The sequence below is a fragment of the Manis pentadactyla genome, chromosome 11 (genome assembly GCF_030020395.1).
Source record: "Manis pentadactyla isolate mManPen7 chromosome 11, mManPen7.hap1, whole genome shotgun sequence".
NCBI classification, from domain to species: domain Eukaryota; kingdom Metazoa; phylum Chordata; class Mammalia; order Pholidota; family Manidae; genus Manis; species Manis pentadactyla.
The window spans coordinates 64,578,039-64,722,217 of record NC_080029.1 but is presented as its reverse complement, the minus strand read 5'-3'; the positions used below and the strand labels follow the sequence as shown (position 1 = coordinate 64,722,217).

Genomic DNA, 144,179 nt, shown 5'->3' with positions numbered 1-144,179 from the left:
AAAGGAACTGTTACTCCCTCTGCAGGGAGCACCTGAGTCTCCACTCCAGCTGCTCTTGGGGAAATCCAGTTCACCTTTCAAAGATGAGCTCCATGGTCTCCTCCTTCATGTTGCCTTCATTATCTCCTTCAGACCCCAAGCAGCCATCCCTCCCCCACAGGGACACAGCACCTGGTTCACCCTCCCCAACACCAGGAACATCTGCCTCCTGCTCTGTCACAGTTGCCCCACCACTCCATGAGCTCCTGAGGGACAAGCCCTAGGCCTTTTCAGCACTGCTGGGAACAACATAGATCCTCCACAAATATTTGTTGCAGGTATACATAAAAGAATGACGAGCTCTTAGAATATTTTAGCAACAATGCATCAGAAAAACAGTCTCCCAAAGTCACCGCTATTAAGAATAAAATTTTTAAAAATTATGTCTTAAAAATAATGGCATGTTATCTCTACATCGGATATTACAGAAGAAAAATCTTTTCTTAATACAATGGTTTCAGTAACATCATCCCCTGATTAAACAATATTAAAAACCTGTCATACTTAAACACCTAATAGTCATGACTAGTTAAACCAGATATTAGCACTTTCTTTTTCCTGTTCCAGCCTGAGATAAATATAGAAATCAAAAGGTATGAAAATATGATGACTAGCAAGGATTTGGCATTTAAAAAAACAAGCATCTTGGATTAAAGATGGTGGCGTGAGAAGTGACATAGAGGCTTCCTCCTAAAACAGCATATAAAATGAAAATATAATTAATACAACTAATCCTGAAAGAGCACCAGGAAAGAGGACTGCACCAAACTGCATACACCTGGAGAAAAGAATAAACCTCACAGAACATGGTAACATAGCAAAGCCATGGCCTGGCAGGACCCAAGCCCTTCCCCCACCCCAGATCACCAGCGGGAATAAGAGAAACGGAGCAGGGAGGGATTGGAGGCCTGGGACTGCTGAATACCTAACTCCGGAGATATGCTCTGGGAGCACAAACCTGCATTTCATGGTGCTTGCATGGTACTCTCATGATCAGGGGATTGGAAAGCTAAGACAGGCAGAATTCCTGGAGAGACTGAGATTCCAGTCACTTGTGGAAAGCAGAGATCCATATCTGGCTCCTCTGGGACAAAAGAAAAGTGGGCAGTCTGAGGGACTTCCTAACAGCAAGAGGGCAGCTAAAGGGGCAAGGATTGCACAGAGCTTACTGCTCAGGAGAAAGGACAGGTAGACAAAATTGTCCAGCTGTACTCTGCCCAGCAGGTTGGGTGCTTTCACGGTCTTCAGGTGCTCCAGCTCCCTGGCTGGCTACACAGCTCCAAGGACCCCCTCCGTGACACACAGCCTGCTGTGCCTTTCTCCCAGCCAGCCCCACCTGGCTCGCAAACTAGCAAACCCTACCCTGGTGTTAGGCCAGCCAGAGGGAAGACCTGTCTACGGCAACTACAAATGCAAAGCATAGAGGCTTCTACCTGTGTGCTCGGCCCACTGGCTCAGGCAGTGGAGACAGGCATAGCAGCCAGGAAGCAGAAAACAGCTCTTTCCTCCCCCCAGGCACCAATACTGCTCCCCTGTGACCCCCAACATTGCTACAGGAGCTGAGCAGCTCCAGAGAGTAGAGCTTCAGGGCACTAAGGGGTGCCATATACACAGATGAAATACCAAAGGAACCTAGTTCAAAGTAAAATTATGAATTCAACTCCTGAGAAAGATTTAAATGACATGAACCTCATGAATCTTCCTGAAAGGGTTTTCAAAATGAAAATCATTAACATGCTCATGGAGGTACAGAAAAATATTCAAGAACTCAGGAATGAATTCTGGTCAGAGATCCAATCATTGAAGAGCACAATGGAGGGAACTGAAAGCAAATTAAACATGGGGGAGGAGACAATAAATGAAGTAGAAACTAGAGAAGAGGAATACAAAGAAGCTGAGGTACAGAGAGAAAAAAGGATCTCTAAGAATTAAAGAATATTGAGAGAACTGTGTGACCAATCCAAATGGAAAAATATTCGCATTATAGGGGTACCAGAAGAAGAGAGAGAAAAAGACATAGAAAGTGTCGTTGAGGAGGTAATTGCTGGAAAGTTCCCCAATCTGGGGAAGGAGATAGTCTCTCAGGCCATGGAGATGCACAGATCTCCCAAGGGACCAAAGGAAGACAATACCAAGACATATAGTAATTAAAATGGCAAAGATCAAGGATAAGGACAGACTATTAAAAGCAGCCAGAGAGACAAATAAGATCACATACAAAGGAAAGTCCATCAGGCTATCATCAGACTTCTCAGCAGACACCTTACAGGCCAGAATGGACCTAACAGACATCTACAGAACTGTACACCCAAAAGCAGCAGAATACACATTCTTCTCAAGTACACATGGAACATTTTCAAGAATAGATCATTTACTAGGCCACAAAAAGAGCCTCAGTAAATTTAGAAAGATTGAAATTGTACCAACCAGTTTCTCAGGTCACAAAGGTATGAAACTAGAAATAAATTAAGCAAAGAAAATGAAAAATCCCACAAACACATGGAGGCTTCACAACATGCTCCTAAATAACCAATGGATCAATAACCAAATAAAAACAGAGATCAAGCAATATATGGTGACAAATGACAACAATAATTCAACACTGAAAAATCTGTGGAAAGCAGCAAAGTCCGTGTTAAGAGGAAAGTATATTGTAATACAGGCCTACCTCAGGAAAGAAGAACAATCCCACATGAGCAGTCTACACTCACAATTAATGAAACTAGAAAAAGAAGAACAAATGAGGCCCAAAGTCAGCAGAAGGAGGGACATAATAAAGATTAGAGCAGAAATAAATAAAATCAAGAAGAATAAAACAATAGAAAGAATCAATGAGGAGGGAGGGGAGGAAGATGGTGGCGTGAGTAGAGCAGCGGAAATCTCCTCCCAAAACAACATATATCTATGAAAATATAACAAAGACAACCCTTCCTAGAATAAAGACCAGAGGACACAGGACAATATCCAGACCACATCCGCACCTGAGAGAACCCAGCGCCTCGTGAAGGGGGTAAGATATAAGCCCCGGCCCGGCGGGAGCCGAGCGCCCCTCCCCCCAGCTCCCGGCGGGAGAAGAGCAGGCAGAGCGGGAGGGAGACGGAGCCCAGGACTGCCGAACACCCAGCCCCAGCCATCCGGGCCAGAGTGCAGAAGACACAGCACGTGCCCAGGGGGCCCTGGATGCTAGGGAAACAGGGCAGCAAGAACAGTGAGCGGGCACTGGAGGCCGGGTGCTGGAGGACATAAGAAAAGCGTGCGACAATTTTTTTTTTTTTTTTTTTTTTTTTGTCGGTTGTTGTTTTGTTTTGGCGGGTGCTTTTTGGAAGTCTTAAAGGGGCAGGGCGGGACACTTAATCCAGAGGTAGGGAATCCGGGGATCTCTGGGAACCCTAACCCCAGGGCTGCAGGGAGCAGGGAGGCCCCTTGCGGAGATAAATAGCCTTCCAGCCGCTCCTGCTCCAACGCGACTCCACCACTTTGGAGTAGCTGCCCAAGCCAGGCCACGCCCACAGCAACAGCGGAGATAAAACTCCATAGCAGCCGGGCAGGAAGCAGAAACCCTGTCTGAGCGCAGCTGCCCAGCACAAGCCACTAGAGGTCGCTGTTCTCCCAAGAGAGGAGGGCCACAAACCAACAAGAAAGGAAGTTCTTCCAGTCGTCACTCGTCCCAGCTCTGCAAACTATTCCTATCACCATGAAAAGGCAAAGCTACAGGCAGACAAAGATCACAGAGACAACACCAGAGAAGGAGACAGACCTAACCAGTCTTCCTGAAAAAGAATTCAAAATAAGAATCATAAACATGCTGACAGAGATGCAGAGAAATACACAAGAGAAATGGGATGAAGTCCGGAAGGAGATCAAAGATGCCAGAAAGGAGATCGCAGAAATGAAACAAACTCTGGAAGGGTTTATAAGCAGAATGGATAGAATGCAAGAAGCCAATGATGGAATTGAAATCAGAGAACAGGAACGCATAGAAGCTGACATAGAGAGAGACAAAAGGATCTCCAGGAATGAAACAATATTAAGAGAACTGTGTGACCAATCCAAAAGGAACAATATCCGTATTATAGGGGTCCCAGAAGAAGAAGAGAGAGGAAAAGAGATGGAAAGTATCTTAGAAGAAATAATTGCTGAAAACTTCCCCAAACTGGGGGAGGAAATAATCAAACAGACCACGGAAATACACAGAACCCCCAACAGAAAGGATCCAAGAAGGACAACACCAAGACACATAATAATTAAAATGGTAAAGATCAAGGACAAGGAAAGAGTGTTAAAGGCAGCTAGAGAGAAAAAGGTCACCTATAAAGGGAAACCCATCAGGCTAACGTCAGATTTCTCAACAGAAACCCTACAGGCCAGAAGAGAATGGCATGATATATTTAATACAATGAAACAGAAGGGCCTTGAACCAAGGATACTGTATCCAGCACGACTATCATTCAAATATGACGGTGGGATTAAACAATTCTCAGACAACCAAAGCTGAGGGAATGTGCTTTCCACAAACCACCTCTACAGAACATCTTACAGGGACTGCTCTAGATGGGAGCACTCCTAGAAAGAGCACAGCACAAAACACCCAACATATGAAGAATCGAGGGGGAGGAACAAGAAGGGAAAGAAGAAAAGAATCTCCAGACAGTGTATATAACAGCTCAATAAGCGAGCTAAGTTAGGCAGTAAGATACTAAAGAGGCTAACCTTGAACCTTTGGTAACCACGAATTTAAAGCCTGCAATGGCAATAAGTACATATCTTTCAATAGTCACCCTAAATGTTAATGGGTTGAATGCACCAATCAAAAGACACAGAGTAACAGAATGGATAAAAAAGCAAGACCCATCTATATGCTGCTTACAAGAAACTCACCTCAAACCCAAAGACATGTACAGACTAAAAGTCAAGGGATGGAAAAACATATTTCAAGCAAACAACAGTGAGAAGAAAGCAGGGGTTGCAGTACTAATATCAGACAAAATACACTTCAAAACAAAGAAAACAACAAGAGATAAAGAAGGACACTACATAATGATAAAGGGCTCAGTCAAACAAGAGGATATAACCATTCTAAATATATATGCACCCAACACAGGAGCACCAGCATATGTGAAACAAATACTAACAGAACTAAAGGGGGATATAGACTGCAATGCATTCATTCTAGGAGACTTCAACACACCACTCACCCCAAAGGATAGATCCACTGGGCAGAAAATAAGTAAGGACACGGAAGCACTGAACAACACAGTAGAGCAGATGGACCTAATAGACATCTATAGAACTCTACATCCAAAAGCAGCGGGATATACATTCTTCTCAAGTGCACATGGAACATTCTCCAGAATAGACCACATACTAGACCACAAAAAGAGCCTCAGAAAATTCCAAAAGATTGAAATCCTATCAACCAACTTTTCAGACCACAAAGGCATAAAACTAGAAATAAACTGTACAAAGAAAGCAAAGAGGCTCACAAACACATGGAGGCTTAACAACACGCTCCTAAATAATCAATGGATCAATGACCAAATCAAAATGGACATCCAGCAATATATGGAAACAAATGACAACAACAACACTAAGCTCCAACTTCTGTGGGACACAGCAAAAGCAGTCTTAAGAGGAAAGTATATAGCAATCCAAGCATATTTAAAAAAGGAAGAGCAATCCCAAATGAATGGTCTAATGTCACAATTATCGAAATTGGAAAAAGAAGAACAGATGAGGCCTAAGGTCAGCAGAAGGAGGGACACAATAAAGATCAGAGAAGAAATAAAATTGAGAAGAATAAAACAATAGCAAAAATCAATGAAACCAAGAGCTGGTTCTTCGAGAAAATAAACAAAATAGATAAGCCTCTAGCCAGACTTATTAAGAGAAAAAGAGAGTCAAAACAAATCAACAGTATCAGAAACGAGAAAGGAAAAATCACGACAGACCCCACAGAAATACAAAGAATTATTAGAGAATACTATGAAGGCCTATATGCTAACAAGCTGGGAAACCTAGGAGAAATGGACAACTTCCTAGAAAAATACAACCTTCCAAGATTGACCCAGAAAGAAACAGAAAATCTAAACAGACCAATTACCAGCAACGAAATTGAAGCGGTAATCGAAAAACTACCAAAGAACAAAACCCCCGGGCCAGATGGATTTACCTCGGAATTTTATCAGACATACAGGGAAGACATAATACCCATTCTCCTTAGAGTTTTCCAAAAAATAGAGGAGGAGGGGATACTCCCAAACTCATTCTATGAAGCTAACATCACCCTAATACCAAAACCAGGCAAAGACCCCACCAAAAAAGAAAACTACAGACCAATATCCCTGATGAACGTAGATGCAAAAATACTCAACAAAATATTAGCAAACCGAATTCAAAAATACATCAAAAGGATCATACACCATGTCCAAGTGGGATTCATCCCAGGGATGCAAGGATGGTACAACATTCGAAAGTCCATCAACATCATCCAACACATCAACAAAAAGAAAGACAAAAACCACATGATCATCTCCATAGATGCTGAAAAAGCATTTGACAAAGTTCAACAACCATTCATGATAAAAACTCTCAGCAAAATGGGAATAGAGGGCAAGTACCTCAACATAATAAAGGCCATCTATGATAAACCCACAGCCAACATTATATTGAACAGCGAGAAGCTGAAAGCTTTTCCTCTGAGATCGGGAACGAGACAGGGATGCCCACTCTCTCCACTGTTATTTAACATAGTACTGGAGGTCCTAGCCATGGCAATCAGACAAAACAAAGAAATGCAAGGAATCCAGATTGGTAAAGAAGAAGTTAAACTGTCACTATTTGCAGATGACATGATACTGTACATAAAAAACCCTAAAGACTCCACCCCAAAACTACTAGAACTGATATCGGAATACAACAAAGTTGCAGGATACAAAATCAACACACAGAAATCTGTGACTTTCCTATATACTAACAATGAACCAACAGAAAGAGAAATCAGGAAAACAACTCCATTCACAATTTTATCAAAAAAAATAAAATACCTAAGAATTAACCTAACCAAAGAAGTGAAAGACTTATACTCTGAAAACTACAAGTCACTCTTAAGAGAAATTAAAGGGGACACTAACAGATGGAAACGCATCCCATGCTCGTGGCTAGGAAGAATTAATATCGTCAAAATGGCCATCCTGCCCAAAGCAATATACAAATTTGATGCAATCCCTATGAAACTACCAGCAACATTCTTCAATGAACTGGAACAAATAATTCAAAAATTCATATGGAAACACCAAAGACCCCGAATAGCCAAAGCAATCCTGAGAAAGAAGAATAAAGTAGGGGGGATCTCACTCCCCAACTTCAAGCTCTACTATAAAGCCATAGTAATCAAGACAATTTGGTACTGGCACAAGAACAGAGCCACAGACCAATGGAACAGACTAGAGAATCCAGACATTAACCTAGACATATATGGTCAATTAATATTTGATAAAGGAGCCATGGACATACAATGGCGAAATGACAGTCTCTTCAACAGATGGTGCTGGCAAAACTGGACAGCTACATGTAGGAGAATGAAACTGGACCATTGTCTAACCCCATATACAAAAGTAAACTCAAAATGGATCAAAGACCTGAATGTAAGTCATGAAACCATTAAACTCTTGGAAGAAAACATAGGCGAAAACCTCTTAGACATAAACATGAGTGACCTCTTCTTGAACATATCTCCCCAGGCAAGGAAAACAACAGCAAAAATGAGTAAGTGGGACTATATTAAGCTGAAAAGCTTCTGTACAGCAAAAGACACCATTAATAGAACAAAAAGGATCCCTACAGTATGGGAGAATATATTTGAAAATGACACATCCGATAAAGGCTTGACGTCCAGAATATATAAAGAGCTCACATGCCTCAACAAACAAAAAACAAATAACCCAATTAAGAAATGGGCAGACGAACTGAAAAGACAGTTCTCCAAAAAAGAAATACAGATGGCCAACAGACACATGAAAAGATGCTCCACATCGCTAATTATCAGAGAAATGCAAATTAAAACTACAATGAGGTATCACCTCACACCAGTAAGGATGGCTCCCATCCAAAAGACAAACAACAACAACAAATGTTGGCAAGGCTGTGGAGAAAAGGGAACCCTCCTACACTGCTGGTGGGAATGTAAGTTAGTTCAACCATTGTGGAAAGCAGTATGGAGGTACATCAAAATGCTCAAAACAGACTTACCATTTGACCCAGGAATTCCACTCCTAGGAATTTACCCTAAGAATGCAGCAATCAAGTTTGAGAAAGACAGATGCACCCCTATGTTTATTGCAGCACTATTTACAATAGCCAAGAATTGGAAGCAACCTAAATGTCCATCAGTAGATGAATGGATAAAGAAGATGTGGTAAATATACACAATGGAATACTACTCACCTATAAGAAAAGGGCAAATCCAATCATTTGCAGCAACATGGATGGAGCTGGAGGGTATTATGCTCAGTGAAACAAGCCAAGCGGAGAAAGAGAAATACCAAATGATTTCACTTATCTGTGGAATATAAGAACAAAGGAAAAACTGAAGGAACAAAACAGCAGCAGAATCACAGAACTCAAGAATGGACTAACAGGTACCAAAGGGAAAGGGACTGGGGAGGATGGGTGGGTAGGGAGGGATAAGGGGGGGAGAAGTAGGGGGGTATTAAGATTAACATGCATGGGGGGGTAGGAGAAAAGGGAGGGCTGTACAACACAGAGAAGGCAAGTAGTGATTCTACAACATTTTGCTATGCTGATGGACAGTGACTGTAAAGGGGTTTATAGGGGAGACCTGGTATAGGGGAGAGCCTAGTAAACATAATATTCATCATGTAAGTGTAGATTAGTGATAGCAAAAAAAAAAAAAAAAAAAAAAGGGCAGTTCCTGTGTGGTAACCTCCAACGAGTTCTACACAAGGGTATAAAGGGCATATAAAAGTGTAGGCAAAGGGTCTGTTTGTGTTTATACAGAGGATCAAAGCCTAATTGGGCTACCCCGAAAATGAACTAAGATACGATATGAAAAAGAACTTCCAACATCTGCACCCTCTGGAAGACTCATGCCAGAAGATGATCATCAAAAAACCCCAACAAAGATCCACGCACTGCTACAGCTGTAGATGCACTCATCCCACCAGTTCCTGGACCTGCCATGGGAATGAGGAAGGAGATATCTAAGCTGGCCTGTGCATACAGTAAAACAACAAAATTGGACTGGATCTATACTGTTGTAACTCAACCAAGAATTTGGAGAAGTGCAAATTGTAGCGCTCCAAAGTCTTACAACTACAAACTATTTATTGTTAAAAGAACATATGGCATGTGAACAGTCCCCAGGAATGGGTTGTTTTAATTTGTCTGATTTCTCTCAGACTGTTCAAGTTCATTTGGACAATATCCACCATATCATAGATAAGTTTTCACAAATGCCTAAGGTGCCTAACTGGTTTTCTTGGTTTCACTGCAGATGGCTGGTAATTACAGATATGCTTTGGTTATGTAACTATACTCCTATTATGTTAATGTGTGTGTGCAATTTAAGTAGTAGCTTAAAACCTATACATGCTGAAGTTACTCTACAAGAAGATATATCAAAGAAATAATCAATCTTCCCATGTTTTCTTCCGCCTGCTACTTCTATAGGTTTTCTTCTTCCTTCCTAATTACAACCCTTAAATAGAATTCGTGCCTCATATCAAATTTACCGAGTATCATAATTCTTCCAAGTGGTAAAGATACCTCAAGACAAATGCTGGGCATAGAAGCCACAGGGCATAAATATGCAAAGAAGTAAAAAGCTAACTTTTTCAAACAATAAGGCTTCTCTCTCACTTACCAACTTCACATTTCCCTGTATGGCCCCGGAAGATGACTGGTTAGACAGAGACGGGTAAGATTCCTCAAGGGAGGAACAACCTAAGACAGGCACAGTCGCAGGGGGGCCATCAGGTGAGAAATTGGGGATCAACAGAGGTGAGGCTTAGAACCTCATCCCCCCGTTCTGAGAGAAATCTTCTGCATACGTGGATGTTTTATTGCCCTGGTCTAGCTTGGATTAACACATAGTCTACAGGCACACACCTGATCATCTACATGTGCTCTCTTACAACACTAAACTATGTTTTCTACCTTTATCTTGTATCTACCTACCACTTCAGCATTTTATTAAAAATAATAATAATAAAGAGAGAAATGTGGTATCCACATATAAATCAAGTATAAAAACCAAATCAGTATTCATATTTGAACTGACTGTTTATAGTTCATAATGCATGAGCAAAACCGAAAGTTTCTGTGATGACTGCCCTTGTACTGTTCACTATGTAACTTATTCATTATGTAAGAATTTGTTCTACATGTAAAAACTTGTTTGTTATGCCTCAGAAGATTGGAGACTGACAAAAATTAGGCTTGGGGTGGAATAATGATTGTGCATTGAGCACTGACTCCCCTATACAGAATTTTATTGTCGTTAACAACCATTTGATCAATAAATATGAGAGATGCCCTCACAAAAAAAAAAAAAAAAAAAAAAAAAAGGACAGACTTCCAATGGTAAAATAAATTAGTAACCGGGATGTAATGTATAGCATAAGGAATATAGTCAAGATATTGTAACAGCCTGGTAGGGTGATAGCTGGAACCTAGAATTATGTATATAAATGTTCTACCACTGTGTTGTACACTTGAAACTCATGTAATGTAATACTGTGTGTCAACTACCCTTCAATAAAAAATAATTATTAAAAAATAAAAAAAATTAAAAAAATAAAATAAAAAAAAAAATACATCAAAAGAATCATACACCATGACCAAGTGGGATTCATCCCAGGGATGCAAAGATGGTACAACATTTGAAAATCCATCAACATCATCCACCACATCAACAAAAAGAAGGACAAAAACCACATGATCATCTCCATAGATGCTGAAAAAGCATTCGACAAAATTCAACATCCATTCATGATAAAAACTCTCAACAAAATGGGTATAGAGGGCAAGTACCTCAACATAATAAAGGCCTATATGACAAACACACAGACAACATCATACTGAACAGTGAGAAGCTGAAAGCTTTTCCTCTGAGATTGGAAACAAGACAGGGATGCCCACTCTCCCCACTGTTATTCAACATAGCACTGGAGGTCCTAGCCACAGCAATTAGACAAAACAAAGAAATACAAGGAATCCAGATTGGTAAAGAAGAAGTTAAACTGTCACTATTTGCGGATGACATGATATTGTACATACAAAACCCTAAAGACTCCACTCCGAAACTACTAGAGCTAATATCAGAATTCAGAAAAGTTGCAGGATACAAAATTAACACACAGAAATCTGTGGCTTTCCTATACACTAACAATGAGCTAATAGAAAGAGAAATCAGGAAAACAATTCCATTCACAATAGCATCAAAAAGAATAAAATACCTAGGAATAAACCTAACCAAGGAAGTGAAAGACCTATACCCTGAAAACTATAAGACACTCTTAAGAGAAATTAAAGAGGTCACTAACAAATGGAAACTCATCCCATGCTCCTGGCTAGAAAGAATTAATATTGCCAAAATGGCCATCCTGCCCAAAACAATATACAGATTCGATGCAATCCCTATCAAATTACCAATAGCATTCTTCAATGAACTGGAACAAATAGTTCAAAAATTCATATGGAAACACCAAAGACCCCGAATAGCTAAAGCAATCCTGAGAAGGAAGAATAAAGTGGGGGGGATCTCACTCCCCAACTTCTAGCTCTACTACAAAGCCACAGTAATCAAGACAATTTGGTACTGGCACAAGAACAGAGCCACAGACCAATGGAACAGAATATAGACTCCAAATATTAACCCAAACATATATGGTCAATTAATATTCGATAAAGGAGCCATGGACATACAATGGGGAAATGACAGTCTCTTCAACAGATGGTGCTGGCAAAACTGGACAGCTACATGTAAGAGAATGAAACTGGATCACTGTCTAACCCCATACACAAAACTAAATTCGAAATGGATCAAGCCCTGCACATACTGCCCCTCCTAATACTATCAATTAACCCCAAAATCATTCTAGGATTCCTTTACTGTAAATATAGTTTAATAAAACATCACATTGTGAATCCGATAATAGAAGACTCTAACTTCTTATTTACCAAAAAAGCATGCAAGAACTGCTAATTCCTGCCTCCATATATAAAAATATGGCTTTTTTAAACTTTTAAAGGATGACAGATATCCGTTGGTCTTAGGAATCAGAAATGTGGTGCAATTCCAACTAAAAGTAATTAACACTTTAACATGCTCTTCACTTATAACACTAACAGTACTAGCTATACCAATTATAATCACCCCCACAAACATCTATACTGGCAAGAACTCCCCCTCACATGTAAAAAACATAGTTGCGTTAGCCTTTGTCATCAGCATAATTCCTGGAATAATATTTATTTACTCAAATGAAGAAGCAGTTATCTTTAACTGACACTGAACGTAAGTCATGAAACCATAAAACTCTTAGAAAAAAACATAGGCAAAAATCTCTTAGACATAAACATGAGTGACCTCTTCTTGAACATATCTCCCCAGGCAAGGGAAACAAAAGCAAAAATGAACAAGTGGGACTATATCAAGCTGAAAAGCTTCTGTACAGCAAAGGACACCATCAATAGAACAAAAAGGTATCCTACAGTATGGAAGAATATATTCGTAAATGACAGATCCGATAAAGGGTCAACATCCAAAATATATAAAGAGCTCACACACCTCAACAAACAAAAAGCAAATAATCCAATTAAAAAATGGGCAGAGGAGCTAAACAGTTCTCTAAAGAAGAAATTCAGATGGCCAACAGACACATGAAAAGATGTTCCACATCGCTTGTCATCAGAGAAATGCAAATTAAAACCACAATGAGATATCATCTCACACCAGTAAGGATGGCTACCATCCAAAAGACAGACAACAACAGATGTTGGCAAGGTTGTGGAGAAAGGGGAACCCTCCTACACTGCTGGTGGGAATGTAAATTAGTTCAACCATTGTGGAAAGCAGTATGGAGGTTCCTCAAAATGCTCAAATAGAAATAGCATTTGACCCAGGAATTCCACTTCTAGGAATTTTCCCCCAAGAATGCAGCACTCCAGTTTGAAAAAGACAGATGCACCCCTATGTTTATCGCTGCACTATTTACAATAGCCAAGATATGGAAGCAACCTAAATGTCCATCAGTAGATGAATGGATAAAGAAGATATGGTACATATACACAATGGAATATTACTCAGCCTGAAGAAAAAAACAGATCCTACCATTTGCAACAACGTGGATAGAGCTAGAGGGTATTATGCTCAGTGAAATAAGCCAGGCAGAGAAAGACAAGTACCGAATGATTTCACTCATATGTGGAGTATAAGAACAAAGGAAAACTGAAGGAACAAAACAGCAGCAGAATCACAGAACCCAAGAATGGACTAACAGTTACCAAAGGGAAAGGGACTGGGGGTAATGGATGAGAAGGGAAGGAGAAGGGTGGGGAAAAAGAAAGGGGGCATTACGATTAGCATGTATACTGTTGTGGGGGGCACGGGGAGGGCTGTGCAACACAGAGAAGACAAGTAGTGATTTTACAGCATCTTACTACACTGATGGACAATGACTGTGAAGGGATATGTGGGGGGGACTTGGTGAAGGGGGGAGCCTAGTAATCATAATGTCCTTCATGTAATTGTAGATTAATGATACCAAAATAAATAAATAAATAAATAAATATCGAAAAATAAATAAAGCTACAGTAATCAAGACAATGTGGTATTGCATAAATATAGGCCCACAGATAAATGAAGCAGAGTACTGTCAAGAAATAGACCCACGCATATACGATCATTTCATTTTCAACAAATGTGCCAAGGCAATTCCATGAAAAGATGATCTTTTTTTTTTTGAAAGGATAATCTTTTCAACAAATGGTACTAGAACACTATTGGATAGCTGTGTACAAAAAAAAAAAATTCTACCTTTATCCCACATTACATACAAAAACTGACTTAAGATGAATCATAGACCTAAGTGTAGGAGTTTAAAATATAAAACATGTAGGGGGAAACAGGAAAAAAAAACCTTAGTGACCTTGGATTTTGCAAATATTTTTAAAATATAACACAAAAAGAAAAAGGAAACAATAAACTGGACCTCATCAAAATTAAAAACTTTTGCTCAGTTACTACAATGAAGAGGCAAGCCACAAAGTGAATGAAAATATTTGCAAAATACATATCCAACAAAGTAGACAAACAACCCAATTTAAAAGTAAACAGATAGTTCACCAAAGATGGCAAATACACATTAGAAGAGATGACCAAAATCGATGAGTTATTAGAGAAATGCAAATTGAAACCATAAAGAGAAATCTCTATATACCCAATGGAATGGCTATAATTAAAAAGACTAACTATACCAAATACTGTTGAGGATGAGAAGCAGTTGGAGCTCTAATACCCTGCTGGTAGGAATGCCAAGTGTTGCAATCACTTTTGAAAACATCTTGGCAACTTCTTTAAAAGTTAAACATCCATCAACCATATAACCCAGCCATCGTACTCCTGGATGTTTACCAAAGAGAAATGAAGGCATGTGCCCATACAAAGACTTATACATGAATTTTTTAGCAGTTTTATTTGTAATAGCCAACCATTAGAAACAATCCAAATCAGCAGGTGATGGGTAAACAGTGGTATGATCTATACGAAGTTCATACAATAGAATAGTACTCAACAATAAAAAGGAACAGCCATCTATGTAAGCCACAACACGGATGAATCTAAAAATATGTAGGCTAAGTGAAAGAAGTCAAAGAGTATAGTATACTGTAGGATTCTGATTATATAAAATTCTGGAAAATGCGAACTGTAGTTACAGATCAGTGATTGCCTGGAGTGAGGGGGTGGGGAGAAGAAATGGATTATGAAGGGGCATGAGGTAACTATTGGGGATAGGATATGTTCAATACCTTGACTGTGGTGATGATTTCATAGATATATGCATATGTCAAAATTAACAAAATTGCACACTTTAATATGGACTTTATTATACATTAGTTACAGCTCAATAAAGCTATAAATCATTAAAAATATGCAAACCAAATCCAGCAACATATAAAACCTATCATCTGAACCTAAAACTGCTCTAAAAAATAAAGTCTATTTTTAAAAATTGTAATTGTGTCAGGAGAAGGGCTCCCAAGACCACCTCCTGGTTCAATGATTATTAGGAGGACTCACAGAACTCAGCATACAGCCATACTCGCAGCTATGATTTATGACAGTGAAAGGGTACGAAGCAAAATCAGCAAAGGAGAAGGGCACATGGGCAAAGTCCAGAGGAAACCAGACAAGCTTCCAAGCACCCTCTTCCAGTGGAGTTACCAGGACACACTTAATTCCCACAGCCACAAGATGAGACAACACATGTGAACTGTTCTCTACATTAGACTCAGTTCCCAAGGTTTTTCTTTGGGGCTGGTAGGGTAGGCACCCTCTGTCTAGCAGTACCAATATTCCAGACTCCCAGAAGGTAAGCAAGTACCAGCATAAACCACATTGTTTGTACAAACGGTGTAGGCACAGGGAGCCATTCTTATCAGGGTGGTTAGAACCCTCCCAAAATTCCTAGTTCCCAGATTCCAACCAAGGGCCAACCTTGTAAGCAGGTCTTTCAAAGGAGAGCAGTGAGGCCCACTCTGTGCTTTTCCACACAATAATATAAACAAGTTGAATGTATGCAAGGGTAGTTAACATTTATAAAATCTATAAATAGCTTTCTCTGCATTAAAAGAAAGCTAATTGTTTTCAAAAAACAGAGAAAGTAGTTGATAATACTCAACACACATTCATTATAAAACCTTTCAGCAAAGCATAAATTAACTAGATAAAATGTATCCACCAAATACAGCAAAAGCATTATTCCTTAAAACATTAAAAGCATGATCTGCAAGTCAAGAACGGAGAATAATGCCTACAATCAATGTTTCTATTCAACATTTTTCTGGCGATCCTAGTCAGTCCATCAAGATAAGAGAAAGAAGAAAAAAGCATTAGAATAGTAAAGGAAAAAAGAAATGCCGTCATTCATAGATGATAGAATTGTAGACTCCAAAAAAAGCCTAGACTGAAGTTTAGGAACATGAATTTACCACGATGACTTTACCAAGAGAGTTTACCAGGATAACTGAATGTAAGATTGATATATAGAAATCAGTTGGTTTAAACAGAAGGAATAAGACAGCAGTAGACACAGACAGCGAGAAAGGACTAGTGGTTACCAAGGGAGAGAGTTTGGGGAAGGTGGAGGGGGAGAGGGAAGGGGATAAAGGGGCACAACAATTCACAATCACAATATAGGTTGGTCCCGGGGGTGGTAAATTGTGTACTCTGTGAATTATATTTCAATATAGCTGTTATATTTTTAAAAATCAGTTAGGGCTGATGTGTGTAGAGCTTTGGTGAGCGGAGTCTATGTGACTAAGCATTTGCAGCTCTCAAGCTTGTGCTGAGAGCTTCCTTCCCATCCAAAAGCAAATCCCACATTTGTTTAAATAGAGCAGCTATACTGAGAGATACAATTTAATCTCATACAACTCAAACAACTCTCCCATTTAAAGCATATATATATATATATATCTTAAATTCAGTCATCTTGCTAAACTCCCATATTCCTGAAAATGTGTCTTGGCTTTTTTGGGTGGATAACTCTATGAATAATGACATGTATTTTTTCTTTTCCAATCCTTATACTTTTATTTTTCTTATCTTACTCCACTAGCAAGGAGCTCCAGTAAAAGCAACTTAGGCCAGATAATTAGTGAAGTTTAGAGACTAACAGAGACTACAGTGAAGTTGTTTAACCTTAAAAAATCCAAAAATAACCTGGAGAAACAAAAACTAACTTCAAAATTGAAAAATCTGAAGAAGATGCTCTACTTCAAGTGAAACTTCTATCCTTAAATCACAAACTCTACCAGAGAGACTTACAAGTTGCATCAGCAGCATCGGCAAAAGAAGCATCAACAGTCTCCGTTGGAGCACAGGGACCTCAGGTCAAGGAACCAGAAAACATGGCAACACAAACACAAAGACTGAGTGAGGCTTCCTGTTTCTCTAACTGCAGCACAACCAGTTATGATTTAAATTTGGATAAAATTACTGAGATGATGATTTTCATGATGGTTCATACTTGGGTGGGACAGAGGAACATTCTAGAGGAAGCATTAGATCCAGTATGCGTGATCCGACATCAGAGTGAGGAAAAGGATGAAGAACTCACTATGAGTAAAAATAAAGGCAAGTTTGTTTAAGTGAAGGAAAAACCCGATTGAAAAAAAGAAGAACCCACCTAAATCAAAATGTAATACTCTGGGAACATCAGTAGATGCTTCTGCTGTAGCAGGCAATAAATTAATCAACTCACACCAAAAAGGGTTTCTCTCACTTCCAACCCCTTAAGGAAACTATTAGAAATATTCGATCCTGCAGCTAAAAGCAAGAAGTCTAAACAGATTCCATGAGCAGTGTCAGGATGTAGTGGTAACTGCCGCAGCTACTTTTAGTTATTTATAGTAAGTCTTGATAACTGCTACAATGTTTTACAAGAATTGCAAGCATATTCCTATAGAACACAGCATCAGCTAAAGCAGAAAAACAGTGAAACTGAGAGATCAGCATTTCTGTTTAATGAATAGGGGAAAGTTATGTGATTGCCTATGGGTGTTTGTGGGATCTGTTTAATCACTTCACATTAAATCAGTGACATAGGAGTGGTCAAGTACTTAGCCCTCCTATAATGTCAGGTGATATCATTTTTTAAGGAAGCTTAGATCTAAATTTACATGAATAGAGTTACAAATATTTCATGTAAAGGTGTGAATTTTAATCAGCTGCTAATTATATATGTAACATACATCATTTATATATATTTCAAACCTTGTTAACCATTAAAAAATAATACTTGGTTGTCCTTATAAAAACACAGATGTTAACATCAAAATAAGCAATTAGAATTACGATTAAAGTGCGAGTTTGCCTTTTTTATTAGAAAGAAATTGCACCTTGAATAGCTGAATGCTAAACAAACTGTAATACATCCAGAAAATGGATTACTCCTCAGCAATTAAAAAATGAGTGAACTATTGACACATGCAAAAAAAGGGCATTATATTGAGTGGAAAAAGCCAGTCCCAAAAGACCACATATTCTATGAGTCCATTTAGATAAAATCCTCAAAATGATGAAGTTACAGATATGGATAACAGATTATTGATCACCAGGGTTTAGAAGTGGTGGAATGCCAGGTAGGTACAACTATAAAAGGGCTGGCATGAGGGAGAAATTTGTGGTGATGGAATAGTTCTGTGTCTTGATTGCAGTGGTGTTTATATGAATCTACACATTTAAATAAAATGGCATAGAACTAGACACATGCATTGTACGAATGTCAATTCCCTAGTTTTGATATTGTACTGGAGTTATGTAAGATGGAACCATTGGGAAACTAGGCAAAAGTACCTGGAACTCTGTACTATTTTTGCAACTTCCTGTAAATCTGTAATTATTTCAAAATAAAAAGCTAAGAGAAAAAAGAAGTAAAAAAGCAATTACATTTCTATACAACAAAATTAGAAAGTAATTTCTTAATGATACCATTAAATGAGTAATAAAAATCATTAGTTACCTAGGGATAAATATTTTTAAAGGATACATAAGAGTGGTATGTAAAAAATCATAAAACTACACTGAAAAATAGATATCATATACATTGATAGAAGACTCAATATTATAAAGATGTCAATTTCTTTGAAATAACCTAAACGTTAAACGAAATTCCAATTAAAATCGCAACATAGTTGCATGGAACTTGACAAGTGATTCTAAAATGTAACAGGGTGGCTTATATAGTAAGGAACAGTATAGAACAAACAAACCAATAAAACAGAATGGAGAGCCCAGTAGTAGATGTATACATATTTGGAAATCTGATAAGACAGAGATAAATTAAGATCACAATGAAAAATTGTTTTCGACCCTTTAAATTGGTCGAAATTAAATCTGGTAGGTATTGGCAAGAATGAAATGAAGATTCTTAGGAGAAGTTTAGGAGATTCTTAAATGGGATTTATTCTGTTTTCCTCATGGGTGTATAAATTGGTATACCTATTATGGAAAACAGTTGGCACTACCTTGAAAACTGAATTTTCACGTATACTACATTACCATTCCTAGATTTATATCCTAAGAATTTCTGCAAATACACATCAAGAAATATGTGTAGGACTGTCCATAGCACCAATGTTTATTACAGCAAAATAAATAAATAGTAAGAAAAAAACTCTCCTTAATGGACACGTCAGCTCAAATGTCTCTTCCTTAGGTCCTCTCCAAACTCTATTTAAATTTAAAACACAAACACACACAATCACCCTCTTCTAGATGCTGCACACCTTACTTTCCCATCAAGACCCAACTATCAGTTAATTATCTGTAATTGATGCTTTTAAGGCCTGCTCCGACTAGACAGTAGAACTACATGAAAAAAAGAACATTGTGCCTCTTCTTACTTTGTATCTCTAGGCCTTAGCACACAGGGACACTGGAAAGGAAAGGGAAGGAGAAAAATAAAAAAAAGAAGGGAGGGCCTGAAGTGGAGGAAGAAGAGTTCATTGATAACTCAGGCAAAAGGGGAAAAATGAGCCACGTTATAGAAGCTACCCAAATGGAATGGGGTAACTTCTCTACCTAGAAGGTATGCTAATGGTTTAAGGAAGGACTGGGGAAAAACAATTAAAAAAAAAAAAGATTTGGGGAGAGGATCGGGAGAGTACTGAGAAATTCTTGAAAATTATTCCCACTTTATAACTTAAGATTTTACTCCCACTATTGATAGGCTTCATAGTGGAGGGAAAAAAAGATATTCCAGTTGAAAGACAGGGGGAAATAAGATTCACCTTAATCAAAATGTGTTTATCATCAACTTTGCTTATTTCATAAAATAAAGGATGATAATTGTTATGGGCTTAATTGTATCCTCCTAAAATTCATATGTTGAAGTCTTAACTCCCAATGTCTCCGAATGTAACTGCACTTGGAGATAGGGTCTTTAAGGAAGCAAATAAGGTAAAATGAGGTCCTGTAGAGAGGCCCTAATCCACTAACGGTATCCTTGTCAGGAGATTAGGACACAGACATCTGTGCATATAGGGGAAAGATCATGTGAAGACACAGCCAGAACGTGGCCATCTACAGGCCAAGGAAAGAGGCCTCAGAAGAAACCAAACCTGCTGACACTTTGACCTTTAACTTGTAGCCTCCAGAAACAGCAGAAAACAAATTTCTATTGTTTAAGCCACCCAGTCTGTGGTATTTTGTTAGGGCAGCCCTAGCAAATGAATATGCCAATCTAAATGAAAAGTACTTTGCCTAGAGTTGCTTTAGTCTGAAGAAAATTTTTCCTGTACTTCCCTAACTTCCATAGACCATCTATTAAAAGACAGTAAAATCTGTCATACTGATAAGAATTACTGAAATTGCTTAATTATCCTAGTATGGAATGTTGGTAAACTGCTGCCAACCTTTTGTCCCCTCACTGAAAGACTCAAATGAAACCAATTTATCCATTTGGCACTGTAGGCAGGGTGCCCAGAGCCCACAAGCTTTCCCAGGAAAGAAAATGCACAGGAAAATGTCTGAGATCTGGGCAGGGAAAGGCCAGGGGAAGCACAGGTGCTAGTTCTACATAGGAAAATAAAACTATAAAATTAAGAGATGTTTAAGAAAATTCATATATAAACATTAATTTTTAAAATTAAAATATATACAAATTTCATTACATCTTTAAATGACTAGTACATTAATTTTTGCATTTCTCAAGAATTCCCATGTACTCACGATTTCTTAAAAAACTATTATCAAATCATAAATGAGTTGATACAGTCAAATTTCAAAAACAATCTATTCAAAAAGTTTTATATGAAAAATATTCAACAGTGGATGTGGATGCATCTTAATGGTTGATATGACACAAGGTAGGGTTTCCCTTTTCTCCCTCCATTCCGTGCCTGTCTTCTTTAGTTCCAAATCACTGATACATTTCAGAGAGCTTGAGGCAGTGGTTCCTGCAGGGAGGTCTGGGGAGTTGTGAGGACAAAGTTTCCAGGGTTAGGAGGGTGAGGAGCTAAGAAGCAAGTACAGTCTGCTTCCAGGATACACAGGGAAACATAGGCCAAACACAGACATATCCTGGAACCTTTGAAATGTGAGTGACAGATCTAACAAGCAACAGACTTAATGCTGTGTGTATTTCCACATCTAGAGGCAGGAGGCCACATCTAAAGGTAGTGACTTCTAGGAGCTAAGAGCAGCTCCTGGCTTACAACCAGCAAGAAAACCACGACCTCAGTTCTATAAGCATGAGGTGAATTCTGTCAACAACTTAAGGGAGGTTGGAGGTAGAATCTTCCTGTTAACCATTCAGATGAGAATGTAATGAGTCCAACAATTTGATTACAACCTTCACAGACTCTAAGCACAAGACACTGCTAAGCTGTGTCCAACTTATGGGATGATAAATACATGTTATTTTATGCCACTAAATTTGTGGCCGTTTGTTACACAGCAATAAAAACTAATACAGTGAGCTGCGCTGATCAGCAAAAAGAACAATTTGTTTCAGTGGGATCACCAAACCATAGCTCTAGGCCCACATGTTTATTTAAATATCATTTAAATATTAAATACCTACTTCATTTAAAAAGGGAATTGGGGCAGATTAAGGCCACAAGTGGTCCTTTAAAGGTTCATGTGTAACTGTTTAAGAGAAAAAACATTTACAACTATAAAATGTAAGAAGGCTATGCTGAAAAGCACTATTGATTGTTGAATCTGAATGTAATCACACTGTAGATAGCATTCTAAGAAAATAACAGAAAATATATTCAAAGCTGTGCATTAAAATTGAGATGGAAAACTGTCACAGCCTTATCTGCCTCAAGCCAAAACAGTGTGCACCACCAATTTACTTAAGTTGTATTTTAAGGATTTTTTTTAAGTTAAAAGGATATAAAAAAAAACATAGCTGTACAGTTTTGTGTTTCATAATTCTTAAATATGCTATATTTTATTCTTGGATGACTTTGCATTTTCTTATTACAAAATCTTCATGGTTACCCTGGAGATACAATTGTCATCTTAGATTTCTAACAAACTAGCTTGACTTTAGCTTCATAAATATACAAAACTGTGTCTTACATAGTTCTGTCCACCTCCTTTATGTTATTATCATAAACTGCATCCTAATACACTGATTTCCTGCCTCATTTTTATTATTGAGTCACATTCTGAGGGTCCCAACACTATGCTTTTTTAATATCTGCTCCAGATGATCTTACATATGATTATTGAGAACCTCCCACTGATAAGGAAATACAGATACAATGGAGAGATGGTTGTGCGATCTGGGAGGAAGTAGCATTTGCAATGACAGTAAGGTAGAGAGATCATGCAAAACTATATGACGAATACAAGATTTTAAAAAATAGACTAGTACTGTTATTCTGTAACGTATCATTTGGCAATATGTTGAAACATCCAGAGGTATATATATATTGTTTCCAATCAGAGAAATATCAGCATATTATAAAAATTACCAAGTATGCTATTAAGACACTGGAAATTCCTAGAAGCAAATTCTTGATCATCTTTCTGCCTCCACCAATCTGTACAAACACACCACCACTGTTACAGCTCTCCTTACATGTAGCTTTAAGAAGTACAGAAAGCAGGTTGTAAAAAGGACACATTTTCTCTTCTGGAGGTGTAGCCTTCACTAAAGGAGTATGCAGAGGTCCCTCTCAAGCTCTGTTGAGCCTTGAGCTCTAGTCCAGTCTTTTCATTTTATAGATGAAAAAATGGGGACTCAAACGAACAAACTTGCCCAAGAATAGCATGGTGGAGCCTGAACTAAAGCATATTTCCTGACTTCTTTCCACTCTATCACAGTAACAAGAGCACCCTGAGTTTCCTAATACTGTTTTTGGAAACAGTCCAATCATACCATTCTTTTAAAAAGCTAAATGTACAGATGCCCACTCCTCCTTGCAATTTCCTCCAAGCTGCCATTAATGATTTTTACAGTATTAATAGCGAGAGAAGAAAAAAAAAAACACATGCCGTGGTTGCTGGCAACATAAGTGCCAGAATAAATGGTAGGGCCATGAAGCAGCAACAGGATTTTTAAGTCTAAGGTGGTTCTTCCTCACCATAAATTTCTGTTTTACTATGTTAACTCATTAAGGTTAGAATATTGTACATCCTTTTAGGGTAAGGCCTATGTTAGTTACTCAAGGCACCCAGCTACACTAACTGAGTGTAATGATAACAGTAACTAAATAGTGTCCTCCCTCCTAGTGGAAGGGAAATAAAGATCCTCTTTAGCAAAAACAATACAGGTAGAAGTCATGAAATAGTTCCCAGTTTAATCACACCAAGGATATATAAAAAATAAAAATGAAAATAACACTCTGAAACAAAGATTACTTATAACTCCAAAACATTTTAATTCTAAAGAGCTTTAATAAATAAAAAGCTCCCCAGTTTCCAAATGTCCATCAGAAAGGGAACGAATAAGGAGCTCCATGAGAGCTGGGGAAAATTTTTTTTAAAGGAGACAGAGGAATGAAGTTTGATAACCATTCTCTTTCAAAAAGATAAAAGATAAAACACTGCTTCCTCAACCTCTTAGAATGTCACATGATATGAACAGGCAGGGGGAAAATAACTCCTTATTTGTTTATATACAATATTGGGTAATTAAATGCCAACTTAGCTATTTAGGAATGGCTTGCTAAAACGTTGAAAAAATGGAAGACTTCATCCTTGTCACAGACTGCCACTTCAGTGGAACACTCAGTGCACATGACTGGGTGGTAGATTTCTTCCCCCTCTGTCTTTGCCTGCTCTGCAGCATCTTCGTGGTTAGGCCTCATCTTCTTGTGGCCTCTCCTTTTCTTCCTGTTCTCGGGGGTTTTGTATCTTAGAATCTCCTCTTTGTTTACAGAACAATTCATCACAAACATTGCTCTATATTGAGTTTTATATGATTCATGCCTAAGAGGAAAATGAAATGAAGAATTCAGATGTATGTTCTATTATCCATTAACATAAATTTGAAAACATCAAAAACTTACTGAAATACCAACCAAAGACATGGGAACAAAATGTGAAATTTAAAATTTTAAGAGCTACTTTAAGAATAGGAGGAAATTTGTTAATAGATAACAGTGTAAGGAATGAATATAATCCTCTTTTCTACTACTTTAAAAGTAACTTTTATCTCAGAAAAAAAATTATTTGCTCCTCAAACTTATAAAGACAAGAAAAGTTGTTGGAAACTTGAGAGATAACATTTAAATAATCTTTGACTGTTGTTTTCCATTTGGTCCTGAGACTCTGCCCTCCTCTTTTTATAGGTCATGCTATTCTGGTCACCATTTTAGCAAAAGCTATATATAGTTTTAAAAGCTTAAAGAGCTTCTGACTTTATAATGTCCACTCCTGGCTTTACTCCAGCAGTCTAAAGAGTATGCAACAATTCCTTTATTCTCCTCCTACACTTAAGATTTTCCTACTTCTTTCTCCCACTTAGTGAGTTGCTTCTTTTTTCTTCCCCTTAAACCTCATGCAACAGAAATTATCTATCAGTGAACTCAAGTTATGCCTTCAGTAGTTCCAAATGTTCATCTCCACCATCACCACCACCAGCACGACCACCAGGAATTTAGACTATGCAAGTTGGTGCTTCTTCAGGTAAGACTATAAAATTTTAATTCTTACTCCACTGTACTGGAATTCTGTATTAATATGTAACACAATTTTTACCAAGGCCCATATCTGCTGTTAGATTAAGAAGCAACTTCTTTTTTAGCATAGGAACCCTAACACGGTTTAATTTGGAAGAGAAAAAACTTAAATACAAAGGGATTTCACTTTTTCATTTCACAAATATACTCTAGGTATCAATTTTTACTTTAAAAAGCTACAGTTCCTATTGAGAGTACAAAAATTAATTGCTACACATCATCAGAAACCTCAAACTAGCTAGTAAGAGTAAGTTATATCTGGCTTCTCATTAGTTCCTAGAACAAATCAACCACTTAAAACCATCACTTACTTTCAGTTAACTTGATTCAGAACATGGGGTAAGCTAGGCATTTATAAGGCCACCAGAAAAAGGCAAATAAACGCATGATCACCTCAATTGGTGCATAAAAAGCATGTGACAAAATTCAACACCCTTTCATGATAAAAACACCAACAGACCAGGAATAGAAGGTAACTTCCTCAAGGTCATATACGAAAAACACATAGCTAAACATCACACTCGATGAAAGACTTAAAATTTCTCCTCTAAGATCAGGAAGAAAACAAAAATCCCTTTCACCACTTGTACTAAACATAATTCCTCAAAATTCTAATCAGAACAAAAGGTAAGAGAAATAAAAGGCATCCAAATTGGAAAGGAAGTAAAATTATCCTAGTTCACAGATGACATGATCTTATATGTAGAAAACTCTAAAGATTATACACACACACAAAAAAAAGAACTACTAGAACTATTAATAAACTAATTCAGCAGAGTTGCAGGGTACAAAATCAACACAAAAAAATCTGTTGCATATTCTATAAACTAGCAGTGAACAATCTGAAAAGGAAAGGGCGGGTGAGGTTGGAAAATGGGAAATTACTGTGCAATGGGTAGTTTCTGTTAGCAATAACAAAAAAGTTCTGAAAATGGATAGTGGTGATGGCTGCATGATATTGTATATACAGTTAATGTCAATGAATTATACACTTTATTTTTTATTTTTTTTTAGGAGAGCAAGATACAGGCTTTTATTTAGAAATAAAGTGAGAGAATAGAGCTCCTGGCTCACACCAGGAGGGGACAAGAGAGCCCGTAGCGGTGCGTTGTCTAGGGGGTTTTATAGGCAGTTGAAGATTTTTCGAGAACATCAAAAAACGGCTTAGGGGTGTGGACTTGTACCACCTGCCCTGTCCTCAAGGTGGGCTGGGCCATAGTCTGATTGCTAGGGCTGACAGCAGAGTCACCGGTTATGCTGATACCCTTGCAGAACACTCAGACATTTCAGGCCAAGTTGCTCCTGGCCTTTTGACCTTTAACTGATCTCACTGAAGATGTCTATATCTTTACCCTCAAGAATCAGTGTGACCTTGACTTTGCATAATGCTTAGCACAGAGTTTCAGGAGGGACTTCTTTGCCCATTGTTACATTGCTCTGACTGTAAATATTCCACCCTGCTTTTCCCGGAGGCCCTCACCCTACTCTGACTACACCCACGGTCCCTGCCTCACTCCCCCCTCTACAGATGGAGACCCTAGCTGCTGCTAAGGAAAGGGGGTGACGACCACTCAGGCTGCTTCATGCTGAGAGGGGATGCAGTGAGGGGTGCAGTTAGGTCTTCATCAGTGCTGGGTTGAGAAGCCTCAGGAGATGGGCGCATCTATCTTGGGTTCCATTTCTATTGTTTTATGGCTTTGTAAGACAGTTGACATAAGGAAATATGGATATTTCTCCAAAGTTATCCCAGACGAGCCCCCAAAGATGATGCCAGGGTTCTTGTTCACGAAGCCGAAGAATGAGCTTCACAAACACTCAAGGTAGGAGAGCAAGGTACTTTATTTAGAAATAAAGTGAGAGAATAGAGCTCCTGGCTCACTCCAGGAAGGGACAAGAGAGCCCCGAATTATACACTTTAAATGGTTAAAATAAGGATCATGGCAAGAATGCCCACTCTCTCTATTCCTATTCAACACAGTACTGAAATCCTAGTCAGAGCAATCACACAAGAAATAAAAGGTATCCAAACAGGAAAGAAAGAAGTAAAAGTGTCTCTGTTTGCAGATGACATGCTCTTGTATGTCTAAAATTCTAAAGACTCCAACAAAAAGGAAGAATTAATAAATGAATTCAGAAAAGTTACAGGATACAAAATCAATACAAAAAAAAATCTATGCTTCTATACATTAACAACAACTATCTGAAAAGAAATCAAGGATCTGTTTCACAATAGCAACCAAAATAAAATACTAGGAATAAATTTAACCAAGGAGGTGAAAGGTCTATACATAAAAACTATGACACTAAAGCAAGAAATTGAAGAAAACACTAATAAAAGATATGGTGCTCATGGATCAGAAGAATTAATATTATTAAAATGCCCATACTACCCAAAGTCATCTACAGATTCATTGCAATTTCTATCAAAATTCCAATGGCATTTTCCACAGAAATAGAAAAAAAAAATTCTACAATTTGTATGGAACCACAACAGACCCCAAATGGCCCATCCTGAGAAACAAGAACAAACCTGGAGGCATCACACTTCCAGATTTCAAACTAGATACTACAAAGCTACAGTAATAAAAACATTATGGGATTGGCATTAAGAACAGACTCACAAATCAAATAGAATCAAGAGTCCAGAAAAAAACCTATGCATATACCTTCAACTAGTATTTGACAAGGGAGCCAGAAAACAGTCTCTTCAATAAATGGTCTTGGCAAAATCAAGTATTCACATGCAAAAGAATGAAACTGGACCCCTACCTTACATCACTCAGAAAAATTAACTTGAAATGGATTAAAGACTTAAATGTAAGACTTGAAATAGAAAACTGGAAAACACAAGAGAAAAAGCTCTTTGACATAGGTCCTGGCAATGATTTTTTGGATTTGACACCAAAAGCACAGGTAACAAAAGCAAAAATAAACAAGCAGGACTACATCAAAGTAAAAAGCTTTTGCATAGCAAAGAAACAATCAACAGAAAGAAAAGGCAATCTACAGAATGGGAGAAAATATTTATAAATCATATAGCTGATACAGTTAATATCCAAAATATAGAAGGAACTCATATAACTCAATAGCAAAAAAGCAAACACTCTGACAAAAAAATGGGAAAGGACCTGAATAGACATTTTTCCAAAAAGGCATACAATGGTCAACAGGTACATGAAAAGATGCTCAAAATTACTAACCATCAGGGCAATGCAAATCAGAACCAAAATGAAGTATCACCTCACACCTGTTAAGAATGGTTATATCAAAAAGACAAGAAATAACATGTGGTGGGGAGGCTGTGGAGAAAAGGGACCCCTTGTGCAATGTTGGTGGGAATGTAAATTAGTGCAACCACTCTGGAAAACAACATGGAAGCTCCTGAAAAATTAAAAATAGAACTACCACATGATTTAGTAATTTTGCTTCTTGGATATATACCTAAACGAAATGAAATCACTAACTCTAAGAGATATCTACATCCCTACCTCAGCCAGGTGATCAAGGTCAACAGTAACAGTCATAAACTATGCTGATAGTTTGTGCCTTTGGTATGTAATAAAAATGGCACTTATCTCTATGGTCTTCCTCCCCAAAACCTACTGCAGAATTATTTAGAAAAGTCAAGAGGTGGAAACAACCTAACAGACCATCAACAGGTGAATGGAATAAGAAAATAGGGTATGGGGGTGTGTGTGTGCATGTATGTACACACACACATATATACATACATACATCGTATTGCATACGATGGAATGCTATTCAGCCATAAAAAAGAAAGAAATCTTGCCATTTGTGACAATATGGATGAACTTGAAAGCATTATGCTAAGTGAAATAAGTCAGACAGAGAAAGACAAGTACTATATGATCTTGCTTGTAAGTGGAATCTAAAAAACTGAAGCAAGTAGATTGGAGGTTGGGGGGAGATGATGGATAGGTATAGGTGGTCAAAGGATATAAACTGCCAGCTATAAGATGAATAATGTACAGCACTATACTGTTAATAGTACTAATTAACTTACTATTAATAGTTAATAATACTGTATTACATACTTGAAAGTTGCTGAAAGTAAATCTTAAAAGTCCTCACCAGAAAAAAAAAGTAACTATGTGAGGTGATAAATGTGTTAACTAATATTATACTAATCATTTTGCACTATATTCAAATATCAAATCATCAATGTTGTATACCTTACATGTATATGTTATATGTCATTTATATCAAAAAAGCTGGGAAAAGATTTAGATGTTTTTAACTGGTCTAGCTGATAATAAATGAAGTACTCTTCAGCAAACAGGTTTTAAAAATGGTTAAAATAGTAAATTTCATGTTACATGTATTTTATAACAATTTTAAAAAGTATATTTGAGATATTATGTCAGTCACAACATATATGCAGTTTCACTAAATCCTTGTCAGCACTGGCAAGTGCTTATTAGAAAAGCTACTTGCAACAGAACTATGAATAACCAAAATTATCTGCATAAAGATTAGTCAAGTAGCACCAAGGATATATAAGGACAGAACTTTATCAGAATTCCCTAGTACCTCAAAAGTCTATTTCTGATTTAAACAGAGGACTGCCAAGTTGGTTTTTGTTTTGTGTGTACATATGTTGTTATACATCTGTTACCTTTGGCAATCAAGACACAGTGTGGTCATGCAGGCAGGGCAATTCAAGACAGCGTCACTATTTGGAACAGGCTGCTGTTGTTGACGTGGCCTCTGTATTCCAAAGCCATGATAGCTAGAACAGGAAAAAAGTGGGGGAAATGCATATTAATGCCAGATCTTGATTTCTACGCCACTCTCCAATAAAAAGAAGCAGGCAGTACTCCTTGGAGACATGGCTGCTTTTAGGAATGGGGTATACACAAGATGAATCTGGAGAGCCCTCGGCACCAGAAGGTAAAACGTGCTGAAAAAAAAAAAACCCAATGAGGTAGTTATGTCAAAGAAGCCCAGAAGCCAACTAAAAGAGCTCCCAATGGCCAAAGATGAAACCATTAGAGCAACAAAATTAAGTAGTATTAGATTATAACCCAAAGTATAAATAAATATACATGAGTCCATGCTGATACAGATGACTAAATAAATAAATGGGGGAGAACAAATCTCCTATACAGAACTCCAAATAATTTCACTGCCTGCTCCTTAAGCCTGGGCTGCAGATAGTGACATCTTTCCAAAGAATACAGTATAGAACAGTGGAGAAAAGAGTAACTTTATAGTAGAAAAGCCTGACAAACACTACCTCAGCCAGGTGGCCAAGGTCAACATCAGAAGAGATGAGTCATGTTGATAATATCTGCCCTTGATACAATGTGATGAAAACGGCACCTTACCTCTGTGGTCTTCCTCCCAAATACCTGTAACTCCAGTCTAATTAGAAAAAAAAAAATCAGACAAATTCTAATAGAGGAGCCTTCTATAATATACCTGACCAGTGTTCTTCAAACCTGTTAAGTTCATCAAAACCATGGAAAATCTGAGAAACTGTCCCAGCCAAGAAGAGCCTGGAGAGACATGACAAATAAATGTAACATGGTATCCTGGATGGGCTCTTGGGACAGTAAATGGACATTTGATAAAAACTAAGAAAATATGAGTTAAGTATGGACTTTAGATAATAATAATATATCAATACTAGTTTGTTAATTGTGACAAACATCAATGTAAGATGTTAATAGGGGAAACTGTGTGTGTGTAGACAGTGGGTAGGGTACATGGGAACTCTGTATTATCAACCCAATTTTCCTGTGAATCTAAAACTATGCTAAAAATTAGTCCATTAATTTAAAAAACACAATAAAGCTACATTTAAAAACAAGCATGTGAGCTCTAAGTGCCTAAGGATTTTTGTGTTTTGTTCCCTGTTACATTTCAAGAGTCTAGAACAGTATTGGCATATAATAAGTGCTTAATAAATATTTGCTAATTAAAAAAATAAAACAGGTATGTACTTATGAAGCACTAAAATATAAAAGTATATATTCTTAAATGAGCCTTATAGTAAACTCCTGAAAACTGAACAAAAGACAAATCATTTGGCATTACTTCCTAAATTATTTAAATGTTTGTGATGGAAAAAATACGGAAAACATGTAGCACATATTTTATAATTGTTAAATACCTCCAGTGCTTAGCAAATTACAAACTCAAACCCAATGAAAGTAACTTACTCATTCATTCATAGATACTTACTGAGTGCCCATTTAACAATGTGCAAGATGCTTCAGATACAGCACTGAGCAAGATATACATGATCATTGCCTTCTTTATGCTTGAAATGTAGTAGATTTATTACTTCAAGTTGGTTTCTGTGGTCTTAAAAGGCAATTACTAATTTGGGTGAATGTAGTAACCACATTGTTTTTCATGTGAAACATTCATAAGAGTGTGTATCAATTATACCTTAATAAAAAAAAGTGAGCTGCTCAAAACTATGAGATTAATGACAAAAAAAAAGGCAATTACTGCTTGACGCAGGAATGTAAGTCAATAAAATGTTGTTTCTTCTCAAGATTATATAACAATGAAAATACTTCACTGACAAATTCTGTTTCCAGAATCAGGAACTACTCTGTAAGTTCCTTGACTATCTCAATATCACTTACAGCATTTAAAATGTTCATTTCCCACTGTAGGTGATCAAAAAATATTCATTAAATAAACATAAGCGGCAGTTGGAGGAAGCAGTGCACAGCTGGAACTGGGGAAGGAAAAAGGACAAAGTAGGTGAATGAAGGCTAAAAGGTGGTGTACAAAAACCCACACAACATTAAAATCCCTCTGAATTTGAAAAATATAGATTTCTGTTCCCTACTTTAGCTGAATCAAAACCTTCTAGAGTCAAGAGTTTGCATTTCATTCTCCCCAGGTGATTCTGAAGCACAGGTTAGGGAAGTGTGCTGGGTGATGGCATTAAGTTGCCTAGCTTTTAGTTTTATAACAAACTGGCCCTTGTAAAATCAAATTTGAAAAGGAATATGGAGTTTCCTTTTGGGATGATGAAAATGGTTTGAAATTAAATAGAGGTGGTGGTTGCACAACAATGAATATACTAAATGTGACTGAATTGTTCAATTTAAAATGGTTCATTTGTTATGTGAACTTCACCTCAATTTTTAAAACTCAAATCTGTAAAGTTAAAAAGACCAAAAAAGATTCTGGGGAAAAAAAAGATGGTGGTGTAGGAAGGCAAGGCAAAAACCTCCTCCAAAAATCACATAGAACATGAAAATACAGCAAATACAACTAGGCCTGAAATCAACCTGAAGACTGCAGAAATGACCACCTCCATCTGGGGAAGAAGAGACAACCCTATAGAAAAGGGTAAAGTGACAAAGCTGCGATCCAGTGAGACCCAAGCCCTCCTCCTACCCCGGACCATGGTGGGAGGAAGAGGAACAGAGTAGGTTAGGAGAAGCCCAGGACCCTGAACAGCTAGCCCTGGAAATCTGCAACAGGAACACAAGCCTACATTGCATGGTGCCCTGGTGATTGGTGGGACTGGACAACAGAGATGGGCAGAACACTCAGGGAGACAGAGATCCCAGCCGCCTGTGGAGAACAGGCACATTCTACTGGCCACCCTGAGAAAGAAAGCAGAATGGACACTGTGAAAGACTTTCCAGCAGTGAGACAGGCACCAGAGGGACAAGAAGTGCACAGTGCTCTCTGCTTAGGAGAAAGGTCAGGTGGACAATACTTCCCCTCAGCCCAACAGGTTGGGAGCCCTCAGGAGCTTCAGACACTCCATTCCCTTTGCTGACAGCACAACCTGGAGACTCCCCACAGTGGTATGTGACCTGCTGGCCAGCAGTAAATTCAAACTTTACTTCCAGATAGGCAGGAAGAGAACCCCCAAACTACTCAGCCCTATTTTGGGCCAGCTGGGGAGCTCTTTCCTCCTGGCAAGCACTGGTCCCACTCACCTGTGCCCCCACCATTGCAACAGGCCAGAGCAGAACACACGAACAAGCAGACAGGTGCCACACCCACTGCATGCCAACAGCTGGGGCTTCCACACAGGACATTGTGCTTCTGGGCACTAGAGGGCGCCTCCTACACAAATCTATTATTTCATAAGAAAAACTAAAAAAAAAAAAAAAAATGAAGAGGCAGAGGAATTTGGTCCAAACAAAAATTCAAGAAAAAAAACTCCAGAAAGAGGGCTTAGTGAAACTGAAATCACCAATTTTCTTGATAAAGATTTCAAAATAAAAATTATAAGCATGCTCACAGAGCTATAGAAAAACATTTAAGATCTCAGGGAGGACTTCAACAAAGAGAAATTTTGAAAATACAGTATCTGAAATGAAACATACAACTGAGGGATTTAAAAGTAGATTAGATGAAGTAGAGGAGACAGTAAATGAAATAGAAATTAGAGAACAGGAAAACAAAGAAGTCGAGGAACAGAGAGAAAAAAGGATCTCTAAGAATTAAAGAATAGTAAGAGAGCTGTGCAACCAATCCAAACGGAACAATATTCACATTATAAGGGTACCAGAAGAAGAGAGAGAAAAAAGGATAGAGAGTCTTTTTGAGGAAATAATTGTTGAAAACTTCCTCCATCTGGGGAAAGAAACATCACTCCAGTCATAGATGTGCAGAGATCACCAACACAAGGAACCCTAGGAAGACAACAACAAGACAATATAGTAAATAAATGGTGAATATCAAGGACAAGGAAAGAGTACTGAAAGCAGCCAGAGAGAGAAGAAAGATCCCCTATAAAGGAAACTCCATCAGGCTTTCAGCAGACTTCTCAGCAGAAACCTTACAGGCCAGAAGGTAGTGGCATGATATATTTAATGCAGTGAAACAAAAGGGCCTCCAACCAAAAATACTATGCCCAGCAAGATTATCATTTAAATTTGAAGCAGGGATTAAATAATTTTCAGGTAAGCAAAAATTAAGGGGATTCACCACCACTAAACCATTTCTACAAGATACTTTAAAGGGACTGCTCTAGATGGAAATGTTCCAAAGGCTAAATACCTGTTATCAGATAAAGCAAACCCACAGTAAAGGTAGTAGACCAATTAATTACTAAGCAAATACAAAATTAGATCAACTACTCACCACATTAGTCAAGGGGTACACAAAGAGAACAGAATATAACACCTAATATATAAAGAGTGGAGGAGGAAGAAGAGGGGGAGGAAAAAAAAGAGAACCTTTAGGTGGTGTTGGAAATAAGAGTAATAAGCAATTTAAAAAGACTGTTAGATAATAAGAAAGCTATCCTTGAAACTTTGGTAATCACAAATCTAAAGCCTACAATGACAGATATCTATCAATAATCACCCTAAATGTAAATGGACTGAATTCACCAATCAAAAACCACAGAGTTGCAGCATGGATAAAAAAAAACAAGACCCATCTTTATGCTGCCTACAAGAGACCCATTTCAAACCCAAAGACGTACACAGACTGAAAGTGAAGGAATGGAAAAAGATATTTCATGCAAATAATAAGGAGAAAAGAGCAGGAGCTACAGTACTTGTATCAGCCAAATAGACTTCAAAACAAAGAAAGTAACAAGAGACCAAGAAGGACATTACTTAATGATAAAGGGGTCAGTTCAACAAGAGAATATAACCATTATAAATATCTATGCACCAATATAGGAGCACCTAAATATGAGAACAAATACTAATAGAATTAAAGGGGGAAATAGAATGCAACACATTCATTTTAGGAGACTCCAACACACCACTCACACCAAAACACAGATCAACCAGACAGAAAATAAGTAAGGAGACAGAGGCACTGAATAATATATTAGAACAGATGGACCTAACGAACATCTATAGAACACTCCACCCCAAAGCGGCAAGATACACATTCTTCTTAAGTGCACATGGAACTCTTTACATAACAGATCACATACTAGGCCATAAAAAGAACCTCAATAAATTCAAAAAGAATGAAGTTGTGCCAACGAGCTTCTCAGACCAAAAAGGTATGAAACTAGAAATAAACTATGCAAAGAAAACAAAAAAAACCCATAAACACATGGAGGCTTAACAACATGCTCCTAAATAATCAATGGATCAATAACCAAATAAAAACAGAGATCAAGCAATATATGGAGATAACTGAAAACAACAACTCAACAGCCCAAAATCTGTGGGATGCAGTGAAGGCAGTTCATAACAGGAAAGTACGTAGTAATACAGGCTTATCTCAAGAAAGAACAATCCCAAATGAACAGTCTAAACTCACAATTAATGAAACTAGAAAAAGAACAAATAAGGTCCAAAGGCAGTAGAAGGAGGGACATAGGAAAGATCAGAGCAGAAATAAATAAAATGGCGAAGAATAAAATAGAAAGAATTATTGAAACCAGAAGCTGGTTCTTTGAGAAAACAAAATAGATAAACCCCTAGCCAGACTTATCAAGAAAAAAAGAGAGTGTACACACAATAAGCAGAATCAGAAATGAGAAAGGAAAGACCACTATGGATACCACAGAAATACAAAGAATTATTAGAGAATACTATGAAAAATTATATGCCAATATATGGGACAACCTAGAAGAAATGGACAACTTTCTAGAAAAATACAACCTTCCAAAACTAATCCAGGAAGAAACAGACTGATTACCAGCAATTAATCAAATTGGTAATCACAAAACTACCTAAGAGCAAAAGTCCTCTCCCAGATGGCTTCATGGCAAAATTTTATCAAATATTTAAAGAGCTACTACCTATCCTCCTTAAAGTTTTCCAAAAAAATATAAGAGGAGGGAATACTCCCAAACTCTTCCTATGAGGCCAGCATCACTCTAATACCAAAACCAGGCAAAGACATCACGAAAAAAGAAAATTACAGACCAATATCCCTGATGAACATAGATGCAAAAATACTCAACAAAATATTAGCAAACCGAATTCAAAAATACATCAAACACATCATCCATCATGATCAAGTAGGATTTATTCCAGGGATCCAAGGATGATACAATACTAGAAAATCCATCAACATCATCCTCCACATCAACAAAAAGAAGGACAAAAACCGCATGATCATCTCCATAGATGCTGAAAAAGCATTTGAAAAATTCAACATCCATTCATGACAAAAACTCTCAACAAAATGGGTAGAGACCAAGTACCTCAACATAATAAAGGCCATATGTGACAAACCCAACAGCCAACATCATACTTAACAGCAAAAAGCTGAAAGCTTTTCAAGATCAGTAACAAGACAAGGATGCCCACTCTCCCCACTTTTATTCAACATAGTATTGGAGGTCCTAGCCATGGCAATCAGACAACACTAAGAAATAAAAGGCATCCAGACTGGTAACGAAGAAGTTAAACTGTCACTGTTTGCAGATGACATGTTATTATACATAAAAACCCTAAAGAATCCACCCCACAACTACTAGAACTAGTAACTTAATTCAGCAAAGTTGCAGGATACAAAATTAATACACAGAAATCTGTTGCATTTCTATATACTAATGATGAACCAGCAGAAAGAGAAATCAGGAAAACAATTCCATTCACAACTGCATCAAAAAGAATAAAATACCTAGGAATAAACCTTACCAAGGAGGTGAAAGACCTATACCCTGAAAACTACAAAACACTCATGAGAGAAATTAAAGAAGACACCAATAACTGGAAATACATCCTGTGCTCATGGATAGGAAGAATTAATATTGTCAAAATGGCCACCCTGCCTAAAGCAATCTACACATTCAATACAATCCCTATCAAAATACCAACAGCATTCTTCAATGAACTAGAGCAAATAGTTCTAAAATTCATATGGAACCACGAAAGACCCCAAATAGCGAAAGCAATCCTGAGAAGGAAGAATAAAACTGAGGGAATTACACTCCCCAACTTAAAGCTCTACTATGAAGCCACAGTAATCAAGACAGTTTGGTACTGGCACAAGAACAGACCCATAAATCAATGGAACAGAATAGATAGCCCAGATATAAACTCAAGCATATATGGTCAATTAATATATGATAAAGGATTCTTGGATATACAATGGGGAAATGACAGCCTCTTCAACAACTGGTGTTGGCAAAACTGGACAGCTACATGTAAGAGAATGAAACTGGATTGTTGTCTTAACTCCATACATAAAAGTAAACTCAAAATGGATCAAAGACCTGAATGTAAGTCATGAAACCATAAAACTCATAGAAGAAAACATAGGCAAAAATCTCTTGAATATAAACATGAGCAACTTTTTCCTGAACACATCTCCTTGGGCAAGAGAAACAAAAGCAAAAATGAGTAAGTGGGACTACATGAAACTAAAAAGCTTCTGTACAGCAAAGGACACCATCAGTAGAACAAAAGGCATCCTACAGTATGGGAAAATATATATGTAAATTACATATCCAACAAGGGATTAACATCCAAAATATATGAAAAACTCACACAGCTCAACACCCAAATAGCAAATAACCCAATTAAAAAATGGACAGATAATATGAACAGACACTTCTCCAAAGAAGAAATTCAGATGGCCAACAGGCACATGAAAAGATACTCCTCATTGCTTATTATTAGGGAAATGCAAATTAAAACCACAATGAGATATCACCTCACACCACTTAGGATAGCCAACATCCAAAAGACAAAAACAACAAATGCTGGAAAGGATGCAGAGAAAGGGGAACCATCCTACACTGGTGGTGGGAATGTGAATTAGTTCAACAATTGTGGAAAGCAATATGGAGGTTCCTCAAAAAACTAAAAATAGAAATACCATTTGACCCAAGAATTCCACGCCTAGGAATTTACCCGAAGAAAACAAGATCCCTGATTGAAAAAGACACATGCACCCCTATGTTTATAGCAGCACTACTTACAACAGCCAAGATATGGAAGCAACCTAAGTGTCCATCAACAGATGAATGGATAAAGATGTGGTAGATATATACAATGGAATATTATTCAGTCATAAAAAGAAAAGAAATCCTACCATTTGCAACAACTCGGATGGAGCTAGAGGGTATTATGCTCAGTGAAATAAGCCAGGCAGAGAAAGACAAGTACCAAATGACTTCACTCATTTGTGGAGTATAAAAACAAAGCAAACTGAAGGAACAAAATAGCAGAAGACTCACAGATTCCAAGAAGTGACTAGTAGTTACCAAAGGGGAGGGGTGGGAAAGGATAGGTGGCGAGAGAGGGAGAAGGGGAGTAAGGGCATTATGATTAGCACACACAATATAGGTAGGTCATGGGGAAGGCAGTACAGCAGGGAGAAGACAAGTAATGACTCTACAGCTTCTTACTACACTGATGGACAGTGATTGCAGTGGGGTAGGGTGGGGGACTTGATAATATGGGTGAAAGTTGAAACTACAATGTTGTTCATGTGAAACCTTCATAAGATTGTGTATCAATGATACTATAATAAAAAAAAGTGAAAAAAGGACCAAAAAAAGTTACACCCACTCTTTATCTACATAAAGTCCTAATCTCCAAGTAACTTTAAATTGTGTCTATTTGAAAAAGTCAGCTTTGTTTCTTAGAGAGTCTTATTACAGCAGTTTAAATTCAGTAAGTTTTTTAAAATTCAATTCTCTGAAATTTGCTGGTTATTTTCAACATAAACTATTCAGCAGTTTCTTCTCAAAGATTTCTTTATGTCTGTTTATATCAACATATACACATATTTAAAATCATAATGTAGTGAAAATCATCTTTTAATCATTTTTTTCTAAAGATTCTAAATAATAAATTAAAGTTCTTACCCTCTTCTCTGTGCATCAACCCAGGCCTGATCTCTGTTATCTTTTTCAGGATCATATAGTAGTTCATCATTTGTTGGAATCCTGTGTCGTTTCTTCTTTTTTTTCTTGGTCACTTCTGCTAATTTTGAAAATGTTAAGGATATGGCTAAGTCATGTCTAAAGTTCATACATGTTTAATACAGAAGGAAAAACCCTGTTTCCTAATGATGTATCTTTTCTATTTATAGTTTCCTTAAAAATTTTTTTAACTATTCCTCCAAATAAAGTTCTTATACAATGACCAAGGCACTCAAATGAAGATGACAGAGATGAGTTTCTTCACCTGGAAACTGGTCCCTCAAGAACTGAGCTCAAATAATGAGAACTGAATCTCAAAAAGGTCACTTAAAGCAAGCCAAGGATATAAATCACTTTTGATGTCTGAAGTTTCTACAAGTTCCCTTATGTAAAATGCTACTGAAATCAGAACAAAAATATTTCAAAAATGAATTTTAAAAAGCTATGGGTCTTCCACATACACTAGACATAAAATATATCTGAACAGGTAAATATTTAGGCAATAATATAAAAAAATATAAAACTGTTTCTTTACTATATAATTTGTTACTTGTGTACTCCAGTGTCATTACTAATGTAATTAATTTAGTTTTAGCTCTTGTTGTTTTGTTCAACTTTGCTCAAATGTTATACAAAATTGACTACAGAGCGGAGAGGATGATAAAAAAGCAACAAGTTAGGAAAGATTCTGCAAGAGGGTAAAAATACAGAAAGGATTTGCAGGTGTGAAAGCTAAGGTTGCTGTACTAAGGAACTTGAAAGAAGAAGGGGGCCAAGAGCCTTGAGGAAGGAGCTACCGAATTGAGACACACTCTGCCCTCTCCCCAGGTGAGCCTGTACAGCACCACTGTCTGGTCCCACATCCTCATACGTGTACATTCCCATCTGTTCTTATTCATCAACCCTGCTTTTATTTTCACACCATCAGCCTAGTTTCTTAAAAGATAAAGACTCAGAGGAAAATCGTAATATTAAATAATTGCTAGATAAACCTTTTTGCATAAAATCAAACTGCTAAACCTGGTCAATATGTTACTTACTTGCTTTGTCTTCATCTTCAGAATCAGAATCAAAATATATATCATCATAGTACTTTGCTGGGCCTGTTTCAACTTTCCCATTTCCTGAGGAAGACCCTATTCAAACCATAACAGAAATTTACAGATGAAACCATACATAATTGACAGGATAAGAGTTCCGTATATTCTTCTATCACCTTGAAGTAATATCAACTCATTCCCAATCTCGTTTAGAGAAATACTTTTACATCAATGACTTACCAGATTTCTGTGCCCTCTGCAATTACAGAGAACTGTCCTTCCTGATCAAATGTCCTACATGATGAGAAAAGTACTCTCTCCCCCTTCTCACAAATATGATTAAATAAAATAGCTCTAGTTCAGGTTGCCAAGATACTTATATCTACCTTTCAACCACACAGTCTGCTCTGGAGAACAGGGAATACACATCTTGTTTTAAAGGACTTTAGGGGAAAGAGGATGAGAGCCCCACAGAGAAGTAGGAGCAAAGAGCCAAGGATGCATTCTTTCTCTCCTCATTTGTGCCTAGTGCCATGACATTACTAGACTTTTGTGATCCTCTGTCTGAATCTCTAATTCTTCCTATTAACATCTGCTTTTGCTTTTATTATTATTACATATGCTTTCAGTTCTTAACAGTTAATACATTGCATATTAACATGGAAGCCAATGCTAAGGAATCCTATTTTCACACATCAGTTTTCAGGTCAGGTATATTTTACATAAAGACCAAGTATCAAAACGAAGTATGTTTCATTACTTACTAAAACGAGACAGGAAATTGTGGTGACACATCATTCAATCTGCCATATTAGTGCTATATAACCCTACGAATACTTCTATAAGCTTGTGTCTTTTCTTTATCCTGGGGTAAAAATTACAAAAGGAAATCGTACAAGTAAATAATACTAAATAGTCTCTTTCCAACAACACAAGAAACCACTAGTCATCTATATTCAGACTGCTGAACACATGTATTGATTCACTCAACAAATATTTATTGAGCACCTACCAAAACTGCTGGGGACACAACAGAGCACAAGTAAGGTTCCTGCTTTATGAAGCCTAGACAAATATCTGTATGAAAATCTAAAAGTTTACCTGTTTCCAGAGACGATAACTTGTCCTCCATTGTTTTTATGGTATAATTTAATTCAGCTTCCATTTCTTTTTCAAATTCATCTTCACTAGATGATTCACTTTCTCCAGTAAGACATTCTCTGATGAGTTTTCGTTTTTGGTCAGGAGTTCCATGTAAAAGCACATCCACTTCATCTTCAGAACTAGTACACATTTAAATTTTTAAAAATATGAATATTAAAGAATTCAAGTAATAAAATTCCCATCGTATCACTGTCCAACAATTTTAAGTTTTACAAGTTTACATTTTATTCATCTGTCACATTATATACAGCTATTCTCAATAAATAGATCAACGATTTTTGCACATTTCCACATATATTTTTTAATGTCTACATAACATCTCTTCTAACTATTTGCTCTTCAACACTACAATGAACATCTCTGCACAGTAGTCCCCCCTTAGCCACAGGTTTGCTTTCTGCAGCTTCAGTTACCTGTAGCCAACCCCAATGTGGACACAGATGATCCTCCTTCTGACTTATGGTCAGAAGGTCAGTAGTTGCCTAACACTACATCATAATGCCTAAAACATTCACCTCACTTCAGTTCATCACATAGGCATTTTATCATATCACATCATCATTAAGGTGGTTGAGTACAATAAGATTATTTTGAGACCAAATTCATAGAACTTTTATTACAGTATACTTGTAATTGTTCTATTTTATTATTAGTCATTACTGTTAATCTCTTACTGTACCTAATTTATAAATTAAAATTTATCATAAGTATGTGTATATAGGAAAAAAACATACACAGAGTTTGGTACTAGCCACAGTTTCAGGCATTCACTGGAGGTCTTGGAATATATCCCTGAAAATAAGGGGGACAACTATATATATGTTTTTTCTGTTGATTTCCTTAGGATAAATGTCTAGAATTAAATACAAACATCTTTCTGAGTTCTTGAATTATCACACTGCTTTCCAAAAATATTGCACCAATTCATAATTCCATCAACAATGAAAAGTTTATGTTTTTAAAATTCGGGGACGTACCTAAATGAAACTTAACAGACATAATATATAGCTAATATATCCACACAAAATGTTAACAGTAATTAAATATTACAGTTTAAAAGGCACAAGGCTACAGAGAACTATAAAGAAAGCCAAATTATATTCCAAATCCCCTCCACAATTTCTGCCAATTCACTTGGCCTTTTGTGCCTGGGTTTCCCCATTAATAACAGTGTGACAGAATTAAACCAGTACCCGAAGGAATGAAATGTTAATCAAAATGAATGAAACGCCTAAGACATTTCTAATATAATCAATAGTATATAAACAATGTTCAGTTATTCAGGGGCTAATGAATAGTTATAGACTACTCCTGGTTTTTGCTTCTCTATTTTTCTCTTCCAGAACAATATTTTTGAGCCCACAGCAGAAAATAGATCAGAAAAAAGCAATTCATATCAATCATTTGGGCTAAAAAACAGCAGAAAATAGATCAGAAAAAAGCAATTCATATCAATCATTTGGGCTAATGATAGAGACCTTAGCCAGATTCTACTCCCAAGCAAATTTTCTGACATTCCTCATCCTGACCAGCATGCTCCCTTTCTCCATTACCACTATATTCACTCAGGGCCTCTGACTCTGCCTGTGCCACCATATCCTAAGGATCTCCAAACTCTTCTGTTTTATTAACCCTGCTGCCAGAATGTTTTTGCTAAAGAACCCTCATTATATCACTACTCAACTCTGAAAGAAATCACCATGGCCAAACCTCTGAACACAGCATTCAAAAGAGCCTTCTAGGCAGTACAGCATAAAGACAAGTAATACTCTATAGCATCTTACTACACTGATAGACAGTGACTGCAGTGGGGGGGTGAGGACTTGATAATATGGGTGAATGTTGAAACCACAATGTTGTTCATGCAAAACCTTCATTAAGATTGTGTATCAATGATTCTTTAATAAAAAAAGAACATTACTGGAGCAACTGACAAACAGGGATTGTAGATTAAGTAACAGAATTATATCAATCACATTAATGTCTACAATCTGGTTTCTACGTATCTTTTCAACCTTACCTCTATCTCCCGGAATTACTCTGCTCTCTCTTATATTCCAGTTTCCAAAGTAAGGGACATAGGAGAGTATTTTAAAGAGTAGCAGAACAGACAGTCCACTAAATGACACTGAAGGCATTGCTGGTGGGAATATAAAATGGCACAGGCAATATGGAAAACAGCCTAGCAGTTTCTGATAAAACTAAACATCCAACTATCATACAGCCCAGCAATCGCACTTCTGGGCCATTATCCCAGAGAAATGAAAATACATATTTACACAGATGTACACATGAACATTTATAGAAGCTCTGTTCACAACAGTCAAAACTGGAAACAACCAGATGTCCTTCAGTGAGGGAATAGTTAAAACAAATGAGGAAGCCTACTCAGCAATAAAAAAGTAATGAACAGCTGATAACTGCAACAATGTGCATGGACCTCCAGAGAATTATGCTGAGCAAAAAAAAAGGCAATCTGAAAAGGTTACATATAATATTTTTGAAAACTGACAAATTCATATAAATGGGGACTAGATTAGTGATTATCGGAGGCTATGCAGGGAATGCAGACAGGAAGTGGGCAATATGAGGGATCCATGTTCTTGACTGTATTAATGTTGAAATCCCAGTTGTGACACTGCACTACAGTTAAAATTGCAACATGTTAAAATTGGGGGAAACTGGCTAAGAGGAACACAAAATCTCTCTGTATTATCTCTTACAATTAAATGTGAATCTAACTCAAAATTAAAAGTTGAATTTAAAAAGAAATGAATCATAAGAGTAATTATTTTCACAAATGGCCTTCACTCATTGTGATTACTTCAAGAGAAGTATCAGCATTTAGCACTGCTGGGCAAAGTAATACTATCTTGGGCCTTGCCCATTCTTGATTGGTATACCAAAAATGCATGGTTCTAACTACTCTTCACCCAGGCTATTTCTCAGCATTGTGCCTGCAGTGAGCAACCTTGAAAAATGAGGTAATACCTCTCTCCAGGGCTAATGGCAGGCTCACTTGCGGCCTGCTATGGAAGTAGATTCTCCAGGCTTAAGTGATCCTCAGCCATGAAGCCAGTCTACTGAATGTGCAGCATTCACCTGGGCCTCTCTGGGTAGCCTCTGTAGGAGTGGGAAGTTAAGAGCGACCAATGTAAGCACAATGCCCATACTGCTTGCTGTGCTGTGAGTTGTCTCTGACCCAGGAGTCTACTGTCTTCTGCCAGCTTCCAAGAACAGTAACAGGCTATAAAATAACAGCTTATAAGTAGAGTGAAATCAAATCCTGACGGACACCTCTTAAACACCTAACACCAAGTTCCCTTTGTGAAACAACAAGCATTGTATCGAGAGCCTTGAGGAGGCAATACTAATAACACTGTTTTGTTTTCACAGTATTTATTTTTACAGTTACTTACCAGTGGCAGCTGTCACAGAGAGTATAAAGCTTCCTTAAAAAAAATCTAACTACAAAAAATGTAAATTGCCTTAAAGAAAAATATTAAATAATAACACTGGTGAATAATGGAGATAGAAATGGCAGAATAACTCAAGTCCAGGTACACTGCTTTATTCCAATCAAACCGAATTATTAACTGAGGTCTACATATATCCCTTTTCACAAACCAGACCCATTAACTGAAGCTCTTTTTCACAGGTAATCTTAGAATCCATCCTCACTCCCCACAACATAAATATTCACAGCAGTCTGAGCTCCCATGCTGACAACCCCTCCACAGGATAATATGAGGAAACATTGTGACTAAAGGAGGGGCAGTTTCACAGAAAGCATAGCAGAACAGAATGTTTTAAAGTTTGTAAACAAATCTGCTGGCAGCTTAAAAAATGGCTAAATCTGCCGGCAAATCTGCACCATAACTGCAAGTTTCCCTTAGGTAGGAATAATCCCTCTCTTCTGGAAATTCCCACGGAACTTCATCTGCACCTCTCTCAGGTCTTTTTCTACAATGCTCTTCCGAAATACTTATTTCTAAGATATTTATCTTCCGAGATAATAGGTCTTACTTCCCCTACTATATAAGCTTCTACTGTAAGCCTGTAGAAGACAAAAACCTATGACTAACCTCTCTGGCCCGGAGTTAGCATAAATAGGTGCTCCAAAAAAGTCTGAAATATTCTTTTATTTCTGTTAACGGTAGTTTAGTCTTCAAGATAACCACTCAACACTAAGTCCCATGAGCCAAACAACATACTTATGAGATCGTTGTTATATTTCTTTTTTACAGATGAGAGACCGAGGTAAGTGACTTGTCTTCCGTCACACAGCTAGTTAGCTGCAGAGGCAGGATTCCGGCTTTTGAAGACTTAACGAGTGATTTCCAGAATATGCCCCTTCCCCGGGCCGATGTGGCTCCGCCTACCCCGTGGCTGCGCGACCTCACCAGAATCACCCTCGATGTCCCACAGGCGATAGCGAGGCGCAACAGGCACCCGAACACTGTACCCAGGCCCGACAGGCGCAGCTAGTGGAGGAGGCTAAGGCCTAGCCTCGGCCGGAAGCCTCGCGGGCCGGGACTGGCGCAGAGGCCCACCTGCTCAGAGCCGGCTCCTCGTCGCTAGGCTCTTCAACTGCGTAAGGATCATAGTCATCTCGGAGCTGGCTCATGGTAGCCTGCCCTCTGGGACACCAGTCTACTGGACTCAGCACAGTATCTGTTTACACCGCAGAACCGTTCCCAAAGCGTTCCGGACTCCACTTCCGCCCTCACTTCCGGCCCTCTCCGAGCGCGTGCGCAGATCGCCTCAATGAGGGCGTGAGACGAGGGGGCGGGTCCGTGTTGTCCCAGAGTCCCGCCACTTCCCACCGTGGCTTCTGCTTACGTGACAACAGTACCTTATTACCGGAAATAGTAGTCGGCACCCTCATAAGTAGCATTCTCTGAGATGAACACTTTACGAGCAGTGTCCCATGTCGTGACTGGAGAAGCAGAAATACAGATGCTGAGGGGCATGCAGCCTGAAATCCGGGCCAGTAGGTCCCCAGACTCTAGCACCCGACGTCCCTCCTACCTTCTCGTCTTTAGCCCTCTGCCTTTAGCCCTCTGCCTTCAGCCCTCTGCCTTCTTTTCATCTCAAGGCTGCCTCGCCTTCATACTACTCACTCTTCAGTCTGACTTCGGTCCCTACTGTCTACAGAAAAGTTGCTAGACTGTCACAAGTTACTTCCTACTTGCCTTTTCTTGGCCTCTTCTCAGTGCCAATCTTTGCTCAGCCCTTATCCCATTACACTTCATACTTGAGATGAGGCAGATGACAGACTTTTCATCTTGTATCTGTACCGACCTATACTCAAGTTCCTGCCTCCTTCCGAACAACTCTCCCTTCTTCACGATCCATTCAGATGACTGCCTCTACTTATTCGGTCCTTGCCCTCTCTTCCGGTTGGATTTCTGTGCCTATGTTGGACTACCAATTGCCTAGCAAGATATCTCCAACTGTTGAAGTGTAGCTCAAACCCAACTCAACATCTTCCACCCAACCCAGCATTCCTATACCTCAGCCAATAGCTAGTTTTGACTCTTGATTTCTGCCCGTGTCTCTTCCTACTTCCTAATAACTGCTAAAAGCTGAAAGTCTTGGAATCTTGGTTGACTGCTTTCTCTGTCTTTCCATAAGCCCTCAATTCCCTGTACATCACTTATCAACATCTCTCTCATCCACATCCCATCTCCCCACCCCTCAACTTTGATTATTAATATAGGATCTGAATTGATAGCCTTGTTTTGCTTTTGTTCTCTCTCCAATCTATGTGATTCTCTGCTGGCAGAGTAAGCCTCTTTACCTGATGGGTTCATCTTATCCTGCAGTATTCTTGGCCCTCTACAGTATGGTTCAATCCATCATGCCAAAGTGGTTTCCCTAAATATATCCACCACAATTCACTTGTTCAAGAATATGTGTTATGCCTTCCATCACTAGGCATTTGCTCATGCTATTCCCTGGCGCACCCTCTCCTACCTTTAATTCCACCATCCTAACCTTACTGTCCTTCAAGATCCATCTGCAAACAATGGATGGGTGAGTAACTAGACAGAATGACCCTTTAGGATATCTTTAGCCAAGAGAAGTTGTAGTTGTGGGAACTCACACTGTACCTTTTCTGATGCTTCTTCAGACCCTCCTTCTACATGGGATCCTTGCTTTGAACTCTTGTAGGATTGTGTTTCCACTCACATGCCATGTATTTATCTGGTCTTCAACTATTGTATTATTCCACCCAACTCTTTTGTGAGAGGTACAGTATTCTTCCATGAGTCACAGTAATGTGAAGGAGACACCTGTTGGGGAACTCATTTTTCCTTTTCTGGGAATCATGGCCTTCCTCAGGGATATGCCCTTCTATCCATGTCCAGTCTGCTCCACAGATGTTGGAGCAGACTTAAAAAGAGTTAGAGATTCTAAAGAGTTGGCTGTGGTCCTAGTGTTTATACCAGGATAAGTAAACTTCGGGGCTGAGGCTACCACTTTGGGGAGCCTGTTTGGAAGTTATATGTGCTGATGATGAACAAGCAAAACAAAGGAGGAGTATGTAGGAGACAGACAGAAGCAGAGAGGCTTTCTGTGACCCCTTGTCAAAAACTTTAAGCCCCCCTGAAACCATAAAACTCCTAGAAAAAAACAGGCAAAAATCTCTTGGACATAAACATGAGCGACTTCTTCATGAACATATCTCCCCAGGCAAGGGAAACAAAAGCAAAAATGAACAAGTGGGACTATATCAAGCTGAAAAGCTTCTGTACAGCAAAGGACACCATCAATAGAACAAAAAGGTATCCTACAGTATGGGAGAATATATTCAGAAATGACAGATCCGATAAAGGGTTGACATCCAAAATATATAAAGAGCTCATGCACCTCAACAAACAAAAAGCAAATAATCCAATTTAAAAATGGGCAGAGGAACTATGTCACACAGTCAAAAGTGAGCAGACATTCAGATAATTTGTTTCTTTATGTACCTGGTCTACTGCTACGTGAAACAAAGTCTTAATATCTTTGGTTGATGCTAGATGATGACAAACTCTTAAGAATGTGGTATTTGCATTAAAAATTCATGCTCTAAATATTAAAGTCTATTAAGAAAAGAAAAAAAAATGGGCAGAGGGAGAAGGAGAACCAAGATGGCGGCATGAGTAGAGCAGTGGAAATCTCCTCCCAAAACCATATATATTTTTGAAAAATACAACAAATACAACTAATCCTAAAAGAGAGACCAGAAGATACAGGACAACAGCCAGACTAGACTACATCCACACCTGCGAGAACCCAGCACCTTGCGAAGGGGGTAAGATACAAGCTGCGGCCCGGCGGGACCTGAGCACCCCTCACCCCAGCTCCCGGCGGGAGGAGAGGACTCGGAGCAGGGAGGGAGAGGGAGCCCAGGACTGCTGAACACCCAGCCCTAGCCATCCGCACCGGAGCGCAGACACATAGTGCATGCATGGGGTGCTGGAAACTAAGGAAACAGGACAGCAAGACCTGTGAGCGGGTCCCCACAGCGGGCGCACCTGGGACAAAGAAAAGCGAGTGCTTTTTGAAAGTCTTAAAGGGACAGGGACTCCACAGCTGGATGGAAGGAGCCCAGCAGCTGGGAATCCTGGGGAACTCTGGTTGCCCGAAACCCTGCAGCGCAGCTCGGAGGCCCCTCACCACGATAAACAGCCTCCCACCTGTTCCCCTTCTGACGCGGATCCGCCATATTGGAGCAGCAGCCTGAGGCTGGCCACACCCACAGCAACTACAGAGCTAAATAAACTCAATAGCAGCGGGGCAAAATCAGAAGCCCCGTCTGCACGCAGCTGCCCAGCACAAGCCACTAGAGGCCGCTGTTCTCCCAGGAGAGGAAGGCCACAAACTGGCAAGAAGGGACTTTCTCTTACCCAACACACGCGCCAGCTCCCCACAAATATATCTATCACCATGAAAAGGCAGAAGAAATTGATACAGACCAAGATCACAGAGATCATAGAAAGAGATAGACCTAACCAGTCTTCCTGAAAAAGAATTAAAAATAAAGCTCATAACCATGCTGATGGAGCTGCAGAGAAATATGCAAGAGCTAAGGGATGATGTCCAGAAGGACATTAGAGAATGAAACAATCTCTGGAAGGATTTATAAACAGAATGGGTAAGATGCAAGAGGCCATTGATGGAATAGAAACCAGAGAACAGGAACACATAGAAGCTGACACAGAGAGAGATAAAAGGATCTCCAGGAATGAAACAATATTAAGAGAACTGTGTTACCAATCCAAAAGGAACAATATCCGCCATATAGGGTACGAGAAGAAGAAGAGAGAGAAAAAGGGATAGAAAGTGTATTTGAAGAAATAATTGCTGAAAACTTCCCCAAACTGGGGGAGGAAATAATCGATCAGACCATGGAAGTGTACAGAACTCCCAACAGAAAGGACCCAAGGAGGACAACACCAAGACACATAATAATTAAAATGGCAAAGCTCAAGGTCAGTTTTAAAGGCAGCTAGAGAGAGGAAAAAGGTCACCTACAAAGGAAAACCCATCAGGCTATCATCAGACTTCTCAACAGAAACCTTACAGGCCAGAAGAGAATGGCATGATATATTTAATGCAATGAAAGAGAAGGGCCTTGAACCAAGAATACTGTATCCAGCACGACTATCATTTAAATATGAATGAGGGATTAAACAATTCCCAGACAAGCAAAAGTTGAGGGAATTTTCCTCCCACAAACCACCTCTACAGGGTATTTTAGAGGGACTGCTCTAGATGGGAGCACTCCTAAGACTAAATAGATGTCACCAGAGAAAATAAAATCACAACAAAGAAAGCAGACCAACCAAATACTAACTAAAGGCAAAAAATAAAATCAATTACCCACAAAAGCAGTTAAAGGAAGCACAAAAGAGCACAGAATAAAACAACCAACATATAAAGAATGGAGGAGGAGGAATAAGAAGGGAGCAAAATTAAGAATGACCAGACAGTGTTTAAAATAGCTCAATAAGTGAGTTAAGTTAGACAGTAAGATACTAAAGAAGCTAACCTTGAACCTTTGGCAACCACGATTCTAAAGCCTGCAAAGGCAATAAGTACATATCTTTCAATAATCACCCTAAATGTAAATGGACTGAATGCACCAATCAAAAGACACAGAATAATAGAATGGATAAAAAAGCAAGACCCATCTCTATGCTGCTTACAAGAGACTCACCTCAAACCCAAAGACTATAGGAACAAAGAAAGACTGAAGGAACAAAACAGCAGCAGAATCATAGAACCTAAGAATGGACTAACAGTTACCAAAGGGAAAGGGACCGGGGAGAAAGGGAGGGAAGGGAGGGATAAGGATGGGGAAAAAGAAAGGGGACATTACGATTAGCATGTATAATGTGGGGGGGCATGGGGAGGGCTGTGCAACACAGAGAAGACAAGTAGTGATTCTACAGCAACTTACTACTCTGGTGGACAGTACTGTAATGGGGTTTGTGGGGGGGATTTGGTGAAGGGGGGACCCTAGTAAACATAATGTTCTTCATGTAATTGTAGATTAATGACAACAAAATTAATTAATTACCTTTTAAAAAATGGGCAGAGGAGCTGAATAGACAGTTCTCTAAAGAAAAAATTCAGATGGCCAACAGACACATGAAAAGATGCTCCACATCGCTTGTCATCAGAGAAATGCAAATTAAAACCACAATGAGATATCACCTCACACCAGTAAGGATGGCTTCCATCCAAAAGACAAAAACAAATGTTGGCGAGGTTGTGGAGAAAGGGGAACCCTCCTACACTGCTGGTGGGAATGTAAATTAGTTCAACCATTGTGAAAAGCAGTATGGAGGTTCCTCAAAATGATCAAAATAGAAATACCATTTGACCATATCATAGATAAGTTTTCACAAATGCCTAAGGTGCCTAACTGGTTTTCTTGGTTTCACTGGAGATGGCTGGTAATTACAGATATGCTTTGGTTATGTAACTATACTCCTATTATGTTAATGTGTGTGCGCAATTTAAGTAGTAGCTTAAAACCTATACATGCTGAAGTTACTCTACAAGAAGATATGTCAAAGAAATAATCAATCTTCCCATGTTTTCTGCCGCCTGCTACTTCTATAGCTTTTCTTCTTCCTTCTTAATTACGACCCTTAAATAGAATTCATGCTTCATATCAAATTCACCGAGTATCATAATTCTTCCAAGTGGTAAAGATACCTCAAGACAAATGCTGGGCATAGAAGCTACAGGGCATAAATACGTAAAGAAATAAAAAGCTAACCATTTTTCTCTCTCACTTACCAACTTTACATTTCCCTGTATGGCCCTGGAAGATGACTGGTTAGCCAGAGACGGGTAAGATTCCTCAAGGGAGGAACAACCTAAGACAGACACAGTCGCAGGGGGGTCATCAGGTGAGAAATTGGGGATCAACAGAGGTGAGGCTTAGAACCTCACCCCCCCTGTTCTGAGAGAAATCTTCTGCATACGTGGATGTTTTATTGCCCTGGTCTAGCTCGGATTAACACATAGTCTACAGGCACACACCTGATCATCTACATTTGCTCTCTTACAACACTAAACTATGTTTTCTACCTTTATCTTGTATCTACTACCACTTCAGCATTTTATTAAAAATAATAATAATAGAGAAATGTGGTATCCACATATAAATCAAGTATAAAAACCAAATGAGTATTCATATTTGAACTGACTGTTTATAGTTCATAATGCATGAGCAAAACCAAAAGTTTCTGTGATGACTGCCCTTGTACTGTTCACTATGTAACTTATTCATTATGTAAGAATTTGTTCTCCATGTAAGAACTTGTTTGTTATGCCTCAGAAGATTGGAGACTGACGAAAATTAGGCTTGGGGTGTATTAATGATTGTGCATTGAGCATTGACTCCCCTATACAGAATTTTATTGTCGTTAACAACCATTTGATCAATAAATATGAGAGATGCCCTCACAAAAATAAATAAATAAATAAATAAAAATAAAAAAGGACAGACTTCCAATGGTAAAATAAATAAGTAACCGGGATGTAATGTATAGCATAAGGAATATAGTCAAGATATTGTAACATCTTGGTAGGGTGATAGCGGGAACCTAGAATTATGTATATAAATGTTTTATCACTGTGTTGTACACTCGAAACTAATGTAATGTAATACTGTGCGTCAACTACCCTTCAATAAAAAATAATTATCTAAAAAAAAAAAAAAAAGAAATACCATTTGACCCAGGAATCCCACTTCTAGGAATTTACCCTGAGAATGCAGCACTCAAGTTTGAAAAAGACAGATGCACCCCTATGTTTATCACTGCACTATTTACAATAGCCAAGATACGGAAGCAACCTAAATGTCTACCAGTAGATGAATGGATAAAGAAGATGTGGTACATATACACAATGGAATATTACTCAGCCATAAGAAAAAAACAGATCCTACCATTTGCAACAACGTGGATAGAGCTAAGGGTATTATGCTCAGTGAAATAAGCCAGGTGGAGAAAGACAAGTACCAAATGATTTCACTCATATGTGGAGTATAAGAACAAAGAAAAACTGAAGGAACAAAACAGCAGCAGAATCACAGACTCCAAGAATAGACTAACAGTTACCAAAGGGAAAGGGACTGGGGAGGATGGGTGGGAAGGGAGGAATAAGGGTAGGGTAAAGAGAGGGGCATAAAGATTAGCATATATAATGTAGGAGGGGTGCATGGGGAGGGCTGTGCAACACAGTGAAGACAAGTAGTGATTCTACAGCATCTTACTACGCTGATGGACAGTGACTGTAATCGGGTGGGGGGACTTGGTGAAGGGGGGAGCCTAGTAAACATAATGTTCTTCATGTAATTGTAGATTAATGACAACAACAACAAGAAAAAGAAAACAAAGGAGGAAAATAAATTAACACAGATTAAAAAAAAAAAAAACTTCAAGCCCTAAACCTCAATCCCTTCTCTCCCTCCCATCTTCTTTATCCTTTAATCTGCTCTTTTTCCCTTTCTACTTCATATTACTTGTCTGCTTAATTCTATTTTCCTGTTCCATTTCTCTAGTGCCACACAAGAACACCATCCCAAAACTTAAATGATCTAAAACAAAACAGTCATCTATTTTTATCATAATTCTGCACATTTGCAGGGATTTCTCTGCTTCCTGATGTCTGAGGTTTACAACTTAAACAGCTGGAGACTAGCTGAGCATCTCTCTTTCCATGCATCTTTCTCCACAAAGCCGTGGGCTTCCCCTCAACATGGCAGCCTGAGTAGTTGCCCTTCTTACATGGTAGCTCAGTTACCCCAGACAGGGTTCCCAGAGACCTGGATGGAAGCTGCAAGGCTTCTAATTACCTAACCTCACAATTCCCTGAACATCACATCTGCTACTATTGGTTGAGTTGGTAACGTCCAGATTCCCAGGCCGAGGACAGACTCAACCTCTCAATGGGCAGAGCAGCAGACATGTAAAAGTTCTGTTTACTGTCTAAAAAATTGTTTGGCTCACAATTTAAAAACCAAAATGAGAGCTGAACAAACTAAATGGAATATTTCAGAAATCATGAATTGACTGTAAACATAATAGCATATTTATAATTTTTTTCAAGTATTTCAAAATAGTTTACCAGTATTATATACTTAACTCAACCACTACACAATTTGTACAGTGGATGAGATCTGTACTTTGCCCAGGTTTTCTTTCTTCAAGGTTAGACTCTTAACTGTTTTTCCTCCTTAGGTTTTACTAGGTTTAGCTGTTGTGTATGTTGAAGCATTTCATGTTTTCAAGTAGTTTGTGACAGGTTTACACAGAAAGATGCCAGGAAAAGGTGATCCTTGTAAGGTTGGTTGGAGAAATTTTAGCAATGAAATGTTTCCGGGTTGGGAAGGTTTTCATCATAATTCTGTCCAGAAAATATGAATTAAACAAAATAGGCTGAAATTTCCCTTTCGCTGAAAGGAAGTTAAGGCCAAACCAGAGCCCTGACCCGCCACACTCCCGAGGGGGCTCAGCTGCTGTCAGGCGCCCTGAGATGCGAGTCTTCTCGGGTCTCAGCTCCAGATCGCGGCCCATCCCCCCGCCCAACTGCGCCCGCTGTGCCCGACCCTCCGGCCGGTCTGTGTGTGGATCTAAGTATGCAATTACTTCTAACATCAAGATACATATAGTCTGATTTTCTGGTATAATTACCCTGACAAAAGAAAATGTTTCGGTAAGCTTGGCAGATTTATCCTTACTGAGCCTGTGTCGGTTTCTAATGTTCACTGTTCCTGTTCTTTTTCAAGAGGTTATGAACTATTGATTTTGTTTCAGATCAAGCAAGGATGGGTTAGCCAACTACAGCGTCTCTGTTTTTGCACATCCTGTGATCCAGGAATGGCGTTCATATTTTCAAATGGTTATTTTTAAGAAGCAAAAGAATACTATTTCACAACATAGATAGTTATATGAACATCAAATTTAATTTCTAAGGTGTTGTTGGAACACAGCCAAGCTCGCTCATCTATACTTTGTCTATGATTGTTTTCACACTATGACAGACGAGTTGAAACACAGTCTGACTCACTCTCAAAGTCTAAAATGTTCACTGTTTAGCCCTTGACGGACAAATTTTGCTGACCCCTGCCTGCTAGAGACTGATGTCAGCCTCTGATTTCCAGATTCTATGCTTTTTCAAGTTCTTTTTGGTACGTGCTGTCTGTGTTTAAATTTCTGACAGCGCTTCTGGTCCAGTAGCTCCCAAGTGGAGACAGTCTTGCCTTCCAGGAGACATTTGTGCTTATCACAACTGGGGGCAGGTGGCTTGCTGCTTGCTGATGTGCAGAGGCCGGGGATGCTGCTAAGCTTCCTACAGTGATGTCAATCCCCCGAGGAAGGATTGTCATGAGTGCGTAGGCTGGGAAACCCCGCTCTGTGTCTAGCTAAGATTTCTTAATGATCCTTTAAATCTGAACAAAGCCCCGTTGTGGTCCCAGAACCCATATAAATTACTACTGGAAGGTTAGGCACTAGTTGGTTTGAAACTACTTTGGATGTATTGGTTGTAACTGGGACGTATCTGACCACATAATTGAAATCTGACTGTCACAGGAAAACAAGGTTGTTAGGTCACTTCTGTGTCCTTGAAACTTGTCCCAAATTCCTTATTAAGGAAGTATAAAACGTGAAAGGGCAGTTTAAAAAAAAAAGGGGTGGGGGGGCGACACTACCTTCGAGGGTGCGAAGTGAGTTCCCGGGCCCCGTCGGTAATGCGTGGGCTGGCGCTCACCCTTCCGGAGGGCGGTTGGGCAGTGTGTGGAAGCACAGGGTGCGCATCTTTTGAGTTGTCAGTCGCACTTGAGGAATGTACTTGTAAGAAGGTAATTTCACAAACACAGACGGGCTCAGAGTCCTTTGTCACGGTTCAGTTGCTACACTGGCAAAAAAAAAATTTTTTTTTACAGTAGCCTAAACACCTAAAAATTTTTTTTTTTTTTTTTTTGGTGCAGGGTGATTTTTTTTTTTTCTTTTTGGTATCATTAATGTACAGTTACATGAGGAACATTATAGTTTACTAGACTAGCCCCATCACAAAGTTCCCCACACACACCCCATTACAGTCACCGTCCATCAGCGTAGTAAGATGCTGTGGAATCACTACTTGTCCTCTCTGTGTTGCACAGCCCTCCCCGTGCACCGCCCTACATTATGTCTGCTAATAGTAACGCCCCCTTTTTTTTTTCCCCTTATCGCTCCCTTCCCACCCATCCTCCAGAGTCCCTTTCCCTTTGGTAACTGTTAGTCCATTCTTGGGTTCTGTGAGTCTGCTGCTGTTTTGTTCCTTCAGTTTTTTTCTTTGTTCTTACACTCCACATATGAGTGAAATCATTTGATATGTGTTTTTTTCTGCCTGGCTTATCTCACTGCACATAATACCCTCTAGCTCCATCCGTGTTGTTGCAAATGGTAGGATTTGTTTTCTTCTTACGGCTGAATAATATTCCATTGTGTGTCTGTACCACATCTTCTTTATCCATTCATCTACTGATGGGCACTCAGGTTGCTTCCATTTCTTGGCTATTGCAAATAGTGCTGTGATAAACATAGGGGTGCATATGTCTTTTTCAAACTGGGCTGCTGCATTCTTAGGGTAAATTCCTAGGAGTGGATGGAATACCTGGGTCAAATCGTATTTCTGTTTTGAGTTTTTTGAGGAACCTCCATATTGCCTTTCACAATGGTTGAACTAATTTACATTCCCACCAGCAGTGTAGGAGGGTTTCTCTTTCTCCACAACCTCCCCAACATTTGTTGTTGTTTGTCTTTTGGATGTTGACCATCCTTACTGGTGTGAGGTGATATTTCATTGTGGTTTTAATTTGCATTTCTCTGATGATTAGCGATGTGGAGTATCTTTTCATGTGTCTGTTGGCCGTCTGAATTTCTTCTTTGGAGAAGTGTCTGTTCAGATCCTGTGCCCATTTTTAAATTGGATTATTTGCTTTTTGTTTGTTGAGGAGCGTGAGCTCTTTATATATTTTGGGTGTCAACCCTTTATCGGATCTGTCATTTATGAATATATTCTCCCATACTATAGGATGCCTTTTTGTACTATTGGTGGTGTCCTTTGCTGTACAGAAGCTTTTCAGCTTGATATAGTCCCACTTGTTCATTTTTGCTTTTGTTTCCCTTGCCCGGGGAGATATGTTCATGAAGAATTTGCTCATGTTTATGTCCAAGAGAATTTTGCCTATGTTTTTTTTTAGGAGTTTTATGGTTTCATGACTTACATTCAGGTCTTTGATCCATTTTGAATTTACTTTTGTGTATGGGGTTAGACAGTGATCCGGTTTCATTCTCTTACATGTAGCTGTACAGTTTTGCCAACACCAACTGTTGAAGAGGCTGTCATTTCCCCGTTGTATATCCATGGCTCCTTAATTGTGTATTAATTGACCATATATGCTTGGGTTAATATCTGGAGTCTCTATTCTGTTCCACTGGTCTGTGGGTCTGTTGTTGTGCCGGTACCAAATTGTCTTGATTACTGTGGCTTTGTAGTAGAGCTTGAAGTTGGGGAGCGAGATCCCCCCTGCTTTATTCTTCCTTCTCAGGATTGCTTTGGCTATTTGGGGTCTTTTGTGGTTCCACGTGAATTTTACAACTATTTGTTCCAGTTTGTTGAAGAATGCCGTTGGTGTTTTGATAGGGATTGCATTGAATCTGTAGATTGCTTTAGTCAGAATGGCCATTTTGACAATATTAATTCTTCCTAGCCAAGAGCATGGGATGAGTTTCCATTTGTTAGTGTCCTCTTTAATTTCTCTTCAGAGTGTCTTGTAGTTTTCAGGGTATAGGTCTTTCACTTCCTTGGTTTTTTATTCTTAAACACCTAAAATTTCTAAATGTTTATTTTCACTTAATTTAAGACTTCCAGAAAAGTTGCAAGAAAATACAAAGAATTCCTGGATGCTGTTCGCCTGTATTCCCCAGAAGTGTATATTACCACATTTGCCTTGCCCTTCTCCGTCGCTCCCTCTTTCCTTCCCTTTCTCTCTTCACACGCACCCCTGTACACACCTGGTTTTGTTTTAAACCGTTTTCAGTACATTGCAGCTGGTGATGCCGCTTCGCTCTTGAACACCTCAGTGCGAATTTCCTAAAACCAAGTAGTTCTCTTAGATGCTCGGTGCAGTTACAAAGGTCATGAAATTAACTTTGATGCGGTGCTGTTATCTCATCCACAGACTTACTGACGCTCCACCAGTTTCTCTCAGTAATACCCTTAGTGGCAGAAGGAAATTCAAGATACTGTGTTCAGTGCACGAGTCCTTTAGACTTCTCTAATCTGAAGCGGTCCTGGAGTCTTTGAATTTCCTAACATTGGACACTATTAAAAGCACAGGCCTACGGAATGTCCCTCAATTTGGGTTTGTCTGCTTACTGGATTTAGGGTCATATGCCCCTTTGGCAGGAATCCCACAGAAAGTGATGCTCGGGTCCTCTCGTTGCATCACAACAGGAGGCACGTGCTGTTGGTGAGGTTGCCTCCATGCCCAGTGTGTAATTTTGATCATTTGGTTACAGTGGTGTCTGGAGGTTTCTCGGGGGCAAAGGTGCCATTTTACACTTTGGAATTCAGAATAGTATAGGGAGAGAGAGTTGGGACTATGTAAATACCCCATCACTTAACCAGCTCTGACCGGCAGAACTTTGTGCAGTGACGGAAGTACTCTATAACCAGCTGTCCGGTGTGGTAGCCACTAGCCACACTAGTGGGTAGTGTGAAATGTGGGCCACGCCCCTGAGCCCCACTGAGTTTTTATTTAATGTCACTTAACAGAAATGTAGATTTTATGTAGCTTCGTGTGGCTAAGGACCACCGTATCGGCATTTCAGCCCCACGCTGTGTTTTCATCCATTCATGATTTCTGTCGGAATCAGCTGTTGTTGTGATGGTTGCCCAGTGGTTGTTTTGTAATTCTGTCATTCTTTATAGTTACAGTTGACTTTCTACTCTGAGGAAGAGGTTTTTTTCCTTCGCCCCCATCTACATATCAGTGTAAACTAAATCTGTTTACATTTGTGTTTATGTATGTCTCTAAATTTGGACACCGGCTCACATGTTTTACAGATGGGTACTTAGGTATGAATTTTATAGAACACTTTTGTATGTGATCTTACTACTTTTATAAAAACTGCTGTGAACTGTGCTAATGTGTCTTTCAGTGGCTAAAAGAAAGTGAAAAGATCTTAGAGTCAGAAAACATTCAGTAGTTTAACTTGGTCACAGAGGGCATGTTTTGGAACATTGGAACATGCCAAATAATTCAAAACATTAATATTGGCTTAGATGGAATTTACAGAAGACTGGCATGTGGAAAAGACTACTGTACGTGAAACAAGTTACATAGTTTTATATGTCTTTAAAGCTTTATTTGGCTGTTTCCAAAATGCTGATATCTGAACAAATTTGAAGTTACGCGATTTATAATACGTTTTTGGCGTTTTTGGCGGTAAGACTCTTCCAAACTGTTTGGACTTCATAGTTTATTTTCCTTTCCTTTTTAGGGCAACCTACAGTTGTTGCAGAACTGCCTGGCAGTGTTAAATGGAGACACATAAGCCACATCCACCTTCTAGTTAAAAAGGGCTGCCTTCCTTCAGACTTTATTTTTGTTTTCTTACTGATATTAGGCATTTACTGCTCACTGGGAACAAAAGAAACAGCTGACAAAGTGCATCTCCTCTCCTGTGCGCTGAGAGCGAACGAGCGGTGCGGCGCGGCACGGCGCGGGGCGGCGGGCAGGTGCCGCCGGCCGGCCGGCCGGCGGGGTGGAACGCTGCAGTCCTGCGCCTGCGGGCGCCGCCGGACAGCGGCCGGAGGTTGTGCGCGCCACCACCTTTGCAAAAGCCCAAAGTTCAGTCTTTAAGTAGCTTCTGTAACTGTTTATGAATAGTATTCCTTTTGGCTGCCAATCTTATTTACCTTTAAGTAATTTCTTAAGTTTAACCCTTTCAAAATACATTGTTCAAACAAGATAAAAATCGCCTTTAACTTTTTTTGAGTTTTGCTTTTAAAAAAACATTGTATATTGCCTTAGTTCACTCACATGTATCCATTCGTGTAAGGCATCTTAATCAAACATATTTTTAATTCCTGAACATTTCTTAGACGTTTGGGGGCGTACTTTATGTAATCTTTATAATTTTGAAGAAAAGCAAATGCATTAGTATGTTTGCCTTAAACTTGTAGACTAACCCGACTATTGTCAAATAAACGGTGATGACAGTGATAGTTTTTAACTCTGTGGTCATTGTATCACTCTGAAATTCGGAGGAGCTATAAATAGATTACTCCTATATCGTGCTTTACAGTGCAGGCCTTAGTATCAGTCTTTCTCTTTTCGTATGTCTTTTAAAATGGCATATTGCACCAAGTTCACCAATCCCTTTACAAAAGAATGAACTGCTTCTCTGTGTGCTTTTAACACTTCATAGAAGATGGGCGGAGGCAGGTTAGAGACAGCTATTTCTAAAATACCGGAGCAGAGAGTATGGTCTGTTGTGATGCCATCCCTATAGCTCAGCCACTTAATCCATGCAACGTACTGCCATTGAGCCACTTGGTAATTAGGCCAGTGTATAGATTTGGTGGTGGTGGTGGTGGTGGTGGGGGTCTGCTATAGGGAACAGCACTTGTCGGGAAAGGACTTGGAATAAAAGGGTAGCAAAAGGATCCTAATTGTCAGTAGTTAAGGATTATTGGCCTTTCTATTGTGAATGAATATTGTCATTGCTGGTTTAAAATCGGACTGAGTGGTTGGGTTTATTCCACTGTCTTTGGGAAACCACAAGCATTTGGGTTGGCCACCCCTCCCCTCCAGTGGGTTCCTTGTTTGTTGACGTTTTCCCAAACTGTTAGGGAGACTGTCTGGTCTAGGTCTGATGGCTAGACTCGAGTCGATGCTCCCAGCCTTCCTCAGCAGCACGTGCTCTCGCCTCACTGGTGTGCTGGTTAATGTTTCTCTTCAATTGACACTGTATCCTGATGCCATTTGCTGATTTTTCTGTTGGCTGAGAGATCTGCATTTTGTCCTTCGTGTCACCTTCACTGGTGAAAATATGTCCAAGTGATGCCCACCGGTTGGTGAACGTTGGACAGAGCCCTAGCTTCTGGATTTGGGTGCATTTCCTTCACTGTCTACCCGTGTAGCCTCAGGCAGGTTTGCTTGGCCTCTCTCTGCCTCAGTTTCTCTACTGTAAGGGACATACTGACCTACCTCACAGGGATGTTGTGAGGATTAATAAATGTTGGTACAGTGCTTTGGAAATGTGAAGATGCTGTATAAATGCTAACAGATCGCAAGTACAGGGCAAGAAGCTATACACAACGTTCCATGTACCCATCAGCTCATCTGTTTGTACCAAGGCGGTCTTTTTGGGGGGAAGGAGGTAGAGTGTAAGGTACATCCCTTGGCCCCTGGTTTATATTTTGAAAGTGCTTGTTGGGGTGGGTTGGGGGTAGGCTGGAAGCAGCAGTTCTATATTGAGTGACAGAGAGGCGGGTTGCTTAGTAAATACACATGTAAATGAGTTGACCACACTCTCCCCCAGGACCTTATTAACACATGCAGAAAAGTAAAAAATGTATGTTACTCCCTCAAGGGCATACTTAGGAAAGATTCTACTCTGTGCTTTCAGAAAGGCTGAAACATTTATTCCATAGCTCACTGCTAGTCCCTGACTTTAAAAAAAAAAAAAAAAAAAAGGAAAGGAAAAAAAGAAGAAAAACAGCGCTGGATTGATTCACTGATGCTGCTGAGTCGTGGCATTCTTAAACATTTATCTCATCCCGGGGGAACACAGAAGTGAAGCCGGAAGACGACCAGTGGCAGGGACAAAGCCCTGCATGAACAGTCTAAAAGTCTAGGGTTTCCCTCGGGTGATGGGCGATGCTTTATGCTCGGAGAGGGAGGAAGAGCGGCCCAGGCTGTGGGAATGTCCTGGGGAGTCAGCAGTAAGGTGGAAACCAAGGAAAGTGAGAGATGAGGGACTTAATGCTGTGAGGGTGGAGGATGGCAGAAGAAAATGAGTCAGCCTTGTAAGGCAAGTGAGGCGCAAAGACTGGATGACATGTCTAACCTGGTTTGGGAAAGCTTGTACGATATTCTGAACGTTTTATAGCAAAACTATACAAGTTGAGCTCGAACTAAATTCTGAAACAGGACACTGCAGAAAATGGGGTAAGATAGGAGAGGGGGACAAGAGTGGTTGCTGTAACAAGAAAACTGCTGTGGGAGAATAGGGAGCGCTTCAAGGCTTTAAAACCAGCAAGTAAAACTACTTGAACGTCCATCTCCCCTCACGCTCACTCTCTTCACCCGTCTTAAGCGACGTGGAAAGAAAATTAATGGGGGAGAGCTAGAGCTCTCTACAGCCCGTACAGCATAAAACCCTAGCTACGGAGAGCTAAAAAACACGAAGTAGTTTTGGGCTTAACCTTTCTTTCACCGCTGCTTCGTTCCCAGGCTGGCTGGACGCGGAGATCAACGCGCCGCCGACCACCCCTTTTTTTTTTTCCCCTCCCCCGTTCGGAGTGCTCCTCGGCAAAAAGCGTGCGAAACAAAAAAGACACTAGGAAGTAAGAACTGCGACCGAAGAACTTAAAAGACGAAAAGAAGCAAACGACGAAAACCCGGCACAGCCACGCTCTTCGCGGTTACTTAAGGGCTGGTAAAACACAATGGATCACGCGAAAGCTCATAACCACAAAGACGCGAGGCCGATACAGAGCCACAAAGCTACACTCACTACCACCGTAGGGCCAGGGAACAGCGCGAACGCAGTCCCCCGCTACCCCAAATCATGCAGTCCGGTTCCTCACTGACAGGGAAACCGCAGCGATCAGCATAACCTGAGCGCAACGGCTAGGCCTCGCCCTGAAAAAAAGAAACTATCTTCGTGATCGCGGAATTCCTCCTGCCAGGTAACTACAAGCTACTGCGCTCGCCCACACACAGTCCCTCGCGCCCTCCACACTTTACACACGGTCACTTCTCTCGCGCCGCCGCCGCCGCGCCGCAGCCCCCCGCACGCCCCTCGCCCCGCCGTTGCCCACCAGGCGACCCCGCCGCCGCGCTGGGCGGTGGCCGACGCGGGGCGTGCAGGTGCCGGCGGGGCAGGACCGGCAGCCTCCGCGCGCGTGTTCATCTGCATATGCCACGCCCAGTGCTGTCTGGACGCTGCTTTTACTTCCACCCACCCTAACGAAGAGAGAGAGAGAAGCCCAGGAGAGGTCGGTTCTGACGCTCGTATTTGAAGTGAATATTCGTTTGTAGTATCGATTGACGCCTGTGATTTACCTACTTTTTCTAGCCTTTTCCCCACTGGGAAATCACAGTTGTTGGGGCTACTTAGCCTTCAGGAGGAATTATGGTTTGTTTACTTTTTCTTTAAGCTGCCCTTGTGTCCACGAGCTGGTTAGGTTTGTTTGACCTCTAGGTTTCTCTAGATATGGCTCTTTTGACTATGTCAAGGAAAAAAAATAAAGTGCAAAACTGTATGCAGTATGTTGTTACCCTTTGGGCAAAATGTGAAAGTACGAAAATTAGCCACAGTCTTGCAAAAGAATCCCTAAGACTGATAAACCCGAACTGATGAAATCACCTACAGGAGTGAGTAGGAGAGAGTGACGCTTTTCTGAGTGTACCTTTCTATGCAATTTTGACTTTTGGAACTCTGATAATGTTTTACATATTTTTTTTTTTTAAGTACAGGGGGAAAAGACCTTTCACACTGGCTATAAGCATAAATGAAACTATCTTCGATGACCCTCGTAAGCAGACTGAAATAGAAAAAATAACAATAATAGCCAACTGAAATGACTTTTGAATACAGTACATTGACTGTAAGCATGTTCAAGTCTAAGGACAAGAACTGCAAACAAATATTAAACTGTCCCGTGGTGGGTTTTTTTTTTTTTTATAGTCACGTGGTTGTAACGCCTCAGTAATAATGCTGTGTGCGCGCTGTGGGATTGTGCTGGTGGATACACGGATGTTGGGAGTCAAAGTTCTCAGTGCTGGGGAAAGGAGATACGAATATGGAGTTGGGGGGCTGGGAGCAAGGAGGAACCATGTGATGTTAAGTTGAAAATTGGAATTGAAGACGTCATGTGTGGGATCATTATTTTTAACAGATACAGATATGTTTAGGAAATACATGCATTGCCTAGCTCAATCTACTGAAGGGGCCTACAAGCAAAGAGCATACCTAGTGCCCTGATCTGGCTTTCTGTATGCCATTCCCCAGAACTAGGTGACTTTTCAGGAGTTGTGGAAGGCACAAGATAAGCCTGGACCATCTTGTGCCAGTGAAGAAGGAAATGCCCCCAAAATCATATGGACATGTCAAAAGGGCACAGTAGCTGATTTGAAGGGACTTTCATAGGCCCAATCAGACAACATGTGAGCATGAAAATAATTAAGAACAGTTATATGGACTATGAACACTGAATAAAATAACAACTGTGCGTTCATATTGATAGTACATAGAGAGGGAGGGAACGTTCTTCCTTATAATAGAATGCCAACCAATAAATGTAGAATGAATGATGGAATCAGGAAGTCAACATTTGGCAATCATAATGCAGGAGTCAACAATGGATGCTAAACGCTATTGTGTTAAAGTTTGAGGAGGACAGGATATTTATGTATCCTCAAATTATCTCCATCAAAAGTGCTTAACAATTACAAAGGACAAATCTGATGAACATCTCCAGTGGCAGATAGTTGCAGTACTGGCCCCATTTACCCACATGCTTCTGCGGTACCCTCCCATATTGACTTGGCTTGACTATGCGATTTGCTTCGGCTAACAGAACATTAGTAAATGTGAGGCAAGCAGAAAAATTGAGAAACACTTGCTGACTTGGACTTGCTCTCACGTACTGTGCTGAAACCACCATGAGAAGAAGCCTGGGTTAGTCTACAGGAGGGTGAGGTCACAGGAGTAAGGATGAAACACGTCAGCTGAGGTCAGCTGAGGTCCCCTACCGACCAGGGCCCAAATGTCCCCCAAGCTGCCTGTAGCTGCCTGAGGGTTTCATCTGAGACCAGCAGAGCTGCCCAGCTGGGCCCAGCCAGACCTGCTGACTCAGAGAACTGTGAACAGATAAATTGATCGTTATTCTAAATCACGAAGTTTCAGGGTAATTTGTTACACAGCAACGGATAACTGATACACTACCTTAATCAAGTGATCGATGTTAACAGTGCCAATAATTGAACAGGCTTCACGTGCCCCCAAGTGTGACGCCCAGAGGAGGACACTACATTGATTTGCTAGGGCTGTCGTAATAAAGTGCCATAAACTGGGTAGCTTAAAACAACAGATGTTATTCTCTCACAGTTCTGGAAACCAGAAGTCCAAAATCAGGGTGTCAGTAGGGCCGTGCTCCCTCTGAGACTCTGGGTAGAATATTTCCTTGCCTTCTGCCAGCTTCTAGTAACGGGAGTCAGCCCTTGGCTTGCAGCTACACCACTCCAGTCTCTGCTTCTGTCATCACATGACATTCTCCTCTCGAGTCTCTGTCTTTCATGGCATTTTCTTCTTACAAGGACAACAATCAGATTGGATTAGGGTGCATTCTGGTGACCTCACGTTGACTTGATTGTATCTGCGAAGATCCTATTTCTAAATAAGGTCGCATTCACAGGTATCATCGGGATTAGGACTTCAGCAAATTTTTTGGAGGGACACAAGTCAAACCATAGCGGACACGATATCATTTATGCAGCCTTTGTGTCAAAAATGAATACCTTCATGTAATTATGATGAAACATAGGACAACCCCAAAACGGAAGGATAGTCTACAAAATAACTGGCTCGTCGTCTTAAAAAATGCCTACATGATGAAATATAAAAAACAACCTGGGAACCATTTCAGGTTAAAGAGACATGACAAGTGAATGCAAAATGTGATTTTGAATGTTCTTTTGCTATAAAGGACATTATTGGGACAATTGATGGAAATGGAATAATGTCTATAGAGTAAATGATAATATTGTATCCCTGTTAATTTTTCTTTCTTTTTTGATAATTGTACTGGGGTTAGGTAAGAGAACTCTTTGTTTTTAGGAAATACACACTAGGAAAGGAAACTTCCTGGAGCAACCAACAATCAAACCTCCCTCCTCCCAACCCCTCCACACACACGCCCATTCCCTGACAGAAATGTCACGTTTCTGTTCACTTGATTTTCAGAGACCATGTAACACCCCTCCCTGGCCCACACATCTACCCCATAAATGGATGCCTGGCCCTGAAATTCTCTGTTCATTTTCCTGTCACTGTTGCAAGATTAGGTTACTACATACAAGCAGACCTTGGAGATATTGCAAGTTAAGTTCCAGACCACCACAATAAAGCAAATGTCACAATAAAGCAATTCAAATTAATTTTTTGGTTTCTCAATGCATATAAAAGCTATGTTTACATTGTACTGTAGTCTGTTAAATGGGCAATAGCATTATATATATTTTAAAAAGTACATCCCTTAATTGGAAAATACTTTATTGCTAAAAATTGCTAACCCTCATCTGAGCTTTCAGCCAGTCATAATCACTAATCACAGATCAATATTACAAATATAATCATAACGAAAAAGTCTGAAATATTGTGATAATTACCAAAATGTGACATGGAGAAACAAAGTGAGCAAATGCCATGGGGAAAATGGTGCTGATAGACTTGCTCCAGGCTTGCCACAAACCTTCAGATTTGTCGAAAACACAGTATCTACGGAAGAATGATGAAGTGAGGTATGCCTGCAATCCTAAAGAAAGATCAAGAGAATGATTAGATCGTGAGAATGTTCGTCATGTGTGAAACGATGAAATTCTTGTGGTTCCCCAACGGTGGTCCCACAGGCAAGGAGAGCTGAGCAAGCTCTGGCGTCCCAAATCGGCCAGGACGACTCATGCTGTGTTGCGAAGATGCCATGCAGCTTCTCCCCTGTGTCAGCAAGGCTGTCGCAGCCCCTCACCCATGGCAGAGAGGAGAAACGGCCTGGGCCCCCTCAAAGAAGATGAGTGGGTTGGGAGTATGGTTCGCACCTCCTTGGTAGAATTCTCTAGGAGAATGATTAGCAGTCCTAATCTTTGCCTCCTCTCGCACTGAAATGTGCATAGTATGCTCTTTTAAGACCCTAACCAGATGTGCCCTTGACACGCTGCTTTGATACATTGATTAATGTAACCTCTTTCCTGCTCCTGTTGTATAAAAGTATAGAAGATGTTTCCAGACAAAAAAAGCTTCTGAGCAATCTATTCGCAACTCTCGGATTGACTCTCCTCACAAGCTGTATGGTTCACAGTTAGACCTGAATAAACTCTCTTTAGTACAATAACTGTGTTGATTTTGGTCAACGCGTGTTAAAGTGGTGATGAAACTCCGATCTTCGTATTTAATGTTTAATCGACACTTTTGCGTGTCATTTTTGCTGAAAGGAAGGTGAGACCGGACCTGAGCCCTGATCCGCCTCACCCCTGAGGGTGCTCAGCTGCCGCCAGGCGCCCCGAGATCCCCGTCTTCTCGGGTCTCGGCTCCAGATCACGACCGGTCGCCGCGCCCAACTGCGCCCGCCGGGCCCCCGAGCCTCCGGCAGGTCTCCGCGGCCGCAGAGCGGGAGACGAGAAGCCGGGGACCCCGGTCCCCGCCCCATGGCAGGGGCGTGGTGCATGCAGATGAGCACGCGCGCGGAGGCTGCCGGTCCTGCCCCGCCGGCACCTGCACGCCCCGCGTCGACCACCGCCCAGCGCGGCGGCGGGGTCGCCTGGTGGGCAACGGCGGGGCGAGGGGTGTGCGGGGGGTGCTGCGGCGCGGCGGCGGCGCGAGGGAAGTGACCGTGTGCAAAGAGTGCGGCGGGCTTGAGGGAGTGCGTGTGGGCGAGCACTGCAACTCATACTTACCTGGCAGGGGAGATACCATGATCACGAAGGTGGTTTTCCCAGGGCGAGGCTTATCCATTGCACTCCGGATGTGCTGACCCCTGCGATTTCCCCAAATGTGGGAAACTCGACTGCATAATTTGTGGTAGTGGGGGACTGCGTTCGCGCTTTCCCCTGGCATGAAGCGTTAAATATCAGGCTGCTGTCGCGTGCCTCTGGCTTTCCTTGCACAGGGATAAGGCAGGGGTGCTTCTTCCCTTATTTATCGGTGTTTAGGGATTCTTGTGCTGTTGTCCCGCAGGCTTTTTCTCGTGTCCTTTTACTTTCCCTGCTCTCAATGCTCGGTGTGGCCGCCTCTTAGCCAGTTTGTCAGGGGAGGAGACGCATTTTCTGAAGGGCGGAACCAGAAACGAAAATAGAGCTTGTGGGTTCAGAGATCAGGGGAGGACAGCGGCTGGACACCCGCGAGGCTTCAAGGGGGCCTCACGCCCATCGAGAGTCCTCTCTGTGATGCGCTCCAACTGCACACCCACTCCCTGGAGTTTCCTTCCCACAAGGAGGGACGTGAGCAACTCTCTGGCCTTCTTTCTGCACCCACACCTCCACTCCTGCCCCGGCGTCGTCCCCAAGGTGAATGAAGCCCTCCTTCTCGGTGAAAGCCCGGCCCATTTCCTCCTCGGTGCTTGCTCTCTGGTTGGGCCTCAGCATCTTCCCCTACAGGCCCTGCCGATTCAGCGGTAAGAGCTCACGCCAGTGGCCTGTGTTAAGAAGGTGAATCCGCGTGCCCCTCCATGATGACAGCTGCCCACCTCCCACCTCCACCCCCATCCGCCACCCTCAGCCCCATCGGGCCCCACTGTCAGGGCTCACTCTGAGCTCTTAAGTCCGCTCTAAATCATCTGCCGCTCTCTTCCTCTGCCTCGATGCAAGCGCGCGATTGGCAATGGCTTGGAAAAATCTCAGGGTGGCAGTTCTGACCCACAAGTAGATTAAGCCAGACTGGAAGAGGGTTTTCTGTCTCCGTATAGGTCTATCTATTTCTGAACCCTTTGAGAGACACAGGGAACGGGCGGTGTAGGGATGGGGGGGGGGGGAGGGGAGGGGAGGGGAGGGGAGGGGAGGGGAGGGGCAGGGGCGGGGGCGAGGCGGCGAGAGAGACTGCAAGTGGGAGAGACAGTGACGGTGATCATCCTCCGCGAAGGCAGAGCAAGGAGACTGAGACCGAGGTTGAGGGTTTTCGTGAAGGATGCCATGCTTCTCCGTGACCAGTGTGATGGCCTGTATGCCTGTCAGCCTCCAGAGCTTGCCATGGGCAGATCCTCTTTGCCCGCCTGTTTGGCCGGGCATCTGTCGACGGTGAGCAGAGCCGCGGTGGCAGAGCCCGCGCGCTGGACCGCGACCGGGAGCGGGAGCCGGAGCCGGAGCGGCAGCGGCGGGTGAGAATAAAAGTGGAAGGGGCGCGGGATGTGGCGCGCCTGCGCGGCAAGGCAGGAGCAACGCGGCCGACCGCTAGGCGCCGCAGGGCATGTGCTCGCGGACCGCGGGAAGCAGGCGCAGGTGCTTGTCGCGACGACAGCACGCGAGTGGCCGACTTGGGCCTGTAGGAGTGAGTCTGCTGCGGAGCCGCAAAAGCAGCAGGCACTTCCTTCGAGCCGGAATCGAACCAGCGACCTAAGGATGTCCGCACGGGTCCACTCTACAGTCCTCCGCTCTGCCAGCTGAGCTATCGAAGGGCGCACGTTGGCCGGCCCGGGTCATTACTTTTTCTGGAAATGACGGAGGCCAAGACGCTGGACCGCCCCAGACCCAACACGCCTTGGCTTTTGGTCGCAGGCCCCCCCCTCCGGATAGAGCCTCGCACAACCGCCACAGCGCCCCTGTCCCGGCGGGCGGAACCAGTCCTTTGCGTGGCTGCTGCCCGGGCTTGGCAGTGGCCTGGCATCCCAGGACCACGACTTTCAGGATGCCTCGGCCGGGGCTCTCGCCTCTCGCCTCCTTTCCCCTCCCCGAGCCCCTTTCTACAGGTGGGGATGACATTGGTCCGTGGCCAGAAGGCGGCCGAGAGGGGCAGGCGGGGAGCGTAGGCGAAGCGGATGCGTGGGCCCGGCGGGGGAGGACACGAGGAGAACCCGCTAGAATGGGCACTGGGTAGGCACTGCGAACCGCCTAGCTACCTGCTTTTTAAATTTTTTTATTTCATTTCACTTATTATATATATACTTGTTTGTAGATTTGCGGCATTTATTATAAAAAGCTGGTACTCATACACACAGACTAGTAAGAACTTAAAATTCATACATTTACTTCATACTTTTAGCTTGACCTTCTAGTAAATCTTTAGCGTCGCTGATTTTGGCCGCTATAGATAGGGAGATCCTCCCTTGTCTGGGTGATTTAAAAGCGTAATTCGTCGATGATCATCTCTTCTTATTTTTCCTTTGTTGGCAGTAGGGATAACAACTGGTATGAATGCCGCTTCCCCACCTGCTGTTTTTAAATGTCTTTCATGGAAATAATCCTTATACCAATTCTTTTTCTTTCTTTCTTTTTTTTTTTTTTTCCCCTGGTGTGGCAAATACTGGCACCATTCAAAGCCATCATCTTGCCTGGATTATGCAAGTCTCCTGCAGAGTCCAGCTCTGCAATCCCGCCGAACCTGAGAGGGGTGGGTGGGAGATGCAAGAAAAACACAAGAGATCGAAGTTGGGACCAGGAGGTCGGTCCACGGCCCGCTGACGGCGGACCAGTGGCGCAGTTTTAATTCTATGCACAGTTTTTGTACCCACGGCTCACTTCCGTGTGCCGCCCACAATGTTCTCACTTCCGTGCTGATCTCGGAAGCTCTTCTTCTTGTAGCCTTTTAAGCTTAGCTCTTGTACCTCCGCTTAACGGGGGTGAGGGTGGGGGTGGTGCTGCTGGCAGGTAGTTGCTTGAGCGGAACCTGCGGCATGTGGCGGCCGTGCCTCTCTCACATCCGGCTCTCCACAGTCTCCTGATATCCCAGCTTTCGCCACCCTTGCAGCCAGGGCGATTTTTATTTGGCGGGGGACAGGGTCAGATCAAGCCACTCCTCCGCTGAAAACCAAAACCTCTGGCTCTCTCAGATTTAAAGCCTTCCCACGGTCTACAAGACTCTCATGCCCTTACCCCGACCCAGTCACTTCTCTGACTTAATTTTGTACAAGTTTTTAATTTTGCCCTGGACACGGGGCCTCCTTGCTATTCTCCAAACACAGTCCTTCCTGCCCCGGGCCTCTGCTCTAGCCGATCTTTGTGCTAGGGACGCTCTTCTCCCAGATACCCCCATGACCAACTCCCTCACCTCCTCCAAGTCTTTACTCACAGGGCGCCTTCTCAATGGCGGCCCCTTCTCACCACCCAATTTAACACAGCAACCTGCTCCTTACTCGACTCTAGGTCCCCTTTCTCTCCTCCCTTTCTTCTGTTTTCACAGCACTTAACACCTAACATACACCTATGGTAAATTTACCTATGGTGCCCACTGTTGATCTTCTCCCATCCCCACGCCCCTTCTCTAAAATATGAGCACCCAGCGGCCTTTTGGTTCCCAAATTCCCGAACATAGGGCATGCACTCAGGAAAGTTGCTGGGTGGGCAAATCTAAATTTCAATGTCATCAAAGAGGAGATCAGAACCCAAGAAGCCAGGGTTCAGCCAGGGGAAGGTGCAGACTTATCTTGTCTGATCACAAAACAGAGACTTTCTTAAGCTGAGAACTGCAGAACTCTCAGCACATACCAAGGCATCCAAACCGTTTCCCGCACCAAGAGATGGGACCAGACTCTAGCATGGCTTCTGGCAGCATAAGACCCCGTCCCTAAAACTGACCTCCTGTAACTCCGGGAAGAGGAAATCCCGGGACAAAATACCTCTAAAACCGAAATCAGTCAAGGGGAGAAATAAAGTTTCCGTTTATTGCTTACAAACTGCAGCCCGGGGCCCTCTCTCTTTCCTGCTCCGGCAGAAGCAAAACCCGCACCCCCCCCTAACCTCTCAGGTTGAGATAAGTCCTTGGTTACCCCGGTAATTACCCACTGATAATGGGGATGAAAGTTTCTCCACCCCTGAGGAACACCTGTTGATATGCAGACGCACTAAAGCCAGGCGAGATACTCTGGAAATATTATAAGTTTACCCACACACCCCCGCCCCCCAAACGCCTGCCTGACACGGGGCCCTGACCTCCTCTTCTTAAGAGCATTTATTTAAAAGTGCTTACAGTTGTGAAGCTGGAGCTCTTACAAATCCAAAGTGCGTCTCTCAAGGACCGAGGGCCGTTCCTTTGAAATGCCAACAGGAAGGAGAGGGCCTCTGTCTCCCAGTCTCCGTGGGAGGACCCACAGCATCCTAGCTTCAGTAACTGCGGGCTAACAAACACAGCTGGCCTCGGTGTGTTTCTACCGAACAACCCTTTGTGGTTTTTCCCTTCTCTGGCTCTGCTGAGCCGCCTCCCTCTCATTCTCCCTTTAAAACTCTCAAGTCACCTCTGCTCAAATCGGAATGGAGCGCGGCTCTTTCCCCCCCCCTGTCAGTAGTGATGGAATACAAATCTGTTTTCACCCCTTTAATTACTGTCTGCGGTGTTTACCTTTGACAGAGTCCGAGTCAAGAAAGGGCCAGAGGGCACGTCGTGCGGCCACCCTGTGTGCGTGCTGGGGGCAGTGCGGGGGGGCGGGGGAGGGAGGAGGCCGAAGGGCGCCTGACCCCGACCTCGGGCTCCCGAGGGACACCCGGCTGGCTTTAGCCTGGTTTTTTCTCTCTTCAAATCTTCGAATCCTGGTGCTCGCAGCAGGGTCGCTAAATTAGGCTACTGCGTATTCTGAAGCACTTGGTGTCGCTTTTACTCAGAAAGACACCATGGATAAACATTACCACGATTTCTTATTGAGGCGACTCAGCTCTTGAGGTCGGCCGGGCAGAAAGGCCTTTCCTGAGTTTTCGATGACTCGAAGGTGAGTTTGAGCAGGCGAGGGCAAAAACGGGCTGAAACTTCCTTTTTTCAGAAAGGAAGGTGAGGCCAAACCCGAGCCCTGAATCCCCCCCCTCCCCCGCCACCCTTCGACGGCGCTCAGCTGGCCGGGCGCCCCGAGATCCGCGTCTCTTCTCGGGTCTCGGTTCCAGGTCGCGGCCCGTCGCCCCGCCCAACTGCGCCCGCCGGGCCCCGGAGCCTCCGGCGGGTCTCCGGCAGGGAGTGTGGGCGGGGTGGGGATTCGTAGGTCCCCGGTCGCGGGGGTGGGAGATGAGAAGCCGGGAACCCCGGCCCCCACGGCCCCGCCACGGCAAGGGCGTGGCGAATGCAGATGAGCACGCGCGCGGAGGCTGCCGGTCCTGCCCCGCCGGCGCCTGCACGCCCCGCGTCGACCACCGCCCAGCGCGGCGGCGGGGTCGCTTGGTGGGCAACGGCGGGGCGAGGGGTGTGCGGGGGGGCTGCGGCGCGGTGGCGGCGCGAGGGTAGTGACCGTGTGTAAAGAGCGCGGCGGGCTTGAGGGAGTGCGTGTGGGCGAGCACTGCAACTCATACTTACCTGGCAGGGGAGATACCATGATCACGAAGGTGGTTTTCCCAGGGCGAGGCTTATCCATTGCACTCCGGATGTGCTGACCCCTGCGATTTCCCCAAATGTGGGAAACTCGACTGCATAATTTGTGGTAGTGGGGGACTGCGTTCGCGCTTTCCCCTGGCTTTGTTGGGTATAAAGTTAGATTATGCGGGATGGACGGTGCCCTTCAGTGTCTATGTGGTCTGCAGCGCCTTAGCTTTCTCCTGTCCCCATCTGGGTGTGCTGCGGCTCCGTGCGGGGATCTGAGCGACCAGGGGCTGGGGCGCGCGGGCGGGCTGGTCTTGGAGTGCCGGATTCGGGAACGAGAAGTGCGGGTGAAACGAAGGTGAGAGCAGCCGGGGAAGCGAGTCGGGCGAGTCGAAAATTGGGGTTCTACTATGAATCGGTAGCATTTTTCTCAGTTCCATATGCCAATGGCCTGGGAGTGCTTGCCTGGGTCCTTCGAAGCTTCTGCAGCACTTGCCGCACTTTTTGGTAAAGGCTCAAGCTTTTTTACCTTGGGTCATTTATTTGCTATCAAGTGAAAGAAAAAGCAGTTGGATGCATGCTTCCCGTGTGAAGCCAACACGCAGGGAGGACTAGACGCTATGCTTTCTGGAAATAACTGACGTTGAGTACTGAACTCAGTTCAATTTCATTTCACTTTGCACTCCCAGTATATGGACACGGTCTGGATTTAAGGCCAACAACTTAATTATTGGTAATTACTGGAAGTGCCAAGAGTGGGACCATCATTGCTACTTTTTATATTAATACCAAAGTAAAAGTAGTATGTATCCAAATACCCTAAATGTGACAAGAAATGTCTTAACTGGCTTGACTGGAACAGGCTCTTTATAGCAGAAAGGAATCTTCTTTTAACTATACTGCAAGAGAACTGTAGGGGTACAACCCCACTAATGAACTTGTTCTCACCCTGGCTATGGTAGGACTGTGATACTCAGTATAACTACAGATGGCCATAAGGATGGTGATGCTAAATTACAAACTGGATGGCCCCTGATCATGTCTCTCAGTCATGTCTGCTGTCTTCTTAACTACAGCGTGTCTCTGTGTGTGTGTGTGTGTGTGTGTGTGTGTGTGTGTGTGTGTGTGTGTGTGTGTGCGTGTGTGTGTGTGATCAAAATATTTGCAACCTGTGCAATTAATAATGGCAAGCCAAACTAGAATTCTCATACATTGCTGGTTGGAATAAAAATGATACAAGCACTTTGGAAAGAAAGAGAAAAATAATAATAATGGCAAGCCAGCCCAGTAACGAAGAACATAGTAAAAACAGGAAGGATTCCATCTTATAAGATTGCATTTTAAAACCCTAGGAATCAAAAAACAAATACGTATTTTAATATAACAGACAATAATTCAGCCCACCTTGGAAGCAGGATAGGCAGTCTTGATTGATATGTTCCCAAGACCAAGAAGCTGCCCCTAGACAACACAACACTCGAGACTCTTGTCCCGTCCTGGTGCAAGCCAGGAGCTCTTTCCTCTTACTTTATCTCTAAATAAAAGCCTCTCACTTGCTCTCCTATTTTGAGTGTTTGTGAAGTTCATTCTTCGACTCTGCAAACAAGAACCCCAGCATCATAAGTAGTGAATGGCAGATGGACAGGGCCTGGGGGAAATATCCCAAAATCCAGAATCCCGAACCGCAGGCTGAATAAAGAAGGTCTGGACTCTGAATCTGGGACATGCAGGTATCTCACTGTGAGGGCTTGAAAGACCCATCGAGGTGAGACCCTTCCCCGGCGAGGTGGGATCTCTAGAGCTGGTGATCACTGCCCAGAAGGACTGGGGGCAGTGGTAGTTCTCATTTTTCCAGCAGTGGGCAGGTGCTGGTCTGTCTCTTCAGAAAGGACTGGAACTGCATCATTCTGCCCCCAAGTAGACATAGATGTCTGGTGGCAGTGAAGGCTGCTATGAGGCTGTCCCCAAACAGGGTACTGTGCTCTCCTCTAATGGACTTGGGAGACCAGACAAAACTGGCCATCTAGATAGGCCTGACATGATTGCTGGATGGAGAGAATCTTGATGACCTAGGAACATGTTCCCAGGAAGAAACAAGAGACTCTGTGATTGTATTTTAAGATTCAGGGCCACCATCCTGACATGGACTTTTCCTCCAGTGTAATATTGCCATTTCACCTTCCTCAGTCCCGTAATGTCCAGGCCTCCCCAGCACTTACAGCAACTGGGACACGTGTAATGTAACAGTAAATATGAAATTGTAAAACAATTTTTCCCCCTGGTACGGTACCAAAAGGGAAAGAGACACTCTGTCTTAGAAAATTTGTAAATTCTTGATTTCCCCTCTGAGATATAATATGTAAATCTTATTAACAGCTAAATAAGCCTCTTGCCAGTGTATAGTCCAGGAATGTCTTGAAGTGCAGAGACCAGCTCTGCAAACCAGCTGAACTTGAGAGGAGTGGGTGGGAGATAAAGAGAAACACAGAGATAGATACAAGAAAGACACAAAGACCAAAGTTGGGATAAGGAGGTTCACTGACCGCTGGTGGCAGACAAGTGACACAGTTTTATTTCTGACCACAGCTTATATACACAGGCTCACAATGATGTCACTTCCGAGCTAATCTCATATTCGGTGTTGTCACTTCTGTATCTGGTGATCTCATTTCCGGAAGTGATCTTACATCCGGCCCTCCACATAGAAGGCCTTGAAACCATCTCTTTTAAATGTAAAGAAGGAAGGCAATACCTGATCTCTATCTCAGGGACTTTTAGCTTGGTAGTTGGCTCTAGGTAACAACCTACTAGCCATTGAGATGGCAGTTTTATTTTCTTTTTGGGCAACAGGGAATTAAGACAGATGGCCACTACAATTACCTCCAGTTAAAATTAGGATGAGCTATGCACAGTCAATGATACTGTCATATCCTCTTACTGAGGACAAGTTGTTGAGCACATACATAAAATGAGTTAAATCTGCCTGCCTGTATACCAGGGTAAACCTTCTTACTGTTATGGAATGAATTGTATCTCCCCAAATTTTTATGTTGAAGCCCTAGCCACCAACGTGACTGTGTTTGGAGATAGGGTCTTTAAAGAGGTCATTAAGGTTAAATAAGGTCATGAAAGTGGGGCTTTAATGCAATATGACAGGTGTCCTTGTGAGAGAAGAGGCAGCAGGGATGGCTACAGGCCAAGGGGCAGTCTCAGGAGAAACCAGACCTGGTAATGATGAGGAAATACTCAAAAAGTTCTCAAATCCCTCCTCCTCTTGGCCAGTGTGGTGGGAAGCCAAAGAAACCAAGGAAACAGGGTTTCTGTTAAGGCTTCAGGAATGTAGAGGAATCATAAGGTGCTTGGGTGCTTGGGGTTGAAATAATGTAACAATGTAAGTGGAATAATACACTGTCTTTTCAATCTCTTCAGTGGATTGTCTGAGATGCACATTACAGTCTAGTTTAATGTTTTTTCAATAAAACCGGTTACTTCCTTTCTTCTACCTCTGTGGAGGGGATTCACTTAGTTGGCCGGAGATTTATTTTCCCCAAAAAGCTGGCAACAAGGACAGGCTGGTCTGGCAGTTCTTCATTTAAGTGAACCAGTTAAAAGTCTCATGATAGAAACAACAGTCAGGCAAGAAATTTACTTATTTATTTATTATTATTATTATTATTTTTTTTTTTTAAGTCACCCTTGCAGCTCTGCTCCTAGGATTACCACCTGGAAGAACTACCCTCACCAATATCAAGATACTGAGTAAATATGGGTCATAAAATCTCTAAAATCCTGTCTGGATCACTGTTAGCTTTGAGGGTACAAAAACAGTGGTAGCTATTGCAGGCAGGTGTTTCTGTTAAATGGCTAGTCTCTCACACACATTTGGAATGGTTATGCATATGAGAATCCAGACTCACAGTGGCCTGAAGATGGTTCCCTGTTTGGATAAATTAATGTATTTACAGAGGTTCTTAGAAGGCCCTCATCCGAAGCAAATTATGGTATTTATAGGATTAGTACCCTTCTAAGGGGAAAGTTAAACTTTATTTGGACAGACACAAGGAACGACCGAGAAAAATGCAAGAGGAAATACGAGAATGGCAGTTTCTCTCAACACAGCCCACTTCCTCCTCTCTGCTGTCCCTGCACCTCTGGTCCTCCACATCCCTTTATCCTTACAGCCTCAAATCAACTCTTGGGGAGAGGAATTGGGGATGAATGCACGACTTCATTAGATGGTAACTGAACTGTCTTCTGTCTGGGGTACGTTTGTGTGCCCCTTGCTGTAAGGCCAGAGTCCACCTTATGTCAGTCCAGATTTCACATCCAAGGTGCCCTTATCGCGCGCGCGCACACACACACACACACACACACACACACACACACACAGAGACACGCTGTAGTTAAGAAGACAGCAGACATGACTGAGAGACATGATCAGGGGCCATCCAGTTTGTAATTTAGCATCACCATCCTTATGGCCATCTGTAGTTATACTGAGTATCACAGTCCTACCATAGCCAGGGTGAGAACAAGTTCATTAGTGGGGTTGTACCCCTACAGTTCTCTTGCAGTATAGTTAAAAGAAGATTCCTTTCTGCTATAAAGAGCCTGTTCCAGTCAAGCCAGTTAAGACATTTCTTGTCACATTTAGGGTATTTGGATACATACTACTTTTACTTTGGTATTAATATAAAAAGTAGCAATGATGGTCCCACTCTTGGCACTTCCAGTAATTACCAATAATTAAGTTGTTGGCCTTAAATCCAGACCGTGTCCATATACTGGGAGTGCAAAGTGAAATGAAATTGAACTGAGTTCAGTACTCAACGTCAGTTATTTCCAGAAAGCATAGCGTCTAGTCCTCCCTGCGTGTTGGCTTCACACGGGAAGCATGCATCCAACTGCTTTTTCTTTCACTTGATAGCAAATAAATGACCCAAGGTAAAAAAGCTTGAGCCTTTACCAAAAAGTGCGGCAAGTGCTGCAGAAGCTTCGAAGGACCCAGGCAAGCACTCCCAGGCCATTGGCATATGGAACTGAGAAAAATGCTACCGATTCATAGTAGAACCCCAATTTTCGACTCGCCCGACTCGCTTCCCCGGCTGCTCTCACCTTCGTTTCACCCGCACTTCTCGTTCCCGAATCCGGCACTCCAAGACCAGCCCGCCCGCGCGCCCCAGCCCCTGGTCGCTCAGATCCCCGCACGGAGCCGCAGCACACCCAGATGGGGACAGGAGAAAGCTAAGGCGCTGCAGACCACATAGACACTGAAGGGCACCGTCCATCCCGCATAATCTAACTTTATACCCAACAAAGCCAGGGGAAAGCGCGAACGCAGTCCCCCACTACCACAAATTATGCAGTCGAGTTTCCCACATTTGGGGAAATCGCAGGGGTCAGCACATCCGGAGTGCAATGGATAAGCCTCGCCCTGGGAAAACCACCTTCGTGATCATGGTATCTCCCCTGCCAGGTAAGTATGAGTTGCAGTGCTCGCCCACACGCACTCCCTCAAGCCCGCCGCGCTCTTTACACACGGTCACTACCCTCGCGCCGCCACCGCGCCGCAGCCCCCCCGCACACCCCTCGCCCCGCCGTTGCCCACCAAGCGACCCCGCCGCCGCGCTGGGCGGTGGTCGACGCGGGGCGTGCAGGCGCCGGCGGGGCAGGACCGGCAGCCTCCGCGCGCGTGCTCATCTGCATTCGCCACGCCCTTGCCGTGGCGGGGCCGTGGGGGCCGGGGTTCCCGGCTTCTCATCTCCCACCCCCGCGACCGGGGACCTACGAATCCCCACCCCGCCCACACTCCCTGCCGGAGACCCGCCGGAGGCTCCGGGGCCCGGCGGGCGCAGTTGGGCGGGGCGACGGGCCGCGACCTGGAACCGAGACCCGAGAAGAGACGCGGATCTCGGGGCGCCCGGCCAGCTGAGCGCCGTCGAAGGGTGGCGGGGGAGGGGGGGGATTCAGGGCTCGGGTTTGGCCTCACCTTCCTTTCTGAAAAAAGGAAGTTTCAGCCCGTTTTTGCCCTCGCCTGCTCAAACTCACCTTCGAGTCATCGAAAACTCAGGAAAGGCCTTTCTGCCCGGCCGACCTCAAGAGCTGAGTCGCCTCAATAAGAAATCGTGGTAATGTTTATCCATGGTGTCTTTCTGAGTAAAAGCGACACCAAGTGCTTCAGAATACGCAGTAGCCTAATTTAGCGACCCTGCTGCGAGCACCAGGATTCGAAGATTTGAAGAGAGAAAAAACCAGGCTAAAGCCAGCCGGGTGTCCCTCGGGAGCCCGAGGTCGGGGTCAGGCGCCCTTCGGCCTCCTCCCTCCCCCGCCCCCCCGCACTGCCCCCAGCACGCACACAGGGTGGCCGCACGACGTGCCCTCTGGCCCTTTCTTGACTCGGACTCTGTCAAAGGTAAACACCGCAGACAGTAATTAAAGGGGTGAAAACAGATTTGTATTCCATCACTACTGACAGGGGGGGGGAAAGAGCCGCGCTCCATTCCGATTTGAGCAGAGGTGACTTGAGAGTTTTAAAGGGAGAATGAGAGGGAGGCGGCTCAGCAGAGCCAGAGAAGGGAAAAACCACAAAGGGTTGTTCGGTAGAAACACACCGAGGCCAGCTGTGTTTGTTAGCCCGCAGTTACTGAAGCTAGGATGCTGTGGGTCCTCCCACGGAGACTGGGAGACAGAGGCCCTCTCCTTCCTGTTGGCATTTCAAAGGAACGGCCCTCGGTCCTTGAGAGACGCACTTTGGATTTGTAAGAGCTCCAGCTTCACAACTGTAAGCACTTTTAAATAAATGCTCTTAAGAAGAGGAGGTCAGGGCCCCGTGTCAGGCAGGCGTTTGGGGGGCGGGGGTGTGTGGGTAAACTTATAATATTTCCAGAGTATCTCGCCTGGCTTTAGTGCGTCTGCATATCAACAGGTGTTCCTCAGGGGTGGAGAAACTTTCATCCCCATTATCAGTGGGTAATTACCGGGGTAACCAAGGACTTATCTCAACCTGAGAGGTTAGGGGGGGGTGCGGGTTTTGCTTCTGCCGGAGCAGGAAAGAGAGAGGGCCCCGGGCTGCAGTTTGTAAGCAATAAACGGAAACTTTATTTCTCCCCTTGACTGATTTCGGTTTTAGAGGTATTTTGTCCCGGGATTTCCTCTTCCCGGAGTTACAGGAGGTCAGTTTTAGGGACGGGGTCTTATGCTGCCAGAAGCCATGCTAGAGTCTGGTCCCATCTCTTGGTGCGGGAAACGGTTTGGATGCCTTGGTATGTGCTGAGAGTTCTGCAGTTCTCAGCTTAAGAAAGTCTCTGTTTTGTGATCAGACAAGATAAGTCTGCACCTTCCCCTGGCTGAACCCTGGCTTCTTGGGTTCTGATCTCCTCTTTGATGACATTGAAATTTAGATTTGCCCACCCAGCAACTTTCCTGAGTGCATGCCCTATGTTCGGGAATTTGGGAACCAAAAGGCCGCTGGGTGCTCATATTTTAGAGAAGGGGCGTGGGGATGGGAGAAGATCAACAGTGGGCACCATAGGTAAATTTACCATAGGTGTATGTTAGGTGTTAAGTGCTGTGAAAACAGAAGAAAGGGAGGAGAGAAAGGGGACCTAGAGTCGAGTAAGGAGCAGGTTGCTGTGTTAAATTGGGTGGTGAGAAGGGGCCGCCATTGAGAAGGCGCCCTGTGAGTAAAGACTTGGAGGAGGTGAGGGAGTTGGTCATGGGGGTATCTGGGAGAAGAGCGTCCCTAGCACAAAGATCGGCTAGAGCAGAGGCCCGGGGCAGGAAGGACTGTGTTTGGAGAATAGCAAGGAGGCCCCGTGTCCAGGGCAAAATTAAAAACTTGTACAAAATTAAGTCAGAGAAGTGACTGGGTCGGGGTAAGGGCATGAGAGTCTTGTAGACCGTGGGAAGGCTTTAAATCTGAGAGAGCCAGAGGTTTTGGTTTTCAGCGGAGGAGTGGCTTGATCTGACCCTGTCCCCCGCCAAATAAAAATCGCCCTGGCTGCAAGGGTGGCGAAAGCTGGGATATCAGGAGACTGTGGAGAGCCGGATGTGAGAGAGGCACGGCCGCCACATGCCGCAGGTTCCGCTCAAGCAACTACCTGCCAGCAGCACCACCCCCACCCTCACCCCCGTTAAGCGGAGGTACAAGAGCTAAGCTTAAAAGGCTACAAGAAGAAGAGCTTCCGAGATCAGCACGGAAGTGAGAACATTGTGGGCGGCACACGGAAGTGAGCCGTGGGTACAAAAACTGTGCATAGAATTAAAACTGCGCCACTGGTCCGCCGTCAGCGGGCCGTGGACCGACCTCCTGGTCCCAACTTCGATCTCTTGTGTTTTTCTTGCATCTCCCACCCACCCCTCTCAGGTTCGGCGGGATTGCAGAGCTGGACTCTGCAGGAGACTTGCATAATCCAGGCAAGATGATGGCTTTGAATGGTGCCAGTATTTGCCACACCAGGGGAAAAAAAAAAAAAAAGAAAGAAAGAAAAAGAATTGGTATAAGGATTATTTCCATGAAAGACATTTAAAAACAGCAGGTGGGGAAGCGGCATTCATACCAGTTGTTATCCCTACTGCCAACAAAGGAAAAATAAGAAGAGATGATCATCGACGAATTACGCTTTTAAATCACCCAGACAAGGGAGGATCTCCCTATCTATAGCGGCCAAAATCAGCGACGCTAAAGATTTACTAGAAGGTCAAGCTAAAAGTATGAAGTAAATGTATGAATTTTAAGTTCTTACTAGTCTGTGTGTATGAGTACCAGCTTTTTATAATAAATGCCGCAAATCTACAAACAAGTATATATATAATAAGTGAAATGAAATAAAAAAATTTAAAAAGCAGGTAGCTAGGCGGTTCGCAGTGCCTACCCAGTGCCCATTCTAGCGGGTTCTCCTCGTGTCCTCCCCCGCCGGGCCCACGCATCCGCTTCGCCTACGCTCCCCGCCTGCCCCTCTCGGCCGCCTTCTGGCCACGGACCAATGTCATCCCCACCTGTAGAAAGGGGCTCGGGGAGGGGAAAGGAGGCGAGAGGCGAGAGCCCCGGCCGAGGCATCCTGAAAGTCGTGGTCCTGGGATGCCAGGCCACTGCCAAGCCCGGGCAGCAGCCACGCAAAGGACTGGTTCCGCCCGCCGGGACAGGGGCGCTGTGGCGGTTGTGCGAGGCTCTATCCGGAGGGGGGGGCCTGCGACCAAAAGCCAAGGCGTGTTGGGTCTGGGGCGGTCCAGCGTCTTGGCCTCCGTCATTTCCAGAAAAAGTAATGACCCGGGCCGGCCAACGTGCGCCCTTCGATAGCTCAGCTGGCAGAGCGGAGGACTGTAGAGTGGACCCGTGCGGACATCCTTAGGTCGCTGGTTCGATTCCGGCTCGAAGGAAGTGCCTGCTGCTTTTGCGGCTCCGCAGCAGACTCACTCCTACAGGCCCAAGTCGGCCACTCGCGTGCTGTCGTCGCGACAAGCACCTGCGCCTGCTTCCCGCGGTCCGCGAGCACATGCCCTGCGGCGCCTAGCGGTCGGCCGCGTTGCTCCTGCCTTGCCGCGCAGGCGCGCCACATCCCGCGCCCCTTCCACTTTTATTCTCACCCGCCGCTGCCGCTCCGGCTCCGGCTCCCGCTCCCGGTCGCGGTCCAGCGCGCGGGCTCTGCCACCGCGGCTCTGCTCACCGTCGACAGATGCCCGGCCAAACAGGCGGGCAAAGAGGATCTGCCCATGGCAAGCTCTGGAGGCTGACAGGCATACAGGCCATCACACTGGTCACGGAGAAGCATGGCATCCTTCACGAAAACCCTCAACCTCGGTCTCAGTCTCCTTGCTCTGCCTTCGCGGAGGATGATCACCGTCACTGTCTCTCCCACTTGCAGTCTCTCTCGCCGCCTCGCCCCCGCCCCTGCCCCTCCCCTCCCCTCCCCTCCCCTCCCCTCCCCTCCCCCCCCCCCCATCCCTACACCGCCCGTTCCCTGTGTCTCTCAAAGGGTTCAGAAATAGATAGACCTATACGGAGACAGAAAACCCTCTTCCAGTCTGGCTTAATCTACTTGTGGGTCAGAACTGCCACCCTGAGATTTTTCCAAGCCATTGCCAATCGCGCGCTTGCATCGAGGCAGAGGAAGAGAGCGGCAGATGATTTAGAGCGGACTTAAGAGCTCAGAGTGAGCCCTGACAGTGGGGCCCGATGGGGCTGAGGGTGGCGGATGGGGGTGGAGGTGGGAGGTGGGCAGCTGTCATCATGGAGGGGCACGCGGATTCACCTTCTTAACACAGGCCACTGGCGTGAGCTCTTACCGCTGAATCGGCAGGGCCTGTAGGGGAAGATGCTGAGGCCCAACCAGAGAGCAAGCACCGAGGAGGAAATGGGCCGGGCTTTCACCGAGAAGGAGGGCTTCATTCACCTTGGGGACGACGCCGGGGCAGGAGTGGAGGTGTGGGTGCAGAAAGAAGGCCAGAGAGTTGCTCACGTCCCTCCTTGTGGGAAGGAAACTCCAGGGAGTGGGTGTGCAGTTGGAGCGCATCACAGAGAGGACTCTCGATGGGCGTGAGGCCCCCTTGAAGCCTCGCGGGTGTCCAGCCGCTGTCCTCCCCTGATCTCTGAACCCACAAGCTCTATTTTCGTTTCTGGTTCCGCCCTTCAGAAAATGCGTCTCCTCCCCTGACAAACTGGCTAAGAGGCGGCCACACCGAGCATTGAGAGCAGGGAAAGTAAAAGGACACGAGAAAAAGCCTGCGGGACAACAGCACAAGAATCCCTAAACACCGATAAATAAGGGAAGAAGCACCCCTGCCTTATCCCTGTGCAAGGAAAGCCAGAGGCACGCGACAGCAGCCTGATATTTAACGCTTCATGCCAGGGGAAAGCGCGAACGCAGTCCCCCACTACCACAAATTATGCAGTCGAGTTTCCCACATTTGGGGAAATCGCAGGGGTCAGCACATCCGGAGTGCAATGGATAAGCCTCGCCCTGGGAAAACCACCTTCGTGATCATGGTATCTCCCCTGCCAGGTAAGTATGAGTTGCAGTGCTCGCCCACACGCACTCCCTCAAGCCCGCCGCACTCTTTGCACACGGTCACTTCCCTCGCGCCGCCGCCGCGCCGCAGCACCCCCCGCACACCCCTCGCCCCGCCGTTGCCCACCAGGCGACCCCGCCGCCGCGCTGGGCGGTGGTCGACGCGGGGCGTGCAGGTGCCGGCGGGGCAGGACCGGCAGCCTCCGCGCGCGTGCTCATCTGCATGCACCACGCCCCTGCCATGGGGCGGGGACCGGGGTCCCCGGCTTCTCGTCTCCCGCTCTGCGGCCGCGGAGACCTGCCGGAGGCTCGGGGGCCCGGCGGGCGCAGTTGGGCGCGGCGACCGGTCGTGATCTGGAGCCGAGACCCGAGAAGACGGGGATCTCGGGGCGCCTGGCGGCAGCTGAGCACCCTCAGGGGTGAGGCGGATCAGGGCTCAGGTCCGGTCTCACCTTCCTTTCAGCAAAAATGACACGCAAAAGTGTCGATTAAACATTAAATACGAAGATCGGAGTTTCATCACCACTTTAACACGCGTTGACCAAAATCAACACAGTTATTGTACTAAAGAGAGTTTATTCAGGTCTAACTGTGAACCATACAGCTTGTGAGGAGAGTCAATCCGAGAGTTGCGAATAGATTGCTCAGAAGCTTTTTTTGTCTGGAAACATCTTCTATACTTTTATACAACAGGAGCAGGAAAGAGGTTACATTAATCAATGTATCAAAGCAGCGTGTCAAGGGCACATCTGGTTAGGGTCTTAAAAGAGCATACTATGCACATTTCAGTGCGAGAGGAGGCAAAGATTAGGACTGCTAATCATTCTCCTAGAGAATTCTACCAAGGAGGTGCGAACCATACTCCCAACCCACTCATCTTCTTTGAGGGGGCCCAGGCCGTTTCTCCTCTCTGCCATGGGTGAGGGGCTGCGACAGCCTTGCTGACACAGGGGAGAAGCTGCATGGCATCTTCGCAACACAGCATGAGTCGTCCTGGCCGATTTGGGACGCCAGAGCTTGCTCAGCTCTCCTTGCCTGTGGGACCACCGTTGGGGAACCACAAGAATTTCATCGTTTCACACATGACGAACATTCTCACGATCTAATCATTCTCTTGATCTTTCTTTAGGATTGCAGGCATACCTCACTTCATCATTCTTCCGTAGATACTGTGTTTTCGACAAATCTGAAGGTTTGTGGCAAGCCTGGAGCAAGTCTATCAGCACCATTTTCCCCATGGCATTTGCTCACTTTGTTTCTCCATGTCACATTTTGGTAATTATCACAATATTTCAGACTTTTTCGTTATGATTATATTTGTAATATTGATCTGTGATTAGTGATTATGACTGGCTGAAAGCTCAGATGAGGGTTAGCAATTTTTAGCAATAAAGTATTTTCCAATTAAGGGATGTACTTTTTAAAATATATATAATGCTATTGCCCATTTAACAGACTACAGTACAATGTAAACATAGCTTTTATATGCATTGAGAAACCAAAAAATTAATTTGAATTGCTTTATTGTGACATTTGCTTTATTGTGGTGGTCTGGAACTTAACTTGCAATATCTCCAAGGTCTGCTTGTATGTAGTAACCTAATCTTGCAACAGTGACAGGAAAATGAACAGAGAATTTCAGGGCCAGGCATCCATTTATGGGGTAGATGTGTGGGCCAGGGAGGGGTGTTACATGGTCTCTGAAAATCAAGTGAACAGAAACGTGACATTTCTGTCAGGGAATGGGCGTGTGTGTGGAGGGGTTGGGAGGAGGGAGGTTTGATTGTTGGTTGCTCCAGGAAGTTTCCTTTCCTAGTGTGTATTTCCTAAAAACAAAGAGTTCTCTTACCTAACCCCAGTACAATTATCAAAAAAGAAAGAAAAATTAACAGGGATACAATATTATCATTTACTCTATAGACATTATTCCATTTCCATCAATTGTCCCAATAATGTCCTTTATAGCAAAAGAACATTCAAAATCACATTTTGCATTCACTTGTCATGTCTCTTTAACCTGAAATGGTTCCCAGGTTGTTTTTTATATTTCATCATGTAGGCATTTTTTAAGACGACGAGCCAGTTATTTTGTAGACTATCCTTCCGTTTTGGGGTTGTCCTATGTTTCATCATAATTACATGAAGGTATTCATTTTTGACACAAAGGCTGCATAAATGATATCGTGTCCGCTATGGTTTGACTTGTGTCCCTCCAAAAAATTTGCTGAAGTCCTAATCCCGATGATACCTGTGAATGCGACCTTATTTAGAAATAGGATCTTCGCAGATACAATCAAGTCAACGTGAGGTCACCAGAATGCACCCTAATCCAATCTGATTGTTGTCCTTGTAAGAAGAAAATGCCATGAAAGACAGAGACTCGAGAGGAGAATGTCATGTGATGACAGAAGCAGAGACTGGAGTGGTGTAGCTGCAAGCCAAGGGCTGACTCCCGTTACTAGAAGCTGGCAGAAGGCAAGGAAATATTCTACCCAGAGTCTCAGAGGGAGCACGGCCCTACTGACACCCTGATTTTGGACTTCTGGTTTCCAGAACTGTGAGAGAATAACATCTGTTGTTTTAAGCTACCCAGTTTATGGCACTTTATTACGACAGCCCTAGCAAATCAATGTAGTGTCCTCCTCTGGGCGTCACACTTGGGGGCACGTGAAGCCTGTTCAATTATTGGCACTGTTAACATCGATCACTTGATTAAGGTAGTGTATCAGTTATCCGTTGCTGTGTAACAAATTACCCTGAAACTTCGTGATTTAGAATAACGATCAATTTATCTGTTCACAGTTCTCTGAGTCAGCAGGTCTGGCTGGGCCCAGCTGGGCAGCTCTGCTGGTCTCAGATGAAACCCTCAGGCAGCTACAGGCAGCTTGGGGGACATTTGGGCCCTGGTCGGTAGGGGACCTCAGCTGACCTCAGCTGACGTGTTTCATCCTTACTCCTGTGACCTCACCCTCCTGTAGACTAACCCAGGCTTCTTCTCATGGTGGTTTCAGCACAGTACGTGAGAGCAAGTCCAAGTCAGCAAGTGTTTCTCAATTTTTCTGCTTGCCTCACATTTACTAATGTTCTGTTAGCCGAAGCAAATCGCATAGTCAAGCCAAGTCAATATGGGAGGGTACCGCAGAAGCATGTGGGTAAATGGGGCCAGTACTGCAACTATCTGCCACTGGAGATGTTCATCAGATTTGTCCTTTGTAATTGTTAAGCACTTTTGATGGAGATAATTTGAGGATACATAAATATCCTGTCCTCCTCAAACTTTAACACAATAGCGTTTAGCATCCATTGTTGACTCCTGCATTATGATTGCCAAATGTTGACTTCCTGATTCCATCATTCATTCTACATTTATTGGTTGGCATTCTATTATAAGGAAGAACGTTCCCTCCCTCTCTATGTACTATCAATATGAACGCACAGTTGTTATTTTATTCAGTGTTCATAGTCCATATAACTGTTCTTAATTATTTTCATGCTCACATGTTGTCTGATTGGGCCTATGAAAGTCCCTTCAAATCAGCTACTGTGCCCTTTTGACATGTCCATATGATTTTGGGGGCATTTCCTTCTTCACTGGCACAAGATGGTCCAGGCTTATCTTGTGCCTTCCACAACTCCTGAAAAGTCACCTAGTTCTGGGGAATGGCATACAGAAAGCCAGATCAGGGCACTAGGTATGCTCTTTGCTTGTAGGCCCCTTCAGTAGATTGAGCTAGGCAATGCATGTATTTCCTAAACATATCTGTATCTGTTAAAAATAATGATCCCACACATGACGTCTTCAATTCCAATTTTCAACTTAACATCACATGGTTCCTCCTTGCTCCCAGCCCCCCAACTCCATATTCGTATCTCCTTTCCCCAGCACTGAGAACTTTGACTCCCAACATCCGTGTATCCACCAGCACAATCCCACAGCGCGCACACAGCATTATTACTGAGGCGTTACAACCACGTGACTATAAAAAAAAAAAAAACCCACCACGGGACAGTTTAATATTTGTTTGCAGTTCTTGTCCTTAGACTTGAACATGCTTACAGTCAATGTACTGTATTCAAAAGTCATTTCAGTTGGCTATTATTGTTATTTTTTCTATTTCAGTCTGCTTACGAGGGTCATCGAAGATAGTTTCATTTATGCTTATAGCCAGTGTGAAAGGTCTTTTCCCCCTGTACTTAAAAAAAAAAAATATGTAAAACATTATCAGAGTTCCAAAAGTCAAAATTGCATAGAAAGGTACACTCAGAAAAGCGTCACTCTCTCCTACTCACTCCTGTAGGTGATTTCATCAGTTCGGGTTTATCAGTCTTAGGGATTCTTTTGCAAGACTGTGGCTAATTTTCGTACTTTCACATTTTGCCCAAAGGGTAACAACATACTGCATACAGTTTTGCACTTTATTTTTTTTCCTTGACATAGTCAAAAGAGCCATATCTAGAGAAACCTAGAGGTCAAACAAACCTAACCAGCTCGTGGACACAAGGGCAGCTTAAAGAAAAAGTAAACAAACCATAATTCCTCCTGAAGGCTAAGTAGCCCCAACAACTGTGATTTCCCAGTGGGGAAAAGGCTAGAAAAAGTAGGTAAATCACAGGCGTCAATCGATACTACAAACGAATATTCACTTCAAATACGAGCGTCAGAACCGACCTCTCCTGGGCTTCTCTCTCTCTCTTCGTTAGGGTGGGTGGAAGTAAAAGCAGCGTCCAGACAGCACTGGGCGTGGCATATGCAGATGAACACGCGCGCGGAGGCTGCCGGTCCTGCCCCGCCGGCACCTGCACGCCCCGCGTCGGCCACCGCCCAGCGCGGCGGCGGGGTCGCCTGGTGGGCAACGGCGGGGCGAGGGGCGTGCGGGGGGCTGCGGCGCGGCGGCGGCGGCGCGAGAGAAGTGACCGTGTGTAAAGTGTGGAGGGCGCGAGGGACTGTGTGTGGGCGAGCGCAGTAGCTTGTAGTTACCTGGCAGGAGGAATTCCGCGATCACGAAGATAGTTTCTTTTTTTCAGGGCGAGGCCTAGCCGTTGCGCTCAGGTTATGCTGATCGCTGCGGTTTCCCTGTCAGTGAGGAACCGGACTGCATGATTTGGGGTAGCGGGGGACTGCGTTCGCGCTGTTCCCTGGCCCTACGGTGGTAGTGAGTGTAGCTTTGTGGCTCTGTATCGGCCTCGCGTCTTTGTGGTTATGAGCTTTCGCGTGATCCATTGTGTTTTACCAGCCCTTAAGTAACCGCGAAGAGCGTGGCTGTGCCGGGTTTTCGTCGTTTGCTTCTTTTCGTCTTTTAAGTTCTTCGGTCGCAGTTCTTACTTCCTAGTGTCTTTTTTGTTTCGCACGCTTTTTGCCGAGGAGCACTCCGAACGGGGGAGGGGAAAAAAAAAAAGGGGTGGTCGGCGGCGCGTTGATCTCCGCGTCCAGCCAGCCTGGGAACGAAGCAGCGGTGAAAGAAAGGTTAAGCCCAAAACTACTTCGTGTTTTTTAGCTCTCCGTAGCTAGGGTTTTATGCTGTACGGGCTGTAGAGAGCTCTAGCTCTCCCCCATTAATTTTCTTTCCACGTCGCTTAAGACGGGTGAAGAGAGTGAGCGTGAGGGGAGATGGACGTTCAAGTAGTTTTACTTGCTGGTTTTAAAGCCTTGAAGCGCTCCCTATTCTCCCACAGCAGTTTTCTTGTTACAGCAACCACTCTTGTCCCCCTCTCCTATCTTACCCCATTTTCTGCAGTGTCCTGTTTCAGAATTTAGTTCGAGCTCAACTTGTATAGTTTTGCTATAAAACGTTCAGAATATCGTACAAGCTTTCCCAAACCAGGTTAGACATGTCATCCAGTCTTTGCGCCTCACTTGCCTTACAAGGCTGACTCATTTTCTTCTGCCATCCTCCACCCTCACAGCATTAAGTCCCTCATCTCTCACTTTCCTTGGTTTCCACCTTACTGCTGACTCCCCAGGACATTCCCACAGCCTGGGCCGCTCTTCCTCCCTCTCCGAGCATAAAGCATCGCCCATCACCCGAGGGAAACCCTAGACTTTTAGACTGTTCATGCAGGGCTTTGTCCCTGCCACTGGTCGTCTTCCGGCTTCACTTCTGTGTTCCCCCGGGATGAGATAAATGTTTAAGAATGCCACGACTCAGCAGCATCAGTGAATCAATCCAGCGCTGTTTTTCTTCTTTTTTTCCTTTCCTTTTTTTTTTTTTTTTTTTAAAGTCAGGGACTAGCAGTGAGCTATGGAATAAATGTTTCAGCCTTTCTGAAAGCACAGAGTAGAATCTTTCCTAAGTATGCCCTTGAGGGAGTAACATACATTTTTTACTTTTCTGCATGTGTTAATAAGGTCCTGGGGGAGAGTGTGGTCAACTCATTTACATGTGTATTTACTAAGCAACCCGCCTCTCTGTCACTCAATATAGAACTGCTGCTTCCAGCCTACCCCCAACCCACCCCAACAAGCACTTTCAAAATATAAACCAGGGGCCAAGGGATGTACCTTACACTCTACCTCCTTCCCCCCAAAAAGACCGCCTTGGTACAAACAGATGAGCTGATGGGTACATGGAACGTTGTGTATAGCTTCTTGCCCTGTACTTGCGATCTGTTAGCATTTATACAGCATCTTCACATTTCCAAAGCACTGTACCAACATTTATTAATCCTCACAACATCCCTGTGAGGTAGGTCAGTATGTCCCTTACAGTAGAGAAACTGAGGCAGAGAGAGGCCAAGCAAACCTGCCTGAGGCTACACGGGTAGACAGTGAAGGAAATGCACCCAAATCCAGAAGCTAGGGCTCTGTCCAACGTTCACCAACCGGTGGGCATCACTTGGACATATTTTCACCAGTGAAGGTGACACGAAGGACAAAATGCAGATCTCTCAGCCAACAGAAAAATCAGCAAATGGCATCAGGATACAGTGTCAATTGAAGAGAAACATTAACCAGCACACCAGTGAGGCGAGAGCACGTGCTGCTGAGGAAGGCTGGGAGCATCGACTCGAGTCTAGCCATCAGACCTAGACCAGACAGTCTCCCTAACAGTTTGGGAAAACGTCAACAAACAAGGAACCCACTGGAGGGGAGGGGTGGCCAACCCAAATGCTTGTGGTTTCCCAAAGACAGTGGAATAAACCCAACCACTCAGTCCGATTTTAAACCAGCAATGACAATATTCATTCACAATAGAAAGGCCAATAATCCTTAACTACTGACAATTAGGATCCTTTTGCTACCCTTTTATTCCAAGTCCTTTCCCGACAAGTGCTGTTCCCTATAGCAGACCCCCACCACCACCACCACCACCACCAAATCTATACACTGGCCTAATTACCAAGTGGCTCAATGGCAGTACGTTGCATGGATTAAGTGGCTGAGCTATAGGGATGGCATCACAACAGACCATACTCTCTGCTCCGGTATTTTAGAAATAGCTGTCTCTAACCTGCCTCCGCCCATCTTCTATGAAGTGTTAAAAGCACACAGAGAAGCAGTTCATTCTTTTGTAAAGGGATTGGTGAACTTGGTGCAATATGCCATTTTAAAAGACATACGAAAAGAGAAAGACTGATACTAAGGCCTGCACTGTAAAGCACGATATAGGAGTAATCTATTTATAGCTCCTCCGAATTTCAGAGTGATACAATGACCACAGAGTTAAAAACTATCACTGTCATCACCGTTTATTTGACAATAGTCGGGTTAGTCTACAAGTTTAAGGCAAACATACTAATGCATTTGCTTTTCTTCAAAATTATAAAGATTACATAAAGTACGCCCCCAAACGTCTAAGAAATGTTCAGGAATTAAAAATATGTTTGATTAAGATGCCTTACACGAATGGATACATGTGAGTGAACTAAGGCAATATACAATGTTTTTTTAAAAGCAAAACTCAAAAAAAGTTAAAGGCGATTTTTATCTTGTTTGAACAATGTATTTTGAAAGGGTTAAACTTAAGAAATTACTTAAAGGTAAATAAGATTGGCAGCCAAAAGGAATACTATTCATAAACAGTTACAGAAGCTACTTAAAGACTGAACTTTGGGCTTTTGCAAAGGTGGTGGCGCGCACAACCTCCGGCCGCTGTCCGGCGGCGCCCGCAGGCGCAGGACTGCAGCGTTCCACCCCGCCGGCCGGCCGGCCGGCGGCACCTGCCCGCCGCCCCGCGCCGTGCCGCGCCGCACCGCTCGTTCGCTCTCAGCGCACAGGAGAGGAGATGCACTTTGTCAGCTGTTTCTTTTGTTCCCAGTGAGCAGTAAATGCCTAATATCAGTAAGAAAACAAAAATAAAGTCTGAAGGAAGGCAGCCCTTTTTAACTAGAAGGTGGATGTGGCTTATGTGTCTCCATTTAACACTGCCAGGCAGTTCTGCAACAACTGTAGGTTGCCCTAAAAAGGAAAGGAAAATAAACTATGAAGTCCAAACAGTTTGGAAGAGTCTTACCGCCAAAAACGCCAAAAACGTATTATAAATCGCGTAACTTCAAATTTGTTCAGATATCAGCATTTTGGAAACAGCCAAATAAAGCTTTAAAGACATATAAAACTATGTAACTTGTTTCACGTACAGTAGTCTTTTCCACATGCCAGTCTTCTGTAAATTCCATCTAAGCCAATATTAATGTTTTGAATTATTTGGCATGTTCCAATGTTCCAAAACATGCCCTCTGTGACCAAGTTAAACTACTGAATGTTTTCTGACTCTAAGATCTTTTCACTTTCTTTTAGCCACTGAAAGACACATTAGCACAGTTCACAGCAGTTTTTATAAAAGTAGTAAGATCACATACAAAAGTGTTCTATAAAATTCATACCTAAGTACCCATCTGTAAAACATGTGAGCCGGTGTCCAAATTTAGAGACATACATAAACACAAATGTAAACAGATTTAGTTTACACTGATATGTAGATGGGGGCGAAGGAAAAAAACCTCTTCCTCAGAGTAGAAAGTCAACTGTAACTATAAAGAATGACAGAATTACAAAACAACCACTGGGCAACCATCACAACAACAGCTGATTCCGACAGAAATCATGAATGGATGAAAACACAGCGTGGGGCTGAAATGCCGATACGGTGGTCCTTAGCCACACGAAGCTACATAAAATCTACATTTCTGTTAAGTGACATTAAATAAAAACTCAGTGGGGCTCAGGGGCGTGGCCCACATTTCACACTACCCACTAGTGTGGCTAGTGGCTACCACACCGGACAGCTGGTTATAGAGTACTTCCGTCACTGCACAAAGTTCTGCCGGTCAGAGCTGGTTAAGTGATGGGGTATTTACATAGTCCCAACTCTCTCTCCCTATACTATTCTGAATTCCAAAGTGTAAAATGGCACCTTTGCCCCCGAGAAACCTCCAGACACCACTGTAACCAAATGATCAAAATTACACACTGGGCATGGAGGCAACCTCACCAACAGCACGTGCCTCCTGTTGTGATGCAACGAGAGGACCCGAGCATCACTTTCTGTGGGATTCCTGCCAAAGGGGCATATGACCCTAAATCCAGTAAGCAGACAAACCCAAATTGAGGGACATTCCGTAGGCCTGTGCTTTTAATAGTGTCCAATGTTAGGAAATTCAAAGACTCCAGGACCGCTTCAGATTAGAGAAGTCTAAAGGACTCGTGCACTGAACACAGTATCTTGAATTTCCTTCTGCCACTAAGGGTATTACTGAGAGAAACTGGTGGAGCGTCAGTAAGTCTGTGGATGAGATAACAGCACCGCATCAAAGTTAATTTCATGACCTTTGTAACTGCACCGAGCATCTAAGAGAACTACTTGGTTTTAGGAAATTCGCACTGAGGTGTTCAAGAGCGAAGCGGCATCACCAGCTGCAATGTACTGAAAACGGTTTAAAACAAAACCAGGTGTGTACAGGGGTGCGTGTGAAGAGAGAAAGGGAAGGAAAGAGGGAGCGACGGAGAAGGGCAAGGCAAATGTGGTAATATACACTTCTGGGGAATACAGGCGAACAGCATCCAGGAATTCTTTGTATTTTCTTGCAACTTTTCTGGAAGTCTTAAATTAAGTGAAAATAAACATTTAGAAATTTTAGGTGTTTAAGAATAAAAAACCAAGGAAGTGAAAGACCTATACCCTGAAAACTACAAGACACTCTGAAGAGAAATTAAAGAGGACACTAACAAATGGAAACTCATCCCATGCTCTTGGCTAGGAAGAATTAATATTGTCAAAATGGCCATTCTGACTAAAGCAATCTACAGATTCAATGCAATCCCTATCAAAACACCAACGGCATTCTTCAACAAACTGGAACAAATAGTTGTAAAATTCACGTGGAACCACAAAAGACCCCAAATAGCCAAAGCAATCCTGAGAAGGAAGAATAAAGCAGGGGGGATCTCGCTCCCCAACTTCAAGCTCTACTACAAAGCCACAGTAATCAAGACAATTTGGTACCGGCACAACAACAGACCCACAGACCAGTGGAACAGAATAGAGACTCCAGATATTAACCCAAGCATATATGGTCAATTAATACACAATTAAGGAGCCATGGATATACAACGGGGAAATGACAGCCTCTTCAACAGTTGGTGTTGGCAAAACTGTACAGCTACATGTAAGAGAATGAAACCGGATCACTGTCTAACCCCATACACAAAAGTAAATTCAAAATGGATCAAAGACCTGAATGTAAGTCATGAAACCATAAAACTCCTAAAAAAAAACATAGGCAAAATTCTCTTGGACATAAACATGAGCAAATTCTTCATGAACATATCTCCCCGGGCAAGGGAAACAAAAGCAAAAATGAACAAGTGGGACTATATCAAGCTGAAAAGCTTCTGTACAGCAAAGGACACCACCAATAGTACAAAAAGGCATCCTATAGTATGGGAGAATATATTCATAAATGACAGATCCGATAAAGGGTTGACACCCAAAATATATAAAGAGCTCACGCTCCTCAACAAACAAAAAGCAAATAATCCAATTTAAAAATGGGCACAGGATCTGAACAGACACTTCTCCAAAGAAGAAATTCAGACGGCCAACAGACACATGAAAAGATACTCCACATCGCTAATCATCAGAGAAATGCAAATTAAAACCACAATGAAATATCACCTCACACCAGTAAGGATGGTCAACATCCAAAAGACAAACAACAACAAATGTTGGGGAGGTTGTGGAGAAAGAGAAACCCTCCTACACTGCTGGTGGGAATGTAAATTAGTTCAACCATTGTGAAAGGCAATATGGAGGTTCCTCAAAAAACTCAAAACAGAAATACGATTTGACCCAGGTATTCCATCCACTCCTAGGAATTTACCCTAAGAATGCAGCAGCCCAGTTTGAAAAAGACATATGCACCCCTATGTTTATCACAGCACTATTTGCAATAGCCAAGAAATGGAAGCAACCTGAGTGCCCATCAGTAGATGAATGGATAAAGAAGATGTGGTACAGACACACAATGGAATATTATTCAGCCGTAAGAAGAAAACAAATCCTACCATTTGCAACAACACGGATGGAGCTAGAGGGTATTATGTGCAGTGAGATAAGCCAGGCAGAAAAAAACACATATCAAATGATTTCACTCATATGTGGAGTGTAAGAACAAAGAAAAAAACTGAAGGAACAAAACAGCAGCAGACTCACAGAACCCAAGAATGGACTAACAGTTACCAAAGGGAAAGGGACTCTGGAGGATGGGTGGGAAGGGAGCGATAAGGGGAAAAAAAAAAGGGGGCGTTACTATTAGCAGACATAATGTAGGGCGGTGCACGGGGAGGGCTGTGCAACACAGAGAGGACAAGTAGTGATTCCACAGCATCTTACTACGCTGATGGACGGTGACTGTAATGGGGTGTGTGTGGGGAACTTTGTGATGGGGCTAGTCTAGTAAACTATAATGTTCCTCATGTAACTGTACATTAATGATACCAAAAAGAAAAAAAAAAAATCACCCTGCACCAAAAAAAAAAAAAAAAAAATTTTTAGGTGTTTAGGCTACTGTAAAAAAAAATTTTTTTTTTGCCAGTGTAGCAACTGAACCGTGACAAAGGACTCTGAGCCCGTCTGTGTTTGTGAAATTACCTTCTTACAAGTACATTCCTCAAGTGCGACTGACAACTCAAAAGATGCGCACCCTGTGCTTCCACACACTGCCCAACCGCCCTCCGGAAGGGTGAGCGCCAGCCCACGCATTACCGACGGGGCCCGGGAACTCACTTCGCACCCTCGAAGGTAGTGTCGCCCCCCCACCCCTTTTTTTTTTAAACTGCCCTTTCACGTTTTATACTTCCTTAATAAGGAATTTGGGACAAGTTTCAAGGACACAGAAGTGACCTAACAACCTTGTTTTCCTGTGACAGTCAGATTTCAATTATGTGGTCAGATACGTCCCAGTTACAACCAATACATCCAAAGTAGTTTCAAACCAACTAGTGCCTAACCTTCCAGTAGTAATTTATATGGGTTCTGGGACCACAACGGGGCTTTGTTCAGATTTAAAGGATCATTAAGAAATCTTAGCTAGACACAGAGCGGGGTTTCCCAGCCTACGCACTCATGACAATCCTTCCTCGGGGGATTGACATCACTGTAGGAAGCTTAGCAGCATCCCCGGCCTCTGCACATCAGCAAGCAGCAAGCCACCTGCCCCCAGTTGTGATAAGCACAAATGTCTCCTGGAAGGCAAGACTGTCTCCACTTGGGAGCTACTGGACCAGAAGCGCTGTCAGAAATTTAAACACAGACAGCACGTACCAAAAAGAACTTGAAAAAGCATAGAATCTGGAAATCAGAGGCTGACATCAGTCTCTAGCAGGCAGGGGTCAGCAAAATTTGTCCGTCAAGGGCTAAACAGTGAACATTTTAGACTTTGAGAGTGAGTCAGACTGTGTTTCAACTCGTCTGTCATAGTGTGAAAACAATCATAGACAAAGTATAGATGAGCGAGCTTGGCTGTGTTCCAACAACACCTTAGAAATTAAATTTGATGTTCATATAACTATCTATGTTGTGAAATAGTATTCTTTTGCTTCTTAAAAATAACCATTTGAAAATATGAACGCCATTCCTGGATCACAGGATGTGCAAAAACAGAGACGCTGTAGTTGGCTAACCCATCCTTGCTTGATCTGAAACAAAATCAATAGTTCATAACCTCTTGAAAAAGAACAGGAACAGTGAACATTAGAAACCGACACAGGCTCAGTAAGGATAAATCTGCCAAGCTTACCGAAACATTTTCTTTTGTCAGGGTAATTATACCAGAAAATCAGACTATATGTATCTTGATGTTATGAGGAATTGTATAGTACTTATGTTCCTCATAGGAGAAATAATAGTTGGTGATTATATAAATAGGTGAATTCATAACTATTGGAACAACTACATTCAAAGAATATTAGTAAGTTAATACCAATTAACAAAAGAAGAGACCTAAAAATTTAGTGTTTTGGTACAATGTACTTTTATAATTAGAGTAACAAATGTTGATTCCTTTGGTTCCAATTATTCTTTTTTTTATTTTGGTATTATTAATGTACAATTACATGAGCAACATTATGGTTACTAGACTCCCCCGATTATCAAGTCCCCACCATATACCCCATTACAGTCACTGTCCATCAGCGTAGTAAGGTGCTATGGAATCACTACTTATCTTCTCTGTGCTGTGCTGACTTCCCTGTGCCCCACCCCCATTATGTGTGCTAATAGTAATACCCCTTTTCCCCTTTATCCCTCCCTTCCCCCACATCCTCCCCAGTCCCTTTCCCTTTGGTAACTGTTAGTCCATTCTTGGGTTCTATGAGTCTGCTGCTGTTTTGTTCCTTCAGTTCGTTCTCTGTTCTTATACTTCACAGATGAGTGAAATCATTTGGTACTTGTCTTTCTCCGCCTGGCTTATTTCACTGAGCATAATACCCTCTAGCTCCATCCATGTTGTTGTAAATGGTAAGATTTGTTTTCTTCTTACGGCTGAATAATATTCCATTGTGTATATGTACCACACCTTCTTTATCCATTCATCTACTGATGGGCACTCAGGTTGTTTCCATTTCTTGGCTATTGTAAATAGTGCTGTGATAAACATAGGGGTTCATATGTCTTTTTCAAACTGGGCTCCTGCATTCCCAATTACTCTTTTAAATAAAAAATTAGACAAATATGTAAAAGGGCAGTTCATATAAATCACAAATGTCCATCACTAGATAGGAATAACTAGTATGATAGTCAGATAGTATACGTTGAAATCCAAGTTTCCAAAAGATATTGATGTGGTGGACTAAATGTAGCAAGCTAAATAAATGACATCAAAAACATAAATGTGGCCTGCAATTTTACTTTTTAAATTAATAATAAATGGAAAGGTTCTGGAGATCTGTTCGCACATGAATATAGTTAACACCACTGAACTTACACTTAGATATATTAGGATGATAAATTTTATGTTATATATCTTTTACCAGAAAAAAAAAATATTAGTAAGAAGTTAAAAACACAACTACAGGATGGAAGTTCAAGAACTGAATTGTAAGGGGTGGCGGGGAAAGGTGTGATTATTAGACAAATTGAGCTGGTACATGGCAGTTAAAAAAATCCCTTATCTTCCAGAATGTAAATTAGTTCAACCATTGTGGAAAGCAATATGGAGGTTCCTCAGAAAACTAAAACAGAAATACCATTTGACCCAGGAACTCCACTCTTAGGAATTCACCCGAAGAAAACAAGATTCCAGACTCAAAAAGACATATGCACCCCTATGTTTATGGCAGAACTATTTACAATAGCCAAGATATGGAAGCAACCTAAGTGTCCATCAGTAGATGAATGGATAAAAAAGACGTGGTACATACACACAATGGAATATTATTCAGCCATAAGAAGAAAAGCAAATCCTAACATTTGCAACAACATGGATGGAGCTAAGAGGGTATTATGCTCAGCGAAATAAGCCAGGCAGAGAAAGACAAGTACTAAGTGATTTCATTCATTTGTGGAGTATAACAACAAAGCAAAAACTGAAGGAACAAAACATCAGCAGACTCACAGACTCCAAGAAGGGACTAGAGGTTACCAAAGGGAGAAAGGGGTGTGGAGGGAGGTAGAAGAGGATTAAGGGGCATTATGATTAGCACCCATAATGTAAGGGGGTCACAAGGAAGGCTGTATAGCATGGAGAAGACAAGTAGTGACTGTATAGCATCTTACTACACTGATGGACAGTGACTGCAATGCGGTGTGTGGGGGGGACTTGATAATATGGGTGAATGTTATAACCACAATGGGGCTCATGTGAAACCTTCGTAAGACTGTAATTAATGATACCTTAGTAAAAAAAAAACAAAAAGTCATTCTGTAAGAAGAAATATGTAAAATAATCATTCTATGTACAGAAAAGTGTTTCCATTTCCAGATACAGTATTTTAAAAAAGCAACAATAGGAAGGTAATAATAAAAAGCTTGTTGGGGTGTACAGGATGAAAACTACTTAGCCCATGGATGTCTAATCTGAAAGAAAGAAGATATACAGAGAATATATTCAAGTACCTGAAAGGTGAACTCTAAAAGAGGAATTAAACTTTTTTTATTTTAGATGACAAAAGTTTGACCAATATATCAATGTTACACAGAATGAGATCTGTGTTCATTACAGGGTGTCCCAAAACTTACTGCAGTGTTAAATTAAGCTTTAATAACCTTAGAAGCATAAATGCTATAAATGTATCAAAAAACTGTTTATTTAAATTTAATACTTATTTATAGTTTGGGGAATTTTTATTTTTAATTTTAATTTTCAACCCTCTAAATAAAAACAGCAAATGTTATATCTTCCTATATTAAGGAACGTTTTAGTAACTACTCAAAAAATGGTACTGGTCTCCATCTATTAGATACTAGAGTCTTACAGAGCTGACCAGTAAAGACATTATAGATACCATTCTTGTTTGAATTAGATGAGATTTAAAATCTCTTATCAATTGCAAGATTCTCCATTTTTAAAATTACTGTAAGGTTAGGGCCAAGCTTTCTATTAACTATAAGGGCTTATCTCCAAGTAAACAAATACTTTAAAAAAAACTTTGGTAAGAAGTCTATTATTTTGCTAAAAACAAGTACTTTGAAGCAGTGAAACAATCTTGGAAAACATAATTCCAATTTAGGAGTAGTTCTTATAATACCCCTGTGGAAGGAAACTGCCATTAAAGAATTGTTACCAATTTTATAACTGACTCACTCATTCCTAAATTACAAATCACTGAAATGATTAAATCTTTAATATACTACCTTTGCATGCTTCAGTTCTAACTCTGCCAGTTCCACTAAATTTTTTCTGAATGCAGCAACTCTTCTTGTCTTAAAATCTATAAGTTCTGTGAACGAAAGAAATTAGGATTAAATATTCAATTTACATAATAGTCTAAAGCATACCTTATGATTATAGGTTAATATAACAGTACCTTGTTTTGCAGATTCAGATATTTTTTCAAATTTCTGACAACATAATTGTTGGGATGTTTCAGCCTGCAGAACATCTTTATTTTTTGCTCTTGCTTTATCCAGTGCTTTATTAGCATTTTCATAATCCACTAGTGACCTAGATCTTCGATAGAGGAGATCCTATAAAACAGAATATATGCTGCATATTTCTAGTAGTAATGCTCAATCACTACCAGTACGACCATCATCTCAATCATCAGAGCTAACATCTAGTGAATACCACATGCCAGTGACTGTTTATAACAGCTTTATTGAGATATAATTCATGTATCACATGACCCACTCATTCAAAATATACTATTCAATGGTTTTTAGTATGCTCATAGTTGTGTAGCCAAAAGCACAATCAATATTAGAACACTTTCATCATCCAAAAAGAAACCCCATATCCATCAGCAGTTCCTCCCTTGCCCCTACCCCTAGAAAAGCATTAATTTGTCTCTAGATTTGACTATTTGGGACATTTCATTAAAAAAATGGAATCATATGCTATGTGGCGTTTTTCACTTAGCATAAAGTTTTAAGTTCATCAATGTTATATAGCATGAATCAGTACTTCACTCCTTTTTATTGCTATTTCATAGTATGATACACCACATTGATTTATCCACTCATCAGATGGTTAACATTTGGTTTGTTTTCACTTCACTTTTTGCTATTATGAACATTTGTGTACTAGTTTTTGTGTGGACACGTTTTCATTTCTCTTTCATGTCTCGTTACTTAAGAGTAGAATTGGTCACCTGGTAACTCTATATCAAACCTTCTGAGAAACTGTCAGACTGATCTCCAAAGTAGCTGCACCATTTTACATTACAACCAACACTGTACAAGGATTCCAATTTCTCCACATCCTTGCCAAAAGACTTATCTGTCTTTTTTATTAAAGCCACTAGTGGGTGTTAAGTGGTATCTTGCTGTAGTTTTGATTTCCATTTCCTTGATGGCTAATGATGTTGAACATCTTTTTATGCATTCATTAGTCATTTGTGTATCTTCTTTGGAGAAATGTTTATTCATGTTCTTTGCCCATTTGTAAATTGGTCTACTTGTCTTTTTATTGCATAGTAAGAGGTTCTTTATACATTTTGGATACAGTCACTTACTAGGAACTTAATTGCAAATATTTTCTTTCAGTTTGTGGGTTGTCTTTTCACTTTTTTTGATAGTGTCCTCTGACACACAAAAGTTCTTAATTTTAATAAAGTCCAATTTATTATTTTTTCTTTGGTTGCTGTCTTTTGGTGACATATCTAAGAAACTAATGACTAAGAGAAGGTCAAAAAAATTTGTGTTTATGTTTTCTTCTAATGTTACAGTTTTAGCTCTTAAATATTTAGGTTTTTGATTTTGATACATGGCATGAGAAAGCAGTCTAACTTTATATCCTTTTTCATTTCACTATTTGGTTGTCCCAGTACCATCTGTTGAAACCCCACTAAATTGTCTTAGCATCCTTGTCAACAATTGACTGTTTCAGCAAACTAAGAAAAATAGGAACTTCCACAACTTGATAAAGAACATCTACAAAAAACCTACAGCTCATCATACTTAATGGTGAGAAACTAGAAGCTTTCTTCTGGTGAGAAACTAAGGTCAGGAACAAGGGTAAGGAAGTCCCATCTCACCACTCCTTGTCAACACTGTACAGGAAGTTCTACCTAATGTAATAAGACAAGGAAATAAGAAGCATACAGATTGGGAAGGAAAAAATAAAACTCTTTGTTCATAGATGATACTGTTTATGTAAAAATTTGAAAGAATCAACAAAAAACTCAATTGCTTTCTTACATACCAACAGGGAACAAGTGGAATTTGAAATTAAGAACACAATACCATTTACATTTAGCATACCGGAAAATGAAATAATTATGTATAAATTTAACAAAAAATATATAAACTCTATATGAGGACTACTACACTCTGAAAAATGAAAATGAAGAACTAAATAAATGGAGAGATATTCCATGTTCATGATAGAGACTCTATATTGTCAAAATCATTTCTTTGCAAACTTCATCCTACATTCAACATAATCCCAATAAAAATCCCAGCATGTTATTTTGTAGATATCAACAAACTGATTCTGAAGTTTACGTGGAGAAGCAAGACACAGAATGTCCAACACAATTATTGAAGAATGAAGTCAGAGGGGTGACACTGCCTACTTTAAGCCTTATTATATAAGGCTACAGTAATCTACTAGACAGTGTGATATTGGTGAAAGAACAGACAAATGGATCAAGAATAGAGCCAGAACTAGATTCACACAAGTATAGTCAGCTTATCTGTGACAAAGATGCAAAGGCAAATATAATGGAGAAAAAATAGTAGTTTCAACAAGGAGTGCTGGAAAATGGGACATCCACATGCAAAGAAATGAATTTACACAGTCCTACACCCTTCACAAAAATTAACTCAAAATGGATCATAGATCTAAACATAAAATGCAAAACTATGTAACTCCTAGAAGATAACATAGGACAAAATCCAGATGACCTTGGTATGACTTCTTAGGTACAACAACAAAGACATTATCTGTAAAAGAAATAGTTGACCAACTGCATCTCATTAGAATAAAAAATGTCTGCTCTGTAAAAGACAGCATCAAGAGGAAGAGAAAAGAAGCCACAGACTAGGAAAAAATATTTACAAAAGATATCTGATAAAGGACTGCTATCCAAAATATACAAAGAACTCTAAAACTCAAACTCTTAAAACTCAAAGATCCATTTTTAAACATTTTATTTATTAAGGTAACACTGATACACAATCCTATGCTCAGATTTCACATGAGCAACATTGTGGTTACTACATTCCTCCTATTATCGAGTCCCCACCATACACCCCATTGCAGTCACTGTCCACCAGCATAGTAAGATGCTACAGAGTCACTACTTTTCTTCTCTGTGCTATATACTTCCTTCCCTGTGTCCCCCCCTATATTATGTGTGCTAGTCATAATGCCCTTTAATCCTCTTATTCCTCTCTTCCCACCCACCCTTCCTAGTCCCTTTCCCTTTGGTAACTTAATTTTTGGGTTCTGTGAGTTTGCTGCTGTTTTGTTCCTTCAGTTTTTGCTTTGTTGTTATACTCCACAGATGAGTGAAATCATTTGGTATTTGCAAAGACCCATTTTTTAACAGACACCTCACCAAAGACACACAACATGTGAAAATATGCTCCACGTATGACATCAGGGAAATGCAAATTAAAACAATGAAATATCACTACACACCAGTTAGAATAGCCAAAATCCGTAATACGAACAATACCAAATGCTGATGAGGATGTAAAGCAACAGATCTGATTCACTGTTGGTGGTATGCAAAATGATACAGCCAATTCGAAAGACAGTTTGGTAGAACTAAATAAACATCCTCTTACCATAGATCCAGCAATTGTGCTCCTTGGTATTTACTTAAAGGAGTTGAAAACATATGCCCATGTAAAAACTTATACTATACATGTAAGTTTATAGCAGATTTATTCATAGCTGCCAAAACCTGGAAGCAACTGAGATGTTCTTCAGTAGCTCAATGAAAAATAAACTTTGTACATCAAGACAATGCAATGTTATTCAGTGCTAAAAATAAATGAGCTATCCATGGAGACACAGAGAAAGCTTAAATGCATATTACTAGTGAAAGAATTCAATCTGAAAAGACCCAATGATATGACATTCTAGAAAAGGCAAACTATGGAGACAAGAAAATTATCAGGGGTTAAGGGGAAGGAGGATGAATAAAGCACAGAGGATGCTTAGGGCAGTGAAACTATTCTGTATGACACTTACAATGGTGGACACATGTCATTACACATTTGTCCAAACCCACAGAATGTACACCAGCAACGATAAGCTCTAGGATAAACTATGGTCTTTACTGTTTGGCTTCTTTCACTCAGCAAAATTATTTTCAGATTCATCCATGTTGCTGCATGTAGCAGGGTTCATTACTTTTTATTGCTGAGTAGCATTCCACTGTATGGATATACCATCCTGTCTTTCTCTATTCACTTTTGGGTTGTTTCCACTTTTCAGTTATTACAACTAAAGCTGCTGTGACCATATATGGGGACATATGCTTTCAAATGCTTAAGTCTGGAACAATTGGATCAGGGGTAGGTGTATGTTTAATATATATTTTTTTAATGCAAAACTTTATTCCAAAGTTCATATTCCCACTAACAGTGTGTACAAGTTCCAGCTGCTATAATTTTTTGTCGAAATTTTTTCATTTTAGTCATTTCAATTAAGGTGTACAGTGATACCTCACTGCAGTTTTAATTCTTGCTATTAAATTTCAATTCTTTCTCATGGTTGCTATAAATTTGGATTGGATTACATTTAAAGCCATATTCTAAGAAGTTATCTACTAACTGTATACTATGTATTATAATAAAATAATAATTTAAAGTCTTCAAAAGCATATCATTTTATCCCTGACCATCCAATGTAAACAGCTTGTAAGACATAGCCTGATTTAAAATAATTTGATAGGGACAGTATGTTTGCAAGTACTTAAGTCCTCAAAGTTAAAAGGGTTATTTATAATTTGACAAAGAATGAAAGAATGATGTTCAAAGCACCAATGACCAGATGAGAATTTTCTGCACATCTCAATTCATAAATTAAAGCTGAATTTGGAGTACCTGAGCTGCTAGGTTTTTCTGTGATTTTTAGATGTTTTTGTTAAACATTTTTTTGATTAGTAAAAGTTTTAGTCTTGCGCATACATAAACTACCAAAAGGAAATTTGAGTTGCCTTAAAACATATCCTTGCTTTATGGCTCTCTTGCCCTCAGTAAAGAACTTATGTAGACCAAATTGGAAATCCTTTAGCTATGTAACTATTATTTGTGGGTTTTACTTTTGTTTTTGCAGGCATTTTATCTGAATAGATGTAACAAATTCATTAGTGAAAAAAAAAGTTCCAAACTATAATTTATCAGATTTTATAGAAGCATCTTTTATGTGGAGTTCCCTGAGGAGGAAAAAAAAAAATTCACACTTGAATATATGTCAAGAGATAAATCATCTTTAACAAGCTTAAGTTTAACAACCTCTGAAGAGATGGCTTTTTGTAAAATTTAAAAAAAACAATAAACAATAAAATTACCTTAGCAGCTTGAGATTCCCTTAAGTAATATTTTAAAAGGTCAGAAAGTTTGAGGTCCTCATCAGCAGACACTCGTGCTTCTATTTTCTGGAAAAGGGGAAAATACTGGGTATTTAATTATTTAATAAGCACTTATATCCTATACTCGGTGTTTTCTTCCTTAATGGTTATAAAAAAAATTAGTTATAAATAACTATAGTATCCCTTCCTATTCAATCTAGATTTCTTTCCCTCCTCCTTTCTATTATTAACCTGTCACTACTTTTCTCTGTAACTGACAAAAAACAAAAAAAAAAGGTGAGATCAAGTGAGATCAGTGAATTTATGTAAGGACTCTACATATGACTCAAGTTCTTGGCTCTAACAAGTTTCAGTATCATCTTTCAGCTTCACTCATATTTACTCTCTATTCAGTTGTAATTGATATGTACACATATTTTAAAGCACTGGTAGACTATGTAACTCAAACCAATCCTCCTGCTGAGAACAACCAGAAAACAGTCAAAACATTAACAGTATGTGCTTGAGAGATATTACCAAAGAATAATAAACAGATGTGGTTAGTTCGAGTTGGGATGAAATGGGAAACAGCCATGTCAGACTAAAAAGATGAGAACTCTTCATTCACTCTGGAGAGACAGGATAAACAAAGATGTATTACAAATAAAATATGGGGACCTTGTCTGGATCCTGACTCAAAACAAATGCCACTGCAAAAAGCCTTTTATGAGACAGCTGGGAACACCTGTATACTGGATTTTTGATGATATTAAGGGAAAGCATTGATCTTCATATTTGCTATATTAAATTCGATTTTTTTTTTACAAGAAACATATACACAAAAGGTAAAAAAACAGAATGAATATGGACTTTTTGGAACAAAAACTTTAAGCAATACAGAAAATGCTAACAATCAGGAAATTTGGGTGGCACATATACAGGAATTCTTTGTACTATTCTTGCAATTTTTCTGTAAGTCTGAAATTATTGTTAAAATAAAAAAATATACTAATAAAATCCTACATATCCACCAGAATGGCTAAAATACAAAAGATATCAAGTATTACAAGCTTGTACAACAACCCAATGCTCAATTTCATTCTGGTGAGAATGTAAACTGGTACACAAGCTTTGGGTAACAGTTTGGCAGTATCTACACAAAAGCTTTTCAAGTGAATACCCTATGATCCATCAATTCTTCTCCTAGTTATATATACCCAGTAGAAATGCATAGTTATGTTCAGCAGCTGAAGATATACAAGAATGGTCTCAACAGTACTATTTGTAAAGAGCCTCAAACTAGAAACTATCCAAATGCCTATCAATAGTAGACCAGATAAATATAGGTATATTCTTGCAATATATACAAATTGCAAATATATATATATATATATGAAAAATAATTTAAGAAATAAAAATATACAAAAAATGCAAAAAACATACATTGGAATACTACACAGTAACAGGAATGAAGGAAGTATACATGCAATGACATGACTGAACCTTACATACTTACTGAGTAAATTAAATCAGATACTTAAAAATATATAGCACATAATACATTTACATATAATATGAAAATTAAAACCAATCTTTGCTGTTAGAAGCTAGGATACTGGCTAACCCTGCAAGAAGTAGTAACTCAGAAAGCAGCTAAAGTGGTCAGGGCATCGAGGTTGCTGGTAACTTTCTTGATCTGGGTGTTCATTACATGGGTATATTAAATTTGCTCACTGAGCTATATACTTCTAGTATGTGCTCCTTCCTACATGTGTAATATACTTCAAAAGAAGTTTAAAAAACCTTGAAGCTTCTTAAAAAATATTTATGGTGAAATAAACTCATGGAACTTCTTAACCTTACAGGTAAAAGCACACACAAAGTATATTCAAAATTGATTTAGATAAATTGCCTTAGATAAATCTGGGTAATTATGCTAGGTAGATGTTGGGTGATTTTTGTATTGAGCCTCTCCTTCCATTAAGAAGTAGGGTATGTGTCCCATCCCCTTGAATATAGGATCTAAGACTGCTTGACCAATACAGAAGTTATATGGTGCCAGTTTCCAGGCCCAGGCCTTATGAAACTGACAGCTTCTACTTCCCATCTTTTGGGATGCTCGCTTACAGAATCCAGCCACCACATTTTGAGGAAGCCTAAGTAGCTCCACGGAAAAGCCACATGTAAGTGTTACAGCCTACAGCCCTAGCAGAATTCCCAGCTAGCTGACAGCCAATATCAACCCCCCAGACACTGAGTGAAGGCAGCTTCAGAAGATTCCAGTTCCCAACCTTTTTATCTTCCCTGTTGTCCCTGTTGACATCATGAAGCAGAGGCAAGCCGAGCCATCTGTCGTGAGCTTTCTGCTTTCTGACCCAAATAATTCATTAGCATATATGCTATCTTAGGATGGTTTGTTACACAGCAATAATAACCAGAACAACATGAAAACACTGAGGGAAATAAGAATTGTGGTGGCTATGGAAATGTGCCAATCAGATCTCCTTCAAAAGACTGCTTGCTGCAAGGAGCATAGATGATTGATAGTCCCAACTGCAATCTCTCTGGATCCAGAACCATTTTAAACTAAGGTTATGTTCCATCCTCCCCTCCTTTCCTTGGCTGCACCCAGCCAATGACAGAGCATGGGGTAGCCCATTTTTGCTTGATGCAGAACTCCTCTAATGCGTTAACTCTGGCTCAGGGATTCCCCCTTTTACTTGGATAAAACTTTCTCAGAACTGCACTACAGTCTGAAACTCTTCCTACCCAGACCTCCCTCCTCTTCGCTGTCCTTTCACAGGTGTAGACCTACATTGTGGTCTCAAGGCTCTTCCTGTCTACTCCTGCTTCTTCTACTTTGTTATTCACAGTAAATCTCTTGCACATTTAATCCCATCTTGACATCCGCTTCTGAAAGAATTGACACAAATGGCTATTTTGTGATAGATGCTGATTCTTTTGATGTAAATGCACAGAGAATCAACTGCATCTTCCCAGAAAATCTCATTGATACAAACATGAACGGCAAAATAACAGGCTATATACATTCCAGTATAACAACATTTATGTATATTTAAGCACTCTTTCCTTTGTGAGAGAATATCTTTTTCTTTCACCTGTCTCCACTACACAGCACTCATTCGATAAGGTCATGTTGAAATCAGATTTTTACAAAGAACTAGCCACCACCTCTCTGTTAGGTACCACTGAACATCTAATAAACATTTTCACTGTTCTATAACTGATAAAAATGATAAATATTGTATTTAGAATGTATCCCTGAAAACTAAGACTATGTCAATATTAAATTGTTATGAATAAATTCATTACTATGAATGAACCCTTTCTGCGTTTGTTTTATTTGCCCCATATTGCTACAACTCACTGTTAAACCAGTTATCGTGGGGGACCAAAAGCAATACAGTCTTAGTAAAGTTATAATGAATCTAAGACTTTCTTCTAGCTTACAAAATCTCAAGAAAGAGTCATTTTTCATAAAAATAAACCCAGTCTCCATAATGAACATGCCTTCTGGATTAAGAATATGAATTTTAACACAAATACCAAAAAGCCACAAGAAAATTGAATTCCCTGAGAAATTCTCCAGTTTTCACATCTAAACCTGTCTCTTCATCCTTTTGAATTATTAACTCATTTCCCTAAATAAGGTTAAAAACACAGCCACAATAAGTTAAACACTACTGTATGTAGAGATTAAGAATCTCAAAGGTTATTAATAGTACTTACTCTTGTTTTATCAAACAGTTCTGAAACTTTGAGAAAAAACCTGGAAGGGAAAAATATTTCAGTTTTTCAGAAGCAATTTTTGAAATAATGTTCCATTTCAAATGTTCAGAGAATATGCCTCCAAACTGTATTAATATTGAATCTTGTTATCTCATTACAATGATATTTGGTCTTCTTCACTGCAGATTCATTCATTTATTTCAACAAAAATCTCTACTTCCACCCATACATCAGATTACTTAAAATCTGTTGTTATAGAAAATCTTTCCATGTCAAGGTAACAGTCCAAGCCATTCATTAAAACTTAAAATATTTGTCTTGGTATTCTTTAGTAATATGTCACAGAGTACTAAATAAAAGACTATACTTTCAAAATCATCACCTAAGTACAAAACAATCACATCTAAAGAGACAAAAGGCTGATTTAAAAGGAACAAAAGCAGTTCTTGAAGTTATCTGATAATTATATTTTAAATATTTTCAAATAGACCTGCTTTGTTTTGGAGAACAACAAAAATGAATAACCAATTTCTATCTCAGAATTCACTTTTACTTTTAACTAAATAGCCTTAGTCTCAAATGTCAACACCAACTAAAAAATATCCCAATGTCAAACTATTAACGGGTGTTCTGTAAAATATGTAATTATAGATGACACTGTAATTGAGCAAATATTACTGAAAGCTAAAACAATTTTATGAACTTTGCTTTACTAAAAAGCAAAAAGATCTTGCTTTGACAGGTTTATGTTAGATAAAGCAAGGTTCATTTTTTTCTGTTTATCAAAGACTTAAGAACTAACTCTTTGGGAAGGCAGTATGTTAATTAGTGTAATTAGTAGCTAGTTAGGTTAAAATCTAAAAACTAGCATAAAGTAAATAAAGGACAGCTGTACAAGTAAACTTACAGAGAGTTTATTTCTACATTAACACATTAACATGCACAACACTTTCCTCATCCAGTGGCCCTAGTATTGTTGTCCTAAGATTCACTAAACTATAAAAACTAGAATGGCCAGCCTCTTTAAAATTTGGCTCCAATGAATATATATACACATATATACACAAATTCCAAACAGCATTTCTTATAATTAACTCTATCAAAACCTAGGAACATTTTACTGAGTTCTGTCTCTACATCTCTTACAAATAGCCCATTTTTCAAATAAAACACCGTAAATGTTAAAATTATATATTAAGGTCTATTTTTATTTATCGTATTTAAAAAATGAGAGGAAAGAGAAAAAAATGATACCAACTTAGGTTTATAAGGAAGTTCCTTATTGTCAATGTATTTTGACAGAAATAGTCCAAAAATGCCTGCTACGTTAGAAGTATTCTGTGCCCAGGCTGTCAATAAAATTTTTTTGTTTTATTTATATTTAATGTTTTAAATCAGAATCCTTACTTGCATATATCTGTAGAATCTTGAGTTCCTAAAGCATATAATGAAGAACCAATTCTATTGTAATCATCCGCAGCACCTATGGAAAAAGTTTTAAGAATTTAATATATTGATTGATTGATTAAAAAATATTGAGCACCCACCTACCAAACAATGTGAATGTAATATGATACACCCAAAGTCTAGTGAAGGAAATGACAAAACTGTAATACAATATGAATATGGTATTAGAAGTAGGTACAAACAACTTTGAAGCAGGGGAAACATGATTCCACCTGAGTAAGTAGGGAAGGTTTCAGACACTACAGAATGAGTTGGAGCTTACAGGATGGGCAAATCTCTACCTGCTAGGTAGAGGGAAAAGCATTTTGATTTTTGTTTTTTAAGTGTACTTTTAACAACTGAAGTATAGTTGATACACGTTATTATATTGGTTTCAAGTATACAACACAGTGCTTCACTAGTTACCCACATCATTAAATAAATCCTCACCCCAACTCATGCAGCTACTACCTGTTAACACAGATGTTACAGAACCACTGACTACTTTTTCATGCTGCACTTGTGGGGAGAGCAAGCATAAAGACCAGGGAAGGCATAAAAAAGCACAGCATATTCAGAGAGCCCTCTGGGACTATGGCACTACCGGGTAGAGAAGGGAGTGGATGGAGCTGAAGTTGGAAAAATAAATTGGAAGCATCTTCGAGAAAAAAGGGGTCTTGTAAGCCATGATAAAGTTTGGATTTCATCTTGTGGGAATGGTGTTATTAAACATTTTAGAATCACAACAATGGTAAAATCAAACTGATATGGATTTTAGATTTAAAAATGCTGCTGCCTGGAGTGAAGACCAGAGGTGGAGAGACACAAGGCCGAATGACTACCAACTAGGAAACTATTGTGTCAGATACTGAGGGTCTGGATCAATACTACGGAGACAATGGAGCAGAAAGGAACTAACAAAGCTGAAAGATATTTAGGAAATGTAATACGTAGGATTTACAAACAAGAGAACCTCAGGTAATAAGGGTAATTATGAATCTTGGAAAGCTAGATGAATGCTGGCACCATTTCTCTTGGGTGCTAGGAAGCAAAGTATTCTACGTCAGCCAAATATTCTTCCTAGGTCTTGCCCTACAAGACAATACACTTGTTGAGAAAACATAATAATGGATGCTTCTATTCATTTCAGAAAAAGGATAGCAGAGTGTAATAGTTAAGAGCATAGACTTGGAACCAAACTACCTGGGGTGCAACCCCAGCTTCCCAATTTACCAGCTTTATGACCCTGGGCTTATCACTTCACCTATCTGTGCCTCAGCATCCTCATCTGGATACTGGAATAATAATGGTACCTACTCCATATAATTATTTAGAGGACTAAATAAGCTAAGAAATGTTACTATATACCCAGCACATAGTTGGTACAGTGCTATATGTTAGCTATTATCAATAAAATCCGAGTCATGTCTACTTTGAATGAAAATTCCCACTTATACTGTACTATTTTTACAAGGCTGTAATGTGTTTATTCCCTAACAAAAACAGCAATCCTTATTCTTCTTTATTTTGCACAAATTTTCACTCAACTGATTAATGCTGAAATGAGGTAACTCTATTTACTTAGTTACTTAAAACATCTGATGTTTTTTTAATAAGGAAACTGAGTACAAATTCAGACTCTGAATAGTAACTTCAATATGTGAGACTTCTATTATCTTAACCTAAAAGATAAAGTTAAAAAAAACTCAAAAATCACTTAAAGGTTCATTTATTGAGAGGTAGGAATAAAAAATGATTCCGGTGTTTAACATTGAATACACTAATATTTTATGCTTAAATGATCCTGAAATTATTTTCTGGAGCAAGAAATTCCCGGATTCTAATAATATCTGGCTCTGAGAATACTACCCTCTTTAGCCATTATGCCATTATTGGATCATGGAAGTGATGTTGAAAAGCTTAGTTTTTCACAGTCCAGGTTAAGTTCATTATGAAAAAATAGTTTTTACTTTATAATTTTGTAAAACTATGTAATATAATTAATTATATGTAATAATAACTTGGTAAAATAGGTTCACTTTAATCTCTTAAAGCACTATTCCATTTGGCTAAAATAAGAGAACAAGAACCATTAATACAGCCTTCCCTTTTCTCACAGATGATTCTCTACCTCTGTAGATATATTTCCAGAACACTAACACAAACCTCTTTGATAGGACTGATTATACCTATATATTAATGCTTTAAGGGCAAAAACTGTATTTTCTTCATCTTGAAATCACCAATGTCAAATATGACAGCTGGAACATAAAGATATAACAATGTTTATGAACTAAACAATTTTTAAAGACATTTAGAAAGTACAGTAGCACTCCATTTTAAATCATCCAATCTAAATTACAGGGTATTCCTAATTATTACAATCAACATTAGTATGTACTATTTCATATTTACAATGTTCTATTTTTGGAGGGGAGCAGGATATGGCTGTGGCCTGGGCCAGGGCCTGGACCTGGTCTGGGTGGGCAGGTGGAGTGTGGGGTTTCCCAGGAAGGCAAAAGGGCATAGTTGGAGCCCACATGGTGCACTATGTAACTTTGGGTGTGGGGGGGAAGTGAGGATCTTAATGGAGGGGAAGGGATAGAATGAGCTGGGACAAAGTTTTTCTTAACAGTACAGAGGAGTAAAAGTAGGAGATACTTATCCTTAACACCATTTTATAAGGAAACCAACACAATACCAATTACTAACTTGTTCACAGCTCTAAAGCAAATGTCATGAATCTAGGAAGCAATTAAAGTTTCCCACACTTTTACTTTACAGTTGTTACTTACTAAACAGGCAAGTATAAACTACTTCATTAAAACAAATCTACAAGTCACATAGATATAAGAAAATAAAAAAAAAAATAACTCCTAACCCTTTTTAAGAGTGACACAAGAATGTATGTTTACTAAGCTAAAGGCTTCTTTATTTCCTCCTTTCTATTATGGCATATAACAGTACTACTCCCAAATGGAGGTTCATTCGTCTAGGTACCTACTGACTTGTCTCCATGTCAGAGGTTCTCAAACTTTTTGGTTGAAGGAACTCCTTTTCACTTTTGGAAATTACAGAGGACCTGAACAAGCTTTTGTTTATGTGGGTTGTGTCTATCCATACATGCTGTATTTTTTTTTTTTTTGATTTGCAGTTAATTTTATCCTATCAGGGAGTAATCCCCGCCCCCCCTTTTTGTTATCATTAATCTACAATTACATGAAGAACATTATGTTTACTAGGCTCTCCCCCACACCAAGTCCCCCCCCCACAAACCCCACCACAGTCACTGTCCATCAGCACGATGTTGTATTTTTTCAAGTAAAACAAAATTTAAATATTTGCCAATTCATTTAAAAATAACCATTGTTAACATAAATAATACTTCAAGTGAAAAATAGCTCTCTCTCTCTCTCTCTCTCTATATATATATATATATATATTTATTTATTTTTTTTTTTTAGTGAGCAAAGTAACACTGTTACACTTTTGTGAATTTCTATTTCTCTGGCTTAATAGTAGATAGCTGGATTCTCTTTTCTGCTTCTGCATTCAATCTACTTCAATATACCATTTTTGTTTAAGTATGTGAAGAAAATCCAGCCTTAAACAGATATGTAGCTGGAAAAGAAAGAAGTATTTTACTAATTTTTCAGATAATTGTGGATATCCTTCTATGACACCATACCAAAATTCAACAAGTAGTGTTTCTTTAAGGATTCGTTGCAATAGGGAATCCAAAATTTTATCAATGAACTTTTGTACTCTGTTGCATCCAACTCCACTGGTATAAGTGATATTTATCCCAAGATATGTTTGGTTTAACCTATGAAAACCAATAAATACAATTAACCATAGTAAGAGCCTTAAAAACCTCCATATGATTATTTTAATAGTTGCATAAACAGCACCTGACAAAATCCAACATTCATTCCTGAGTTAAAATTAAAAAAACTCTGAGAAAATTAGGAATTTAAGAAACCTTTCTTAATCTGAGAAAAGGCATCTAGGAAAAATCTATACCTAACATCACAATTAATGGTTTAAGACTGAATACCTTCCCCATAAGAAAAGGGACAAGGCAAAGATACCTACCCTCACCATTTCCATTTGCATTGTACTGGAGGGTATAGCTATAGTACAATGGGGCAAGAAAAAGAAATAGCTTCCAATCAGAAAGGAAGTTAAACTGTTTCTGTTAGCAAATGAACATCTATGCTGGAAATCCTACAAAACTGTTAACTAGAACGCACTGAGTTTATTTAGTAAGGTTGCTAGATATAAGATTAACACTGAAAAAACACTGTATTATTTTATATTAGCTAAAAACAACTAGAAATTGAAATGTAAAAAACATCATTTAAATGTTTACATTTAAAACAATAGCATCAAAAATAATTAGGGATCGATCTAACTAAAGATGTGTAAGATCTGTACTTAGGAAACTATAAATTGCTGAGAATTTAAAGAAGATCTAACTATGGAGAAATATACCATATTCATGTAACAGAAGAATACTGTTAAGATGTCAATCCTACCCAAACTGACTTACAGATTCTACACAATCTCAATCAAAATCCCAGCTGGCATTTTTGTAAGCTAATTCTAAAATCCTTACAAAAATGTAAAGAACCTATAGGGGCCAAAATAACTGATCAAGAAGAATAAAACTGAAGGACTCACACAAGAAAAGATGTTCAACACCATTAATTGTTAGGGAATTGCAAATTAAAATCACAGAGACACCACTAGGAGCTCTCATGCACAGCTGGTAGAAGTATAGAGTGGTACAATTGTTTTGGAGAAAGTTTGGTAGTTTTTAAAAAAGTTACTCATACACTTAACACATGACCTAGCCATTCTAATTCTAGGTATTACCCAAGAGAAAAGAAAGCATTATATCCATACAAAGATTTACATATAGATGGTTCATATCACCTTTATTTGTAATAGCCAGAAACTAGGAACAACCCAAATGTGTACCAACAGCTGAGTAGATAAATGATTGTGGTATATTCACACAATTAAATACCACTCAGCTATAGAAAGGAATGAACTAGCAATACATACAATATGGATGAATCACAATTGTTTACTCTCAAAGCCAGACAATAAAGAGTACCTACTGCATGATTCCATTAACATAAAATTCTAGAAAATACAATAAACTCATCTATAGAGACAGAAAGCAGATCAGTGAGTGGTTGCCCAGTTACAGGGATTGGATGGAGGGATTTCAAAGGGTCATAGGAAAACTTTTGGTGGTGATGGATATATGTTCATTATCTTGACTGTGATGACAATGTCACACATGTCAAACTTATCAAATTGTGTACTTTGAACACTACACTTCGAATAGATCATTTATAACTTTGTAGCATCATGCACTTGATCATTCAGAAAATATCAGTTCAATGAATTAGGCAGATCTTCAAATGGTGGCACACTTCAGTATACAAAAATGTCAGAATCACTAATATTATCATCAATCTCCTCAGACAAGTCTTTAATTATTGGGAAGCAAGCTCATGGTGATGGATACAAGTCTTCCAAAATTCTAATCATTGTTGTAAAGCTTGATTTTTATCACGGCCAACAAATACTGCCAGTTTTTTCCTTGAAATGACAGGCTCACCTTAATTTTTAAGAAAATGTTTACCAAGTACTCAAGTCTGAATAATGTTTGTCAGTTGTTCTTTCCCATAAAAATGGTGTTCTATGAAAAAAGCAGCTAGTTCAGTTGCAACTCAATCACTAAAATGCTTTTCTGGAGAGAACCATCATACCTCAGTATGCAACGTGCTTACTGTGTACCTCCCATTTCATCACTAAGAATATATAAAAGTATACTCAATGGAGATTTATTACAATTAATAATTTTTACTGCTTCATCAAGAACATTCTTAATTGAAAAAAACTATTTAATTCTAAATGTACTGTGGGAAAGAATATGGTACCTATTGGTATAGTTTGGTGCCACTGTCCTGATCATTGCTAAAGCACCAGAAATTTATTCCCCATGGTTTGTGTATCTTCATGGAAATGTCAACATGGTAAAAAAGGCACAAAGCATCAGACCATTATTATGAAAATAGTTTTGAACTTGCAGACTTGCTAAAATAAAACAGGCCTTGGGATCAAGGCTTCACAGACCAGTTTGAGAACCATTGCTCTGTATCAGGACTTTTACAGACTATAAATAAAAGTAACTTTATAATTACTCCATTAAAAATTTTAAGCTTTAGCCAAAGAGAAAAACCTTACTTTTGTGGGATCTTGTCATCCTATCAGATTTAGCAGATGCATCCTTAACTCGGTTATGGTATTCTAAAAGGAATGTTCGTTCATGCTCAAAGAAATCATCTACATCCTACAGGATCAAAAGAAAATACGAACTTTTTCACTTATTTGCTTTAGTGTAATACGTAGATCATTTTATTGGTAAAACAGCAGAGCTATCCTCTAATAATCAGGTGTTACATTAATCTCGCCAACAAGTTCAAACTTTGATACACATGCATTTCTATCTATCAAGATATCTATGGTTTTGCAGCTGATGGCTTCGAGTTCCCCATGTAGTTAATGGTCACATTTTATAGGATGAAAAAAAAACATGTTCCTGCCTACACAATCCTGCCCCTCCAACAAATACGTTACTGTCAGAGGGAGCGATCAATTGCTTTTGAGAAAAAAATTATGATAGACAAGTGAAAATCTATTTCTCTCAAGCTATTCTGTATTCTATAGGATATTCCTAAAGGCTGCCAGGTATTAGTCATTAGATCCTCTCTGACTGCTTTGGGGAACCTCACCAAATCAGCTATCCAGGAGCAATTACTGTATTAACAACTGTCTTCAAACTTTTTTGGAATGAAGTTTGGAAACTAATTTGGAAATACATTAAAACAATTATTAACAGAACTTTCCTCCATCTAAAATAGCAATTGTTTATTGAAAAAGCACCAATTGAAATGATATAATTCAAGACCCACATCAACATAACACAAAAAGCAGAAGTTAGTACCGACAAAATGTCATTAAAATCTGTAACTCATGTGCATCAGTTTTCTTAACTGTAAAAATGGGGATGAAACTATCTACTTTGCAGGGTTGTAGTAAAGATTAAGTAAGAAAATGTTGGCCACTAAACACTATGTTGTAAGTGTTCAAAAACATTATTAGTTTACTAATAAACTCATCAAAATAATAATCAATACAGTGACTTTTATTTCATGCTAAGAAAAATGTCCAATATTAATGCATAAGCAGCATTAAAATGGAAGTAAGCTGAGTCCTTATTAGAAAGTAGCTATAGCACATGTACTGTCAGTATATCTATCAACTGATTAACTATTTGAAAATATGAAAGTATAAATCAAGTAAACAGTACTTCACACCTACTTAATACCTGTAGAAGTATCTATAAAAACAGGCAATGATGATAAAGGAGCATTATTGATCACTTTCTTAATATTTGCTTGATAATGTAATATAAACATTTTTCTTATATTTTAATAGTAGAAGTCTTTAGATAAATCAATTCTTCTACCATTTTAAGAGTATCATTAAGGAAAAATTAGGTGTCATTTAGGTAATTAATTTAAATATTTTGACACATATTATCTCATTCAGTCTTTCCAACAATCCTGTGAACGAGGTGGTATTATTAACCACATTTTCAAGATGGGAAAACAGTTTCAGAGACAACAAAAGACCAGACTAAAACCTTAACTGAGCTCTTCTAATGCCAAATCTGAACTCAGGTCTGCCCCTAACATAATTTGTAAGGCCAACTGGAGGCAAGCTCCTATTCATGCCCCACCCTGCAACTCTATAAGGCACTCAGGGGGACCTCATTTGCATGTGGTCAAACATTCCATCCTGTTCACTGATCTCCCGGGCACCTTTCTCCTCCATCCAGCCGTCCTATGATCACCCCTTGACCATTCATGGCATGCACAAACCAGCGGCAGTCTACCCACTGGAGGATGAACTCAGGGAAGAAGCCCACACAGGAGCTGGAAGAAGGCTTGGGATTTAGGCAAGGAAATATGGGGTTCTATATACGTGGAGCATTGTCTAGTTTAGAGGACAGGGGTGTGGGCTCCAGGTGGGCAAACCCCCTTGGACCTGCAGACTTCTCAGCCCCTGGAGGAGGGAGCTCTCCAAAGAGTGAAACGCAGGCAGGGGGACCAGTTTCCCAGGCCAAAGGATTCTACTGTCCTAACATCTCTTTTACTCTAATATAATCTTCTGCATCTCTGATATCGCAACCTAGCTCCCTCTTAAAAGAAGTAAATTCTCAAACCAATAACTGTTAATCAAATAAAATCTTACCTTTACTCCTGAAACAATTACTCCATCTGCTGATTTAACCATGTTTTTAAAGAAATCTTCAAGTTTTTCTTTTTTATTTTTTCCTCGCACACTCAACTGAAATAAAGGTGCATCTAAGTTAGCATTTTTTTTTAGATTACAAATAGAAAGTAATGCTTCCTTTATTCTCTGACATCAAAATGACAACCTCAAAAGGATCCTAGTTCTTAAACTTAATGAAGTGGCAATGTCATCACGTATACCAGCAGTTTTCAAACTTTAGGACATTAAAGAGGAGCTTGGTTTCACTTCCAGTGATTCAAATTTAGTTGATCTACAATAAGGACTAGATATCTCAAATTTCATAAGTATATTTGATAATTCTGTTGCAAATACCCCCTATACTTTTTCAAACACTATTATATAACAAAAACTAAAAATTTATTTAAAAATTTTTAGTTAAAATTTATTGTAGTACCATATACCATCATGATTCTATAAAAGCTGTGAAAATATATCCTGAGAATTCTTCACTCTGAGCTCATCCAAATACCACCTCTTGCCCTATTTTGGGGATCAGCAACTTATAGCATAAGGGACAGAAAAGGTGATTTTGAATCGCACAAATGGTTACCTAAAGGCAAAACAGAAGCATTCTTTGACTTAATCTCTTGCAGCATCAGGGTGCTCATGAAGAAACACCCCATGTAATGTCCCTACCTACTGCCATGGCAGCAATGCTTAACTTTATGTAAATGACTCACATATCTCTATCACTACCCCTAAACTCTTTCCTGAGCCTTAGATCCTATTTCCAATTGTCTACATCCTATCGTTACATGGAGATTCTGCTAACCTCACATTAGATTACTCTAAAAGTACTCAATTTTTCCTCTTACTGGTTCCTATTCATGGCCCCTTCACCTAACCAGTTTTTCAGATTTCTAAGTGTTTCCTAAAACTCCATACCTCTCATTAAAAACCCTGACATAACCTACAACTTTTTTTTTTCTTACAGCTCAAATTCTATGAGCAAAAATGTCTGCAATCTGTCTCTTTCACTTCCCACTGTCCTAGTAAAAGTCATTATCTCTTGCCTAGACTAGTACACTGGACTAGTAGTTTGTATCACTCACCTCTTCAATCCAATCCATTCTGTTGTTTGCAATAAATTTCCAAAATCAAATTCTAAGCATCTCTCCCTTACTCAGTAACTTTACAGTTTCATAGTGTTCAGAGAATGAAGGCTCATCTCCTCTAGCATTCAAGACTTCTAACAATCTGGTTCAATGTGCCTTTCCACCCACTACCCTAACCCCAACAGAACTATTCCAAATAGTTCTCAGAAGAACTTTTAGGTGCCTCTGTTCCTGAAACGGCACCTCCTCTCCCAACAAAAATTCTATTCAGAGTTAATTAAACATCCAAATAAAAAGTTATCTCTACATGAATCTCTTCCAGTTAGAATTCACTGCTCTATCTTTAGCTCTCCTAACACAATGTGCTATCTTTTTACTTCATTTTTGATAGTAATTAATTATAACTCATTCATTTAACAAACCATTAACAGATGTGTATTACAGTCATGCCCTGTACTAGGTATCAAGAATATAAAGATAATGAAGAGGTGGTCACTACTCTTAAAGTAACTTATGATTACTTTAAGGAGGATACAGAGAAGCAAGCATATGATTAAATATAGTGTGAAGTAATATATAATGTTAGAGGTATTCATAGCGTACTAGTAGAGTACCCAATGAACTACAGACTTAGTGATGAGAAAGGTAAGAATAAAGGTTGAATGACCAGTTAGAGGCTGCTTCAATAACCCATTAGGATTATCAAAGTCAGAACTAATCTTTAGGTCTGGTGATGGAAGGAAGTGGACACATTCCTAATTTAGTAAGGGAGTAAAATACACAGGATTTTGGTGATTCCTAATAAGAAGAGAGAGTAGGAATCCCAGGTAATTTTTAGGTTTTAAGTAACTGGGAGGCAGTGGCACCTTCTTTGAGATAGAGAATATAAAAAGGACACATGCGTTTAAACAAGAGTTCACCTGAGAAAATGCCAAGGGGACATCTAAATGGAGCTTGTCAGGAGGCTGTGAAATGAATAGGGCTGGGACTCAGGAGCTATACAGATTTGTACGTTAACAGCATATTAGAGTATCTGAAGCCACAGGAGTAATGAAGTCACTTAGGACGGACCTTTATAGACCTAGAAGTCTAGATAACTTCTAGACTTCTTGAGAACTCAATAAGGTACCTTTAGAAGTATCAGCTTTAAATGAACAGACATTTGGAGGAAAAAGCCCATTAAGGAGACTGGGAAATAGCCATAGAGTTAACGTAAGAGGAAAACTCAGTCATAAGACATCCCAAAGATAAGAAGTACATGGGATCCCACACAGCTAAATCAAAATGGAAAGGCACGATGTAATACACCACATCAATAGAATAAAGGACAAAAACCACACGATTATCTCAATAGATGTACTTTCTCGTGATAAAAATACCTTTTCATGATAAAAACACTCAACAAACTAGGAACAGAAGGGAACTTCTTCAACCTGATTAAGTTATTTATGATAAACCCACTGCTATCATACTTAAGAGTAAGAACAGTGAATGCTTTTCCCTTAAGATCAGAGACAAAACAAGGATGTCTGCTCTTCTCACTACTTGTCTTCTATTTAGCCTATTTAACACTGTACTGGAGGTTCTAGCCAGAGCAGTTAAGACAAGCGAAAGAAATGAAAAGCATCCAGATTGGAAAGGAAGAAGTAAAAAAAAAAAAAGTGTGGCTGCCAAGTGGTTGAGGGTTGTAGGGGATACAGAAGTTCAGGGATTTAATTTTCTGACTGGCTTCTACTTCCCTGTGAACAAGAGGAATTGCTGCAAGTTGAAATCAGCTTTTATGGATAATGGGAGAGAGCTGTCTAAAGTCATAACCTTGTCACACATGATGGAGCAGGCACTCTAGCTAGATGAGAAAGTAAAGACAAAAGTAAAAAGGCTAACAGGGTCAAATGCAGAAGAGGTAAGAGTTTAGATGTATGGTGAATCAAAGAACAGACGTAATGGGAACAGAGAGAGAGCTTGAAGGACAGAAGGCTTTGGTTGGGAGTGTCTACAATACTAGGGCTTAAGCACTTGTGAGGCAAGGCCCTGGGGTGGCCACTGATGAGGTAGTAAGAATTGAATGGAGGTTAGGGTTTTAAATAGGTTAAATATTTAATCTACTGTTAAGGAGACACAGACTATACCTACTGGAAACAGAAGGTGGGCAGACACACTAAGTAAAGCAATATGCTAAAGGCAATCATTTCTTACAGCAGTGACCATTTCTCATACAGCTAAATGCTGGAACAAGCTTTTGTCTTGAAACAAGGTCCCTCAGATGCCCCATGGCCTTTTTAGACTTCAAGACAACCTAGCCCTACTTCAATAGCTTGTCAGTCCCATGGCCTTCTAAAACTTAGATTAACAGACTGGCAGATACAGATTTCTTTCCCAGCTCCACTGAACTGAGTGAAGATCTGAGAAACAGCATTAGGAACAAGATAGAGAGAAATCTTTTAACTTGGAGCCTAAAATCTAACGTGTTAACACAGTTGCTATTAATTATTTAAAGAATCTTTGCAAAACACTTTCCAGTCCATCTTTTTAAGGCTTTCTCTAAAATACTATTTACTAATATTAAAAGGATTATAATAATGCATCATCATTATCTCTATTAAGCACATATTAGTTCATAAGGAAGAAAAATCTACATTGGTGGGAGAAAATACATGAAATCCTGTGATTTCTAAAAGCTGTTTATTAAGCTAATCTAAAAATTTAATAATCTTTCACTTATTATTTTAACAAATATTTCTTTTTCATCTAAATTGCCAAGCACTATTCTAAAATGAGACACAGTAGTGAAAAATTAAGTCTTACTCTTAGGGAGCTTAAGGTTTTAGTAGAGGGAGATAGATAACGAATACATAAACACATTTAAAAAATACACATATATAACTTTAGATAGTACAAGGCTGCAGCAATGGGGCAGAGCTTGGAGTGCTTGGACAATGCTTTAGCTCAAGTGGTCTTACATAGACACTATCAAGCCTCTTTATACCTATGCTGCTCTACCAACAAGGGCCAGCAAAACCAAACTCATAAAGGCAAAAGGGTGGTGCTACAGCATTTTATCATGTGTTTCCATGGGTTCTGTAGCAATCCTACTCATGAATCATTTTTACTTCTTGTATTCATGACACAGCCAGCATTTTTCACAATTTCTAGTTATAAACAACCACATGGCAGTACGACACACCACATACATGCTTGTGAAAGTAACAATGCTTAAAGTGCTGTACTTCTTTGAGTTACTTCATACTGTTCTCAAAAAACTTTATTTTCTCTATTGCTTGACTCAGGCATTTTTTTCATCATATCTACTAAAACCAAACCAGAAGGGTAAATTTACACACACAAAATCCTTTAATCTTGATGTTGACTTGTAATTAAACCAGCACTATGCTACATTTGTTTCCTGCTAAAATTCTAAGTTAATCTTTCATCCAAGTACAGATCCTAAGATCTTTATCATCCATCCACTAAAAACTTTTTTGCTAGCACCATGAATTAAGAAACCTTTAAAGTGTAACCACCTCAATCTCTCTTCTTGCACTGGTACAGAACTTTTAGGCATGGAGGGAATTAGGAGTGATCAGCACTAAAGATCAGTTAGTTAAACAGATCAATAGTCAATGATTAATCCAAAATAATCTCTAATTCTTTAGCTCAAGCACCTCCTTGGAATTCTCCATAAGGCTTTAGAAGACTCCAAACTCAATTTAAGAGCACTCATCAATTTGATAATCGTATTTCTTAAAAAGTTCACAATTCAGGAAAAAAAATCAATGTCCCATGTAGGAAAATGACTTACTATTACTTCTTCAAGTAATCTACTGAAGTTCTACTGAAATATTGAATTATCGCTGAAAAAAGTGCCATTTTAAACTGTCTTGAAAAAAAAAAAGGAACATTATAAATAAAGGCCTTAAGCCTTTTCTAACCCCTGTCTTTTCCAATGACTCTAAAAATAAATTTGGACACTGCTTTAATTAATTCAATACTCACATCTTGATTATATTCCAAGAAGACATGGAAATTTAAATCTTTTCTCAGAATAGGATGGGCTGCCACACGACATAGGAACACTTCATGCATTGCAACAGTCTTCTTGAATATTGCCAAATATTCTCTAGAAACAATACACAAAATTAAAGGTAAAACACTGTATCAACTAGAAAATCACCTGCAACAATATTTTCAACAAATACTTGAATTATTCTAAATGCAAAATAAGAGATACAAAGATATAATCCATGTAAACAAAGGTTTCAGTTAACTGTTAATGAAATATATAAAATCTAGTTCTGAAAAGACTTCATGCTAGTTAATAGTTTTTATTGCATAACTGTTAATATTTTTAGATTTTATCAACTTTTCTTCCTATGGAAGTTAATGTTAAAGGTAACTATAAGGACATTTGTTTTCACCTCCAGAGAATATATACTACAAATTATTTGATACAATTTCAAGATTCATTTCTAAATAATTACTATTTTTAAACACCTTTGTACAAAAAAAAAAAAAAATCAAAACCCAAACCTCGGTAAGCATATTTGCAACATTAACAATTACTTTCATCTAATGATACACTCATACAAGAAACACACCGTGGAGACTAATTTTTGCCATTACATTGGAGAACTGTGTTTAAAATATTTTAATATCAGTGAATCACAGTGATCATATAGTAATACATCAGTGTGAAGAAAAAAAGAAACTCATGGAAAAGGCCTGATATTCTTGCTTCAACTACGTGCAAGGAGTATAAGTATTACATACCAGCAAACCAGCAGGACCAATGTTGGGAGAAGTTTGATCTCTGTGAGGGTAGTCATTCAGTGAAGACAAAAAAGAAGGATGCAGAGGATGGAGGTACCAGTAGAATAAACCCAAGGTTCTCTGTTATCCAACCCCTAACCGGACCACAAAAGAATCATGATCAGGGCCACTGGAAAACCACAGATTCTTCAATATTAATGTGCCCTGCTAATTTCCAGTTTTCAGTCTTATGAACTATGAAAGTATTTATCTATCAGACTGCTGTTTGCACCCAGTAGTGACAGAATTCTTAAAACATCTGTCACCTACACTTGACAAAGACCTATTTTGCTAATTTATCATGTCAAGAGAGCTTAGCATTCTGAAGAGGAATCTGATGGCAGTGTGAACATATGCTTAAAAATTGAAACTAAGTGGAAGAGGAGAAAAGGAAATGCATGAAGGAAAGAAATGGCTAGAAAAAGAGTGATGGAGGTGATGATAATGCAAGGAAATTATTTCCTTGTCTAACTCTCAAGATACTGAAAAACAATACAGAGCAAACCCAAAATTATGTCAAATACTTAATACAAAGGGAAAGATTCTATATTTTCAGAAAATACACTAAAAATGAAATATTGTATCAATTTAATTCAAGGACTTAATACATTTCTAGTATATATGAAACCATAATAATCACTTAATGAAATACATTTTAAAACTGTCCTCTTGTTACATGGCTCCTAATCTTTTCCCTTTAGCCAGAAGCCATAGGCAGAGAAAAGAATAGGGGGAAAATTACACTTACTCACACACACACACTTTTCAAAAAAGAAAACAGTATATGCAGAGTTGCTCAGTGCAGACTTCAGTGAGAAATAGAAGTTCTGGTTGTACACACGTGTTAGAAAAAAAGAGAACCAAGTTGGCAATGACTAAGACCTTGTAAATAAAAAATGATTTACATTCTACTTTAAAAAGTCATTCCCCTATTTTTTATAAACTTTTGGATCCTTCATTTTCAATTTTAAGTCTACTTAAAACATTAATTAAAAAACTTTACAAACAGACAATTATTCTATAATTTTCCTGTAGGCTCTGATCATGATCATTAGAACTGGTTGTGTGGCTTAAACCGGCATCTTCCAGAAAGGGTCACAGTGGTGAAATGATTGAAAAGGATGGGATTATCAGAGAGCACCAGAAAAGGGCAGTAAAACAAGCACAATTAACAAAAGCAACAATAAAAATCACATACGCTTCTAGTTCCTGTTTCATCTTTGTGAATTCTTCCTTTGTCATTGACCCTTCTCCTTCTCCAAGCTTCTGAAGTTTTTCCCTTGAAGCATCAAAATCAGGTCTTGGGGGTGCTGGTGGAATCTGTACAGAACCAAATCACTAATTTAAAGATGATTATTTCTTGCAGCACTTGTTAATACTACCACCATAAAAGACTGTCTGGGAGAAATAAGACATCCTGAATGACCTGGGCCATCAGGAATACCCCAATTCAGAAAATCTGACTAGGTCTAGAAATTAAGATCCTTGAGGTCCTTTATACCAAGGAAGAAATATACCAGAGTTCTATTTTCTGGTATTAGAACAGCAGCTCACAAACTCCAATCTGCGGATTCCTATGTGGCAACCTAGACTTCTCAAATGCATACATGCATTCATCTCAAGTAGATACTAAATGAGTATGGATAGCAAGTATATGCACACCATTTTTCAAAAGTATATGAATAAGTATAAATTTTTGAAAAATTAATGAATTCATAGTATCTTTATGTGTATTTTGTTTCTGTAAATGAATGAATACTAAGAATGTCAATCAGCAAGGGACATTAAAAAGGATTCCTGGTAAATTAGCAGTAGACTATGTAGACACCTAGAAAAGTGGTTACTAAGGGGGAGAGGTTGGGGTGGGTGGATGGGAGGATAAGGGGGATAAAGGGGCACAATAACTCCCATTCACAATATAAATTGGTCAAGGGGATGGTAGCAAGCACAGAGAATACAGTTAATGATTCTGTAACATTGATAGATAGTAAGAGCACTAGAGGGGGTGAGGATATAATAACATGGGTAACTGTTAAACCACTGTGTTGTTTACTTGAAACCAATGGAAGAATGTCTATCAACAATACTTTAATAAAAAAAAAAAAAAAAAAGAAAAAGAAGAAGAAAACAAAAGGATTCCTGGATTGGAGGGGTATACCAGAAGCAGGAAGCGAGAACAAGACCCAGATTAAGGACAAACCTCATTCTATTAACCCACAGTAAGGGGGTTCAGTAAGCACTTACCTTAAATAAAAATATAAGATCTGGAAGAAACACATCATTCAAGGAAAGGATATTAAGATAACTTATCTTAGAAGAACAGTTAAGGGGGAAATGATGGAAGATAGCAAATAACATTAAGAGGAAGTAAAGGTTAAGTAGGGGAAGAGCTGAAACATGAATGACTATAAGAAAAAGATTATACCAAGGAAGCAACAGGGAAAGAAGTATCAAGTGAAGTTCAGCACATTCAACGATGTCCACACATGGCATTTACAGTGTGCCAAGCTCGATGCTAAGCAATGGCATGTAAAGATAAATAAAACACGGTCTTGATCTTTGAGGAGTGTTTAGTCGATGGAAGGAGAAATTAGTGAGAAATATCATCACACAAGAAGATGGAAAAAAGGTGGAAACAGGATGGGAAGAGAGGAGCTTCCAAGTTGGTGAACACACTGACATGCCTGGAACATGGAAGGTGGTGGTCTGGAGAGGGCATAAAAGCTCTGCACCAATCCCCATCCCCACATCTCCTATGCATCTCTTCCTTTCAGCCATTCCTGAGTTATATCCTTTATACAAATGGGTAATTAAAAAAAGATACAAGAATGCACTGCCAACAATCCACCAAACGCTGAGCTGTAGAAAGAAAAAGAAGCAAATGACCAAGGAGGAATGGTCATAGGATGGAGATGGAATCAAGTCAGGATGATTTTAAGGAAATCAAACTACAGAAATCTGAATGTGGTCGGTCAACAACTGAGGTACAACATGTGTTGTACATCTAGATTCTAAAAGAGCCCTCCAACCCTTAAGTATCTGTCTACCTGAGGAATCAAAGCCAGTATGGTTTCTAACATCCCTTGATTAATCCCTAGGACCAGTCCATTTCAATTCTAATAAATAGTAAGAATTTAAGGTTAAATGAGGGAGATAACATCTACCCATATCCTCACATTCTGAAACCGGACAACTCAGGATAAAAAGTGTAGCCAAATATGTTTTATAACTGGAAATGTTTATGAATTACATTACTTCACTAAAAATGCTAAACAAGATGTCAAAACATAATAAACATCTATGAAAATTATAAAATGGGATTAAAATGGAATCTTAACACTTACAATGTAACCTGCGTAGTCTTCATTTTCAACAAAGGAATCATGAAGCCAGATAAATTCCTCATGTTGTCGAACAACAGAAAACTCATTTTGTTTAAAATTTGGCAATGAACTCTGCAAAAATAGAGATTCTTTCAAATTTTTTTTGATAAAAATCAAAATTACACTAAAAAGGTCTTAATAAACATTTTATATCTTATTTTTAAAGATTAGTTTCATACAAAAGACTATCAATGCTTTTAAACTCTATTATGAAAATCCTGAGATACCCAAAATTATCCTAGAAGTCTTTGGAGAGAATGAGTTGACTACTACTTCTTATATTATACTGCTACCATTACTTAAAAGACATCCTATTAACATATATCAAAGTCAACTATTCAAAGTAAAATTGATCTGCAATCTGAAAATAAAATAAATGTTAATTTTAAGAAGTACATTTCCCTAAAACTTCTTTGTTAAAGCAGCAGCAGTGAATTATAAGCTAAATTATAAGCTTTCTTTCTAATTACATTCAAAACAAAAGTTTAGGGGTGGGTCAGGGTTGCAGAAAAACAAAGTTCCAGTCAATATATTATTATTACATATGTAACATTAACACAATAAATTGCTAAAATAATACAAGTACAAAATCACATTTACCTTTGTGTGAACAGTGAATTTTACTTTATCTCTCTCACTAAGAGCATCAGAAATGTCTACCTGCAGAGCAGCATCACTTTGAAGATCTACATTTATTGCTTTAAGCTAGAAAAAGAAAATATCTTAGTGAAAACTCCGTGGACTTTTATATAATTTCACTCTTCCCCCAGATATTAAGACAACGCAAAAACAAAACGAAACTAAAATAGCAAAAGAATCTTAAATTTTAAAAAGTGCTCAAGTTCATTTAATTTACATACACCATATATTTTGGGGGCAGGTGCTTTGGCTGTTATTGTTGTAACCAGTTTTCATTCCACACCATTCAACTATACCTTGGCTATGAGTCAATTGGCTAATCATGACTCATTAAAGTTTCACCCAAAAAGTAAACTTCTCCAAGAGAGTCCATTAAAGTTTAACTGTTCTAAAGTTAAGGAATGTGTCTACCTTAAAGAACAACAAAAATATAAAAGGGATACTGGCCAATAATTTTAATTATATTGCTTATTTTAGTTCAAAAATATGCAATGGAACTATTAAATACATACACATATGTAAAATGCTAACGTACAATACATACTCTAATTCCTATGATATAATACATTCAAAGAATTGGATATGTCCTCTATTAAGGGCTTCATTTGCAAGTCTGTTAGAACACTCTTCCACTTAAAATTCTTACCATAATTCTACTTACAATTCTTAAACTCCATCCATTTTTCTTCCCCTTCAAACAAATAAACATTCTAACATTTCTGAGTAATTTGGAGATTTATGAAAGAATCAAATACACTAAGTGATAAAAGAAAGTTTTAGCAAGCTGCACAGATATGAAATATTTAAAATCTAATTAACTAGCCTGTTTCAAACACTATAGTTGTAAAACCAGGGAATTTTTGGGAATCTGATCTAATCATTATTTCAAATTACAATTACAATGTCAATGGAAAAATGCTGGAAGCAAAATTGTTTATGATTTCAATTACATTTTAAAAAGTGCATACATAAAAGGCTTATAGGGAACAACAAAATGTAAACAGCAGTAGATTTCCTTCATATTTTCATTTATTCTAATTTTCTACACTATGCACCTATTACTTTTATAAATAGGAATAAAGTAAGCCTTCTTTAATCCTGTGATTAAAAAATTACTTTTGTGAAGTTTTTCATTAGTGTGTTTAAATTCATCAGTAATGAAAAAAGTAACAGTTTCATTTTGTACTACTGGTTCTAGATTAAGCAGACATGTTTTTAAAAAAATAAGTATAATTATATAAAATCCAACATAAGATTCACAGAAGAAATTAATCACTGTTTATTTGGATAGTATGCTACTACAATGGCCTTTTACAAAAACTCTGAGAACTTTAATAAGCTTTAAGTTAAATTTTAATTAGTGATCATACTTTCTAAGTTTATGCTATAAATACATAAAAATGTTTAAATAAATCGTTATTGTAGTCAATGCTATATGCAGCCCACTGTCTGGTAAAAAAAATTAAAAGTTACCTTGAATTACAAAGAAGTTTACTTTTACATTTTCCAACTACTTCATTTTTCTGCAACATTGGAAACATCAGCAAGTAATTGGTTTTCTTGTTTCTATTTGGTCTCATCTGGTCTTCATACTGTCCCTCCTACCTCTTATCCAAACACTTACCTTAATTCTAGTTTAAGAAATATTTCCTTTTTTCACATTCAGGCCACTTTTAAGAGGTTTATTGTGGTAAGTTAAATAATGGCTCCCCAAAGGACAGCCACATCCAAATTCTTGGAACCTGTGGATATTACCTTACATGGTAAAAAAGGACTTTGCAGGTAAAATTAAATTAAGGCTCTTGAGCCAGGGGGATTACCCTGGATTACCCAGGTAGGCCCTAAAAGCAATTAGATGTAATGTATACTTTTAATAGAGAGGCAGAGACATTTGACTCAGACAAAAGAGAAGGCAATGTAACTACATAGGTGGAGATTACAGTGATAAAGCCACTTCTGGCAGCCACCAGAAGCTATGAGAGACAAGTGTTGTAACTAATTCTTCCCTAGACTCAGAGAGCATGGCACTGCTGACATCCTGATTTCAGATTTCTGACCTGAAGAACTGTAAGAGAATAAATTTCTGTTGTGTTAAAAGCCATCAACAGCGTAGCACAGAGAAGACAAGTAATGACTATAGCATCTTACTATGCTGATGGACAGTGATTGCAATGAGGTATGTCGGGGGTGCTTGATAATATGGGTGAATCTTGAACCACAATGTTGCTTATGTGAAACCTTCAAAACACTGTATATTAATGATACCTTAATTTTTTAAAAAGCCATAGAGTTTGTGGTAATTTGTTACAGCAGCCACAGGAAACTTTTGGAATAATAACCTTGGCACTTCACTTCTTATGTTTTCACTGCCTAGCCTATTTCTCAAACACAAATGGTAAGAATAAACCTGGGTGCCTGTTTATTTAAAAATACAGAATCCCAGGCCCTATCATAGACCTATCAAAATAGAATCTTCAGGGTAAAAGCCTTAAAAACTGTATTTTTGGAACAATAACCTACATTTTCTGGGTTGTCTTTGACATTCTGTCAAAATGTCATCCCAACTGCTAATATTTTAATGATTATATAAAATATTTTTGCCAGATTTCTTATCTATATGTATATTTTCAAAAAAAATCTTTAACTGCTGCTCTATCAATTTGGAAACACACCTTTTAGGATTTCTATATTTGAATAGCTGTTATTTATTTTTCCAATTTAAGATTATTCAAATGTATTAAAATATTTCTTTTTCTTCCATTTCCTTATCCTTGTATACCAAATACATGGTCTTCCTGACCCCCCACTCCCCACCTTTTTTCAGATAATACACTGGGCTTTTTAAAATTTTAACTTTCATCAGTAAAAAAAATCCCTTTATTACATATTTACCACTTTTGGTTATGGATTCTATTTTTTTAGGTATAGTTTACATACAATGAAATGCAGATTTTAAGTATACAGTTGGAAGTGTTTTAAAGAACATGCAAGTTACACCCCGTAATCATCACCATAATCAAGATATGGAACATTTCCATCCCCCCAAAAGTTCCCTTCCTTATTTTTATGTCTCTACTTCTTTACTTTCTAACTCACTTTATGTTTTCTCTTGTATGCCTAATGAAAGCATGTATCCATTCACATACTCTTAACAGCTATTAATTTAATCTACAATGTGGCTTTTTCATTTTCATACCCAAATAGTTTTTTTCCCATTTCCTGAGCCTTTGGAACAGAGCAGATAAAAAGGATTAGTTTGTCTGACAATAAGACTTGCTTCACACGCATAAGGATTTTTTTTTAAGTCCTATTTCTAATAACTAAGATGCATAATGGAAAAGCCAGCTAAGAACATAAAATCATCCCCAACATTAATACAAATTTTCACTGAAAGCTAATCTATCATTATTTCATCAATTCTAATGTGTATTTTTCATATTTTAACACACATAAAATAGGGATCCCTTGCAATTGATAACAAATACAGTTTAATTGGCAATTCTTTCTTCCTATACATTAAAGTGTATCTTCCAATCAATCGCACCTTAGATTTGATCAAATATATTGTAACTTTACTGTTAATTACATAAAATGTACAGATCTTCCAGGGAGATTTTCTTCGTTTAGAGATAAGTCAGTAATTTCAGATAATTTTTAGTAAGACAAAGAGTCAAAGCAAACAACTTGTGATTCACCAACATTTAATCAACTTTCTTCAACTAGGGAGGTCAGTTTGAGGAAATTCTATTTAGACTACATTCACCAGTTTAATCCTTATTCAGGCCAGTAAATTTTATAATTTTTTTCTCCTGTCAGAGACTGACTAGGTTAAACATTCATGTCACAGTCAAGACAAAAACTAGGCTGAGAAAAGGCAGTAAGCAACACAAATACAATATAATTAGAAAAATAATGTAAAGACATTGCCCTATTGCTGATCAATTCTCCATAAATACTTAGTAAAGAAGACATTCACTGTTACACTGACTTGTTTACTATATAAAGTATCTACCTTAGAACATTCCTCAAAATTCAGTTCCTTATCTGTTGCCAGAAAAGCAAATGTACAGAGATGGATGGGTGGATGGAGGAGGAAGAAGAAAAGAAAAATAGTTCTGATTGTTCCAACAGCCTCCGAACTGTTCTAGTAGGCAGAAAGCCAGACATGGGTGGGGAGAGGGTTAGGGACTTCGACTGGTGTTTACATTCACAGATGTCTGTTTATATTCTAAACATTCCATGTAAACTGTTCTTGGGATGTGGGGAGTGAGGGTATAGATAACAGGCCTGCCAAAACTGACTGGTTCCAACATGGAGAAGTTGACTCCAACTTCCCCTCAAAATAATTATTTGTCCATTAGAATACTAAAAGTCACACCCCTTGGTGCCGTGACAGTTCTGAGGCACACCTTCTAAGGACAAAGAGAGGGTACCCCGGTATTTCCCCCCACCCTGATATCCCCTCCCTAATCCGAGAAAACCCCATATATTCCAGTGAGTATTCCACCTATCCGTTGCTTAAATTCCAGCTATAAGACCACTAAACTCGAACCCTACCCTGCCACTGATTTCTGGAGCATGCCGAACTCCCTCAAGCGTGGACTTCACTTTACTCAACTACTCTTTGTGCAACTGTTCAACCTGCTCATGAATTCTTTCTCCATTAAGAGTCAAGAACTCTCTCTGGATCAAGGTCTCACCTAGTGCACAGGGAGATCTACCCGGATTGGATTGTCCAACAACACAACCAGTCTCTTTGTTTCTGCCCTTTTCCCTCTTCAATCTATTCATTATAGAGCCACCAGAATGATCCCATTAAATTAGAAATCACTCCTCTGCTCAAAATGTAAGGGGTTCTCACTTGGAAAAGAGCCAAAGTCCTTACAGGGGCCCACCAGGCCCTAAAAATCTGCATCTGACATAGACTCTCTGGCTAATCTACTCCTCTTGTCACTGCAGCCCTGCACACGGCCTCCTTGTTCCTTGAACACAGGCATGCAGCCACTTCGGGAGTCTTTGCACCCATGGTTCCCTCTACCTGCAATATTTTGCCTGCCGACATCTATCTGTGTGGCTCACTCCTTCATTTCCTTCAAGTGTCCACTAACCTATCACCTTCTCAGGAAGGCCTTTCCTGGACACCCTACCTAAAACTGCAGCTCTCGTGGACACTGAGAAGTGACCAGTGGTTACCATGAGGGAGAGGCTGGAGTGGGTAGGTAGGGAGGATAAGGGAGATAAAGGGGAACAAAAATTCTGTCATAATGTAAGTTGGTCACAGGGATAGTAGTAGTACAGCATGGAGAATAGTCAATCCAAAAAAAACACAAAACTGGAGAATAGTCAATCCAAAAAAAAACACAAAACTGCAGTTCAAACTCCTCCACCCCCAAACAATCCCTATCCCTCCCTCATTTTTTTCATAGCACTTGTTTATCATCTACTATGTTTTATTTATTTTCTTAATGGTCCTCCCTGTCAGTTCTATGAGGAGATAGATTTTTTTTATTGAGGTATCATTGATATACATGATGATAAATTTTAGGAAGGTTTCATACGAAGAACACTGTGGTTACTACACTCACCCATATTATCAAGTCCACCCCATACCCGATTGAAGTCACTGTCCATCAGCATAGTAAGATGTCAGAGTCACTACTTCACTACTTGTCTTCTCTGTGCTACCCACTGTCTTCCCCATGACTCCACCCCTCCCTCCGGATCATTTGTACCAATCATAATACCTCTCAATTCCCTTCTCCCTCCCTCCCCACGCATCCTCCCCCTTTGGTAACCGCTAGTCCCTTCTTGGGAGTCTGTGAGTCTGCTGCTGTTTTGTTCCTTCAGTTTTGCTTTGTCGTTATACTTCACAAATAAGGGAAATCATTTGGTACTTGTCTTTCTCTGCCTGGCTTATTTCACTGAGCATAATACCCTCTAGCTCCATCCATGTTATTGCAAATGGTAGGATTTGTTTTCTTCTTATGGCTGAATAATATTCCATTGTGTATATGTACCACATCTTCTTTATTCATTCATCTACTGATGGACACTTAGGTTGCTTCAACATCTTGGCTATTGCAAATAGTGCTGACATAAACAGAGGGGTGTGTATGTCTTTCTGAATCTGAGACCTTGTTTTCTTTGGGTAAGTTCCTAGGAGTGAAATTCTTGGGTCAAATGGTATTTCTATTTTTAGTTTTTTAAAGAACCTCCATATTGCTTTCCACAATGGTTGAACTAATTTACATTCCCACCACCAGTGTAAGAGGGTTCTTCTTTCTCCTCATTCTTGCCAGCATTTGTTGTTTCTTGTCTTTTCAATGTTGGCCATCCTAACTGGTGTGAGGTGATATCTCATTGTGGTTTTAATTTGCATTTCCCTGATAGCGATGCAGAGCATCTTTTCATGTGTCTGTTGGCCATCTGGAGGACACAGATTTTTGCACTGCGATATTCCTGGTGGTGGCCCTCAACAAAAATTCACCGAATGGAAAGGGGGGAAGAGTAAAAAGTAAAGGTGGTAACCATAACTGGGCTAAAAAACTGTTTCCAGATAATTATAATATAATCAATAAAAAGCCCAAAGAGACAGAAGTTAATTTTGCTAAGCTCTTTAATTCAGGCCAAATTGTAAATCTATTTAACTCTTAGACCAATTGTGATTTTATCACTCCTGTAATACATCATCTCCATTTGTACTACATGCCTGTATACCCAGCGATCAAAACAATGGTTGATGGTACATTTTCTGGAAATGCCTTTGCAACCAGATTTCTTCTCATATACCAGAAATAACAAAACATTACTAAGGTCACATATGTCATTGCAATGCCTTTCCTGCTGATCTTGTCAACTCCCATAACTCTTGACACATGTGGCTTGCAAACTCCCACATTTAGGATTAATTCAGTCATCAACTTTTCTTTACTTCTACATTTTGAACTGCTGAGTGTGGTTATAGAGAAGTCACAACTGGCATTTGCAACCAGATTTCCTCTCACATATTACACCAGAAACAGTAAAACACAACTAGGGTACCACTAATGGTGTCCACCTCTATATTCCCTCCAAGTCAAAGTTATTATCACCGGTAGTACAAATATAACACTTTACTCTTTAGACAATATGCTAATATACATTTATTTAATAAACTTTTTCCTAGCACTTATATGCAAACAATTGTCTTGGATATTGTGGAGAATACAAAAGGAACAAAAAGCCTTGCCATCAAGAAGTCTGCAGTGAGAAGTCAATCAACTTTATGTAATAAAACACAAAATTAAATGTTTACTGTTCTTTTCTCACTACCACTTCCATTATGTGTACAATTTGACCATATCAATACCTCCAGTCCCATGACCTTTCTGTGTATCTCTAGTCTGTTAGCACCTTCTCTGCTTTCTTCCTTTTTGAATCCATTCCATGGTACGTTACTCCAATACCTTTTTTGCTGGTCATGTCAACTCCCATCGCTCTTTTGCCATACCCAGCTTGTAAATTCCCACATTCAGGATCAATATAACCATCACCTCTCTCTGCTTTCTGGGCTGCAGAGTATGGCTAGAGAAAAGTCTTAACCATCTATACCCATCTGCTATAAATTAACTGTATGCAAACTGCAGTAGGCTCTTCAAACCACTCAGGAGTCCTGAGCAGATTTGCTCTGCTCCTGTTCTGATTCCCTTTAGCAGCTACTTCAAACTTTAATGCCTTAAGCCTCTACCACATTTCCACCCTGATGCTGAACAAGTAACCTTGCTTGCCACATCTCAAAAGAAACACCAGCAGCTGCTTTTCCTTGAGACCCACCAGTAAATCTTTGTACAAATAAATCTAACCTCACCATCTTCTCTAGTTTCAGAAGTAGTATCCTGGGGAAGGCTGAGCTGTCTGTTCACTTGAGCATTCCACTTTCACATCTGCTCCAAGAACTGCTTATGCACTGCTCTTCTTGTCAAGGTAGCTTTGGTCTCACAAAACCTTCACATAGTGAGTATCTAATTTCCAAATCCAGTATGTTTCAGTCTTCTTGACCTTTCTACATATTTGATTTGGTGGTCATTTTGACCACTTCCTTGAAACTCTCTCAACTTCTGGAGACTCCTCTCTTTCTGCTCCTACCCTTTTCAACCCTGTGAATTAGTCCATTTCTTCCCCTTGGCCCACTGGTTCCCCCTCGGTTCTATCTAGCCTTGGCAATCTCAGTCATTCTTGCCTAACTCCAATTCTAAGTTTCCAATCACAATTTCAAATTACTAAGGGGACATATCCACCTGGATGTACTTATTAAACAATCGAGTGCCTTCAAAGTGCCAACCTCTGTCCTAGGTGCTAGAGATAGACCAGTGAAAAGACGTAATTCTCATCCTTACAGATCTTATATTTGTTTGTCAAAGACAGGGATTAGATGCCTCATAAGGCACTTCAAATCCAACATCTCTGAAACCAAACTTATTATCTACCTTCTAACTCCACTCTTCTGTCCTGTATTTCTCATTTGCTCCTTCTCTTCTGCCCAGACCATATTCAGACACTAAGCCCAACTGAGACAGGGACACCATGGGCTTAGACAGAGTAGAGTGAGGGCCTCTGGAAAAAGCAAGGCAAGATATTTACAGTCTAAAGCAATGTAACAATGTAAAGTCCCTATCGAAACTCTGTGTTCTGCATTATGCAAAGTCAAGGTCACACTAATTCTCTAGGGTAAAGATACCAGACTAGGAATATAGTCATCTTCAGTGAGATCAGTTAAAAGTCAAAAGGCCAGGAGCAACTTGGCCTAAAATGTTTGAGTGTTCTGCAAGGGTATCTCAGCATAACCTGTGACTTCACTGTAAACAGCCCTAGCAAACAGACAACAACCCAGCCCACCTTGAGGGCAGGGAAGGTGGTACAAGTCCACATCCTAAGCCCTCAGTTCCCAAAAGTCCTCAACTGCCTATAAATCCCCTAGACAACGCACCACCCTGGGCTCTTGTTCCCTTCTGGTGTGAGCCAGGAGCTCTGTCCTCTTACTGTATCTCTCAATAAAAGCCTCTACCTGGCTCTCCTACCTTGGGTGTTTGCTAAGTTCATTCTTCGACTCTGCAAACAAGAACCCTGGTATCACTATCAACTCTACCTCCTAAACATCTCTTTGCTATGTTCCCTCCTTCATCCCCTCTTCTAGTGCCTTATTTCTACCTTATTACTTCTCATCTGGACTACTACAATAGCCTGTTAACTGGCTTCTCTACTTTCTCAAAAGAAGAATCAACCCACCCTCTACATCAGAGTAATCTACAATGCTATTTTCATCTGGGCATATGTCTTTCCCAGCTTAAAATCCCTCAGGACTTCCCACTGCCTGGAGTCTTTATCATTATGCACTTTACACTCCATCTGTACTACCTGCATCTACCCCTGCTGCCTGAAGAACAGTACTTCAGGTGGAACCAAATTACCTACTCATGTCATCCTCTCTGCTGGCAAGCTGTCTCCTTCCCCAAGAGCTTACAAAATTTCTGATCAACATTTAAGGCTTTAGCTCATTTAGGTGATAGCATAGTGGCTAACAGCCCTGAGCTCATACTAGCTGTATGACCTTGGGCAAGTTTATTTACTTTCTCTGAAGCTCAGTCTTACTGAGCTTCCTTTTCAAAGTAGGAGTAATAGCAGCTATTTCACAGGGACTTAAGAATTGAGTTAATATATGGAAAATTCCCAGCATGCAGTAAGTGCTGTTATCAGTTGAGAAGCTATCATTATGTCTTCACTATTCTTCCTTCAGAAGTTAACCTCTCTCTCCTTTGTACTCCCATGGCACTTTATCTAAGTCCCTCACTACACTGTGATGGTCTCAGAGCAGGAACTTTTCTCTTTTTTCTCTGCCAACATTCATCTTCTTATTCTCTGCCACTGCAACCTATGACATTTTTTTATCTGAAGTAACTATCAATAAATGTGGAATGTGTTTAAGCTAAATGCTGTGTAGGTACAAAAAAAAGCAAAAGTCTGGGCCAAGTCTTAAAAGGTAAGTCAAATTTCAAGTGAAAAAAATAAAAGTTGAGGGAAAAATCCCCACTCCATAATACTGAAAAGTATACATAAGGTGCAAAATAAAGCTCATAATTGCTTGGGCAATGACAAGCAGGCAAGAATACACTTAGTGGCAGGGGTCAGGGACTGAGAAATGAAACCAGCCTGAAAGGGTTTTGTCTAATGCTAGCCTAGGGAGTTCGGACCTTACTGCAACAAGAATTAGGTCCAACTAAATCCTTTTGACTAGTGATGCTATATGAGTTAATGATTTTAGTTAGCTAACTAGAAGTAATATAAAGGCTAAACTGGCAAGTAGAAAGACTGGAGACAGAGACCAATGACAGGTACTAATACAACCTAGGCAAGAAACTGCACGGATCTTAACTGGGGCCATGCAAATGGAAGATGAGATAAATAACGTCTCCAAGATGAAATAAAAAGGCTTCAGTGACTGTTCTGATATGGGGATGAAGGATGTAACTTGCAGGTTTCTTCCCTGCAAGACTGGAAAGTGATGACATTAATGAGGATGGAATACAAAGGGAGGAGCAAGGCTAGGAGCCCAGAAGAGGTGTAGTTATAACACCTGAAATAATTTTGAAAACACCAACTGTATTATTTAGAATTCAAATAAAATGTTAAGACAACTATGCCATCAGGCAGGTGCTCACAGCTGCTATCTAACAAGCACGTCAGAGCAAAATGTGTCTTCAAAGGGCTTGTTTGTTTACTAAGTAATACATTACTGTCCATGTGGGGGAAAAATACTTTCTTATGTAGAGGTGTAGCTGAAAAAATAAAAAAGTAGGAGTAATATTTAATATTCCATTATTTCTTAGAGACTGTCTTTTAAGTTTCTTACAAAACAGTATTTTCTTAACCTGCAAATTTGTCTTCTGTTCTAAACATCATGATGAAAATTTAAGGCTGCTTAAAAATTTATTTTAAAATATTGACTTTAATTTTACTTGTATGAGTAACTCTGCAACTCCTATCAAAATATGCACTTCATGTTTTTTTTAAATCAAGACTATCTTTCTTAAAAGGCTGAATAAGATAATCTAAACTAAAAATGCAATGCCTCTAAGTTCTAATTATAGCAATCTATTTCTATTAGGACAAACACAATATAAGGAAATTTAAATAGGCCTGTTCTGAAATGAGGAAATAGGGTAACTCTGTGCAGCTGTAATCAAACTCAAGCGCACAACAGAATCTTCATTGGTGCTTGCCGGAAGTAGCTGTCTTTCCCACCTCAAGAAATTCTGATTTACTAGAGTGTGAATCCAGAAACTTTTGATTTTCTAATGCCCCAATTCTGATGCAAGTGCTCCAAGACTACTTTTGAGAGACACTGCACTGGCTCTGATGTCAGAAACAGTATAAAGTCTACGTCTCCCACTCAGTGGCTGCATGACCTCAGACTACCTAGTTTTTCTGAGCTTCAGACTTCTTATATGGAAAAACGGGATACTAAAAGCTTCAGAAAGCTCTTATATATAGACAGATAGATGATAGATAAGATAATGATATATAACAGATATAATGAATGAGAGAATATAATTAAACAATGCTTATACAGTGCTTAACACAAAGCCCAACCATAATTATTACTATGACTCACTCAGTTCTACAGGACACAAATAAGAACTAGACATGATATACATACTCACCATGACATTCTAAGTGCTTTCTACTTCATGGAAATTTTTTTTTCCAGTTTCATATTAAAATTTTCATCTACATGATTCTATAAGAACTTCCTGGTCATGCATGCTTTGTCTCCCTCTCCCTTTAGTTTTGTAATACATGAAGCAAGTTTTGGACACATTCTTAAGTGCTTCTAGTTCCATAAGTAGCATAAGGCTATGAACACAAATATTTACCAGAAAATACTCTACTTTTCATATCAACAACTCAAAAAATTAATACTTTTACTGACCTTAGTCAGATTTTACAAGAGAGCAAATCCTGTTCGCTTTTTCTGATAGACCACAAAAATTAGACACAGTTATTATCTAAATAAAGCTCAATGCTTTATATTTTAAAAAATCAGCGTAAATGTGCTATAATCAATTCTTCCTTCTCGTTTCATTAAACAATTCTGGTTTCCCCTATTTTAAAATCCAAAATATAATTTATAAGGTGTCATTGAATTTCATTCTCATCCCAGAAAATGTGTATATACACATTACTTACACATACACAGTTTTAAAATTCATTAGTTTTTTAGAAATAACCAGAAATCCTGTATACTTTCACACTAACTAGAAGCTCTGAACGATGTTTTTATAAAAACTAGGAAATTTATTAATTCATTATTTATGAAATTAAAGTATGCAGCACTTGTCTGCATCTTAACCATTTGAAGGTTTTGTAAATGAAGGTTTTATAAAGGTCATCAGTTAGTACTACCTCATTTTTCACTTAAAAAACAGTATCCTAGAATATTTTATCACCTACCAAAAATCAACGAACAGATATGTCTCACATTATCCAAGATGAAGAAGTAAAAGCAAAATGGAAAACAAAAGTGCAAGCTGTTATATGTGAAGGAACCAAGGAACTTTGCTGAGCTGCAATCATAATATATCAATATTTTGCAAGTGCTCACTAATACAAGGCACTATACAGATAGATAACCTTAAGCAGCCATGGCAAATGGGGGGAGAAGTGGGAGTGATGAATCAGGAGCCCTGGAGGCCCTTTCTGAAGTGGAATGCAATTGGCCTCAAAATAATACCAAGGGAACTCTGCAAAAGATGTATTTTTTGGACATTAAGAAACACAAAGGTACCTTGGGCTACCAGCACTTTGCAAAATCTGGCAGGATACTGGAGAAGGGTTAAGATTCGGAGACTGTAAAATTCCTTCCAAAAGGGTAATTTAGAACTAGCCTATACTGTATCTGTTTTCATGGGAGGGAAGGGTGGTCAGCCAACCGATCGAGAAGTCCCCAAGGGGAGAAAACTGAAGGTGTAGCTTAGAAAATCTGAGGATGGGTTTTCATAGCTCCCAAAGTGGCGAGGGCTGGGGACTCCAGCTCCGGCCTCCACTTCCCACCTGACCCTGCCCGGGTTGGGAGGAGGCCCGCCGGAGGGTCCGAGCCGAGCGAGGGTCAAGGGGGCGGCCGAGGATCCCCAGGAAATCGAGAGAACCCGGGAACCGAAAGGCCGAGGGAGGAAGGGCTCCAGGAGGGCGGGGCGCGGTGCAGCACCAAACAGAACAGAGGACGGCGGAGAACGAGCGCCGCGCTGCCGGGGACCCCTCCTCGTACCACACCCGGGCACCAAGGCGGCGGATGGAGGGTCCCGTCAGCGAGAACGGGCCAGAACTTACTCCGCGGTCCTCTTCCGAGAGGAAGTCGGGGCCGTCGTCCAGGCCTTCCTGCGGGGTTGGCGGGGCCCAGCGCGCCGGGGGAGGAGATGAAGTAGGGGAGACACAAAGGGACACACATTAATGCCAGGCCTGCGCGGCCCCCGCGCCCGCCCCGTGCCCGCCGCCCCCACCGCGCGCCCGCGGTTCGGCGCAGCTGAGAACACCCACCATCATGGCTGCTTTGGGGTGAGGGCCGGCGCAGGCGCACTCCACACCGATGGCCGGAGGGAGCCGGCGGCCGCGGGCGGGGCGGGGCTATAGGAGGGGCGGGGCCTCTGGCAGCCCCGCCCCGGCGCAGGGGGCTGCGGTCCACTGGAGAGGAAGAACGCCGGCAGGGTCCGACGCCCAAGGTCACAGCACCCAGGTCAGAGAGGGCCCTGAAGGCCAAGACCCACAGGGTGTTGGACAGGTCGCGGCTGGTCAGCTCTGACTTGAAAGGGACGAAGGCTATACCGGGAGCTGTCCAGTTCCTTTTGCCTGAGGCTTCAGTGAGAAATCAAGCAAGCACCCTCCAGAGACCACAATAAATCATCTAGTCGTTGTATTGTGCCACACGATAATTAATCTCAATTAATATTTTGCCGGTAGAAGTTGTGGGAACCAAGTGCCTTCACACAGTCAGCAGACAGGGCTGTAATCAAGCTTTTACTGCTGGCGAGATAATAACTGCCTCTGGGTTTTGGGGTGCTAATGGTTGAGCACTATAAAAATGAGCTGTTCACATTACAGAATACGAAAAAAAGTATCCAGACCTACTCTAACTGTCCAGCTGGATAGCACCACACTGGTGTCCACAGGCATTTTACACTTAATTCAAGCCTTAACCTCTGGCCCATGTCACCTATTATATGCGCGCATGAACGTACACACCCACACAAACAAGCAATCCTTGTGCTTCCACTCAATGGCATCAGCATCTCTACATGTTCAGGCCAGAAACCTCAAAGTCCTATTCAAATCCTTCTTCCTCACTTGTCACACAATTTAGTAACAAATCCTACTGCTTCTGAAATTGTTTCTCTGCATCACCTCTTAAATTGGTCCCATTTCCCCCACCCCCTTCTACAGCACTTACCCTCAGCATCTGTCCTCTGGACCTTTGCAATATTCTCCTAACTTTTTTTGTTTTCGTTTCTCTCTCATCCATTCTATTCCCAGCTGTCAGCTTTCCTCCTAAGACACAGATATTGATGATTATGCTACTACCCTGTTCAATAATCTTTATAAGTTTCCATTACATAAAGGTCCAACTCCACAGCCTATGATTTCAGGCCCTCCACATTTGAGACCCTCCTTATTTTGCCAGGTCCTCCACCCTATCTTATTGAATAGGAGCTCTCAAAACAATAGCATTAAGTTACTAATATTTTCTTGAGAACTTCTTGTATTTATCATTTTATTTGTAAGCAGAACTGAGGCATAGAGAGGTTAAGTTACTGCCCAAACAAGAGTTATTCTCCATTATGGGGGTGTGGGATGGCTTTATTTTTTGTCTTTTGTTTCTTGTTCCCCACTGCATTGTCAAACTACTGGAGTAGTGTTTTTTTACTGGGAATCATGAGGCATCATGTGGTGTCAATATAGTGTGATGAAGTGTCAGGAGGAATGTTCCAGTAATTTGTTGCTGATGAAAAATGCAGTATTTCCTACTAAGTTTTTGATTGAAGGTTATGCCTGTAAAAATCCAC

General features: G+C 40.4%; 2 protein-coding genes and 8 non-coding genes across 15 annotated transcripts; 4 read left to right on the top strand and 6 right to left on the bottom strand.

The window, feature by feature from the left end:
* Positions 1-23,655: 23,655 nt before the first annotated feature.
* EAPP (E2F associated phosphoprotein) lies at positions 23,656-45,733 on the bottom strand. 4 transcript variants are annotated; one of them, XM_036881290.2, is made up of 6 exons: positions 45,543-45,731; positions 40,927-41,108; positions 39,826-39,921; positions 38,729-38,846; positions 29,618-29,731; positions 23,656-24,229 (listed from the first exon to the last, which is right to left on the bottom strand). In XM_036881290.2, exons 1-6 carry the CDS (start codon positions 45,614-45,616, stop codon positions 23,953-23,955), a joined length of 861 nt encoding a protein of 286 aa, XP_036737185.2. In that variant the 5' UTR covers positions 45,617-45,731; the 3' UTR covers positions 23,656-23,952. The 4 variants fall into 4 exon arrangements, with proteins under 4 accessions (XP_036737185.2, XP_036737186.2, XP_036737187.2 ...); XM_036881291.2 differs by having other exon boundaries at positions 38,729-38,843; XM_036881292.2 differs by lacking the exon at positions 29,618-29,731 and having other exon boundaries at positions 45,543-45,733.
* Positions 45,734-62,314: 16,581 nt separating this feature from the next.
* LOC130679683 (U1 spliceosomal RNA) lies at positions 62,315-62,483 on the bottom strand. Its single transcript, XR_008992706.1, has one exon. It is a non-coding gene; the product is annotated as a U1 spliceosomal RNA (small nuclear RNA).
* Positions 62,484-67,451: 4,968 nt separating this feature from the next.
* LOC130679704 (U1 spliceosomal RNA) lies at positions 67,452-67,615 on the top strand. Its single transcript, XR_008992711.1, has one exon. It is a non-coding gene; the product is annotated as a U1 spliceosomal RNA (small nuclear RNA).
* Positions 67,616-69,081: 1,466 nt separating this feature from the next.
* Positions 69,082-69,171, bottom strand: TRNAY-GUA (transfer RNA tyrosine (anticodon GUA)). The gene is given in 2 exon segments: positions 69,082-69,117; positions 69,135-69,171. It is a non-coding gene; the product is annotated as a tRNA-Tyr (tRNA).
* Positions 69,172-72,975: 3,804 nt separating this feature from the next.
* LOC130679703 (U1 spliceosomal RNA) lies at positions 72,976-73,139 on the top strand. Its single transcript, XR_008992710.1, has one exon. It is a non-coding gene; the product is annotated as a U1 spliceosomal RNA (small nuclear RNA).
* Positions 73,140-78,306: 5,167 nt separating this feature from the next.
* On the bottom strand, positions 78,307-78,470 carry LOC118908119 (U1 spliceosomal RNA). Its single transcript, XR_008992708.1, has one exon. It is a non-coding gene; the product is annotated as a U1 spliceosomal RNA (small nuclear RNA).
* A 3,804-nt stretch (positions 78,471-82,274) lies between these two features.
* On the top strand, positions 82,275-82,364 carry TRNAY-GUA (transfer RNA tyrosine (anticodon GUA)). Its single transcript is given in 2 exon segments — positions 82,275-82,311; positions 82,329-82,364. It is a non-coding gene; the product is annotated as a tRNA-Tyr (tRNA).
* A 1,466-nt stretch (positions 82,365-83,830) lies between these two features.
* Positions 83,831-83,994, bottom strand: LOC118908120 (U1 spliceosomal RNA). The gene has a single exon (XR_008992707.1). It is a non-coding gene; the product is annotated as a U1 spliceosomal RNA (small nuclear RNA).
* Positions 83,995-88,962: 4,968 nt separating this feature from the next.
* On the top strand, positions 88,963-89,131 carry LOC118910335 (U1 spliceosomal RNA). Its single transcript, XR_005023916.2, has one exon. It is a non-coding gene; the product is annotated as a U1 spliceosomal RNA (small nuclear RNA).
* A 2,531-nt stretch (positions 89,132-91,662) lies between these two features.
* Positions 91,663-142,741, bottom strand: SNX6 (sorting nexin 6). 3 transcript variants are annotated; one of them, XM_036881275.2, is made up of 14 exons: positions 142,660-142,741; positions 142,453-142,500; positions 129,052-129,156; positions 128,413-128,523; positions 126,267-126,388; positions 124,256-124,379; positions 119,145-119,240; positions 117,072-117,177; positions 110,769-110,844; positions 109,362-109,401; positions 105,612-105,698; positions 100,452-100,611; positions 100,279-100,364; positions 91,663-92,387 (listed from the first exon to the last, which is right to left on the bottom strand). In XM_036881275.2, exons 1-14 carry the CDS (start codon positions 142,663-142,665, stop codon positions 92,334-92,336), a joined length of 1,221 nt encoding a protein of 406 aa, XP_036737170.1. In that variant the 5' UTR covers positions 142,666-142,741; the 3' UTR covers positions 91,663-92,333. The 3 variants fall into 3 exon arrangements, with proteins under 3 accessions (XP_036737170.1, XP_036737168.1, XP_057344485.1); XM_036881273.2 differs by having other exon boundaries at positions 91,663-92,261; XM_057488502.1 differs by lacking the exons at positions 100,279-100,364; positions 100,452-100,611.
* Positions 142,742-144,179: the final 1,438 nt, after the last annotated feature.

Coding starts and splice junctions, on each gene's coding strand:
- EAPP (XM_036881290.2), bottom strand. CDS start 45,616: ATGAGCCAGCTCCGAGATGACTATGATCCTTACGCAGTTGAAGAGCCT. Junction 29,732..38,728: donor GTTGATGCACAGAGAAGAGG/GTAAGAACTTTA, acceptor TTCCTGTTCTAG/CTATCATGGCTTTGGAATAC. Junction 24,230..29,617: donor CTGTGTCTTGATTGCCAAAG/GTAACAGATGTA, acceptor TTTTCCTCTTAG/GCATGAATCATATAAAACTC.
- SNX6 (XM_036881273.2), bottom strand. Junction 126,389..128,412: donor AAGACTACGCAGGTTACATT/GTAAGTGTTAAG, acceptor GGTTCTGTACAG/ATTCCACCAGCACCCCCAAG. Junction 109,402..110,768: donor GATTCTACAGATATATGCAA/GTAAGGATTCTG, acceptor TTTCCCTTCCAG/GTTTTTTCTCAAAGTTTCAG.